The sequence below is a fragment of the Microcebus murinus genome, chromosome 10 (genome assembly GCF_040939455.1).
Source record: "Microcebus murinus isolate Inina chromosome 10, M.murinus_Inina_mat1.0, whole genome shotgun sequence".
Taxonomy (NCBI): domain Eukaryota; kingdom Metazoa; phylum Chordata; class Mammalia; order Primates; family Cheirogaleidae; genus Microcebus; species Microcebus murinus.
The window spans coordinates 22830840-22975018 of NC_134113.1; the positions used below are offsets into that span (position 1 = coordinate 22830840).

The 144179-nt window shown below is 36.8% G+C and overlaps 1 long non-coding RNA gene across 9 annotated transcripts; it reads right to left on the reverse strand.

Annotated features, from left to right (window-relative positions):
* Nucleotides 1-2308: 2308 nt before the first annotated feature.
* LOC105883975 (uncharacterized) lies at nt 2309-96337 on the reverse strand. 9 transcript variants are annotated; one of them, XR_002224107.2, is made up of 10 exons: nt 96157-96337; nt 95725-95868; nt 67937-68081; nt 67247-67429; nt 66525-66653; nt 65801-65993; nt 64632-64759; nt 32188-32393; nt 4124-4286; nt 2309-4024 (listed from the first exon to the last, which is right to left on the reverse strand). It is a non-coding gene; the product is annotated as an uncharacterized LOC105883975 (long non-coding RNA). The 9 variants fall into 9 exon arrangements; XR_001160011.3 differs by having other exon boundaries at nt 67247-67351; nt 96157-96336; XR_012921405.1 differs by having other exon boundaries at nt 66525-66637; nt 67247-67351; nt 96157-96335.
* Nucleotides 96338-144179: the final 47842 nt, after the last annotated feature.

Consider the following 144179-nt stretch of genomic DNA (forward strand, 5'->3'; position numbering starts at 1 on the left):
GTTAATATCTGAAGGAAGGGGCAGAGGAGGCAGAGAGAAGGAAATGGGAGAGAAAATAGAGGGGAAGGAAGAGAAACTAATATTTCATGAGCTTTAAAAAAAATATGTGATGTCTAATACTTTGTTAGGCATTGTATGCATTACTTCATTTAATCCTCACGACAGCCCTGCAAGGTAAGTATTATCTTTCTCCATTTTAAAGATAAAGAAAGAGACTCATAGAGTTTAAATCACCTGTCCCAGGTCACACAGTTGAAGTGGCAGAGAGACTAGAACCCAACTCCACTCCTAAGTCCTCCTTCTTTCCACTAACATGGGATGTTTCTCCACCACACCACACCCTTAAGTGGAAAACAACTCTTAGTGGATTTATGGATTTTAAGAGGTATTGATCCAGCCCCCTCAATGTATACCTTTTTTGGAGCTTGGGAGTAGAGAAATCTGGACCATATTTCCAAGAGGGCAAGTCTGATTTGTCTATTTCTTCTTTGTTTCAAAAGAAAGACCTCAACAGTTGGTGAGAGAAGGCATGGAAGGATTGAACATTGCCTGCCAGACTGGTGGGCTATTAATAGTCCCCCTAGAGCATGTTCGTTAATAGAAAACCGAGGAAAATGTATGATAAACAGACACGTGAAAACCCAAATGTGCATGTTAATCAATGATTACGAAGATGAATCAACTCTTGTAACCTAGATTCCTTAGCTGTCAAAACCTAAAGGATAAAGAAGAAACTCAATGGAACACCAAGCACGTAGCAGAGCTATCCACCAAGTCATGTCTCCATCACGTTCACAGCTGCACAGGCTACCGTTCTCTATACTGATGGCCCCTTCTTAGTTGATGATTTTTCACAATGTATTTCATGGCTTCCATCCCTACATGAGACTTTATTACTATCACATAGGAATAAAAAGCCATAAAGCACTAGAGTGAATTTATCTTGGTCGGATGCAAAACTTATTTTCTTCACATGACTTCACAACCATTTCAAAGCTAACCAATCATTTCATGCTACATTAAGGAACATTTTAAACTACACACAAGTGACAGGAAGCACACTTAAATTTGTGACATCACAAATTCACAAGATTTTTATCCTTCAACGACATTCTGAGCTACAAGGACCAGGAAACAAGACCAGGAGACACTCAGCAACATTCAACCATCGAATTCACCAAACAAAAGACACTGGGGAGAATTCCAGGAGAAAAGCTCATCACTTTGACATTGAACTTGGAAACACATAAGGCAAGACAGAAGACAGACAAATCATTGATACAAACTGAAACCAGGGAATTATTTCAAGCCTCTTGCTGCAACATCTTCCCCAGAAAGCTTTCTTACATACCCACTGCTGGCTTTTAGACTTTTCATTTAGGGACAGGTGGAAAGCAAAGACCTTAGTACCTGTTTGCATTATGTCACCACTAAGCCTTTTCTACACCCAAGTAACAAAAAGGGAAGAAAAGGGATGGCATGCTAAGGAACCACAAGTGCTAACTGCTCATCTATAGCCTTTCATAGAGGCTGACACCATTCCCCACCCCCATCTACACAAGCAAATATCTTACTATCCAACACTGTGCACTGAAATCTCTCAGTGATCTAAATAACTCAGGTCCAAAGACCAAGATCATTCTTTATGCTACATTAAAGTGACTTTGCTCTTGGTATTATTAACACACTTTTAAGTCCATGCCGAAACCCAATTCTTTGGGACCACTGAAAACTCAATAACATAAGGTCCCATGGTTTTTCTGTCTTTTCATAAATAAACTTGGGGTGCCTATTTACCAACCCCTGAAACAGCATTCCAGACTATTAAGCACTGCCGTCTCCTTTAAAAAAAAATTGTATTATTCAAACTCACATAAAAGAAACAAGAACTTGAATCCCTCATTAGGAGTAAAGTCTAGGCAAGCTATTTCCATAGAGGTCACTACAATGAAATCTTGATTTATGTGAATCACAAGGAAGAGACTGGAAATAGTTAAATGAAAGGAAGTGCATACATAAATTCAATTATCATGCAGGAAACATGCAAATGATTTAAGCACTGCATCTGAAACTCTAGTTTATATTCATTAATCTCAGGTTGCACTTTTGAAGGAGAAAGACATGCTAATTGGGTCCAGATTAATGCACTCTCAAACCTCTCCAATTTGTTTTTAGGTGAGGGTTAAATGATATGTTTTAAAATAAACACAGCTGCTCATCTGCCTCCACCTTCTACCTCCCGACTCCACCTCTGCATCCTCCCCCAGCTGGCTGAGCTCTGCCCCCCACAAGCCACCCCCCAGTGGCTCACCTCCTCTACCATACCTCACCCCTGCTGGCTCAGCTCTCCACCCTGCCACACCTCTCCTTCCTGTAGGGAAGGGATCAAAGACCCCCAACAATTTCCTTTTGAAGATATACTGGAAGAATAGCATGGTTTCTTAGCCATTTCAATACCTTTCCTTTCCCCATAAGCCACCAAACTCCAGGAAGGGAGTCAGTCACACATCACATCTGATGATGCCTCACTGTGGAGTCAGGATTTGTACAGATGCGAAAGCAGCCCACTGTTTCTTCTGCCAGCAGGTTCTTTCTACAAGTTGGGACCTGGGTCCTTTGAACCAGTACTAATGGGCGGTTTCGAAACGTCCAGGCACATGCTTGCTTAAAGCCAGATTGCTCCAGGTTGGCATGGCGATCCTGTGACTCAGTTATGTGGGAAACAAGAGGATCAGGAGGGAAGTTGGGGGTTTTTGTGGCTGTTTTTCCTCTGTGGCTTACTCAGCCAGCAAAAACTGGCACAAAGCAGAGGGCACTCTAAATTCTTTCCAAAAGGATCCCTTTCTTTCTTTCTCCTTCCTCCCTGGCAAATTTATCTTTTAAAAAAGAGGAATGCTATTTATTCATGTATTTATTTCATTTATGGAGACATTAAATAGCATGTGTTAGGGAGAATCTTATCTTGTGAGTAATGAAGCTTTTGAAATAGTACAATATTCTTTTCTGGGACCTGATCTTTAGAAAAAGGAAACAAAGGAAGTGGAACTATGGGCTACTGGGAATAAATTCAGGCACAGAGCTGGGATGGCAGGGGGTTCTCTCTGAAAGAGCAGCCAACAAGGAGTTAAACTAGGCACCAAAAAAAAAAAAAAAAAAAAAGAAAAGAAAAAGAAAAAGAGAGAGAGAGAGAGAAGCCTTCAAACTAATTTCACACTGAAAGTGATGTTTAATTTGAATCATGCTCGTCCCAAAGGGAAAAGGTTAGTCTTGTCATTTGACACATATCCCTTCCCCTTCCTCCTTTCATATGAATTGAAAATTCAGATTGACCATTAATCACAATGTGACACGTTCTTTTTTTCCTGTTCCAAAAATCAAATGAAAGCCTTGGACCACGTCTGAGAACCCACTGGTTGGCTAATTCTCCCAACCTACGTTCACAACAGAGAGAAGACGAAAACAAGGGCACATACGTACACGGAGACATGAATTACTGGACGCGCACTCACAGCGATACACACAAACACGGACAGCGAGCGACAGTCACTGGCTCTGAGAGCTTTTGCGCCTAAATTGATTTCTGCATATTCACAAATGTAAAATTAGTCATAGTAAATAACAACAAGGGCAACACTGGTATTAAATCTGTCAACATCCAGACACATGCTCAAAGCACTCTTTAGTTAGGAAATACACTTATGATAGTCGTTGCTGCAAGAAGAGAAAATGATTATACGCTAACCAAACCCTAAGTACAAGCTAAAGATATTCACCTCATGAAGCCATTCCTCAACTAGCCCCTTGGCACTTGCTGGAATTATTCACAGCACGAGCTCTACTTTCTCATTTTCTGCTGACTCCATGTGGGTAATTTCTTTCTCATGATTAAAAGTGAGCTTGGCAGATCCTTCAAAGCGTGGCTTTAGGTGTGGTGGGGCTCCGAGTGCATCCTTTGTCTATGGCAGGTTCCTAATAATTCATTGCTGGACCACTGGATGGGCAGGTCGAGGGAATATTCATGCACCTAAAATGATTTTTTAAAAGGCAAATTTTTATAGATATCTTTATATAAACATATTGGTATACTGAAACATGCAGCTGACAGATGAAATGAACTGTTTACCTTGGAAAGAATAGGCAGGCTTTTCTCTTCCAAATAATCACTCCAGCCTTTCTGAATGTCATCCCAAAGCGACTCTGCCTCCTTCGACTTATCCAGCATCTGAGGTTGTGAGATAACCCTTGCAGCACTGGCCTCCTTCCCTGGCCCCTTCATTATTAGCCTCCTGGTGAGTGAGATAGAATACAGTGAATGTAATAACCCTACTTCACACAACAGGCTCGCTCTCTCTTTTAAATTGAAAATCCCCTTATTACAAAACAAGGGGTGTTCTTTTTCTTCTACCTTTAAGTAGGACTGCCACATTCATTGCTTTTTACAAAAACGCAGCTGCTTTTTAAGCTACAGATAAATAGAATCTGCTAGGCAGTAATTCGACTCAGTCTGAATGCATTATTTTCTAAGACACTTTAGCGAGGGGCTTTTTATTATAAACTGGAATGAACAGGGAAAGTCCTTTTCTCTTCTAATTATGAATATGTTTTTTTCCCCTACTATTAACCTACAATGTCAGATTGATCTTCTTCTTCTTCTTCGTTTTCTGCAGCTAGTTCAATAAATCAACATTTTTTTTTCCTGGAAAATCAGAGGGCTAATGATTAAGTCTTCATAAACTTCAATGATAAAAATAAAAATAGCACAAGGGAAAAACAAATGCAAATGCTAAAACCATAAATAAAGACAATGAAGTGGCCCTCTGATGGCCAAGGTAACAAATCCTATTTCGACACCAAAAGTTAAGATAAAGAGGATTTACTTATTAATTTTAATTAATGTAATTTTAATAAAATTAAGGCTTTCTGGGCAACTTATATTTGTTCACCTACAGAGGAAATGATATGTAAAAAAAAAAAAGGTAAAATTTCTATATAGTGTGCCCAAACCTCTTGTGTTTGTTGTTTACTTATTTAAGGCAATAGTTTGCAGTTTTATCAGTCATCCCTATACTTCTAGAAGCAATGAAATAAAGAATTAAAACGAGATGAAACACTGTGATAAAGCATATTCAATCTGAGCTTCTGCCGACATTTCTTTAACTCTGAAGATTTTTTCACTGAGAAAAATGGTGAATTCCTAATAATATCAAAAGGCAGTACTGAAACTAGGTATTGGTTTAATTTTGATCCCAATGTTGATATTTCTGACTATAATATTGCAATAGACCATGGTGGCTATGCTCTGGGTCTATATGGATATATTGCCTTGCCAAAGGCGGGGTTGGGGGGGAGAGAAATCCCACAGGGTATCAGTGGGGTTCCAATTAAGGAAAAATAAATACTGCTGCAGCCCTGACAGTAAGTGGAGATTACCAGGATATCACAGAAGCACAGGCAGGTGCCCCATTTGGAGCTGATGCTGTCATTCCCCTTCCTTCGGCAATAATGGAAAGCAAAGTGCTGAAGATGAGCTGTGTGTGGCAGATAGTTTCAGAACGATTCATTCTTGTTTGTTTACATTATTTCAAGTTTATCTCCAGTCAGAGTGATAGTGGGAATTAAAGGGGCCCTGTGCAAAACATGAAGTCTTTCATGAACCGTGAACTGAGATCACATGCATATTCAAAATGCCCCAGATGCAAGGTATATATCAGAAAGAGGGAAAGAGAGAGAGAGAGAGAAACAGAGACAGAAAAAGAAACTTTGAAATCATATTTGTATCTAAAACCGTGCTGCCAAACACATTCCATTTGAAATTTTTTAAAAAAGGGGATATTTATCACAAGTGAGACACAGACCAAATTTTCAGAACACCCACTCTAGGAAGGGTGTATGTGCAGTGAGAGGTGGTGATAGAGCTTTTGAGATTCTACTACTCTGCTTAGACTTGAATCCACTGTTTGTCTTCTGACATGCCTGGGAACACATGGCAGCACTGTCAGGCTGCTGGCCTTGGCATCAGGGGTCTAAGTGACGCTGTGGTAACACAAAAAGCCCAGTTTACCCAGAAAAAGTAACCGAGCCCCTTCGCACAGAGCACAAATTGGAGCATGTTAGGCATCGCCATAAGAGTGGCATTGAATGACCGCCCATCAATATCTCCATTGAGCCAACGTCACAGTAACAAGTCTGCTTTGGCAGTGAGGAATGCTTATTATTGTACTACCGATATGTGAGGCAAATAAAAGAAGCAAAAGGTTTCAGTTGTATATTTGAAGGAATGTAACTTCCTAGATATCCTGATAGAGAAACACATCATTTTTATAGAAACAGGTTTTACCGAGTTACTCACAGAAATACCTTTGAACAACTGCTTTCCTCAATTCTTTCTTTCCTCCTTTCAATCCCGAACAATTATTAACACAGACAAAAGGTAGATTAGGCAGGGTTGAATGTGCGCTTGGGAGCACAACATATAACCACCACCTTCTGCCACCTGTAGTGTTATTTTAAGGTAATGAAAAAGTATGTGACAATAATATAAGCCACCAGCCAGAACACTTGGCTTATTAAACTTTCAAAATAATTAAATAAGTAGCCCTACTGAGAGAGACAGAGAAGAAGAGAAGAACAGCTGTCCTATTGACGAAGACCCCGTGGGACAGTGCTTTGACAAACTGGCTTCATTTCATTCTCTCTTGGAGAAAAGAAAAATGAAAAGGAGAAGCTAAGAAAGATGGGAAGAGGCGATGAAGAAGAGGAGAAAGAGGAGAGGAAGAGAAAGAGGAGAAAAAAGTAAAAGAAAAAATCCAATGATTGCAGCAAACAGATTATTTCATTCCTTTCCATGCCAAAATAATCCTCTTCACACAATTCCCCCCTCTCTAAGCCTCACACTCTGCCCTGTAAAGGTATAGCATGAGTTATCTGTGACAAACCCTGTAAGCCGTAGTTATCCACTAAGCAGCAGCTATTACTATCATTGGCACTGTTAATTAGGCGACTTACTCCTTTGCGACTCTCAACCTGAAAGCTCCTGATCAATTCTCCAGCCATCCCCCAAACTCTAAGAACACCCAGAAAAGCAAAATAACCCAGTACAAATGGACACTGGCACTATGTCCCTCCTTTCTTCCACCAGATTCAAATCACTACGCTTGCAATGGAAAGTCTGAACATGGATTTTTTGTTTTACCCCCAGATCCTAAAGAGTAAGAAAGATGATATAGCTTAGAAATGAGAAAGAGAAGGCACTAAATGTGTAATGATTGGAGCCAATTGGCTAAGCCATTCTCTGTTCTGAAACGGTTTGATAGGTATAGCTAAGTTTCCAGTTTACTAAGACATGACATCCACAGGCAGAAACTAGAATCCATTTGTGTTTGGAGTTGTGGCCTCCCAACCCCAAGTTCAAGTTAGTGTGCGCATCTTACACATATGTGGCTGTGCACACGCGTGCAGACACTCATACCCCTGAATTAACAACTTCTCAGGTGTCCTGCGGCTCCAGTCAAGAAACAGACCTGCTTTAATTCCAGCACCTGAAAGTCTTCACTCTTCCCCAGCTGGTGAAGCGACATTGCAACTATCGGGTAAATCTGACTTTACAAAATTGCCAGAATACCTCATCTCTACAACACAAAATGCCAGCTAACTCCACCCAGGTTTGTGAAAGAACAACGTCAAGACTGTGTGTCAAAATAGATTTAATTTCAAATAATAAAATGGCAGCTCCTTCTTAAACATACTTTATACATTTCAACTTTAACCAAAAATTAAAAAAAAAAATTTTAAATGAAAAAGAAAATGAACTTTGGCATGAGTATACTTGGTTTCTTTAAATGAACAAAAATACGTTTCTGTGAATTTTTTTTAAAAAAGTCTGCTCTTCATCTCCTTTTCTGTAAGCATTTTTTCTCAATAGGGTTGTTTGAAATGATCTCATTTATAGAAAGCCAAATATCTTATGATGATCAAACTTGACAAATTAGCGCACAAGAAAATGCAGACTCTTAGAAGGGCAACTTCAAAACGACTTTCTCCTCCTGGTGGCTGTTTGCCCGTGAACATGCTTTCCAAGCCAGAAAGAGGCTCCAAGCTCCACTGACCACAGGAAATTCCAGCCAAGATTCTAATCTCCCCTGCAGAAGGCGGTACAAAGGCCATGTATGGGAACAACAAAACAGAGTATGTGATTGAATCTAGTGTGTCCTACAAATGAGGAAACACTGGTATCTCCCCAGAATCACATTCAGCATGGAGGCGCTCTCAATATAAAAAGTCAGACAAGCTTTTTACTTTCTTGTCAAGGCTTCCTGACATCCAACACTTTCATAAGGTCAAGAAATGTGTCCCCAGCTTCTGTTTTCTGTTCTCCTTCAGGGAACACGGTGAAGAAGGGGCCGCCCAGCTGCCTTTTAGCACTTCACACTTGGATGGCTCCCTTCCTTACTGGGGTAGCATGTCTGCTGTGTGTGGACTCACAGAAGAAAAAGCAAAATCAATTTAGCACAAAAGAAATTCACATATTTTTGCCTCTTTATTATTCTGGAGAGTGCATATGGTTTGGTTAAGTGAAAAAGAAAAGTTTTATATAATGAAGATTACTGAGGCATAACTCACATAGGTAAAAAAACTGAGATGTAAAATGGTACAAAATCTAAAAGCTAATTAAATTCAACAAGGGCTTTTCAAAAGACAACATGCCCACTAATCTTCCTGTGCTAATATTTTGTTTTTCAAGGGGGCAATAAGTGGAAAGTCGTCATGGTGGTAGATTCTACAACGTGATTCTTTAGCAAAAAACCTGAGAAGGGGGAAAAAAAGATTAGATGCATGGATTTCTGTGCTGAATGGATGCTGGGGCCAAGATGCAAAGAATAGATAAGTTAGAGCTTTAGAGGAACTAAATTTGAAGCCAGCCAGTAAAACAGATTGAACCTTATTACCTCTAGTCACTGAGAAATTCCCGAGACAGTTGGATGCAATTTGAAAAGGTCAGAAAAATATTTTCTGCACAGCATTACTGCTTCATGGTTTAAGGGTGTACATTTGTGAGATGCCAACTCTAATCATTTTTATTGACTTTGCTTTCCAGAGACAGACAGACATTCTGGGAGGCAAGACCACTAGATAAGAGAAAGGCAATCTTATAAATGAAAATCTCTCTTATTTTGTTCTCTCACTTGTGACTATGGAGAATTCCAAATCTTGCCCATTTGAGGAGAAATTATACCAACTTCACTGAAGACTGACAGAATGGAAATCTAGGAAAGCAACACTATAATTCTAGTGAGGTTTTCTTTTAATTGCTATTTATTAAGCCTCTACTAGATGCTAAACACCATGAAAGGTAAATGATGTTGCACTTTAATCCAAGTGTGAATGTTTAAAATGAAACACCATAGAATACACCAGAGTATGGACATTCATTTACTGTCAGCATTTCCTTTGAGGGATGGCTTTGTGAAAAAGGGAAATCCACGAGAGAGGTTAAAAATTAAATGAAACAAATATCCACTCAAGATATTGCTTTAATGAAGAATCTGTTGTCATTAGAGCTCTTCCAAATATAAAGAAAAACGATTTCTCCTTTCACTTTAAATGAGACTTGTATGTAATAAGAACCTTTATTAGCAAATATATTTGCAGGTCTTTCTTTTTTTTTTTCTTTTTTTTCTGGCATGCAATGAGAAGTCAAAGCTGACTTTTCAATACAGAAAGGCATGATCCATTCCAGTCTTGTAAAGGTTTAATTAACATCTGACTTTGCTTTCTGTGAGGAGCCCATTGCGTGAGAGGCAAGCACAACCCTGTTTATTCTTCTCTTGTTCAGCAGCAAGGCTAAAACTTTTAATGACCTTGAGACCTGGCTACATGCTTCCATGTGATGTTTTGGCCCCACGAATATGTCCTGGTAGCTCACTAGGGCTTTTCAACCAGCAAGATGTCTTTTCCTTTGGAAAGCCTTCATTCTGATCGGTTCTCTATCTTACAATAGTCAAGGATTTTAAATTGTACCCTGTTATCAACAAGGCCACTTCTACCAGCAGCACAATAAGTCAATCACAAAATAGCTTTTCATAATATTGGGTACCCAGAAGAAAAGTGAAAGAGAAATCTCATTTGCTAGACACCTAGATTCTTGGCAGTGAGGGTAGAAATATCTAGCTTGTAATTGACTTTTTTCCCCCTATTTCCCCCAAATATTTGGCATTGGTTGGCTATAAGCAATAACATTTTGTGAGTCTTAAAAGTTTCACCTTGTGCAGCATCTTAGACTTTTTATTTTATTTACAAAAGTGTTTACTAAAATTTTGTGATGATTTATAGGTCTTCAGTGAATAACATTGAAAACACAAAGTTTTCCACATCTTTATTTTTATAGATCCTGTTTTATTGGCAGAAAAAGTATTCAGTGTGCTATTTTTTGATTTCCACTACTTAAGTTCCCCATAAGGAAACATTGTGAACCTGTTGCATAACACATTCATATCATTAATAATGATAATAACAATCCTAAAAGTATTACTACTATTAAAAAAACCGATAATAGTGATAGTCCCATTTGTTGAACATTTACCATGTGTGGATACCATGCAACTACATCATTTCATTTAATTCTCACAGTTGATTTCAATTAATATGATATTTTTCCTCCAAATATTGCCCATGAAGAGAATGAGGCTCAGGGAGGCTGAGAGATTGAGCTGGGTCAGAAAACCAGTAGGTATTGATGCTAGGACTCAAAGCTATGCTTGTCTGATTTGAGACCTTATTATTTCAAAGCCTTGAGATTTTTAACAATCATGTTCCACGGGCACTGCAGAACCAGGCGTGCCAATCCTCCCAAATCAAACAGCATTTCTGAAGCTGTATTGAACCAAATTTCACTGTTCATATAGACTGAACCATGTCTACCAAACTTTTGCTAAAAGTCCACAAACTGTAGCCACCGCCTAGGACTACAAGCTAACAGTGGATGACAGACATCTTTCCTGTCCTCATGGACTTAATTCACGAAGAAAATAACACAGTCATAGTTTTCACCTTAACCACTTTGCATGGTTCACCAGCACCCAGTACTTTCTGGAGCCTAATTATACATAAATTTTTTTTCTATTTGAATTATGTTCAGGAACGAGCAAGAGAGAGTTTCTGTCTCGCTGGGGCTGCATTAAGGCCAATGTGTTAGTTCAATGAATCCCTCTCCAAACACTTTTAAAGGGAAAATGTGTAGCTATTTTGTTATTATCACTGACAGGTAGAATAAAAAGGAAATAATGATGGGGGTTACAAGGCTTTTTGCACATAAACTATTGCAACAGAATATCCCAAATAGACAGGTTTCAAGAAAATGTTATGTTACCATTATTTGGCAACTGTTTATTCTAATCAATTTACCAAATGTGTCCACAGCAATAGGTCTTATTTATAGAGAGATTATGACCGTAAGTGGCACAGTGCTGTTTGCCAGTCCCAGCACATGCTGTCCAGATACCTGTCTTCACCTGCCTTTTGTAGGCTCACACTGATCCCTTGGAAGAGAGCCTAGTTTGCTTGTCAAGCTCCCCCACCAACCCCCTTTCCGAAGGAGACCTTTCTTCCAACCCTGAAAGCAAACTCTCCTATTAACAAAGCTGTCTTGGAGCTCAAGAGGCATTAAAATGAGCCAAGACAAGAAATACCAGTAGCCGGGCTGTACTTCTTGCAGAATAAAGTTACTATTGAGATCTAAAAGTGAAAACATTAAAAAAAAAAAAAAAGAAAAGAAACAGAAAAGAAATTAGGTGCAGCTACTGAAAGGTAGAGAGAGGAACAGATGAAGAGGAGGCTGGTACACAAAATGAACATAAATCTGGAATACAAATCCGCCAGTGTTTCTCACTTCTTGCTTTTCTTAAACACAGAGCAAGGCAGAGAGCAATACAGAGGAAGGTGGAATGGGGCTTTTCCTTTGCATCCCTCTGAAGTTCTTGGAAACAAAAGGAGTCCAATTCCCAACCAAGGGAAAAGTGTTAAAGACCCTCCAAAGTCATCTGAATTTTAACATCTCCTGTCAAGAAATCAGTTTTTAAGCCTTGATTTCTTCAAAAGAAGATGCCTGAAAAGATAATTTTAAGTCAGGTTAATTTGCTAACTTCTATTTTTTCTTTAATAGCAATCTGCTCTCAAAACAAATTACAACTTCATAAAAAAAATTCCCGTAATGTAAGTTCTGGGAGAAAACATCAAGCTAGCTGATTGTATGAGATTTCTATTTTACCTGATTCTTCATCTAAGCACAAACTCAGCTTCCGGCATTAATATCATTAAAATTAACTTTCTAGAAATGGTGCTAAGGAACAATGACATACAATTAAAAGACAGCATTTATAGAAATAGAAGCAGTGAACACACCTAGGATGCTGTGGAGAATGAAAACTGTCTTTCCTTCCTCCTCTTTGGGGCAAGCATAGTAATTTAGTGATTTTTAAAAGCCTATGATTAGATTTTTATTTTAATCATTATTCCAACATTTCAGTGCCACAGTGTTAAATGTTTTGTGTAGCTGGCTGTCTTTCTCAAGGGGACTTTGGCAGCAGGAGAACACAAATGTTATCCTAGTCCATTTTCTGTGAATTATAGGATCCTCCAGAGCATATTCTCCCCCAACTTTGGGAGATAGCATGGCTTCAATTTTCCTGAATAATTTTCAAAATCAAATTTGAGAGTTTTTATGAGAGATGATACTCCCTAGTGGGTGATATGAAGCATGACCTAAGGGACAAACATGAAAATAATAAGCATAAAACATATTAGCATATAGATGCCTTTGAAATAATAAACAGCAGAAAACCAAAATGCTTATCCCCAAAAGAAAGTTATGAGAAAATATGAAATTAACGTACCCTTCTCGGATGACAACCCTAGCCTGAAAGCCAAACAGGATATTCTCATTCAGGGAAGGCTGGAATGGCCAGAGAGTTGGAGAAATAACTCCCAAACCAACTCCGCTATGCTCTTTTGATCATCATCAATATTCTCTATTTCCTCTTCACCCCATGACACCCCTTTCCTCTTTCAAACAGAAAAAAAAAAAAAAACTAATCGAGAAAACAAGTATCATCCTTTTATTTCCTTGAAGGGCCACCACCAGGCAAACAGATGCAACACTCTCTTTTTCTTATTTTTTTTTCCTCTCCTTTATCCATCTTTCTCAAATTCCTGGCCTCAAGGGATCCTTTCGCCTCAGCTTCCCAAAGTGGTGGGATTACAGGCGTTAGCCACTGTGCCCGGCCTTTATCAATCTTTCTTGTTTCCTTAGATGGCATATGAAATGCAAGGCTTGGTTATTCAATTACCAAGGGAACTAAAGAGTCTCAGTTGAAAAATGGGACAAGACTTAATCTTTTTTTTTTTTTTTAAACAATAAACCATGAACACCATTGATTCTTTTTCTATTTTAAATTGGTACAGCCTTCTGAGATCCTAGGAGAGCATATTGTGGTGTTATAGGAAAAATAATGGTCTTCAGAGTCAGCCCAATCTAAAGATCTAATCTGAGTAACCTCAGTTTTGGTTTTTTCATCTACAAAACAGTGATAATGCTATTCATTTGCCTGGGTTGTGACGATTAGAGGGTGTAGATGGGAACTACCTGGAACATAGCAGCTGCTTGATAAAAGTAGTTCTCTTCACCTTCCTCAATGGCTTTAGTGAAGACTCCAAAATTTTGAGATGCGAAGATTTGGCCAACCAAGTACTTTCTACCCTCACTTTACATGCATGTGAATGAACGTATGGGCCCAAAGATATTTTTTAAGGAGAGATGCCACAAAATACGAGGCTTTGTTCTGGATCCACGATGGCATGGGATTATGAAGAAGTGTAAATTGCACTAGAAATAATAAGGTCAAGAAAATAGAGATCCTACAGAAATATTTTATCTTGTGGAGCCAAGAACAGGGTTTTAAATTTAACTTAGTAACAATTGACAGGAAGCCACAAATATTTTATTTGATTCAAAGCCGATAAGGATTTGCTAACTACACCTTACGTTATCAGATACAGGCGAATTCTGTGAGCAAGCTCATGCAAGATCATTGAAACACGATGTTCCCATACCTGCACACCATGCACATTATTTTGGTTCTTTTAATATTTATTTTTAACAGTTCTCAAGACAGCATTTAGAACACTAGGAAAGGGTGCTTCTACAAGGATACCATTTGATGTTCTCAATTTCTTTTCAAATTTGAACTTTTGATTGATACTAATTACTAAAAAATGTGGTGTGTTTTGGTCTCTTGGTATATACAACAGGAAAGGAAACATTCATAACAAACTCCTGAATTCTGTAGAGATTTGAAAATCAAACTTGGCTTATATCATTTTGTCCTCTTTCTGTGGAGCACTGGGCTTGAACATATACTTTGTTAATTAAGGACTGCTTATATGTCAACAGTTCCATTTCTTTCAAAATTGACCTGGCAATTTCTTGAATGCTTATAATTCCTCACCAATATCTCCCACACTGCTGACACACAGTGATGATATTAGGATGGGGACAACCTAAGAAGGAAAAACCTCCATATGTATGTTTTCTTGACAAATGTGCTACTGCTTCAGGTTGAGTTTGTGATAAGCATGTTGCTGAGAATGTTCTGAATACTCTGTATAAACATGGGGCGATGGTCCTATGTTTACCTTTTCCCATTTAGACTCACCTCTTTGAGTCTACATCTTGAAACAGACACCAGTGGAGGGCATTCCTGCTACCTGCCCTTTAATCCTCATCTGTCTTATCCACTCAGGCTTGTAGAGACCTACTTCATTGCCCTTTGGGACTAATTTTAAAAAGAGCATGTTGAGAAAGACACATCCCAGTCAATAAACCAAAAGCTAGTGTTTCCTTGGCTTTCAGGATTTAAACATATTTTGATTGCCTCCATACCTTCTGAGAATGGCTCTTCTGGTTATAAAGGTAAAAGTCTTATTTCACAAATTCAACAAATACACATGTATACAAAAGATATATTCTCAACTCTCTGCCCATCATTCACTAAGGTAAAACATTTTCTGTTCTGTAATCCAGAAAGGATTTGAAGTTCTACCAACTTGTTCCCTTAAGGAGATTGCAACTTCTTACAGGGCCTTGTTTGAATGCTAATGATATATAGGTATACATGTTCTATAGTCTCTTTCAAAATTTACAACCATCCCAGGTGAGTAGCAGGGAATGGCCAGGTCTATCTTCCTGCAAATTCTTAAAAATCTTTTTTTGTTTTGATTTGTTGTTATTCCCAAATCATTCTTCCCAGCTTCTTCTGTCAGACTTTAGAGTATGTTAGAGCTTGATAAAATATATATTGAAAGGGATAAAATAAAAATAAACCTTTCAAATCAATCACCATTAGTTATCCTTAAAATTTAGTTGGTAGATTTTTCTTCGTTTATTTGTAGTGGTCAAAATATGTTTTTTGCATTCAAATTGGGAAGGAAGAAGTTATGTTATCCTTGTTTGCACATGACATGATCCTATGTATATTTTGTGTTCCAGAAGGATATTTTGTATTCATGGATTGGAAGAATTAATATCATTAAAATACCCATAATTAAAACAATCTACAGATTCACTGCAATCCTTATCAAAATTCCAATGACATTTTTCACAGAAATAAAAAAAAAACCTTAAAATTTATATGGAACCACAAAAGACCCTAAATATTCAAAGCAATCTTAAGCAAAAAGAATGTCACTGGAGGCATCACACTACCTGACTTCAAAATGTACTACTACACAGTCATAGTAATCAAAACAGCATGGTACTAGCATAAAAACAGGCATATAGACCAATAGCACAGAAAAATGAACCCCCAAAATAAATCCACTTATTTGTCAATTGATTTTTGACAAAAGTACCAAGAACACACAATGAACAAAGCATAATCTCTTCAATAAATGTTGAGAAAATTAGATATCCACATGCAGAAGAATGAAATTAGACCCTTATCTTGCACCATATACAAAAATCAACTTGAAATGGATTAAAGACTTAAAGGCAAGACCTGAAACTGCAAAACTACTAGAAGAAAACAGAGGAAAACCTCCCTGATATTGGTCTAGATAATGATTATTTGAATATGACTAGAAAGCACAGGCAAACAAAAGCAAAAATGAACCAATGAAATTACATTGAACTAAAAAGCTTCTGCACAGCAAAGGAAACAATCAACAGAGTGAACAGACAACCTACACAATGGCAGAAAAGATGTACAAATTATGCATGTGATAAGGGCCTAGTATCCAAATATATAAGGAACTCACTAGCATGAACCCAAATAACTTGGGCAAAGAACCTTAACAGACATTTCTCAATATATGTATATATAATATATTGATATATATTATATATATATATATATATATATATATATATATATATATATATATATCCAACAGGTATATGAAGGTTCCATGAATGGAACTTTCACAGAAGTGTAAAATTAAATTTCCTCCCCACCAGTAAAAAAACAAACAAGAAAACCCACAGAAAACAGTGCTTTTCAAATATTTTGAATGACTGGGAAAACTACAAAGTCAACAAAATAGCAATGTACCTCAGATATAAGCCCTTCAAGGATAAAGACATCCAAATATGAGATATATGATGGAATAATAACAATAGTTAGGGGATGATAAGAGTCGTGATAGAGGCATGTCTCCTTCATTTATACTTAAATTATCCCCTTATATTTTCCACTTCCTCTTGCTCCTGTGGTGACTTAGCACTCACAATTTCACCAGCAGATAAATCTTCCTGTTATCTAGAATGTGTATGTCACTTGGTGAACTGCTGTCTAAATAACAAACTGGCATATTCCCATTTCTCATCCCACCCACTGACGTAAGTAATTTGTAAAAAGCATGCCCCATCCATCTCTTCTTCAGCTCTAAAGCTGTTAGACATATTTATGTCGAGTCATAGGTAATGCTGCAATATTAGAAACATAATGAATAAAACTTGTTTATCCCTAGGATGTTTTTTTCCCTCCTCCAATCCATGACCTGCCATATTGTGTGCTTGACACATTACAATCCTGATGAGAAAGCACATATTCCTAGCCTGTGCCCTGATTATCCACTTGCCTTTCTGCCTTGCTGGAAGAGCTTGGGGGCAGCTGGAAGCCAATGTCGGTGAACCCTTTCCAAAGACACTAACTGAAGGAGGTGATAAGGGAAGAGACACAGGGGAGAATGTCCTTCTTCCTTAAGGTCAAGTTCAATAACCAATTAGTTAAAAAAATTGTTCCCTGAAGGTGGAACATACCTGCAGGTGTTATTAAAGATTATCTACAGCATTAATAATCCCCCAAATCTCTCAGTTATCATTGTGATGTATAATCCTAGAGTCAGACTCTGAATCTTAGATCTGTCCACCACCAGCTCCCTGATCAGTTTGCTCTGTACTTGCAGCGTCAACTGTCGCGGGGCATGGAAAGAAGAAAATGTATGGAAAGGTGCCTTATAAAGTGTGAACTCCTCTTTAAATACTGGCAGTGGTTTTTGGAGATATGGTTAACGCAGTGATGGTGATAATTCTGATGATGGCTATTAGATGAGGACCAGCTGATTTCATCATACAGTGTATGAAAGGAAAGATACAAGGAAACAGACTGGAGTATGAAGACCAAGAGTGTAATTTAATATAAATGTATGATCTTATTGATCTGACACTGAAAGGGAAAAATCATGGGCTCATCCAAAAGGATTTTTTCAATTCTCCTCCAATGTATTTGAATATGTTTACAAATAATAGATGTCATTATCAGGGTTTGTTACCATATATTTAGTATTGCTAAGCAATTTGCATGAATTATCTCATTCAGTGAGTGGGGTCAGGAATTGTTATCCTACCATATAAGGTAACATCAAAATTGTATAACATATAAATATATATCATATAAAAGGAATCAATAGGATTATATAAGCCCAAAATAAAGCTGTTTCCTTTTAGAATGAGATTTCATGGAACTGACTAATTTAGGAGAGGAAGAAATGCCAGACAATGGATTTGGGCATCTGGACCGATTGGAGGAGGTGGCAGGGAAAAGAACTGATAAAATAATACTGCTATGTGGATGGAAAATAGGAACGATTTCAATAAAATGCACAGGTAAAAAACATAATTCACAATTCTAGTGAAGGGATGGTATCTCTGGCTATGGAACCCTGTTCCTTGGTACGCAAATAGACCCCTGAAAATTATGTCATTCTTCTGAAGTCTCGTTAGCCATTACATTGTACCTACTGTCCACTCCCTGATTACCTATATCTAGAGGTGATTTTCATCGATTTATAGGGGATTTACAAGTCTATTTTGGCTTCTGTATATTTTGCAGCACTCACCTGGGACAAAGCCCACACCATCACGTAGGTTCTGTGCTGAGGTATGCAAACTAATTTTAACTATCAGCAAGACCAAACCCAACTGGGCAGGCAAATTTACATTACAGTTCTATAATATGTTTTACTTCAAATCTAAGTCTGATTATTCTATCACAATTTGTGTCAGTAAGAATGAACTTGAGTAACCACAAATAAGCCAACATAAAATCCCCAATACCAATATTTCCATTTAGCTTGACATTGGGCTTATTTAGATAATATTTTAATTAGCATCAAAATCCAGAGTATTTATTTACAGTACTAATCCTCTAGTATCTTCTTCTTTTTCATTTTCCATAGAAGGGCAAGTAAGTAGGCATATCAATAAGGAGATACAAAATAGGAAAAGTGATTGCATCTACATATTCCTACCTCTTTGAGTAAAATGGGAGTAATTCTAATTACACCACTGGGGTAAACTGAAGAGTATATTTAAGAATAGCACAGAGCTAAAAGGTCATGTTTATACAGTGATTTTAAAGAATTAAAGAGGTGAATAAATTCCTGAAATGACTTATTTTCAAACCCCAGAAGCCACATTTTAATCACATGAGATGTAGAAGATCAGGCTGGTGGGTTTGAATCCTGGCTCTGTCACGTAGCATTTGTGCTTTAGTTTTCTCATTCATAAAATAGGGAGAATAATATCCCCTACATCAAAGGGTTTTTGTGAAGATTAGACATAAAGCGCTTAGAACAGTGCCTGACACATAGTAAACATTCTATAAATACTAGGCACCGTCATCATCCACAGTCATACGTTCATCATTTGAGAGACAAAGGGAAACCCCCATGCAATGCTGGCTTCAGCACAAGGGGGAATTAAATACCATTTCATTATCTCATTGATAGTGAACTTATTCATTATCACCTACAGAGTGCTCACTACGTGCCCAACACTACAGTATTACACAAAGTGGAAAAATTTTCCATCCTTATAGAGCTTACACTCTCAAGAGATGAAAGACAATAAACAGATGTATAATATAATGTCTTGTAGTAGTGAGTACCATGAAAAAACTAAAGGAAGTTAGAGAAATGCAGAGTGACCCTTACTCTGTCGCCACACACAGCCAAGTCTGACAAATTGCTCAGTGCGGGCCCTGCTTTTCTCCGGAAAGGGATTCTCATGCTGACATTCTAAGCAACTGCTTCACTGAAATCCCAACCATTTGGATGCAACAAAAATAATCCAGCATATGAACACATCCAGATAGACATATGTACGCTGGTTTTCTAAAATGTAATGTGTATGTAATTTCCCGAATGGCTGGTTGTCACATCCATCTGGTCTTATTTCCATAGCACTTGAATGCACCACGAGGATAAAAACCCTAAAAGCTAGAAAACAGAATTTAAATACCCAAACACATACGAGGTGTGTTTTCAAAAGCGGCAGACCTCAAGTGAGCACTGTGGTAACTTCGTTAACTTCTCAGCCACAGTTGAGAGTAGCCGAGACTACGCATAAAGGCTGCAGAACATAAAAGACATTCCACCGCAGACCTCATTAAGTGGACTTAAGACAAGCTTGACAGGCTAATGACAAAAATCTAATTTGGACTTTCTGGATGTAAGAACTCTGAACAAGTCCAAATACACTGAAATTCTACCATGCATGCTATCTGAAAAGGCAACAGCCCGGTGTCAATTAGGGCCACGCAGTTCATGAATCAAAGCCCCAGGGATGGATGTGGTCCTATTCAACCACATTGAATAGGAAATCATGTTCTATGTGTTTTGGGGTTTGGGCTCTGGTCCTATTTAAATTGCACAGATGTTGTAGGTTCCTAAATTAACAGTGGTCTCCGGGGAGATGTTCATCAGGCTGCAAATATTGAACAAAGGCATGGCTAGATCTAGACACTAGACTGTACAGAAAGCATTTTTGCTATTGTTTTCCCTTTCACTAAAAGCCCTTTCTTGCTTCTAAATTCTGTCAGCACCTATGGAGTATGGACTGTGTTAGATTTCACTTAGTTCTGTGCCATAATAAAATTCTCTAGTTGCTCTAGGTACGTTTATGTCCACCCTCCAACTACTTTTTACATCCCTTGAGTAGAGAAGCATTGACTTTCAGGAAATAATGATGATAACATTTGTGTATGCCACATATAGGGAGAGCTACCTGACAAATATTATTGATCCCCATGTCAATCTTAGTATGATCAACTGAATTTCATAGACAAAGGAGCTGAAGATTCATATAATTTTCCTCACTTCTAACTAGGGAAGAATCAAGGATCTAAACCCAGGCCATCTGACTTTAAAGCCCACATTCATATTCTACTACTCAGTGCAAGGAGGAATAAATGCTTATTGAATGAATGTATAAGTGAATGAATGAATGCATGAAGGAATGAATTAATGCATTCTTTACTATCTTCAGAATTAAAGAAGGAAAAATTTATCACTTAAATGCTATCATTGTTCTAATAATAAGTATATAATAATAGGATAGTTATATGGAATCCTTGAAGGCATTGTCTTTTATACTTTTTATGTTCCTACAGTGCCTTTTTAAATACCTCACAGAGAGAAGGTAATTACAAGATATTTGTTGAATCAGTAAAATATTTTAACCTAATATGACAAATTATAAACAAATGAAAGGACTTCCTTGGGTCATTTTCCCTTTCCGGTGACTAACTCCTTATATAAAAGAAGAATGGATTTTTTAAAAATCTGGCTCCATATGTTACTTTCTTACGAAACCTCTAGACATTTCCCCATGTTTAGCTCTCTGGGCTTTTGTCCAGGCCTGAGGGAGTCCTAAGTTCTTGATCCTAGCTCTTCCCACTCTGGCTCATCCCATTTCCACACAAGCCCTAGTAATAACAATGGAAATGGTCATGTTTAACTGTTGTAAACAACGCAGTGAATCAGAATATCTTAACAAGTGGGTATTGAGGAGAAACTAATTCTATCCACTTGTCAAAACTCGAATAATGCCTGGGATTACTCATTCCTGGGTCCTATACTTCTGTTTGCCAGTATTTCATGGAGAAATAGCATTATTAGTTCCTTTTTCCAAGTGTCCAAAGACTCCAAGTGTATTCTTTTACCTTCATCTTCTCTGTTTTTCACTGCAGTAAGTGAAATTAGGTAAATCATATAACATTTCTATGTGTTCCATTTATAAAAAAAAAAAGAATGTAATGTCACTTGTCCTGTCTTGTTTATGTGAAGATCACATATGATAATATGTACAGAATTATTTTTGAGCTACAAAGTGTTATGTAGCCATTACAAATTGTTAGAAAAGAAAGAAGCCCAGAAATTCATGTACCACATACTTTCAGGAAGTCAGGTTTTTAATTTTGTTCTTATGTAAATGATATATGTATGTGTACCAATACATACACACTCAGACAGATACACACACATATATACACCTGGGACAAAATGGGCTTGTGTGTGTGTATGTATGTGTGTGTTTGTATAGGACACGTTACTTCATAAAAATCTAAGTTTATGAATGTCAGATTTTAAAACTTTATCCAATTGCCTCTGTTGGTTTCTAACACAGAGCTGTTGTATTTTAAACAATAATTGTAGTTATTATTTATTGAGTGTCAACCTGATGCTAGCCATTGGGTTAACGTGTTTATATACACCATATACTTCATTCACCAGAACACCACTATAAAGAGGTATTACCTTCTCTCTTTTGCAGATGAGTAAACTAAGGCCCAAGAGAGGTAAGAAAATGCTCAAGGTCACACTGCTAGCAAATGACAGAGGCAGTCTGAATTTAAGTCTACCAAGCATTGTTTACCAATTCAAATCCTATGTATTCGAAATTTGCATTAATTCAAGTGTATATTAATCTATGTGTTATACTTTTCAGGGAACAAGTTCAAATGATTTCCATTCTTTGTGAAATGTCAGAATTTCTTTAACCAGAAAATAAACTAATCAAAAATATGTACCTGTCATCCCAGCTACTCAGGAGGCTGAGGCAGGAGGATTGCTTGAGCCCAGGAGTTGGAGGCTGCAGTGAGTTATGATTCCACCACTGCACTGTAGCCTGGGCAACAGAGTGAGACCCTGTCCCTATTTTTTTTAAATATAGCCTTTTCAAAATAACCAAGAGCTTTAAAATTTTTCTAATGTCTTTCGGAGGGTTTAAGGCCCCTGGGTCATACATGCATCCTATAAATCCTGTAATATAGTTCATTGACAGTTACAAATGGGGTTAATGGCCATTAACCCCATTTATGCATCGTAACCACTGTTGACTGCAATAGCACCCTGAGTGTCCCTACTGTGTACACAACACCAGTGTGAAGCTGGGGGGTGGGCATAGTGTGGAATGAAAAAGAAATAGTAGCCTTCCCTCAGGGAGCCTACAATCTATCCTTTGGAAAGGAAATCAGAATACACAAAGCAGTCAGAGTCAAATTAATTTTAGAATGCATTAGCAATACTTAGAAGTAATAAAACCAAATCAAAATTTCTTCAAAGGATTAAGTCCTTCAGCCTTTAACTCAGTCAGACCTGCCTCCCTCACAGGCCAATTAAAGTTCAAAGAAAAGATTCATACACTTCATTTACAGATCCATGGAACCTTGGGCACAAGTGATAAATCCTTAATAAGTTGGAAAGATAGCTATATTTATTCTTAAAATTAACTAATTTGCACACTGAGTTTAGGTGACTTGCCTTAAGACAATTCATTAAAATGCCTGATTAAACTCCGTAACTCCATTTCTGATCTGACATCATTGACCTGTTTTCCCATTTTTAAGTTACTGTGTAGAAATGCTCGTATGTACCAGCAAAGAGTCTGACAAAAACAAGCTCACATCTACACATGTAGACCCAAAAATCAAAACACTTTTGCTAAAATATTTAGAGAATCTCATGCTAAGTAAAAAGTATCTGAAGCATTGTTTTGCATAGAGTAAATATGCTTTTTAGGGAAGATTTTTTTCCCTTTGTCTATGCTCTAAAAGCAGGCTTAGGTTTGTTCAGGAGTTGCCTTAGTGAACTCAGCAGTAGAGAGTTAACACACCTGACAGTCAAACTGTTTGGCTGACGCTAGAGTCTAAATTCAGATCTTGGGTGACTTTATTGAAGTATACACACACACACTTCAGTTCTATAGCAATGAACTCTCTAGAACTATCCTCAGAACATTCAGCAAGTTACCTTTAGCCATTGGGAAATAAAACCGTTCAAGTTTTCAGCTCCAGGAATAAAGGAGTTTTACATTAAGCACCTTTGAAAGGCCCAACGCTATAATGATAATCAAAGGCAAAACAATTCTGGATGTGACTTTAGTATGTTTTTCCTGAAAATATAATATTAAATAATCATCACTGTAACACGTAAATTTTATTTTGAAAATACTGGATTAGCTTCATTGATTAGACAGAAAATACTAACAATAAGTTAAAATTGGTATTGATACAGAAAACGGAACGCAAATAGCCCAAGCAGTTAATACACAATGCCCTTTTTTCTTCCATTTTTGATTTAAGTCATTTCAAAGTCCTTCCTGTTTTCCTGGGCCAGCTAGCAGTATGTCAACGTTTTTGTAGCTAAGATGTAACTATAGCAGAGGCATTTTCACAAATTCCTTATTTTTAGTATGAGACTCCATTGTAATTTTGCTGGATCTAAACCTATTTTAGAGAACCCAAATTACACGAAACTTGGGGGATAGAAATTAGCATAATTGAAATAATTCAATTTTTGGTAATTATAATTCTCACTTAAACCTAAATTAAATATGCCAAACTATAATTATGTTCAAATTTGCATCATGAAAATTACCCCCATTTTGCTCATGGCATCTTAAAATACCTAACAGGGAATCTTAAACTCTTAAGGTTGAGTCAAGAGGCCTTATTTTCACAGCCTTTGGGAAGAGGAGACTTATGCATTAAGCACAGTTATTTAGCCTCTTGGGGAAGGGAAGATGGGTCCATTATTTCCTCACTATATGATGTGCAGGATTTGTACTATAATCTTCAGATAGCTCTAAGTTACGATGCCATTAATGAGAGCTAAGTGCAACAGCAGAAGGTAAAGATTATTGCTTTCTTTGGAGAGAAACCGTAAGCAAAGCAGGTCATGCATTAGGACAAAGGTAATGGGAACCAAAGGCACAAAAAAGCCTGCAACACTTTAAAACTAAGCACTTGAAATTAGCACTGTTTTGTGATCCGTTGAAAAGTGATTAAGGATTCAAGACAATCTGAAGGCAATGAGAACTCACCTTTCAGCCCTGAGAATTGCTCATTGATTCTTAAGAATCCTAGGATCAAACCTTTATTATTATTTATTTGGGATGCAAAAAGAAAACACCCATAAATACTACTCAGTGTAAGCTGTCTGTTTAACTAACCTTTCTGCTATTTGATTTGATTAAATTAACCAGCTGATGTGATTAAACTTGCAAGATGGTTTATTTATCTTCATCTTCAGGACAGTAGGTGGATATAATCTGTGACTATATTGATCAAGAAATAGATGTGTCTGGATGTACAGGGCTGGCATATTGTCAGAGCACATGATGGGTTTCTCACAAAAAAACATATGAACATATCTCTAGTTGAGTAAAATATTCACACTAATATCAGAATAAGGCAGAAGAACCCTGGCTGACACCCCATCTGTTCTTATGAATTAAATTTAGAAATCATATGTAATATAGACATTTCTGTCTGAATATCATAAAAACCCTGACACATCTAGGCTTTCATTAGAAAGCTCCACGATGTGACTTGAATAACAATCTGTCTTAGCTAATTAGTATTTTCAGTTTAGCATATTCACTTCCAGACATATTGCTGTTTGCACATGGTAATTTAGGTAAACAGATACCATCCACAGCTGCATCAATTAACACTGCTAATCAAAACTGAATTCAGGTAATTAGGCACATTTATGCAAAAAAATGTGTAATTTTGGAAAAAAGCTCAATTCTCCAATAATATGTCAATAAGTAAAAATCTCCTTTTGCTTATGAAGATAAAGAATGAGGGGAGAGAAATCAGCATTAATATATATATCATGCAGACAGCGTAAAATTCCTAAATTAAATCTCAATCTTTAATTGGCCTGTATTTTCAGAAATTGGATCATAGTTTTCATAAATGTTTTCCTCAATGTTTCCACATAGTAAAGTTGATTCACATCTGCCTAAGGGTTTAATCATCATCAAACAGGACTCAAATGGTTAATGAATTCTCAAGTATTTATATAATTAGAAAAAAGATGTTGGTCAAACTTGCTCTTCCATCTTGCCTAGCATCTCTTAGGGAAGAATTTTTCAGTAGGTCTTATGTTATGACACACTCTAATTTTCTCTATTACAAAATATTTTCATTTGCAGTTGGAATCACTAAAGTAATTCCTTATTTTCCTACAACTTCCCTGATTCCACACAGTGCCCTTTTGTTGCTTTTACACTCATTTTCAAAATGAGTACCGTGAATTGGTTTTCCTTTCTCTCTACGAACATAAACCAAACTGATAACTTTGATTCAATATCATACTTCCAAAAATCTAGTTTTTGGCAAGTAATAAGTGGCTAACTAGTGATTGATAGGTTCATGGGCATAGAGGTAAAGCTAAAGTGGAGCAAATAGGACCCTTTTTAAGAGCATCAGAAGAGTAGATATAGGACTAATCTAGCATCTAGCATGGATATGCATGGTATGTGTGTGTGTGTGTATATATATATATATATATATACACACACACACAGACACATATATATCTCAACTTCTCCTTTCCGTGTGAAACTTTGAAGCTTAGATTTATTTCTTGGCATAAGCACCCGGTCTTTACAAAGATGTATTGGGTTCAGTGTCCCTAGCTTTATTTTAATGGTAATAGTCACCTTCAATCCAATGTAACAAGCATTTCCTCAGTGCCTACCACATGTCAGAAATTCTTCTAGGCCCACTGGGTAAATACAGAGATGGATTTAGACCAATCACAGCCCTCTGAGCCAACTTCAGAGAGTTTACAAACTCCTAGAATCAACACTCAAAGGGTGGATGGAGTCACCAAGTGAAAATTTATTTGTCAATCTTGAATTTTTGGAACCTCCTGAGCTAATTTTGTAGAGGTTTACTTTTTGCTTAACTGAGGATAATTCTCTTATTCTCATAAGAAGTCAGAAAATTGTTCGCCAATCATTTATACAATGTCTTTTTCTCACATTGCAATAATACCATACAACTTATACATTTATTTTTTTAGATTTATCAAAAAGATTTTTCCCCATGTATTTGTTTATTTAAACAAACATTTGACATAAACACTTGGACAATTCTGTATGGCTCAATTTCAAGAGTAGGAATTATAAAATGCAGAGACACATTGATCAATAGTTTGTCAAATTATTCACACCAATGAAACCAGATGAGGCAGGACAAAGACACCTTTGACTTTAAGACTCTGTTAAAATCTTTAAGACTCTGTTTATGAATTCTAAATGAATGATAGATAAACACAAACATTTTAAAATCAAGTTTTAAAAGAGCCTAATGTCTGGTTTCAATGTCTGAACTAAACAATTACTATTTGGGGAGTGCAGTTTCTTGTCTCCATTAAATGAGTCAACTGTGTGAAGTTCACTGCCTGGGTGCACCAGTGAATAACCCAAGAATTCTAAACCTCCTCTTCACCTACTTCCTCCAGAGTGAATCGGGAGAGGATTGATTCTTTCAACTGTAGTTCTTGGGTTTAAGTACATTCCTTTGTCTGGAGAGAGGGTTTAAATTTATCTTCCAAGAATCTCGTTCTCGTAGTCACCAAGTGTTGGTGTACAGTGGCATGCTATGGTGATCCCAAGAACAGCTTTGGTGAAGGAAGGGCTTGAGGTATCGCACCAGCTCCCAGCCCAGGCTGTGCTACTGACTAGTTAGTTATCTGACATCGGACCAATCATTCTTCAGTTTGAGTTTCTGGTCCCTAAAACATGGCTCGTGGACCTCCTTCCCCAGGTTAGGGGGGTGCCTGCAACAATAGGAGGTGCCCGATAAAGATCTGTTGAAACTGAATAAAAGGTCCCTCAGTGATGGCTCCAGAAACCTTAATGCTGAAGGCATTTCAGTTAAAGTCATCTCTTTAAGCAATTATCTGGATGCCAAAGAAGTCTGTAGACCGAGTGTGATAGTTTTAATACAGCTAGCATAGGTTGCATCAAATAAGCCACACACCACTACACTACATTAGATCACCTTCCAACTCACTGAAAAATTGGTGCTAAGGAATTAACCCTCCCAATTAAGTTGAAAAATTAACATCGGGTCATTTATTATTTCTAGAGTGTTTTTTATGATTTTATCAAACAAATTACAAATAATAATTCTCTTGACCATTATTAACCAAATAATTTTATTCTAGAATATTGTCTGTTAAAGAGAATATCTTTAAAAAATTCATATGTAACTACTTCTTTATACTATGAATGATTAAAAAAAACAAAAAGGAAAACTTGAAAATTCTTGAGTTTGCCACTGTTATTTCTCCTTAGTCTGGCAGAATAAAATTGCTCATGATAGGTCTTCTCTGAATTTTTGTGAAGTTAAATTAAATCACTGACTCACAAACAATGCACAATGAATAAAACACCGTTGGTCACCTTTTAAAACAGTCTTTTTTAAAAATAGAAGGAGTCCAGCTAGAATATGTGGTCCATAGAAATATTAAATGGATTAACCTTGGTTTATTCATGGCAAAGAATGCTATTTCACAACTATAAGAGAAAATATCAGGTCTGGGAGTGGGTGGATTAGAAGGGAACCGATAGTCAGAAAACAAAGGCAACATAAAGAAATAAAAATGTCTTCAAACACACTGAAGCAAAACAAATGATTAGATTTGGGATTTAGCAAAATATAAACATATTTTCCTTTGCTCTTTCACCAATACTTTTTTCTACACTAAGACAATATGAATTTTACCTTTCTAAGCCATAATTTTCTATTTATTAAAAAGATCACTCTACAAACATCTTGGTTACAAAAAAAAAAAAAAGATCACTGATAATTAATGACACTACAAAAAAGGATGTTATTATCAGTAAGTAGTTCAGCACATTAGCTTTTTTATGCTGTAGAGAGTATTGTTGTGTTTACAAGAAGTTATAATACTGAAAATTATTTTAATTTAGTTCTGGTAAGAGGTAAAACAAGATTAATCTAAATTAGAGAAGATTATTGAATTTTGTCCAAGGAATTAACAGTGCTTATTTTAGGGATATAATTTAGTGGTCATGTTTTTCTTTTAGTAAAAATTATCTTTAAGAGAAAAACAAGTATTATCATAAAACAATTGAATTTTTTTAAAGTTTGACAATTCTACTAAAGCTAAAGCTGATAAGCTACAGTTTATCAGACAAGGTACAGAACAACGTATTTGTTTACAATTCACGGTTGAATATGTGTCCCACAATTAAGAATTAGGAAATTATCCTTACAGCAAACAGATCTTAGTTAAACATATTATTAATCTATGCTTCAAGGTATTATCTAACTCTCTGGAGGATGCCAGAGTCACTTTGCCAGTTGAATAATCCCAGTCATTCTATCACAGGTTTTTCATCCTTGACGTTTTTCATGGGCCTGGAGTAGAACCCTATCTTTCAGAAGGATGTTAAAAAAAATACATGAAAAGCTCGTGCAAAAATAAACTATAGCACCTCAGGCTTCTTAATTTTTACACTATAATGCCTTAGAATTTTCTACCTTGCCACATTCAGAGTGAGTTCTTTGATGAAAAGAGAGAAAAATAAATTACGTAGGGAAGGAAGAGAGCCTTTATTATCATTTTAATAGTTCACAGACACATAAAAGGAAGACACATTCACTACGTGGTGGGACCTAAAACTAAAAATATTCACTGACTTAGTATCAAAAAATATCATATGTCACGAAAAATGGAAACAGTTTTTTGAAACAATGTGAACATACAACTTTGCATGAAAACTTAGAAAATTTAACAAGGAAAAATAAAACTAAACCATTAAATGGCATTGCGAATAACGAGTTTGCTTCTCCTATACCCTTTTTTTTTTTTAACTAAATGAAAATACTGACTATATGTAGAGACTCTCAGGGATCATGAGGAATGAAATTTCAGGCATCAGAAATAATCAACTTTTAGGAACTGCTTCCTAAGCAACTGAAACAAAAAGCACAGACTTTCAGCAGTAATTGTATAGAGGTAACATGAATATGATATGCAGTTTAGGTAGTTGGCACTGGATTGGAACAGAGATGTCATTGTTATTTATTCAGGACATTCCTAGGTTGTTGTTTATTTTTTTTTACCGGGGGCATGCATTTTCCATGTGTGGAGATTTGTTCCATGCTCTCTGCTTTTGTTGGGGTGGTGGTTTTGATGTTTTAAAGGGGGAGGAGTGGTGCCTGGGACTCTTCTTATGTGCTCCCAGTTATCTATACATTATTCTATATTCTTTTGCCAGAGCTATATCCTTTCAATGCAGCATACCATTCAGATGTATAATAATGAAAATTTTTTAAAATTTCAGAATATTAGGGGGATACAAACATTTTGGTTACAGGATTTGCTTTTGTACAGTTTGAGTCAAAGTTATAAGTGTGTCCATCACCCAGATAATGTGCATTGAAATAGGAAGGCTTTTTTATTATTATTATTTGAATGACATAGGACCTGCTCAATGTTTGCATTTAAATTAAACAGAATAATTCAGCTCTGGCTTTTAATTTCAGAAGGGTTAATCATCCTAACAGAGGTCAATCAAACTTTAATCTTCAATAAAATTGCTACAGCCCCAATTACCTGCAGGACATTTATTATATTCCTATTTCCATGCGAAAGAATGCATTGCTTTCATTCTGCATCACTAATCTCCTAACTCTTTACATTAGCACATTTTACCAAAAACATTAATTCCTTTGAAACTCTGACAAGAGTTCATTTCTACACATCTCAGGAGATAATCCTGTTTTAACAAAAACAGGACATCAGCTATGAACCACTTTCGGGGCCCTTTCTAATCCCCCTAGACCTTAGACACTCCAACAGAGTACTTACAATACCAAATCTCAATTACACAAAATATTATGGAGGTTTAGGTTAAAACAACAATATATTATTTCAGGAACTTAATCCTCCCTATTTTCTGTGATTGTGCCATTCATCTGGTTATTTCTATTCATAATGTTTACTGCATACAGAAGTTACTGATTTGGAGGAAACAAATGTTAACCATATTTAACTATAGAAACACATAGTAACTATAGAGACACTTAAATTCATTGAATCATTCACTTGATAAATATATAATGAGTGCCTATTATACGCCAGATATTGGGCTGGGGGTAGAAATCAAAGTTAAAGAAATGAAAAGAGAGTCTCTATTATAAGAATAATATTCTACTGTGAAAATGTTGTTTAGAATACAATAAAAATGATGATATAAACCTCCACTTTCAGCTGTTCTTATCAGTGTCATTAAATTTTAGTGAAGATTAGAAATGTGTTAAGTCAAATTTTAACAAAAATTTCAATAAACAGTATTTAAAATTATCTGGACACTTAAAGGCTTTAAAATTCACAATCCCATAAAATGATTCATTTTTTTATTTGGAAATATAAAATTTGATGTTCAAATATTAAAATCAATATATTGAGAATGTCTAGTCTCCCATGGTTAGCAATAAAACCATGAGAAAGTTTAAATTGGCTTATTAAAAATATACATGCTGTGCACTAATTTGTTTCCAAAATGTTATTTCATGACATTTAAAAACTGCTGTTAACACAAAAGACAATAGTAATAGGCAAAAGACAAATGATTGCATTTTGCCATGATACAGTGGTGTGGAAGACCATGGACAGAAAGTAAAAGAACCTTACCCCAATTATACTGCAAATTGACCACCTTGGTATAACAGGAGTGGTGTGACACAGCATAAATAACCCAAACTTGCCTTCGACATATTTTCAGAGTCCTCTTCCTCCCTCTTTGTACTCACATGAAGTGCAGAGGCATATACAGAGAGGCGCATGACCCCCTCATCAATATTCACAGTCATTAATTAGCAATATGTGAAGGCTAGCATTTGGGAAATTCCTCCGAGCTCAAATATTCAATCAAGCAAAGCAAATCACAGTACAAACAAAATACAAGTATAACAGTCTATGGCCAGACTTGCATTGGAAAATGGCACAAAATTTCAATAAACACTGGTCTTTATAAACGTTGCTAAAAAAAAAAAGAAAAGCCCCAATTATTTTGTGTGACTTAAGTCAAGACCTTAGCCCCCCTCCCTGCCACTCTGAGCACTTCTTGAAACGAAACTAGAACCTCTACATATTCTACACCTACACTTGCTTTTTTCCCCCTCTCCTATAATTAGGTTGACACAACAGAATAAAAGCATAGCCACGGCTTTTACATTGTTGAGTAGCATAAATCCAATGCTACACAATATAAATGTGCGATTGATATTTGTTACCAAATACTTATTCCGGAAAACTGATAAAGATTAGGTAGATACAACAACAGGCAAAATATTGCTTTACATTCCATTCTCAGCATCAAAAGCTATTTAGTTATATTTCCAAATTTGTAGATTTAGGAAAAAAAAAAAAACTAAAGCTTTCAGAGAATATGCTGTAAATGTTCAAAAAGCATACATATCATTTTATGAAATCATTTTGGTCACGAAAGAAAAAAGAACCCACCAAATCGGACAAAAATCTTAATAAGAAAAGCCAGGATGTGGAATTATGAAAGAAACATACCTTTGGCTGAGCAAGTTCACAATTTCTCATCTTGTCTACACAGCTCTGCCGTTCCACCTTCAGCAAAAGTCGGCTCCGTGTCCCTTGTGATCTCTGTGACAATGCCATCGTATCACTGGCAAATTTTTCCATTAAACTTTGCAGACGTAGTAGCAACTTTTGTTAATTATGATATTAGCCAGCTGGCGGGGACGATCAGTCACCCACTGTAAGAAAGCCAGACAAAGAGGCATCTAATCATTGCAACCAGAACAGATAAATTTTGTTCCTTTCCATCCTTGTCACAGATTCTATCCCTTCTGACCCTCTCCTCAGCCATCGACTGTCAAATTTAGATTCCGAGAGCTCCCAGCTTCCCTTTAGCCCTGCCTCAGATCTGAAACTCCCGGTTATCAGGAAGACTCGCGTCACCAGCTGTCTCGGAGCAGGAAAGCAATCAGGTGAATACTACTTATTATCTCGCATTGCTTGCCATGGAGTGACAAGATTGATTTGGAACCAAGAATATATTCAGATCTCAGACATGTAGTTCCTAGGGTTTGGAGTTCAGACAGTCGGGGTATGTGCAAAGTTGCTATAGGAAGGACTTCAACCCCGAGGTTGAAGGCTCAGGATATTAGAAAGTTAAGGAGAAATTTAAAAAAAAAAAAAATTCCTTTTTCAGATGGTTTCGTATTCTCTTCCACCTCTGTGCTGCCTTGATAATGTCTATGAGCAGATTGTTACCGGGTGGAGCCAGCATCACGACTAGGTAGCCTAAGCCAACCCTGCTCAATACAGTATCAGTATCAGTATTACGACATTAGCAAGTTAGCTCCACCCATTCCTTTGTCATCAAGAAGACTACTCTATAAATTCCAATTCCTGAAACTTGTCCTTGCATAAAAATTCAAATCATATGGAATAATCTGAGAAACTAATTTTAGCATATCAGTTAAAGATAACATAATTTTGGGTCGGGGGACAGACATCTTTACATCCTAACACAAAATTTCCCTTCCGAAAAATCAGTCTATTGAAATCATATATAAGTGTGTATCAATTGATCGATACATACAGACAATGAATTTACTGAAATTTCAATGTATATTAGGTAATATGTAGTAACATTCCTACAAAACGATACAACATTTTTTAATGTGAAATGTCCAATGGATCAACAAAGAGCTTGATCTACATGGTATGCCATTAAACTGATGCGATTTTTACTAAAGGGTTGTTTTCTCCATTGAAATGTTTAAGCATCAACAAAATAAAAAGTTCACACTGCAGAAATTGAAAAGGAATACCATACAATAAACATGTAGTTATATTCGTCAACAAATTAGTTGGTCTTTCTGAGATGGAGAAATTTCATGAAAAGTTAAAATGTGATTCTAAAGCTGATTTTACATAAGAATTCTGTATATTTGGCTCCCAAAAGGGACCAAAATGGTTATCTCTATCTGTGAAAATTGTAGGTATAGTGCACTGTATTAATAAATCATGGGATGTACCCTAAATTTACATTTTGTTTTTACATGAGGACGTTCCTGAGTCAGAGGGCCCAAAATACCTGTTTAGCCTAAAGTGCTGAGAAAATAAATGTATAAATATGTTTACAGGCAACTTAAGATATATGCAATGAGGACAAGATGATTTAGGGATCCCCAAAACCACACAGCAAGATACTTTCATCCTGGGAACCCAAAGGGGTTTCTAAAATCCCACCAGAACTGGCTTGGGATGGGAAAAATATGATTTCAGAAGGGCTTAGAAATTTTACATCTATAACTATATATGGATCCAGATATCTTCCTGAGGGTAAGAGTCTCTTTATCCTTTATGTCTTCGGCTAATATTAAGAAATGAGTCACATTCCATAAAAGCAAAAGAACAAAGAAGTCGTAAATGTCAGAGGAGAAGAGTGTGCTGTGGCACAATACCAAAGACAAAGAGTCTTTGATATGACTTTCAGTGACCCTGTGTTTGGAAACGAGCTGTTTCCATCACATTTACTGTCATGGCTTTGGCAAGTGCCATATGGCCTGGCACACAGTAGTTTCTCAAGAAATACATGTTGATGAAGAATAGAAACTGACATTGCACACAGCAACCTTCTCAAAGCCCAATTCACCTATTTTTGAAAATTAAATAAGGCAAAAATTCACTCATTAGGCCTTATGTTAATTGCCATATAGTAATGACTCATATATTTATCCAAATTATACCTTTAAAATATTGAAAAGAGTCCTTCCTAAAAAGAGTTCAAAATAGACATTTCTCTTAAGCTTTTAAAATATGCTCACTGTAGCTCCCATAAAAATGATTTTAACTCAGGGAGTTAGAAAGAGTTAAAAAGACCTTTATTCTTTGACTGCAGAAAAGACTTTTTCCTAGGAAATTCCCAGAAAATAAATATGTTATGTATGCAAAATTTTTCACTGAAATAGTATCTATAAGAGAAAATGGAAACAACTTAATGTCCCTAAAGATAGAAATTAGTAAATAAGCTTTGGTGATTAATCATATGCAGTCATTATATGGGAAGGAGGAAGAGTGAGAAAGCCAATTTCTTATGACTATACTGAATAAAAAAGCAAGACACAATATCATGCATATATTGGTTACTGAATATATTTGAACAAAGACTAGAAGGAGAAATGCCAAAATAGGAAGTATGTTCTGTGGTATTAAAAAGCACTGTCTTCTTTTTCAAAAACTTGCTTAAACACCATTCTAACTATTAATCTCAAAAAGAAGAATAAAAGCGTCTATCTGTAATATGGAAACAATAATTATGACTACCTGATAGAGTTTTGATATTAAACCAAATAATATAAATATGCATATAAAACCCTTTGCATATTTCCTAACCTGCTGGAAACACTCATTATATAGCTTAGCTATTATTTTTATTACAACTACCATATAAATAATTCTGACATGTCTGTCTATGCTACATCACTTTTTTCCCTATGAAACATTACCAAAAATTCACTGAATTCAATGAGGCATTCTGAAACAAGGAAAACTCAGTATTTTAAACCCAAGAGACCATGCACAGAAATATAGCCTAGAGGGTATATACCTGATTTATGAAATAATAACAGCAATAATAGTAACCAACAGATACATGGGACATCATTACAAATTATAATGTGTATAAAACCTACAAGACTTTTATAATTTTAGAAGGCCGGTAGGTCTTCTAAAGAGGGCTCCAATTTTAACTTCGTTATGGCTGGTTATGGCATACCTACAAAGACGTAAAACTGCTGGAAATACTGAGATTAAAGTAGGAGAAATGGACCTGGAGAAATTGGAAACACTTTGAGAAATTTTAATGCTCTTACTTTTATTGGCACCCTTACTTTGATTGTCCATTGTGGGCATTTGCTGATTTCTGCTCCCTGTGGCCACAAAGCTCAACTCAGCAGAGTCACCTAAGGCTTCTGTTTCTCTCGGGCATGCAAGTGCCAAACATAACAACAGGTTGTTAATGATATAAATACAATGCATAGGTGTGGAATTTTTAAAAGTCAGTGAGAACAAAGCCATCTAGATTTGGAAACACTCTCTATGGAGAAGGATCCATTTTGCACAGATCACTAGACCCAACTCTCTGTTACAGATGCTTTTATTAGTGTGCCACAAACTGTCTCCCATTGGCCCTATGACAGCCTTTCCTATCTTTCTGATCACTTGACTGTGTTTAAGTCTCATGTATACTGATTTTATTTCTGCCTTCCAGCCTGCTAGATATAGAATAAAATGCCTGAAATTCCCTTTCATTGTGCCATAGTATCAGGAGTCGGACATCCTGCTTCTTCCCCTTCCCTAGCTCCTTACTTACTAGCTCTGGGACTTTGGACAGGTTATTAAACATCATTAAGACTCTGTTAAACAGCAACATCTTGTAGCTCTTGTGGAGATTGTGAATAATACATGCCGGCTGCTTAGCACATAGTGGGTCTCTAATAAATGCTCTATCATTGCCAAGTAGCAACAGAATTCCTGAGAAGCAGTAGAGTCCAGCAACTAGGAGGAGCAAAGAGATCCAGAGTCAAGCTTCTGGAGTGAATTCAAATTCTGGCTTTCACCCTTAAATAATTAATAACAACAACCATAATAGTAATAATATCTTCCCCATAAAATTATAAGAATTAAATAACTACTTATAACGTACTTACCACACAGTTAATCATGGTTTTCAATTATTAGTAGTATCTGCCTTCTATGTTAGTTGGTTATTAATTTCCCACTGCTTAACTTGTCTTAGTAAAAATCAATCAGGACTTTGAATAGGAAGAGCTGGGAATATGTATATTCACAAATGCTTGATAACATATAGACACGGATCCTAGCTGCAGCACTATTTATAAGAGCAAAAAGCTGAGAATGATCTAAAAAGTCACCAAATGTAACTGGTTAAAGAAGGTGTGTTATAATATACTCATACTGGAGAATGCCGTGCAGCCATTGAAACGAATGAAGTAGGAGTACTGATATAAAATTATTTCTATGATACGTTTTAATGGAAAGAAGAATGGTGCAGAGCCATGTGTGCTGTACATTATTCTTTTGTTTAATAAGGATTTTGCATATGATGTTTTTCATCAGGATATTTCACAACTCTTTGTGAGTTATTTAGAGGATATCTCTGACAAATATACAAGGAACTGTTCACATTTTTGCTTCGGGAGGGAAACTGGGGTCTGGGGACAGAAGAGGAGAGAGAACCACTCTTCATTATATCCTTTGCAGTTGTATGAATTTATGTTATATATGCAGCTCTCCTTTTAAAACAGTAACAACTTTAACAAGTTTAGGGGAAAAAAAACTCATTTTTCCCTACTTGAAGTTACAGCCAGTGAATTTTAGTTTGCTTTTAGAACTCCTGTACTGGCCCATGCGAGTGGTCACGATTCTGCAGCGTATGTCTGCCAGCTTGATCAGCAGTTGGCACAGCATTGCTTTTCTGTGCTGTGACATGACCTCACAACCGTTTGCTTCCAACTCAAATTTCAATGCCGTTTTCAATACCATTTGTTGCATTCCCAAGGCTAAGTCCTCTAGACGCCGTGGCATGTCCAGAGCTAAGAGCTGCTAACAGGGGAGAAGATGCCGTATGATATACACTCCTAGTACATAATAAGTTGTAAACTGACAACTTGAAAGTTTGATGTGGGCTTAGATGTAGGGCTTTCCTTCTCTTTTCAAATGTGCAAATATGAGAATTTACTGCTCATGACAAATATTATCTGATAAACGTTAATTGATAATTTCATAGGAAACTTTCAAGTATCACATTTTTCTCCCTCTTTGAAGCACCTAGTCTTTCTTACTTTTAAAAGTTGCAACTACTGATCACAGAGTCTACCTTGGGCACACCTGACGCTAACCATCAGAATGCTTGCATTTATAAGGGAGTGATGATTTTAGGCAACCCATTGCCTCAACTACCTCGTCTGTAAAACAGCATAAAACTCAGGAGAAAGATAATGGCTAAATAGGTTGGTTGATGCACTAGACAAAGTGGCCAACACTCGGAAGCACCAGCTAACTGGGTGTTCTCATCAGCAGCAGTGTCATTGTTATCACCGTCAATTTTAAACACCAGTAGATGGACAGTCCCAGCTCTAGGGTTTAAAAACCTGCTGGTTCTTTCTACTTGCTAATTTTTCTTTTCTAGAGCAAATGGTATCCATGAAATGAACATAGGTCTACACGGCAATTGGTAATACTTATCCTATATACCAGGACTTCTCAAACGCTAATGATCATGTAAATCACCTGGGGATATTGTTAAAATGCAGATTTGCATTCCATAGGTCTGGGATTGAGCCTGACAGTCTACATTTCTGGCAAGCTCTCAAGTGCTGCTGCCGCTGCCGGTTGTATAATACTAAAGGTTATATTCGACCGTGGATGTCACAGAGAGTAAGAATGACATGCCTGGTAATGAACACAATGAACATTCAACCATATAGTTATGTGATTTTTTTTTTCTTCTCTCTCTCTCACATTTACTTGGCTGAACAGCACTTAAATATTTTCTCAGTAGTGAGATAAAATGCAAGTGTACTGTAAAAGTACAATTAGAATTTCCTCCCTATATCAACTCTCGGTCAATACAAAGGCAGGAACAAAAAACAATCATATCATTCTTTTTATTATCTTTCTAATTGACATAGAATAACTACACACACTTTATGGGTACAGTGTGATGCTGTGATCCATGTATACATTACATAATAATCAACTCAGGCTGTCCATCGTGTCCACCACCTCTTATCTCTATCATTTCTTTGTGGTGAGAACATTCAAAATCCTCTCTTCTAGCTATTTTGAAATATACACTACAATGTTGTTAACCATAGTCATTCTATGCAAGATGCAATAAAACACCAGAACTATTCCTCCTATCTAGCTGTACTTTTGTCCCCATTGACTAATCTCTCCCTGCCCCCCACATCATTCTTAATAAATAGAAAGGTCAAATTTACGAGGCTTTTTGTTAAGTGAAAGGGCAAATATTTAAACCTTGAGATATATTAAAAGAGTGATAACTGTTATTTCCTTTCTTGTCATAACACAAGGGTACAGCCATAGTTTATATTCATTCTATTTGACACAACAACAAAATAAAGTATTAACAACATCTTTTTTCTGTGAACCGTATGCTTCTTTTGTGCAACTAAATATGCATGTCGGTTTCTTATACAACTACCTAAATCTAAATGATTTAATCAGAAAGAACATCGTGCCTTCACTAAACTGATACAGCCCAGCTGGTAATAATTCTGGAATCATTTGCTAAGCTTCCACTATTATTTCCTATTGCCATGAGCTAATTCCCTAGATTTTATTGAGAATAATTGGTGAAAAATTAATAGAATTTGAATACGGTAAAATAATACTCTAAATTCTAAAGCCTGGAATTTAGGCAAAGGCTTATGAGACGCTGTAAGGTCTAACTCAGTGTTTTGTTTTTCAGGCTTTCTTGACTGAAATCTAGGTAAGAAAATATTTATAGTACAACCAAACCACATATACTTGAAGTACATTTGAAAAAAATGCATTCATGAGATAATACTTACTCCATGCAAGAAACTCATATTTCTAATATTTCCCTTCCTTTTTTAAAAACAAACAAACAAACAGATTTTGATCTACTAAGTTGATTTCATAAGCCATTGATGGGTCATTCAAACTTTTGAGTTTGAAAATAATACAGACTTGGACAACTTGTGGGACCCACGGCTGGCTCTGACAGTTTATAGGTACAAGAGATGCTCAAGAAGTGAGGCCACAATGTGATAGTCTAGAACAAAAGTCATGGTCAGAGAGCCCGTACAAGGGCCATGTCGTGGAAGTTAATAGTTAGAAATTATATCTCCACGAATCTGGCCAATATAAGTGTTTTCTCCCTGCTTTCTCTGGAGAATAATGCAAGAAAATCACCTTTCAGGCCAGGCGCAGTGGCTCACGCCTGTAATTCTAGCACTCTGGGAGGCCGAGGCGGGTGGATTGCTCGAGGTCAGGAGTTCAAAAAGGCCTGAGCAAGAGTGAGATGCCGTCTCTACCATAAATATAAATAAATTAATTGGCCAACTAATATATATAGAAAAAATTAGCCGGCCATGGTGGCACATGCCTGTAGTCCCAGCTACTAGGGAGGCTGAGGCACTAGGATTGCTTGAGCCCAGGAGTTTGAGGTTGCTGTGAGGTAGGCTGACGCCATGGCACTCACTCTAGCCTGGGCAACAAAGTGAGACTCTGTCTCAAAAAAAAAAAGAAAATCACCTTTCACATTTAGGTAAAATAATGGAGGTGAATTTAATCACCCAATTACTATTAGGAAGTAATAAAAAAGGCAAGAATGAATATAGGCCAGAATTGATGAACACAAGGAAACATACAGGTAGCAACTGAACATTTTTTTTTTTTTTTGAGACAGAGTCTCACTTGTTGCCCAGGCTAGAGTGAGTGCCATGGCGTCAGCCTAGCTCACAGCAACCTCAAACTCCTGGGCTCAAGCAATCCTCCTGCCTCAGCCTCCCGAGTAGCTGGGACTACAGGCATGCACCACCATGCCCGGCTAATTTTTTTCTATATATATTAGTTGGCCAATTAATTTCTTTCTATTTATAGTAGAGAAGAGGTCTCGCTCTTGCTCAGGCTGGTTTCGAACTCCTGACCTTGAGCAATCCGCCCGTCTCGGCCTCCCAGAGAGCTAGGATTACAGGCGTGAGCCACCACGCCCGGCCTGAACATTTTTTAAATAAATTCTAATACAATAAACTGCATATACCCTGGGAGTTACATCAGCAACACGGGAATTATTTTAGCAAAACTGGAACTTTTAGAGACTCTTAAATCACAAGGAAGCATGGAAATAAAATGAGAGATTTTAGTTTGTGTTGATCCATTTCATGCCAGATCATAACTTTCAGAATTTCAAGTAACACAAAAATCACAGACTGAGTGTAGGTATTTTTTTCTTCACTTTCATAGGAGAAATGCAGCCATCGGGTGTGTGAGCTCAGAAACAAAAGTGTATAAAGTCAGGGAACCTAGATGAAATACGACATCAAAACCACATATATTTGCTTGGCTGGTTGCTAGATCGTTTCTTTCAGATTGAAGCATTAACTGGAAAAATAAATAAATAAAGTCACATCCCAGTTGGTAGCAAGACAGACTAACTGGATAGAGGAGAGAAAAGCTATCTTTAGGGGGTCCCAGAGTAGTTTTGCCTGAAGAAGGATTGGGTAACCTTTCACATTTCCTTCCTGCACAGTTATTCTCAGATGCCATATGGGAAATACAAAAATAGTGATGAAAATCTCCCTAGTTCAGAGTTGAGTACTCTGTGGGGGCTTGAGAAGACACGTGTGAGTGGAAGAAAGTTGGATGAATATTTTTAAAACAGCAATATTATGGAGTTATGATTAGGAATCAAATTCTTTGTATATATTTTATCTCTAAATATATCCAAGAAAAATGTATATTCTAACAATTCCCTAATAGTTATTAGCATATTTAGCATATATATGTTGGGAGAAAATACATGTTGAGTGGACTAGAAGTTTATTTCACAATATTTTTCTTCTCGGAGAGAGATTTTTCCATAACTCTCTGAAGGGCCTCTGGCTCTTGGAAAACATCAGTTTTTTTGCTCAGCTGAAATTATTCTGACAGCTTTGACATTACATTATCATCACAAGATCATGGTATACTTAAAGATAAATGAAGATTCATGGAGAATTAAAAAGAATTAATATAAGTCTCCAAAATACCAAATTAGAATATCAAAGGTTATTCAGATAAAAACTTGATATTTTTCTGGTTCAATTAATCATAACTCTGTATGTTTTAATGTGGGTAAGTAAAACAATCCTTTCTGTTTCCTCTACCCTTGCCCTCATACAAGAATGGACCTATTTCAAATATTTGTTTTAACAAAGATGATATTTTAGTATCCTAAGATCTAGAATGATTTCTCTATGTGGATTTGGTTTTCTTTGCAACTCGGTCTTCCTCACTGCTATCAAAAAGAGTAATATTTCTCAGAAGGATCTTTATATTTCTACAGTAGATCTTTGTAAATAGGTTAAACACCTTTTGAATAGGATATTATGTTGTCATACCATTTACTAAATTGCAAAGATTGGCATTTCTCATTTTCTATGCAAATGTGACCCTACAAACACACACACATCCATAAGTGCATAGTTAAATACTCTCAAGTCTGACAGTCCCTTACAGAGCAACATAACTAAATTGTTTGGGGGATTTTTCAAGGACATTTGCATGCCCCAAAGAAAAAAAAAGTGTTTAAAACGAAAGGTGGGGTTTATGCCTGAACTGTAAAATGGCAATTTTTATTTTGTTTATTTGTTTGTATAATTATTATTTTAGGAGCACCAGCCGGAATTGGAATATGGAAGACTATGCATTAAGAAGAAAGATGAAACAGATGCAATACACAGTTAAGATCAAAGAGCCCCATCAATTCATTCGGAGAGTCAAAAATCCAGCTGAGCCTCAGAGCCCTGTCTGCATAATAAGAAAGGTTGACTAAAACATAAGGATTAAACAGATGAGCTGTCTCCTGCGGAGGCATGGGAAGGAAGCCCCACTGAGACACTTGTAAAGACACTTTGGAAGCTCGCACCTGCTCCTCCACAGCCAAACCTACAGGGGACCCGCACGGCCAAAGACTTTCCACTAATGTACTAAATCGCTTGCTTTAAGAGAAAGAAATATATGTCTGAGAGACATCTTTTTATTCATCAAGACGTTTTCAGTCCAGGCAAGTGACATATTAATAAATCACCTCCATTTTTCTAAGGTGACCTACCAACTAACTTGACTTTCAAAACAAGAGAAAAAATAGTGGAAAATTTCCTGTACCATGAAACAGTATTTGGAATGTGGCTACTTCATAATCAATTATTTTTCCAACCAGATAGTGCTTTTCCTGAGATAATTTTGAATAAAATTGGTGGATATATGCTAGCTCCATTTCCAGTCTCAGAAAATTATTGGTTTTTAGTAGCATGGAGTACATTCCAATTTTTATTAATACATTGCCAGGTTATACTTAAAGCTATACTGAATTATTTAACCTGGTCTGTATAGTAAAAAGACAGCACAAGAATCAAATGCATCCAAGATTCTGTGCCTGTAACACGTATTACATTTATTCTAATGACCTCCCCACAAAGTTACATTGTAGCTACTGATAAGAAGTGATTCTGAATATCGAAACAATTTTCTTAGAAAAAAGCTAAACTATTTTTTTCCCCTAGGGCTGTCGTAAAATAGCATGAACTACTTTTTAAATGCTAAGCAAGCGAACCCTTCAGCAACGTAGACCTACTGGGGAAAAACTATATGATGTTATACATTAGATTTCAAATAAAATTTTAAAACTCTAACTTTGGTATGGATTAACTTTGTCAAGCACTTGATGTAGGGTGATTGAAATATGCAATTACTAGATAGACTCAAACAAATGATAAGCATTAGTTTTTGCTTTATTCATCAAAACAAGCAATACTCAATTTGAAATGATAGCAACGAAATCTCCCCAGAGTAGAACAAGCCACAAAATGTCAAGAAGTGACTTCAGTGGGATAGAAATGCAGGCTTTGACCTGCTCCTTTGTACTCTAATTACATTATCACTCACGTAATAGTGTCAAACAGTGTTGATTACGTGGAAGACACTATGAGGGACACAGAGAAGAATTAGACATGAACCATAAGTAACGATACTAAACTCTAAGGGTCAAATGTATGACGAGGATGTATGTTGTCGAAGTTGACCATTGCAGGATGAAGAAATAGAAGCATTCATTAAGGGGTGGAATTTGACTTAGGACTTAGTAAGGTAGAGACAGAGATAAAGAGGAAGAAATTGGCTTTCCAGGGGGAAAGAACAGGGGCATAATAGCCTAGAATTCAGTTTGAGAGAGTGTGCACGATTCCATTTGGCTAGAGGATAGAAGAGACACACCTTATTTAAAAAGGCAACAAAGGAGTCTTTACCATAATACTACAAAAACAAGTTAAACTTGTACCCCCAGTCTTTCTCAAGATAAAGTCTTGAGCATCACCTGACATTCTTATTGAAAACTCAGGTTATTAGACCCACTCCAGACACTGAGAATTAGAATTTTGGAGGATGAGACCTAGAAACTGGATTTTTGAACAAGTTCACAAGTTATGATATTTTTAATCTATATGAGGCAGCAGGACAACTTTAAAGCATTTTGGATGAAGTGAACTAAAGGACATATTTTAAAAAAACTTTGGGAAGGGAAGGCTGAGAGACAGCAGGGAGAAACTCTGGGCAAAAAGTCCAAATCAGAATTCTTTATTTAAACCCAGGTCTGTGGTAATAATATTCATCTTTGCTCTAAAGAAAGATCACTATTTTCAATTCTCTGTAAAGCAGAAGCCCTTAATCCAAAAATCTCATCAGATTTTCCTATATATCAATATTCCAGTTTATTTTTAAAAAGGACTCTGAAGTTCAACTGATATCAGTAAAACATCTCTATTATCTTTAAAAAAAAATCTTGACAGTATGCTATTCTGCTTCTGATAATAATACTTCATGTATCCAGAAGGTCTTACTCAATTCTGACCATTATTTCAGATAAATAAAAGTTCAGATAATCATTAGAGAAATTAGCAAATCATCCATAAATACTGTCATATTGGCCAAAAATTAAGAAAATAAGTAATATTTGCTTCTGGTGAAAGTACTAGGAAGAAGAAAATTTATACCTGTTTATGGAAGTTTAAATTCATATGCCATTTCAAGGAACAATTGGTAGTGCTTAACAGAATTTTTAATGCACATATTCTTTCACAACAAAAAAGTGCTCATAGTCTAGCTTAGAAAAGTAACTACAAAGGCACACAAAGATAGGTAATTATCTACCTACATACATAGTGAGCACACACGCGCACACAGATGTTTATATAATCATTAATTACAGAAATGAGTGGGAGAAAATTTACAAGAACATTAATAAGAAAATAGTTACATCCATGTGCGTACATACTATGGAACATTATGCAGTTATAATCTTAAATCCTCAAAAATCTGTTATTGTGGAATAACATTCAAAACAAATAACTGATTTGAAAAAGCAAGTTATGGAAAAATATGTATAGAATAATCCAATTTTTAATGAACAAAGATAAAAGTGTTCATATATGTATTAACATACGTGTACACACCTCTGTTTACAGGGAAACCTCAGTTAGCAGCTGGTCTGGAGAATGGGAAAGGAAATGAGGCTTCCCTTTTAACTTACACATCTGTATCACTTAGATTGTTTTAACAAGGAGCAAAAACTCTTCCGTAACTTGAAACACTTACAATTTTAACTTTGAAGTAGCTGAAAAATTGATATAGTATTTGAAAAATCTATTAAATGCTTCACAAGGATCTTAAATAACTTCAGAAAATAGTGTCACTTGAAGATGGTGTGGAGTGGGAGCTGGCTTCCTCTCTTTCTGATTAATTCTCAAATTTAGTGAAACTGTCATCTTTAAAAATCATTCAGAAAAGTGAATAACGTACCTATTTACTTCTATGTTACAAAAAGCTTTCCATTTTAATTACTATCAATCTTTCCATCTGAGAGAGGGGACTTTATATTATATTTTTAAAGAGTAGAGTCTGAAATAAATATATACACATAATACTAGAATTTATAGGCTAAAGTATATAATTATGCTGCTTGATCATTAGATACCTTTCATAAGACCACAGCACTCATTCTTTGATTTAATACTATTTTAGGTATTTGGTTCCCATAGAATATCATAGCTTATAATATACAGGAAGTAATTAAATAGCAATTCATTTTCAAAATGATGCCTGATAGATGCTATTTAAAGTACTAACTTTATTCTATATAAACAGGGTTTTTTTTTCCTATATCTTACATAGCAATTTCTAAAATAGTTAACACAAAACTAACTTATGAATTGTTTAAAAGTCAAAGTTTCTTTGAACTTTCAAACATTAGAAAAAGAACAAAACTTCATAACGGAATTCCATATAGTTAGGTAGATCTAGGTATGTCCGAGGTTTCATTTTTCAAGTTTTTTTTTTTTCAGCAATTTGTTCTAATCTGAATTTACTTTCATTCCAATTGTCAAAAATATAAGGGGAAAAGTAAATCATAAAGCAGTTATGGTGTGAGTTGAATCCAGTTTTCAAATGTCTAACGGTACCGTGATGCACATGTGTCCCTTGGTGGCTGTATGTGTTACAGGAAAAAGAACAGCTTTTCCAAGGCTATTCAGATAGAAAATAATGACGAGAAAACTAGTTACTGCAGGGTTTCATAAAATTTAATGTCAACTAGCAACCCCTACACCTGTTATTTTATTTAAGTTACTTTTAAAGCCCTGTTTCAAAGACTGAGAATACTGAAAGAAACATGAGATTCTTGAGCAAAATTATCCTTTCCATAAATGTAAAATTAGAAAGTTCAAGAAAATGAAAAATAAGATAAAAGATTTTCTCCAGATACATGATAAAAGGAAATAGACAACTATTTTTGGAATATTTTCTGCATCATAAATCTGTAAAACTTGGAGATTTTTATCTCTCCATTGTACAAATGACCTATGACTTTTAGAAATTCTTTGAATATACAATTATAATTAGGTCGATACAGAGAACATCCAGAAAGTACAAAAATAATACCAACAAAGAGCTTATGGAAGGGACAAATACCTGTGATACAATTAGAAAACATTTTAAAAATAATAATATGTTACTATGTCCAGTACGATCATAGAATAAAAGGGTGAGCCACAGAATACCCATAATTTTTCTGGTGTTTCCCAAATCCACAGGCAGTCATTTTTCCTTATAACTATTCCAAACATGTAAACATATATTTTCATAATATGTTTAAACATTATTCAGCTTCATCAATGCTCATTTTTCTCTTCCTATCCCACCCCTGGGACGTACCCTGTAGACATGTGAGAATTATAAAGATTAGAGTTAAAATATGTAAAGTTTCATGGCACAGGTTAGTAACTCAACAAACATTGGTTGCTGTGATGATTTTATTTCTTTCCTCATCAGGAAAAAGTGTTTATTCATTAACAATTACCATTGAGCTCCTACTATTAATGCGTGCTTGACAGTATGTTCGGCACAGCAGTGATGGGGATAGAAGACGAATAAATAGGTAACGTCTCTAAACGGACATGAATTATTTTTCTCATTTTAAAGATTTTCCAGAAAAAGCAATTCTATAACCTCCCCTAGCAATGTTTTCCAGGCGTGCCACGCCTATTTTAGCATTTTAAATACTCCCTTTGTTTCTTATTTCTACTCATTCCCAAGAAACATACATTGAGATTATGATGGGTGTGCAGGTTTTCTTGTTTTTATTTTTTACAAACCTTTTAGGTTATAAGGCAGAGAGGGTAGTGGGCAGCAAGGCAGAATAATAAAATCACATTCACATTTGGTCTAGTTTAGGCCTAACTGTAAAAAGCTTAGAGTGAAAAGGAGAACAGTTAAAAATTTAAATTTAGACGGCATCAATTATATCAGAAACATAGACTGCTCTCCATAGACTTCTTAATATTTCAAATTTAGTTTCCGTCAATCATTATTTACTTTTGTCTAATTTAATTGAAAAATGTCTTTTGATATAATTACTCTCACACAGCATGCTCAGGTGTACTGAGGATCGATATCACACCTTTAGCTTTGAAAACAATGACTATTAACTTTTTAAAAGGTTTCAAAGAACTAGCTCCTCCAAAGTATTAAAATTGGTCTTTTAATTCTTCACAGTGTTTGTGCAGCTGCAGAACTTCCCATTTTTTTTCTCGAAATACTTCTTCTACTTCATCAGCAACAGATGAATTCATTAACTTCATTATTAATTCAAATGATTTATTCATTTTTGTAAGCCCTAAGGTTGTCTCACTAAGATCAGCTCTCTCTCTGTGCTCCGTAAAATGTAATCAATCTCTATTATAGTCATGAAAATGGTATTTGTCACTCTGCTGAGAAAAAAAAAATCAATATATCTTCCAAGGCTGAACAGGCATTTAATGCAATGAATTGAAGACTGTTAGATAAATTTAACATGCCAAGAGTTTAGGACAAACTAATTGAAATCCATAAAATTTATAGAAACTTGGCTGATGAAATATATAGATAAGGCATAGAAATTAATATTTGAGCATTAGAATAGCCTATCATTTTCTATCCTGGTCATAAACAAAATAGATTTAAGCAGGCAAATCTCCACAGGGTCACTATTTTAAAAAACAAAATTGAAACCCATACACCAAGAAAGCATTTCTTGAACACAGGTGACAAAAAGAAAAGCTTTAGTCTCATTTCCTATACAATTTTCCAGGTAGAGAGATAATTTTAGAGTTACAAAATTGTAATAAATCTTAAGGGTCAGAAATTTACAGAGATGTTGTCAACAGGAAATATGTTGTCTGAGCTTTACTGGGCTATAAATTATTGCAGAAGGCAACTACAGAGCAAAAACAGTGTCATAGAACTGTAGAATCCAAAGCAAACCTTGCTAGACTCCTACTCAGGCATCACCCCTGTTCGTACAACTTCTGTCTAGTTACCCTCACCAGAGGAAGCTGGTGACCTCTTGCCCCTTAACAACCTGTTTAAGGAATAACCCTTCTCAATGGGAAATGCTGTCTTGAGCTAAAATTTACCTTTTTAAAAACTATCACTCTTTGGTTCTAGTCCTACAGTGGGGCAACACAAACCCTGTTGCCTTTCATTTAAATCAGCCCCTTACTGCTCAAGGTCAGCTGCCATTTCTCCTGACCCTTTTCTTTTCTGGATATAACCTATCTAGTTCCTTCATCCATCTCTATGGCATGCTGTTTACCAAAGGACATGGTTTTCAGAAAATCATGGCATTGTCTTCCCAAGACATTTCAATTTATCAATCCCCTTTTCATTTCCATCACCAAGAATAAACACAAGAAAACAAGTATATTTATTAAGAATAAAATCCAACAGAGCTCTGATTTACTGTAGTTGGAAACTGCATCTGTATGGGTAATAGAAAACATAATTCCCTCTTTCTCTATCATAACAGTTTCATCGGAGTTGCTTAGGGTTAAGTCTGTGAATGACTAGAACAGAAGCTGTATGAAGGCAGAAATTCTGGTCTGTTTTGTTCACTTTAGCATCGAGCATATAGTAGGCATTCAATAAATACTCAGTGAGTGAATACAGGAATGAATCAGTCAATTAAAGCTGCTGGATCTTTGCTTATTTGTATTTTTAATGTCAGGTCCCTTCTATTCTCTACTGATAAAACTGATTTTTTAAAATCTAAAAATCTATATAGGGGTTCATTTGTGTTGAATATTCTCCTGTTGGTTTAGATGGAGTGTTTCTAATAGTTAAAAGTATATCAAAAGCATATAACGAATGTGTATGTCTAAAGGTAACTATAAAGTAATGGACCTGGTCATCTTATCATTGTCACACCCTATAGCTTTAACTGCAAAATAAATCTCTCTCTATGGGTTAATTCATTCCACTTTTAATCCTGCTATAATTAGTTATTTTATTTACTCTTCAAAATAACACTCATCATGTCCTACATGAGACAACTGAAGCACAGTAAGGTTAATAACTTGCGTGGGCCATACCATAAGTACATTCCGGGGTTAGGATTCAAAATCAGGTACTTGAGAATCCAAATACCATATTCTTTTCACTAATTACATGCTTTCCTTTTTAGAAAATTTAAAGATAATATTAAAAGAAAAAAAATGGTGAGGAATTCCTAAAGAGAAACCTTCTGGAATAATTTGTATCCACAGAGGTACAAATTCCCAAAGAGTTGATTATAACTGCCCTCTAGAAAATTATTTTCCTTAAGATACTTTCCCTTCACTGCTCTACAGTCTCAAACAATTAGATATCAAAATAATAAAACAAATTTCAACTGCAAAATTCAAGTCAAATCTTGAATTTTTATTCCTATGGCTAAAGAAGCTAATGGAAATAGAAAACAATAAAAAAGATTTAGGAGAGGGGAAACAAGATCCCTCTCATGGACTCCACCCTTATGCATACACTGTGTCTGCATCATGACAAAGCAACTACTCAATTCAACGTAAGAAGAAAAAAAAAACTGTGGATGGAAAAAAAAAATTAGCCCCTATAATTGACTGGTGGGAATGAGCCAAAATAGGTTAGTGACATTAGGGTACACTTTACAATAACCAAAAAAGTAGAATTGAAATGGTCCTAAAACAAAGAAATGATATACATCTGAGGAGATGGATACCCTAGTTACTTTGATTTGATTAATTCACATTGCATGCCTGTATCAAAACATCACATGCGCCCTATAAAGATATACAACTATTATGTACCCATAATAATAAAAAATAAATCATGGAACTAAATTTTTTTTTTTTTACTATTTTGGTGGATGTCACATTGAGTCAACACACATGACAAATGTTTGTTTCACCTGGTGGGTTTCAGGAAGTAACTCCCTGAGTGATAAAAGAGGCGGTTTTGACCAATGAATTCAAGCAATTGCCAATTTAGTGGAAATATTACTTTCAAATAGACTAACCAATATTTGACTGAGAAAAACTGGATAATCATTCATTTGAATAATAGCATTATGATCACACAATGTACCAACCTTTTTAACTATCTTGAAAATTCACTTTCTTATTAAATAATAACACATGTTGGTTCATCTTCATTTTTAACAAAGCTGTGAATGCTCAATTCATTTTATGACTTGCTCAAGTACAAAATAAATAAGTGACCCATAGAAATCACTTATTAGATGACAATAATGAAAACCAAAGATTTTATTTTCTTTATGGGCTTAACCTATCCTTCTGGTTTTTATGAATAGGATTTTTAATGCCTCCATCTAGTTTTGACACTCTCAAAAAATGCTTCTCATAGAAACTTAACTGTAACTTTCGCCAAAATCATAAAGTTCCTTCATTTCTAAGGTCAGAGAATCAGTCAAGTTAATTAAATGTATTTCTTTGTATCAAACATGACAGACAGTTAAATTCTCTCTTCCATAATGTTTCCTCTATTATAATTCTCAGAGTATAAATGATTATATCTGTATATCAATTAATCTATTAGCTAATAAATAACTTAAAAATGTTTATTGACCACCCATTTTGTGTCAAACACTGTGCTAGACCATCGAGATTCGAAGAAATAAGGCACAATCCTTTTCTCTGGGTAGCTACAGTCTTGTAGGTAAGTCATCAACATGAATATAAAATTTCAACACAGCGGGGTAAAAATATCATTACAGAGAATGCTCAAAGATGTTACCAGCACCCCAAAAAGGTGCCTATAACACAGCAGAAACTTTAAATATTTGTTGGCTAGCAACCGACAGTTGCACTGTAAACAACAGAGGAGGGAGGGGCACCTACACCAAGTTAGGGCACCTGTGGTGGAGAATGGAGTGATGGCTAAGGATGCTTGATCTTACTTATATTTGTCTCCAGAATATTCTGACTTCATTCTGTATGAGAGAAAAAGGAGGAAGGGGGGAACGAAAAAGAGGAAGAGAAGACAGAACTCACTTAGCTATCCAGCTAAGGAGATTTTATTATAAGGTGACTGCTCCTACCTGGCAGGTTCTCAGTCTGAACCTTGGAAGAAAGCATGGGGGTTGTTTCTGAAGCTGATTACATTGAGGCTCTGAGATATAAAGTGACACATTTGGACTTAAGTGGTGGAGGGCAGGACCTGGCCCACAAGTTCAGTATATAGTCCACTATGCCACACCCCCTAGAACAAATTAATGAGAATGACGATAGACTTCAACACATTTCAGTGGCAGTAAATTAAAGGTTTGACCTAAGATGCCAACAGATCAGAGGAACTCGAGTATCAGCTGTACGCCTACAATGAAATCTTTATAAATAAATTTATAATGATGCCTTCCCAAAGGGCAATCATTATCATCCTGTACTAACTAGAATGCAAGGCAGAAAGCAAGCAATTACACAGATAGCTGTTGAGACAAAGTAATAATGGGCTCCTAGTTAAAATCCTATTCAAAAGATGAACTTTCTGAGAACTTATGTTACTACACAAACTCAAGAAAATTAAGTCAATGCATCTAGGTTTCCTCCATTTATGCTGCCTTACAAAATGATGAATCTAGTAAAAAAAAAAAAAAGAGAGAGAGAGAGAGAGAGAAGCTGATTCCTGTCTAAATATTTATCTTCTTTTAAAGCTGCCTGGGAATAAATTAAGTCTTTCTGCCTAAACCTCAGAGATTTTAGTAAAAAGTAAAAGTGACCTAAGTCTTGACTATTTAATTTCTGCCACCCTACATTGCTACTTTCAGACATTTATATTCTGCCCTCCTGTCCTCTGTCGCACCCCTGGATCAGTCGCCCACTCTGGGTAAATTAATCAATCAATCTTCTCTACTCCTGTTCCCAAGCTATTCAATGATACTGAAAAAAATGACACCACTGGGCAGATTGATGCCACCACAAAGGGATGGCTTCCAGTCTTAACTTGGCACCTCGCTGCTTCTCAGAAATTCTTTCATTTCCATCTACTCAAAGAAGCTGTTATAAATCTTTGCTACTCTCCTCTTGTCACTTCTCAGCTAACCACCCTGCTTCCCACTTTAGAATAAAAGAGCCCAAGGGAGGAAATCTCTTCATTTTACCAGTTGACAATTATCCTTATCTTCTTCCTCCTATCTTGGGGGAGAGAGATATATATTTTTCCTTTCCAAGGAACTGGACTGCATCCTCTTCCACCTCCCAGATGAGCTGCCCCATTAGGTGATGTGTTTCTCTTTCCTTCCTTCCTTCCTTCCTTCCTTCCTTCCTTCCTTCCTTCCTTCCTTCCTTCCTTCCTTCCTTCCTTCCTTCCTTCCTTCCTTCCTTCTTTCCTTCCTTTCCTTCTTTTCTTTCTTTTCTTTCCAAACATCTTTCCCTACTAACGTGCCCAGCTGGCTCACTTTCTCAAAAGCCTTCTTTTGGCTTGATCTTATTCCCTCTTGTAGACATCATCTTATATTCTTCCTTTACTTCAATACCAGATTTGTAGAAAAGGTAGGCTGGCTACCGTTGCTGACTCAACTTCCACAAGTCATATTCTTTAATTGATCCATTATAATATGCCTTACATTCCCACTAATCCACTCTTTCTAAGATGACCGTAATCTTTTTATTTCTAACCAAAGGCAGATTCCACTTCAGCCTGTCTTCCTGCTATTTGGCAATTTAGTGAAATTGGACACCAATATGAGTTCCTTCTGTTCAAAATCCATTTTTGCCTTGGTTCCCTGGTACCATGCTTGCCTAAGTGCCCCTTGCTTAATTCTATCTACTTTGAGACTCTTCCATTCTACTCGTCCTTTAAACGTGAGTTGGTTTGCTAAGGATCCAGCTGTGGTGCTCTTCCACACTTTCATTCATTCTTAGATTAGGCATTGAGGGGAAAGGTGTTCTACTGCCCCATAAATACTACCTCTCTATTCAATACTCTCCTGTCTCAAGAGGTAAAAAATAAGAACAAGACAGTTCACAAGCGTTAGAGTTTCATGCCCAGATTACTAATCTCTGGAGATACCTACTAGGATTTCTTTTTTTTTTAAGACAGAGTCTCACTTTGTTGCCCTGTGTAGAGTGCAGTAGTGTCATCATGGCTCACTGCAACCTCAAACTCCTGAGCTTAAGTGATCTTCCTGCCTCAGCCTCCCCAGTAGCAGGGACTACAGGCACATGCCACCATACCTGGCTAATTTTCCTATTTTTAGTAGAGATGGGGTCTCATTCTTGGTAAGACTGGTCTGGAAATCCTGAGCTCAAGCAATCCTCCTGCCTTGGCCTCCCAGGTGCTAGGATTACAGGTGTGAGCCACCATGCCCCGCCAAACTGCTGGGATTTCTTATAGGTAGGTATTTTGGAACTTAATATTTTTCCCTCTCCCCAACCCCATTAAATTGGCTTACTTCCAGTATTGATCACAATGGCATTATCACCCATTTTACAGTCTTTTCAGCCAGAATATTCAGTGCCATCCTTAACTCCTCCTTCTCTGTCCCATCCCATTCAATTGGTCACCAACAACTACTAATACTAACTCAGAAATATTTCTTGAATCTAGCATCTCTTTCTCTATCCTATGCCTGAAATCAGCTGCTTACTCTTTTGGGGGCTGGGAAAAATTGTGAAATTTTCCCAACATTTCCCTTCTTGTTACTCCCCATGCCAGTATGAATCTTTTTCCATGGTTGACAGAGTTAACCATCTTACAAAGCCAATAACAATATAGCATTTCAAATCACAAAGCTGTTTAAAAAATGAAAATTTTTTCATCTTTTGCTTGGATATTTTCTACAGGATAAAAAAAAAAATCCAAATTCCTTTGCTTTGCATTCAAAGTTCATCACCACCTGGTCTCATCCCCTTTCTAATTCACCTTGACCTATTTTTCCTCACATGCACATGCATGCAAAGCTCCACCAGGTTGCAATTCCCGGCATAGCTGTGGCATAGCTTTATAGGTATTCTTTTCTCTGCCTAGAATGATTCTCCCCATGTCTTCATTCTGCATACTTCAGTAATCAGCTTAAACGTCATCGTTTTAGGTGAAACCTTTCCCAGTTATCCCACAGAGATTTACTGACACTAAATCTGCTCTAATTCTTTGTAGGGCAATTTACTGATTTTCCTGTCACCCCCACATGACAGTGTTCTAAGGGACAGAGCACCTATCTCACTCATGTCTCTATCTTTAGAGCCTAGCACAGTGCCTGGAATATAGGAGGTAATCAGTAAGTAGCATATTGATAAATATTTTTCATAAATAAGTATTTTACATTAATCACTGAAAATTAATGGTGAGAATTCAGATAGGGAAAGAAACTTAATTATTTTGATTTCAATATGTCCCTCATGTTAAATAGAGATCACTTTTACAAATTAGATAAATCAGTCATAAAGGAGGTAGGTTGTTGAACCATTCTACAAAGTTTTAATTATGGTATAAAGTTGAACAGTTAACAAGATAGCTTGATAGCCAATAAATCCCTTTTAATTATATTATAAAATCTAATATGGTCACATATGTTTATATTATTCAGTCTACTTATCTGATTTATATATGAAGAATATAATGTACCATTAAATGCATTTATAATGGTTATAATGGCCACTTTTATTAAAATACAATTTTAGAATAATAAAATGACTTCATATGTACATCAATATATAATTTAAATGGTTCGCCCCTGCATGTATTAACTTTATGGTGTATTTATCCTCCTGGCAATGTATAAGAAAATAAACTTCTTTCAGGTATGAAGATCTGATCATACTTTTTTTCCATCCTATCTGAAAATGTACAAATCATACTTTAAAATTTTTTTATAATAATAACTTTATAAGTAACAGTCATGTTAAATTCATTTTAAACACTCTGTCACAATGCCTATGCCTGAAATCAACTGCTTACTCTTTTGGGGGCTGGGAAAAATTGTGAAATTTTCCTAACATTTCCCTTCCTGTTACTCCCCATGCCAGTATGAATCTTTTTCCATGGTTGACAGAGTTAACCATCTTATAAAAACAATAATAATACAGCATTTCAAATCACAAAGCTGTTTAAAAAATGGAAATTTTCTTCATCTTTTGCTTGGATATTTTCTACAGGATAAAAATCAAGATTTAAGTTATATCAAAACTTAAATCCAGCTCTGAAAATTTTGGGGTTCTATTGAAAACTCTAGAAGAACAAACATAAGTGATCTGAGTAAAACAAAAGCTACCTGTATGTCATCCACCCTATTATCAATATGCGACAGCAACTTTGTACATTTTGTTAGTTAATGGATAAGAATAACCAAAGTTAATAATACATAGCATTGCCGGCATTTATATTTATGGTTTGCATGAAAGAAGCCATTTGTAATTCACAGGGAGAAGCTTGCAGTACTCAGTACTGCAGAAGACACATGTGTTACCCTCAGATGTCACTGTAAACCTGTTCTGTCTTTGTTGTCAGACCCAAGCATCTGCCAGGGCACTACCAGGGAAGAGATCTAAACATAGCCCTGTGCAGCTGTCAATTTTTGTTTAAACTTTTGTCAAAATCCAAATTCCTTGCAAGCAGCCCCTCATTTGAGGAGATTGGCATTCATCATTGATTACTTAGGCATTCTTAAATCAGAACTGTTTTTATGCTCACTTGTGATTCTATAATCATAATAAGAATTAAATATTAATATTTTTCTAATTACCTTGCAAGTGCCTTAAGGAAAACCATTACATTGATTTTTGCCTTAAACACCTCTGAATAATTTGCACAAATCAGACAACAAAATTTCACTTATTTCAAAGTATAAATCCCAGAGAGAAAATGGGAATCAAGTAGTTTCCAATTAAAATCTTTCATAAGCCATGACTAGCAAAGTGAAATCAAAGTGAACATAACATGAAGATTAAAATGAGAAAGGCTTTCTAACAAGGGTGTCCAAGATTTCCAGGAAAGTAATCTTTCTTGTATTACTTCTTTTACCATTTATTTCCCTCTCTAATCAGAGAGTAAGTCTAAGAGTCATCTTCCATGCATCCAAACACTAAGTCCCAGGATAGCAATACATGAAAAGAAATCACTCATTTTCCCTATTATCATATCCTGGATATAAAACACATTGAAGTCTGAAACCACATGTATTTATGATATCCAAGCTATGGTGAAAATAAATATAAAAAATAAATATAAATGACCCCTTTCAGAAAATGTAATTTTTCTAGGAACCTCTTTTTGCTTCGTATTCACGAAAAGAAATGTAATACTCAGAACCCCTCTTTATTGCTAATACAAAAGCCAAAAGTAAAAGGTGTGGTTTTTATGATATCACACCCCATTACACATGAAGGTAATTGTGCTAATAATGCTTTTAAGGTGGTATTTTAATATTATGATGAAAATGCTAACATAAAATAAGAAGTATATTTTAGGAAACCTAGTCTTTAAAGTTTGAATTAAACCTAGTCATTAAAGTGTGTGTGTCTGTGCATTCGTAATCAGGTATTTATATCTACTTTCGGTTGGCTTGAGATTTAATATGCTTTAATAAGACAGAGCCATAATAATGAACGATTAACAAGGTTCACATTTCTCGCTCAGCTTAAGAAAATTTCTGGGAGTTTATTAAAAATAACTATAAGCTCAGCAATTGCATATTTGCAGTTTTAAGGAACTCTAAGGGTTGATAGCCAATAAGAATGTGTTTCAGAACGCTCCATTTGCATGGATCAAAATCACGCTGGATCTTAGTAAAATGTAGAGAATAAGGAACAGGACCAAAGGAATAGATCCCAGTGGAATGAGTAACGTGAGAGACAAACCAAGAAAAGGTGGGCAGAGGTTAAGATTTTGAGTTTGATGCGTTACGTGATGGAAGCTACCTGAAATTTCTGAACAAGGGAGTGACACATTTAATATAGAACTCAGCAAACATGACTCTTAGGGTTGCATTAGGTTTTATAAAAGGAGAATAAAGATGAGAGAGTAAGCGAAGGGTCTTGGCAGTCTAGTGACAAGGAACATGGATTGCCATTTACACCATTCAATACTCCAGCCCCGTATTCTGTCTCTGAGCACCAAAAAATATGGTTCACTTATACGATGTCAACTTGAATTTCAAATGCTAGAGACGTATTTACTCTCCTTTATTCATCTGAACCTGACCTCACAGTCCACAGATCAGAGTTCACAGATTTGAGGTGGGGAGGGGAGCATTATCATTTCACTCTGACCCACATTGTGTCATTACTGAATATTCGAACTAGGTTCATAATAATAAATATAAGCATCTGAATTTCCAGCTTTAAAATCAGATCTTTAAAAACTTAGAAGTTAAAATTAGATCTGGCATTGCTATATCTGTAGTCTCACATGACAACAAGTTGTCTTGATTTTCAGGCAAGACATGCCTTCTCTAGTTTGTCATGGTCCCCACTATTCCATGCCATGGCCCTTGAGCTCACTGGAGTTCACCGTCTTTGATCTTGACGTTCCAAAAGTGAATTATATTTTGAGATCATGTTTTTGCCAAATGGTTTGCCAGTTAGCAATGCATGGTTACAGTCTTTATTCCTCAAAGTGCTTATTTTATTTTTATGAACACCACACCTTTTTTCTAATTCTAAAAAATAAGTAAATAAAACCAACAAGGGTAAGTTTTGAAACATCCTCTTATCTCCCTATGGATTATTTGCTCATTTTAATGTTTTTAAACAAAAGCCTCCATTTTGTCAAAGTTCTCATAGCTAAAATTGAATAAGAACAAGCTTATGCTATCTTTGATGTGCCTTGTCTTATAGGTCCTTGGAATCAAGGCTGAAGTCCTATTTAATAGTGATAGTTCAGTAACTACTGATGAATTTTATCATAGGGAAACAGGAGATAAAAATAATCAGGAAATGCTGCATTTTTGAAATGAGAAGGAAGCTGCTAGCAAACAGTATGGCAAAAACAGGCATTATGGAGACAGCAAAAGCATAAATAAAATTTGCTTTTGCCACACTAACTTTTAGCTATCTTCCAGACACAAGGAACTTGATGTGGAGAAGCTAAAAAAAAAAAACATGAAAGATTCCATGAAAAAAAGGTGTTCCACTGGGAGATGAAGTAAGAGCTCCAAGAAAATATGTCACGAATAAAAAGCCTAAGGAAAGTCACATTGTACAAAAATATTGAAATTAGCATTTACCATTACTACATTTAAAACTCTCATTCACTTTTTCATATCTAGGCTAAATGTCAACTGCTTGGCGAAGGGCTTTCTAACTACACATCCTACACTTGTCACTTCCTCCACATTCACAGAACAGTCAGTTCCCTTGTTTACTCTAGCAGGTGCTACAGTGTTCTCCATCTCAGCATCTGTGTGCCTCCCCAATAAGCTGGAAACTCCCTGAGGGCAGAACCAAGTTTTCATAACTGTATCTCCAAGATCTAGCAATTTCCCACAGGGCCTCACATAGAGCAGGTACTCCGTCAATGAATATTCAATTTATGAATGATTACATTAAATTTAAATAATGGATTCGATACCAAGACAGGTCATTGTTTAAGAATAAAAATGGAGCTTTATTTGAATGTCAGAGTCCTAAGTTCGCCAATGTAATAGTGAGCAAAGGCTCCATTTTGAGGGCAAACAAGGGTCCTTTGTAGCTTCTGCCATTATTTTTACCTCCACTGATTGCAGAGAAAGGTCTACATTGACATGGCTTTAACACATGCAATGCTATGATTGGTCCAAACAGATCATCTAATCTAGTACCTCTTCCTTGAAGTTAAAGCCCATTCAAGATTAACCATCACTGGCACCAATACAGAGGTAATGGAGTTTTCCAAACTGCACCGATGTGCTTGGAGGGGTGCGCCAGGAATCAAAATAAACTAAGTTTTTCGTCTTGAAATCTGGTATATTATGTTGTTAAACAAACATCAAAAGTAGCAACGTTTGCATTTTCTGTTTATTAAGCCTTTTTCTTGCATCTATTTTCTGCAGAAATTTCTGTAGGTAGATGTGGACATAGGTACCTGCTGCAGTCCCCATTATCCCCAGGGAAACATATGCTTGCTATTTTTCACGGCCATTCTATTTTAAGATTTGCTTCCAGGAAACGCTGAGACAGGGAGGGACTGATGCTATGCTAACTGGCTCTGCCTGCCAAAGAGAACCGGGCAACAAGCATTTTGCTAGTGCCACTGTGGGAACTAACCAGAAATGTTTGCTTTGCTGGCTTTGTTATCATGCATCTTTTAATTTCTTTAACCTACTTGGATACAGTGGGAAAGAATATTAATTAATCAACACAACAATGAGCCTCTCCTCTGAGAGAAAGCAATATGCCTGCAATATTGTGGTATCTCTATTATATCAAATAAGCTAATTTACAGTGGTCTGCATTTCTTGGTCACGTAGATTACGAGACAGTAGTCTTTCAAATATGCATTCCAAACAAAGTTAATTTAATTCCTATGAGTATCTTGTTAATACATATTATTTAACTTTGGTTAGATTTTCAAAAACCACAAATGTAGAGGCAATGATTTTTAACTTTTAGTTGTATTTTAGTATATTTTCTACCCAGGTATGTGAGGGCTCACTGGTAAATGCTGCAATTAAATCCATGGCTATATGACTTTTGCTAATGAATGAGGAAATTGTTTTATTTTCAGCTAGGTTATACTCCAAAGTCCTAGAGCAATGCTCCCCAAGCCTTGTTTATAGATCGGTGCTGAGTCAAACAGTCTTGTTACCAGTTCACCACAAAATAGGCACAGAAAGTATGAGCAAGCATTTCAATGTGATACTAATTTCATGATTGTTGAATCTAATAATAAAAAATTGAGTTTGTGTTTTGTATGTCTTTAAATTTTTCCTGTAATTCAATTTTATTCTATTTTGTGAAAGTATTAATCCACAATAGATTGTAAATTAAAAGACAAAGAAAAAGAAAGATCCTTCCTAAGAAACACTCAGCAAGGCAGTGCAGCGTAGTGTGCAGGATCAGGCCAACCCGGATGGGATTCATAGAGCCATGTGGATGAGTGACTTAAACACTGTGTCCCAGTGGCCTCAGTTACAAAATGCACATAATGATATCTGTATCCCAGGATCCTTGGGAAAATACTGTACATATAAAGCCAGTACATACTGGCTTTGGCATCAGAGAACCCTCAAGTTTCCTCAGCTGTGAAATGGATATAATAATACCCGTGTCATGGAGTGGTTTAAGGACCAGATAACTTGAGTTCACGTCTGTAGCTCAGTGCCTCTTCAATGTTTAGCAAAAACCCAAAGTGGGCAGTTATTATTATTGAAAGTGTCTTAAGCATAGTAGGTCCTCGATAAACACTAACTTTTATTTTCTCTCATTTGTGTAGAGGATTCTGAAACTATGATCTCATCTCAAACATTTGAGTGACCTGGAAGCATCTCAGCCTGACTGTGCCGTACACTGATGCTCTAAAGAATGGTCTGGACTTTGGAGAAATAGTTTGTGATGTGGCCCATCAGTACAGGCCACTTGTGCTCACCAGGTGACATTTCTCCTCTTATATTTACATCTGAGAATATTCTCCTCTGGGCTGTCTCTGCATTAAACGATATGACGCTGGGAGAAGATCATGGACAGCCATATCATAGGAATGCATAGAATGGCTATTTCAGGTAATGGGGGTAAATGTCAAAGAGAGATAACCCTGTAATCTTGCACAAATTACTAAACATAATGTGTCTCGTCATGCCTGCTCTTCGAAGAAGAAAATTACATGAGGGGGTAGTTGTAATGGGTAAAAAGAGGACCAAAAAAGCTCTGCACCACTTTTGAGTTTGCAAAACACTTTGATTTAATTTGATTCTCACAACACTACGGGCAGACCCTTCTAGTCCCATCTCACTGATAAACTTAGGCTGAAAAACTAAATGGTTTTCCAGGTATATATTGCTAATGAAGACATAACCTTAAACTTGAATACAGTCCTCCAAATCCGTGCATAGAAAATACAGGTGAAGCAAGTTACATTTTAAAGAAAGAATATTTCAGGAGAAAGTCTCAGAAAAATAGCTTGATGTGTGAAAAACTTTGAATCATGAATACAGGCCTTTGTGAAAGAAATACAATAGGCAACCAAGAATGAATATATGGATAGGATGTAAGTAGAAAAAAATTGGTGTATAGCCAAAAATAAAGAAGACTTTTTGGAAAAAATGTTCAAAGGGTTACAGCTTGTGTCTAAGGCATAACTAGATTCAAAACCCATAGGCACAAATGGGGGGAAAAATGGAAAAGCTGACAGACATTCCTAAATGGCCCCAGGCTTAGCGAGAAAGGCAGCCTTTGAGGATGTCAGATAAACCCCACAGAGAGCCCCAGCAAGCACCTTCAGCAGCAGAACTAACCTTACCCCTTGGCCCAGTTAACCATTCCCTCTCTGGGGAACTCTCCAGAAGGCCAGGGATAGATAGATCACACTGTCAGACAAAGTCCTCCAGCTGCTACCAGATGCCTGCAATCTCCAGCTCAGTGTTTGACCCTTGATAAGAGGTCAGTAACCTTTATAAGGGCAGCACCGCAAATGTTCTCAGTCATCTATACCTTTGTGTGGATGAATTTCAGGTCCTGCCTTGAAAGGCAGTGTTAGCAGTGAAGGGAAGCAGAGATGCAGGGCACTGGGCATTGATGGGAATAAGAAGAGAATACACCTGCTCAATGAGACCTGGCGATGCTTCAGGAAGGCACTGCCTTTCAGTTTTCCCCACGATTAGGCAACGCATTTTGAGCAATAATGTATTACATAGAAAAACTGAGTATATGGGGTATGTGTGTCTATGCAAAGACAGGCAATAAATAATAGCAATACTGAAGATCATTGCCAACGTTTATTCATCTCTTACTATAACTCAAGCACTGTGCTTGACGATCATTATCCTATTGAATCTTTACAGCCCCCCTATGGGGGTTTACTTTCCTCACTTTATAGATGAAGAAGCAGGTTTAGAAACTGTTTATATAGCCAGTAAGTGGTAGAGAAGGAATTCGAACCATTCAGTGCAATTCCAGTTTCACCACTACATTTGTGCACTACACTTAAGCTGCAATATTTTCATCTTATCGCATATACACGCACACACACACACACACACATCAATACTCTAGACCCTGCAGCAAGAAAGCTAGAGCCCCTTATTATTATAACATTTTTAAATAATAAAGCAATCATGATATATAATGGAACAAAATGCAAAATGTGAGTGAATTTCTAAGCTAAAACCCAAAGTGCCAAATTAAAAATGGTCTTGCTTTGCTACCTGATTAGGGCAACACCTGTAGGCCCTTAGGAATTTTTGTTCTCTCCCCTCTACTATTTTTATTACTTGGCTGAAAACTTTGGGTATGCACATATAAATATGTGTATGTAGGAATCTGACCTGGATCATGGACCCTTGATCTTCATATATAAAAATGAATCTGTCCAAGGGGTCTGTTATCTTTATATCATGTTAGAGAGAAACGGTGCCTCTTTCTTTATAGCTGTAAGCTTATTAATAGCATAATGGGTCTCTATAAACCACAGCAGCTATAAAACACAGTTGCCCTTTGGTGACTGTTTCCTTCCCTCTCTCTCACCATGACAATTACATAGCAATTCACACTTTATGCAATTATTTGATTGAAAGACAAAAGACATTTTATTCTCTAACATTTTTTATTTAACAAACTAGCAAAAGAAACACACACAAAAAATCATCCTTATGCCCTACCTCTCCAAATTTTGCACTCATTCATGACTATCTTTGGAAAGGGTTTCAAAAATCAGAAAACACAAGCAAGCATAAGACCTCACACTGTTGGACAATGAGGAGGCCATTTATTTAGTACACTAGAGTGCAATGGAGGCTGCTGGGTCCAGTGTCTGAATGAATGTGGCCACATCCAGGGCAATGCTGCTACAGTCAAACAGAGAAGTACATGGTAACTTTGAAATATTTTGAACTTATTGATCGTGAACCTTTCTTTAGAAAATAAATGAGTATCCAAATTTCTTCATGGACCCAAAGGACCTTTATAAATGGAAAGTCTTTGTCATCTTGAGGCCAGATTGGCTATAGTATTTGTCTAACTGCTAAAACAGAAGGGACTCCATGCCCTTGAAAAGATTCTAGGTACAGTCATGGCATGGACATCCATTAGCATTTAATCATTCATGCCGTTCTTGCTAAAACTTTGAAAAAGTTATTTTATTTTTTACTACATTCTCTGTTAACTTTTGATCCAATCTGATAAGAAATATCCATAGGATGTTCATAGAATATAAAATAAAACAAATCAGAGTTATATTCGATGGCAAGATGGCACACATACAGGCTCTCACTCTACTGAAAGAAGAGGCTTTGTAAAATTTATTTGAACATATGACCATGTAGGCCCCAGCTGAGAAACATTTCGATTCATTCAAAAAATGAGTTATGCTATTATCACAATAATCTGACATCTCTCAGAACTTTAGTCTTCCCACCGTAAATGTACATTGCATTCATCTTTCCAAGATGACTTTTATATGGGGATCTAAGCTTCTTTAAAAATAAGTTCCATATGGATACAAACTGATGGTATTCATCCCAATTTTACCACTCCCAGAGGAAATCCCCTCTGCAAAGACAACTGCACTGCCTGCTGCGGCTCAGAGAGAAGGGTTATTGCCTTTCCTCACTCTTTCTGCCCCTGAAGCTTTCATCTGCACAGAAAAGACAACAAGGCACCTGTCAACATGGCAGAGTGAGAGGCCAAAAGATCAAGAATCAATATAGTGATGTGCTTTATGATATCTGCTTGATTAAGTTACTTTTGCAAAATACATAAAGAGGTTTGTACTTACCATAAACAGTAATCAAATTAACAGAACACTGTGAAAGCAAGTCTCAGTGTCTTGTTCTAACAGAAGTAAACAATGACAGGGAAAATGTTCTGGTTGAAATACTCCCCAAATATGTCTATATAATGGGAATTTTTACCCCACATATCTAATTTTTAATAACCCAGGAGTTATTATTAAAGCTATTTGGCATTCTTCTACTACATTCCATTTAGGTAGTGGTAGGAAGTAGTCCCATTTCTTACTAGCTAGAAGGGTACACCTATTTGGGTTGAAAAATCCACCACAGTTAATCCTCGAAAGTGAAATTTCTGCATCCTATAATCAGGAGTTGCTGGGCATTTGATTAAATACCCCAGGCATTTGATCCCCAGCCTACTTTCATTTCTCCCCCCAACTGGCAAACAAGAGAAATCAGACTAAGAACCTGAAGAGACAAAGTGTGTTCTTTAATACAGAAACGCTTTTACCTGCCATCCTGCTGTGAACGAAATGGGCTGGGCTTTCAAAATGTTAGTCAGCTTAACTCCCAGTTGGTGGCACTGGGAAAATGCAGCCATGCAGTCTTATTGCTCTGTTTCTGTTCTTTAACTGCCAACTGGAATACAATAGAGGAGTCAAATGGAAATGACAGAGAGATGGATCCAGAAAGAACCAGAAGGATGACAACAAAGCAAGCAAAGAAAATGATAAGATCCAAAAGACACTGTGTCAGCAAAGTTGGCATCCCAGACTATTTTCACACTGGAGGTAATTATGCTTCAATTAACTGCCACTTCTTGGAAATTCGTAGTATTTTACAAATCGCAAATTATCTACTAGATATTCTTCCTTGTAACATTTTAAGAGAAGTCATGTGATATGCTTAACCCAAAGGGAGAATGGCCACATCACCACATTGCTCAGATGTGGATATAATATGTTTTATGTATTGGGAGAGATTTTAAGATAAACATATAGGGTCAAAGTATTGAACTCACTATTTTTGGACTACAAAGAAAGTACCTTCATTTTAATACATTATAGTATATGTAGTAAATATAGAGAGCTAGAGATATGAGTATCCTCATATTGTATCGACAGGTACCTGGAACTTTACTTAGAGCAGCTTCTCCATCATCTCACCATTGTCTTTTGTACTTTTTTTCTTCTCATGCAGACATTTTATTATTATTATTAACAGTAGACACAAGGCTGACACTTACCACAAAATCCCTCTTTCCCCTTTTAACTTTAGAACATGTCAAAGTATGTATGCCATTGTCTTTGGTTTATGCACATTTAAGAATTCACACATCGAAAGTTAAACTTCAAGGGTTAGAGAATAGCATGCCTTCCCCCCAAAATTATGTACAAGATTTATGTTTTATTTAAATATATTGCCTGATATCCTGAATTACAGTTTTCTAAGCTGAAAAGTATGGAAAACCAGTAAAAATAATGTGATTTATACATAAATAAAAGTCATTAAATAGCTTGACTTTAAATGTCTCAAATTGGTCACAGTTTAGACAGTGTATAAGAAGCTTTGTATTATAGGTTTCTGTATCAAATTGATAAATGTCAACTTTCTTGAGGCTAAAATGTGATAAATAAAATCAAATTTAATCTCATCTTATGGGACATGATAAAATCTTACCTCATCAGATGTGATATCCAAAATGTTTCATTTTCCCTGTGATTTTATTGATAATGCATTAGCATCCTTCTAATAGAGTATCTTTTTATAAGAACACTGTCTTTGGGTGTAATCAGAGTCAGGATATTAACTAGGTGATCCAAAGTAAGAGTACAAACTGTAACTAATTTCTGTTGTTGTTGTTTCAGCCAATCTGAAAATTCAGGATAAGGAAAAAAGAATAAGAATTTTGTACTGGCCAGCAAAAGGGGAAAAAAAAAAAAAGTCAATACTAAGGTCATTATATACATTGCTGTGAACTGGCTAGCATTTTATATTTTAACTTTCTTATAAATCAATTTTTGATTCCACAAATTACTAAAACTCAAATTATGTCTATCTCCAGACAAAGCAAGGTAGTAATTTGGCAATTTTCTACTTTGAGGCCTGAATTATCTTCCTTAATCATCTATTCTGCTCAAATTCATTATAAAAATGACCAATTTGCCACCTCACTCCACATGAGGAAGACAATACTGTAGAATGTGGGTCCCAGGATAGAACAACCAAATGCCACCTGGGGACAGATGTGCACGTGTGTGTAAGTAACTCAAATTGTTCCAATTATTCTTTTGCTTATAAAACAATTTCTATATGAGTTCCAAAAGCATGCACTTTGAAGCAAGATCCATTAGCATACAACATTTTTCGTCTTCTGGAAGCCAACTTGCAATAAATCTCTTACCTTGTAGAGAGATGGAATAGCACAGGGCTCATAATAGGATGAGCGATGCATAAAATGTTCTTCAGCTGACTTCCCACGGGATTTATATTTCCAAACCTAGGAACACCGTCTGCCTGCACGGATGGAATGCTAAGCAATGCAGTAAAACAACCAGTGTGTTATGTATAGTTTTTCAACTTTGAGAAATCTAGAAGAAACTATAAAATAAATAAACAAGCAAGCATGTGTCTAAAACTTATAGCACAAATTAGCCGGAAAAATACACAGCTTAAATAAGGAAGCTTCGTGATAAGCTCACATTTATAGTGTGATTGTATAAATAATATGCTTTTTCTTAGAAACTGCAGAGTTATTGCATTCTTGGTTATACATTTAAAAGACAGATTGTATTATTGTATAACGCAAGTATTCTTCAAGGAAATCATTGGATCTGAATTACAGATAAAACATCGGTCAAAGAGTCGAGTTTTTTGTTGTTTTTATTTTCCCCAAAAGTACCCCAAGAGAATAAAGAAAAGAAGTGAATCTAAGAAAAATAAAATAAGAAAATTTTAGGTGCTCAAATTCTTATTACATTTCCTCATTTATTTGTTTGAAAAAATGATCCTTAATTTTTTAAAAATATAGTTTCAAATCAGACTTGTTTCCAGTCTAAATTTAGCCTCCATTCATTGTGTCATATTTCTTCAGGCATGAGAAGGAAAATCAATGCCCCTACTCACCTTTGGAAGAATTTCACTGCCAAGTCTCCATGCTTCTGTGGGATCCAATAATCCGTGGCTCAGTATCGATTTTTTGAAGACACCTGTAGAAACAGCCTCTCCTTCCTTTCTAACAAAATATAGCAACAAAAATCGTGTAGTTTCTGAATGAATTAAGCATAGGCTATTAAGCACAACTTCATCCTGTAAGGAAATGTGGTTTTTATTTTCTAAGAATGTTAACTTTACTTGATTTTTCAGAGCCATTTAACAACTATTTAAAGGCAATCCGAACATCTATTTTCAAAGTTAATTTTTTTTAGGTTTCTGGCAGCTAACTCATGTATTACAAATAGCAGCTATTTTTCTAAGGAGATAGACAAATGGTAAAGCCTACCCAAGTTCAATTCACAATTGCAAAGTATTTCCTAAATCAAGACCTTTTTGAATATATTAAAAAAAAAAACACACAATCATGCTTTTAAAATCTAAAGTTTTGATGAGTGAAAGGACCTTCAATGGAGTAGAGTAGAGTACAGCAAATCCTAGGAGAAAGAGTGGGTTAAATTTTGGATGTATTTTACAGCATTAAAAGAGTTGGAAGAACAGGCAAGAACCACCAGCCTTCCCACTTTCCTTGACAAACAAAAATACAAAAAAAAAAAAAAAAAACCACCCCAAAAAGTCATGTTTCCGGCATTCTTCACACACCTGATTTAAACCTGAAAGGTATTTGTTTCACCCTGGGCAGACTTCTTTGGGGATGTCTGAATATATTCCCTGCAGCCATTCTGCGCTGAGTGGAGTAACTACCGTTGGCAACCCACTCCATCACTCACTCCATCAGCTTGAGAATCTGCAAAATAAAAATACAGTGTTAAAAAAAAAAACAAAAAAAACCCCACTTCCTTTTACATTTGCCTTTCCCAGTAAAATCCTAGGGAAGAAAACACAAAGCAGGTTGTTTCCCACAATATACATGACATCTTGGTTAAAAGTGACAGGGCCATGTTGCACTCTGACAGGTTTAGTGTTAAGACCTGACAGATATAAACCTGTAAGAACAACCTCCCTGCCACAGATATTTAAGCCTATGCAAAAACTTTGATTTGATAGTCCCTTGATTAGCTTTTGCAACAGTGAGTACTACCGCCTTTCAAGTTCATTATAAATTACTCCATTCATCACATTAATGTCAATTTAAGCTCCCATTTGACTAAAATGCAGACATTTTAACTACTCATCAAACCTGTGCACATTTTTGAGTTAAAGAATTAGATCAATCCAAACTCCAGTTCTCAAGGGAGAGGTTCCATTGTTTATCAGGCCATGTCTACACTGGCTGAGCAAAGCGCTCTGTTCAGAAGGAGAAGCGCCTTTGGCAGCTAGAGTCCACATAGCTGACCCATGGATGCTCAGGTGGAGCTTCTTCACCTAATTACACGAGTGCAGTGAAATTACTAAACATTTGATGAAAATGACCCATGACGACAAAAAAGCATGACACGACAGTTGTTCTAATCTATTCACATGGTAGTCACTTAAAATGGAATTCAAAGGACCTATAAGAATGAGAAGGAAGAATGATTATACTTTACATGAGATGATGCATGTGGGCATTGCAATAGTTGATAAGTCAACATTTGGTTTAATCCAAGTCATTCTTCTCAAACAAGACAGTAGGTGCACGATGTTAAATGCAATACTTTTTCCTAACTGGTCTGGGTTAAACTCACAACTCTAATCTTATATTTATGGAGAAAATTCCTTGGGGTTTAAATAATTGAAAATATGATTTTGCTCTTACAAAAAATAATGGGTCAGAAGGTAATCAATATTTTAGAGGAAATATTTATACTCTTCTTATGGTTCAAGATTCAGGAACAACTGCGTACGTATCCTATTCTGGTGAACGTATAGTGCCCTTGAATTTTCTTGAACATTAAGATTCTTTTACTAATTTTTAGAATAAAAAAAAAAGGCTTAGCAGAAATGTTATACTAAACAGCTGTGAAATTATAGGCTTTCCCCTACATCCACCCAAACACACTCCACCCTGTGACATAATAGATACAACGCTAACTACCTTTGGCATTATGCCAGCCTTCCCCATAGGTGAGCTGGCAGAATTGGACCAAATTGCCTTAAAGGAACAAAACCTGTCTCTCCCTTGTGAATGCCTTAAAGGGCTTCAGAGAGCATCCATTTCAATTCATTGAAGAGAGAAGTGAAGATTTAAATGTATGGGAATCTATCAGAACTATGATCTACGAGGTATACTTGCTTCCACCAGTATCACCCCCAAATAAATTATTTAGGTCAAACTCCAAACCCCAGTTTCCCCAATCACTTGGAGGCAGGAGTATTTCATGTGTTTGCCAGTTCTAGCTTCAGATTTTCAAGATAAATGTTCAGTCTGTTTCAGTTAGATAATTGTGTGCAATCTATACGTTAATATCAAATCCCCTTTCGCTGGCTGCAAAATTCCCACTGCAGACAACCCATGACAACATATGGGTTGATAAGTTTTTAAATTACAACTCAAATTATAAAACAAAAGAAACCTAAGTTATCTAAGAATTGCCTTATTTAGCAAAGTTTATCTAAGGAAAGTTGAATCTTAATATCTTCTTTTCCTATATGAAAGCCCTGAGGATTTCTAAATATAAAACTACTGTCAACATCTTTGCCACACGTGTTTAAATCATCTCTGATGATGATGGTGATGATGATGATGATAATGAGATAGCAAACACCCTTATGGTACTTAACTTTGTGCCCTGTTCTCAATGCCTTGTGTACATGAACTCAATCCCACGACAACCCTATAAGGTAAGTATTATTAGCTCATTTTACGGATGAGGAAACCGAATCGCAGAGACAGGAAGCAGATTGCCCTGGATCACATAGTAAGTGGCAGAGGTGGATCTGAATCTAGGCAATCTGCCTCTACTCTTACGTTGCACAGCAAAGTGCTTGGCTGAGCCACGGTAATGAAACTGGTATATCATTATGCAGAGCATTTAAATTAAAAGGTGCTGTTTTTACATTGGCTCTTTCCTTTCCATACGAGTGGAATTAATATGCCTGGAACTCGAGCTTCGCTCTATGAACTATTCTGTCATATAGGCTCATTGTCCTACTTCTCACTCATAGGCATTTTCTTCCATGTTCGAACCAGTGTCTTCGTCTTTCAGAATAAGTCAGATGTATTTTGGAGCAAAATTTATTCTCCCTGATCATCATTTCTGGATACCACTATGCCTTTAAAACTTAAATTTTTAGATGCTCATAAATGAGCGTTTAAAATAAAATCAGATAAGAAAGGACTTGTGAGAATAGCAATGACTAAATAGAGCCTCTGAGTAGAGCATAGAACTAAATGTAGCCTTATGGAAACAGCCTCCTGAGGCCCAATCATAATGGTACCTGTTGCAAGTTGGACAAGTTATTTTTATCTTTCTATAACTTAGTACCCTCGTCTATTAAATGGGAATAATAATAGTACTACTGCTTAGGGTTGTGACAATTAAATAAAGTAATCCCTGTAAAATTCTTAACCCATGGCACATAGCAAGCACTCAACAAATATAAGCTATTGTTACAATTATGTTTAATTTATATACACTAGTTTCCAGCAGCAATTAAGCACTAACAATTAAAGATTGTCATTTGGGTGTGAAAGTATAAATACAGATTTGAGGAAAATGGGTTGTGGTCACAGGACAATTTGGCTTTCAGCACAGGGACAATTTGGCTTTAAAAATTCATTGAGGCCAGGTGCTGTGGCTCATGCCTGTAATCCCAGCACTTTGGGAAACTGAGGTGGGAGGATCCCTTGAGGCCAGGAGTTTGAGACCAGACTGAGCAACATAGACAGACCCCATCTCTACAAAAAAATTAGCAAATTTGCTGGGTGTGGTGGAGCACACCTGTAGGCCCAGCTACAGGAGGCTGAGGCAGGGGTGGCTTGAACCCAGGAGTTTGAGGCTGCCGTGAGCAATGATCATGCAGTCCAGCTTAGGTGACAAAGTGAGACCCAGTCTCTAAAAAACAAACAAAAACAATTCACCAAAACATATCTTCACCAATAGTTTTATTTCACTCTCTATTTTGAGACCATAGGCAAATCATAGAATATGACAGAATCCCCTAAAAAAGTCATCGGAGCTAACAATATTGTCAGACACTCACCTGCTAAGCCAGAAGCAGCTGTTTCTACATGGCAAAGTTCTAAATAACATAAAAGGATTGCTTGCTGAATTGTTTGTTTTTTGTATCCTAACCCGTATTTCTATACAGTTACTTAGTCAAATTGACCTTGACGGCAGTTGATTTTAACCATTGTGCAATTCAACAATCGTGAAACCATCCATATATTCATTCACTTTGTCGGTTTCTTTCTTTGCCCCCCTCCTCAATATTCTAAAGGCTTAGGCTCGTACTTAAGTCCAAACTCTTTGAGGCCAAATAGGCAACTTAGAAATGGCTGCTTATGAGCCTAAAATAGAAATGTCCATCCCAAGGAAAGAGTAAAACGCAAGTACTAGGCAAAAATGACTCACTGGATGCCCACTTGCGTCCATAAATGCTATACAAAGGAAATGGAATGAAATGAAACCTTTTCCCTTCAGTTCTAAAATGGATACCATTGCCAGAGAAAGCACGAAAAACCCCAACATCCAGAAACTAATCTAGGTAAATCTCACACTTTTGCCTGGACATTCCCAGAGTACGCTGAATTATTTTGTGCCGTCTGGGTACCACGGGACTAGAGAACCATTTGCTGGTCCCCAGGGGGCTGGCAGTGAGGACAGGCTCCTCTGCCTCCTTTCCCAGGACCCCAGAGACCAGATATTCTTAGGCAATCCTGAGGGTCAGGAAGTCTTGGTGTACAGACTAGTGCCTTAGTCAAGAATTTAAGTCTTGAAGGAAGGAGCCAGTGGGATGAAGAGGGGAGATAGAAAAGGGACGTGATGAGACAAAGCCCACGGAGTCTCAACTTCAGTTCTACAATTGCACCCATACCAGCTCCCCACCGTCAACCTTCAGGTCTCTCATCAGACCTCACAGACTCATAAACTCACAGACCAGAGACTCTGCATTCTGAAACGAGGTCTCAGCAATCATCAGCCTCCAGTTGTCTCAACGACAGTCATCTGCCTAAAGTCTCGAGTGAGTAGTAGCCCTAGGATTAGAACCCGTTGAGGTAGAAGAAGGTGAAGTGTTATTTCAAGTGAACGTGCAGTCTTTTATTTCTGAGTGGAAATGCCAGGAAAGACACAAACCACTTCTGCAGGCAAGAGATGTCAACATAACTCGACTGAATCATCTACACAGACGACCAACAGGACACAGAGAACGAGGACCGTGAGGATCTATGCAATGCAATCTGGTTGCTTCTTTCAGATGACTGAGCCACCCTGGCAAAGGAAACGGACGGTTGCAGTAACTATGTAGGAAGTTACCTGGTGCGCAGGCTTCCTGCGTGACAGCATCTTCATGTCACTCGAGCGCAGTGCCAGGCACATTTTCTTCATCGTTTTCAACAAACATTCGCAGCCGTTGCTGCTACTGCTGCTACTTCATGACTCCCTCCCCAGGCCCCCATCCAGTGTGCTTGCAGGTTTTCTCTCTTTAACTTTCTATTTTATTTTTGTCAAATAGTGTCAACTTAGTGCTATTTTTTTAAATTTTCTATTTTTTTGTCAACATTTTTCAGGTTTTCTGAACAAAATACAAAATTCTTATTTTCATGTGGCAGTTTCATTTTTTTTCCTATTGCCACGTTTAGGTCTTATTTAAGGCCATTTAAATCCTTTACCCTGAGTTATTTTTAAAAGAATTCTATTTATTTCATATCATATATAAATTTCAACAAATAATTTCCAAACATAACATGGAAAGCTAAAAAAAATAGAAGAAGAAGTAGATCAGATCTACCCAGTGTCCCTCACTGGCCACTCCACAGACCTGCTGTCATTTCTCATTATCCTTTTTTTATGATTCCACACACAAATTCCACCCAGGTGATTTGATTTTTAATGAAATGAATGTGAATTAATTCTGATGATCATAAATTTTAATGAGACAACACTTCAGATGCTCTCAGACTGTTCCAAATGCAAAACTTATCTTTTCTGTGGTGAAACTGGAAAGTCTTTTCTTAGGAAACCTTGATTGTTTCACCTCTGCTATTTTTTACATAATGACACAATTTGCATATCAGCAAGGTCAGAGGGGACAGAACTGGAATCGCCAGCTCTGTCTCCCCACCCCCACACCACTACTTCGAATTGCTCCTTCCCTTTTGTTCACAACTTTCATAATTTCACAGAATTACAAGTGCTATAGCAAGACATCAAGCTTGATCTCACCATTATGCCTGATTGTTCAAAATTACAGTCATCCCAGAATGTTGACAGAATTCTTTTCAATATTTTCTCTTTTGCTTTATTAAGTGGCAGTGTCATACTTAAAAGAATGATCATTTCTGGGGCCACTCATTCAAATCTTTGAAGACTGACATCCCATTAAAAATTCTTTTCCCCCCAATCTCCTTCTATTCTGTCTATCCGTAGCACATTTGACATGTCAGAAATAATTATAAGTGGCTTAATAAAAACAGGAGACATTTCTCTTTAATATTCCAGCATGGATGGGCATAGGATCCCTTTGTTACCAGCTTTCTTCTAGTTGGAAATGTGCATTCAGTATCAGCAATATCTCACTAAAAAAAGTAGAGACCCGCCCTAACATTTTAGATTTCGCTGGACCAGCCCTACCTTCCAGGCACTGTTTGTTCCTTGCAGATAATTATTAATAGAAAAGGTCTGTCTTCCTCACAGAGGTCCCTCACCTTCTCCTGCCACTGTTCATGTGACCCTGTTCTCTATGTCACTTGTTCATAACAGGGCAGCTTATCTAAAAACAGGTTTCTGATTAGAATGGGGGGGGGAGCAGAGCTAGGGCCTTGCATTCAGAGTTCTCTCTTATTTCACACTGTCTCCTTTACAATGGGCACTGCCTGTTCTTTTCATCAGACAAAGGCAGAAAACATGTTTTGTATCCAAGGTAAATGGAGAATGCCTGTACCTATATTTTCTTTCAAAGCTTGCTATTCTCATATATGGTAAAAAGCTATTAGTAAGGGTCCTACCCTCACACCTGTAATCCTAGCACTCCGGGAGGCCAAGGTGGGAGGATTGCTTGAGCTCAGGAGTTCAACAAAGGGCCCTACCCTATCATGGTCTTGGCTGTACTGTAGAATAAATAAAGCCATCTCTCTACAACGTGACCTATGTTATGTGCTTCTCTCCATGTGGAAGGAATGCAATGTATTACTGGGAACATTATCCCTTTGCACTGGTAATCAGGATTACAACAAGTTTTCTGAATCTCTGATCTGTGAGTTGATATTACCTGCTTTGACAAGCTTAAGAAAGAAACTCTGCCAGATGGGCCTACATGTGGAGAGGCCCAAGGCTGGCTGACACCCCCTGACATAAATGCTGAGAGACTAGTTTCTGCAATGGCTGTGGCTTGGTGGAAAAAGTTCTTGACTCGGACAGATGGAATTGTGTCTCTTCTCTGCCACTTATTAGCTATGTGGCTTTGAGCAAGCCACGTATACTCCCTGAGGCTTATTTTATAAAATGCTGGTAATAATGCCTGTAGGGGGCTTATATAAGAAACCAGATAATGTATATGTCAATGAAAGCACTGGCTCATAAAAAAGAAAAAAGCATCATACAGATGCTCAGCATTATTTTTCTTAAATAATGGCCTACAGCTAATGAGCAAGTCAAGATCACAGACATCAAACAGAAATCTGGGGAAAATCCACATATAATCTAATCATATTTATTCAACACTGGCAAGAAGGCTTTCTTCTAAAGAAATATTACCATGAATAAAATTTAATCTTATGTATATATCATATATATAACAGGTGACCAATTATCAGGGAATGGTGATGCAGTAAAATACCAGAAACTACATACAGAGTAGACATAAATTAATACTTCTTAATAATTCAAGAGGCATTTCATTGTCTTATCGTACCTAAGGGTCATAATTATGATTATCAGTGGCTAATTTACTAGAGAAATGGATAGAATCCAAATGACTCTATGCTATAACTGAGAATAAATCTTTGGAATTAATTCATGCTATCCATTTTTAATACTGTCATGTGTCTCTATTTCAAAAAAGTAGCATGACCTCAATAGTTCTAAGTTATCTGACCTAAGCATGTTAATAATTTGTATTCCCTCTAAGGGGAGGTTAGCCACAGCACAAATTTCCCCATTATAACATATCACCAAGCACGTTGGCCAAACATAATGCTTTTTGGGTAGTGTTCCAGGCGGGGAATTCTACATCTCTGACCTGACGCACCACATTTGGAGAGAGCAGCAGGAAGTAACTGCAGGAATGGGGACTAGGGAAGAAATAATAAGCTCTGTGCTGACTAATTGATGAGACTGTCAAAAAGATGAAATGAATTAGAAGCTGAGGAAGCTTTTGTAAGACTTCGTAAGTTATATGGCACTAGACAAGTGTAAGGTGTTATTATGATCATTACTATTAATAGTCTTAGTTTACAATGGAAGAGTTATATATAGCTTGCAAGAGATGAGTTTTTTCAAATGATGATACATTTATTCCTCCATTATCTGATTCTTGCTCTCTCAGCTTATTTCTCAGCCAGCATGAGTGACATGTATACTCTACTCTTGTTTGCTTCTGTTTTTGTCATAGTTTGACACAGTTGGAATACACGGGAAGATCTTGCAGAGAGTAAGGCCGCGAGCAAATTCTGAAATTTTAAAAATAACTGTCTCTGAATAGTAAAATATGAAGGTTTCTTCACATATGAAGATAAAGATGCTCTTGTTAATACAGCTAAAAGCATGTAACGATTCCTGTAGGATGGTAGAATATTCCGAAAGCTCAGCATGTGCCCTCTATATCTGTAAAATGTCATTGTCACAAAAGGCAGAGACATGTCAGAATGATCTTGATCTCCACTTCTGAGCTTGGCCATCTGAATTGTCCTCTTGAAATAAATAAATCTGCATGCGTGCATGCGCATGCCTGTGTGGGCATGGGCTCTTATGGTCGTATAATTATAAGCACACACAGTTATACAAAAATATAGCGTTGTAAGAACTGAGGGCACATTTGGCAGAGGGCTATAAAATTCACATATGTCATCAATCATTCATAAACCACTTAAAAGTAAAACTAGATTAATAAAAGTAGATATTCAGTTGCCCACCATGGGAAAAAGGGCTGTTTTCATCTCCTAATTAACTACTACCAGCATGTTTAGAATGCTGCTGTAAGCACAGCACGGTCCATGGTGGTTAACGGGGGAGGGGAGAAATGTACAAAGTGGTTACAAAAAAAGGCAGTACAGTCATAAATAGGATGAGGAGGTTTACATTTGCTGCTATGGAATGATACATTATATATATTAACTGAGAAAGCAACCTGTAGAACATTAAATATAGTATGGTCCCACTTAGGTTTTTATACACACACATAGACAAACATACCTATAGAAAAAGTATAAAAAGACAAAAATGAATCTATTAATTATTCTATCTGGGAAGAAAAGTTTAATTGGGGAGGGAGGAACAGGAAGAAGGAGGGAGTTCCTTTTCAATCTTTAAATTTCAGTATGGCTACTATTATTTTTATCATTAATTTTTAAAGAAACAAAGGAAATATAAGTCACAGCACCTATTTGGGGGACACTGAGTGTAATTACAAGTCTCTTGTCATCAAGTCTACTAATTTCTGTTGGTCGCATCATTTTATAAAATAAATAGTTTTTAATTGATGGAAATAGCACCTTTTCTGGCCTATGGCCACTTACCCTTCACAAGTACTTCCAAAGCTTCATCCAGGACATTATGCCCATGTTAACCTCAAATCTAAGGAACAGAAAATACTGGTAAATCCATTGTGCTCTCAGTTCACATTCACTGCAAAAAGGATTTTCCTTTTTGTTTTCAACTCGACAGATCTGAAGCACTAGAAGTAAACATTGTACCCCTCTCCTCATCATGGATAGGTTTTTATCCATACATGCTCACCATGAAAATCTCACAGGTGGCTGTTTCAGAATATGAGCTCAGGTGAGAGCACATCCTACTTTCACCACCACTGATGGCAGGATTCATTAGCCCTTTATCAGGGCACCTCACCTGGGATCTTTTGAAACAACAGTGCACAAAGAGCCAAGAGACTAAAAGTTTGGGTCTTACATTTTGTCTACAAGGTGATCCAACGGACTATAGTTAGCATGCAGGGCCCTGGTCATTCATTCATTTGAAAATATGACCTGTGCCATGAACCATGCACTTGGTCACAGTGAGAGCATAAGATGAATTATCATCTATTCTCTCCCCTCAAGAAACTTACAACTGTGCGAGCAACAATTTCAAATAGGGAGAAAATCATAAAGATGACCAATCTTATCTAACCTCCAAAAAATCCATGTGTTCATCTGTAATATAACCTAAAATTTTACTCATGATGGAAATAAAGCAGTAACATCTTTATTTCCATGATGTTAAAAATCAAAACCAAAGAGTTACTAACGAAAGTCATAGGGAGTAATGTGAAGCTACGTGGGGAGCTAGCAAACAATGGCTGGTGGGCCAAACCCAGGCTGCTACCTGTTTGTGTAAATAAAGTTTTATTGGAACACAGTCACACTCAATTGCTCATGGATTGTCTCTGGCTGCTTTTGAACTACAACAGAAGAGATGAGTATTCATAACAGAAACCATATTCCACACCAAAGCTAAAATATTCACTGACTGGCTTGGTACAGAAAAAGTTTGCCACACGCCAATATGTTAACAAAACTTGAAAAATGTACTTTAAAAATGGAATATGCCTATATATCTGCTTTTCATTTTGCTGTGTACTTTTTGGGAACCACTCTTTGTTGGAGGCTAGCCTAAGGGATTTCTTAAGATGTGTGTTTATGCTCTCTCTCATATTAGGAGGAAAAAAAGAGACTATGAACAAACAGTATGGTAAAACATAGGTAGAGAGGATATAAATTAAAATTAGAATGACTTTACAAACAATGTTTTTAAATCTGAACTTAGTCACTACATTCATACTCACACTGGCCAAGGGCTAAAGTTTTGTGATGAGTGTGGAAGAAGAGGCCTGAATTAAATGAGCAAGATCATAATGGGGCTTATTTAACCAGACTTGGAAATGTTTATCACATTGTGTGTACTGCCCAAATTTCTGAATGTCCCAACTTTATCCTAAAAAGAATCTGGCCAATTTTTAAAAAATGCTTAAGCTACATTTTCACAAAACACTTGCATGGATGGAGCCGCGCAACCTACTGCCAAAGATGCTCCAATTTAATTCTGCCTGGCAAGTTGGCTAGGCTTGTTTGGCATTTCATTAACAAAAAATAAACCTTACTCTTCTTCCTGAGAAAATAGCATGTGTAGTATTTTTGGGGACAGAAAAGCTCAGTGTGCTACTTCTTGACTCGAAAAAAATATATATCTGAGATGTGGATAAATAAAGCTTTAAAAAGCCTTTCACTGTCATAACTTGCCACCCTGGGAAATCCATGATTTTAGGTAGGTGACTGAATAAAAGTGATATATAAAATATACCTTTAAATGTTTAAAAATCACAGAGAAACAATGTCATAACATAGTAAGAGGGCTGATCTGGAAATTTGGAAAACAGATTCTCGTGACATTTTTACACTACGATGCTTCCATGCAAGCCAATAATTTCGTCTTTTTAAATTTTAGCTTCTTTTGGGGGGTAGAATATATATAAAGTATGGGTGTTGGGAGAGAAGATAAAATAAAGATACTTGTATATCTGTGACTCAATTGCTGTTCCTCAGAAGAAATGAAAGGTTAAAATTAAAGGTTAACATATAAAAGCATCCTATGGCTTCCTGACTCAATTATCAGCAGTGGCACAAATATTTTCTCAGTTCTGTACCAAATACTTACTCAAAGAAGTCTGAATTTAGTTGAGGAAAATAGGTTGCTAACAGCTATCAAGGGGGCTGTATAGCTCGTGTAAACACAAATTGGATAATGATGGAGTTCATGCAATGATTGGATTATGCACAGGGTATTGACAAGGCTGAGGATAGTTGGGGTGGGGCGGGAACAAGACTCAGGAAGGGACAGACTTAGAACAGACTTAGAGAAGGGAACACACTGTGTTGACTAAAGGAAAACTAGGAGCAAGCCAGGGAAGAAGAGTGAGAAGTGACTTGAGGCAAAGTAGACAGTAAATGCAAAGAAGTGATATGTCCATACGTAGAACTCCAAGCTGTTGCATTTTGCTGGAGAGCAAAGTGTAAGACAGGGAATTCTTAGAGACAAGACTAGAGAGAGGCAGAAAGTAGCAGAGATTTAAGGCTAGAATTTAGCTTGAGACCATTTTGCACTTTATCTGTCGAGGTGCAGAAACACTAGAGGATTTTAAGCTTGCGAGGGGCAAGTCTACTGTGGGTTGTAAGTTAGGTGGACCTCATGGTGACAAGGCTGATGGAGGAAAGGTGCAGATGTCCCAGCAAGAGATGGACCACCGCAGTGGCAGTAGTTCTTAACCACCGCAGTGGCAATGGTGATGGGGATTATAGATAGATTCAAGAAACACTTAGGATGGAAAATCATCAGGTCCTGGTAATGGGTTTGATGTGGAAAACAACAAAAGTGGGAAGAGAGAAGCCAATAATGACTCCCAGCAGTGCCACAAAATGAGCCAGAGAACACAGAAAGGGAAATCAGGTTCAGGGGAATGGTCACGAGGTCAGTTTGCACATGGGTTGCAGGGTGCTAAACAGATACAGCAAGCAGCTAAATGTTCGAATCTAAATTGCAGATCGGGGACTTGAACTACATATAAAATGTACAAGTAGCTGCAAATCATGACAGTGAAGGAGAGTGCTCTGGGGGAGTGTGCGGAGCGACAGGAGCAGTGGGCTGAGGATGAACGGAATAGGAAGGAGAGAAATCCATGAAAAGAGGCAGAGAAGGAATAATTAGCAGACCATCTGGAAGGTGTGGTGCCAGGAGGGCAGGGAACTCGCAGAAGTGGGAGTGATCAGGGAGGTCAAGTGCACACATAGATCTAGGAAAGAACCAAGGAACCCACCGGATTTAGCGATTCAGGAACCATAAGTTTGTCGGTCATGAAGAGCAGACGCTAGGTGCTGGGGATTGTAAAGCAAAGGACACATACACCAAAGGTTCGAGAGGTTTGAATGAGTGGGGAGGAGAGAGAGCAAAATGACGATGGAGAAGAACCAGAACCATGGACGGGACATTCAGGACAGGAGCAACGTGGGATGCACTTGAACCCATGACCGTCAGGGTCTGAGTGCCACCCTGACCACAGCCATCCTTTCTGTTCTCCTACCACATTCACATTTGAGAAACTGGGCAATTCATCCCGGTCCTAGGATGGCCGCTCTTTGGCAAGCAAAACATGGAATACGATGAAGGCAGATGCATTGTTTTCTTATTAAATCTCCTAAGGAAATCAGGAAAAAGGTGATTTTTTAAATAAGAACCCTCTTTTTAAAAATCTCTTCTTTCATGCCTATTTAAGCCCTGTCAGTCATTATCAGAATGCTTATACTTAATGTATAACCATGTTTTTTGCAATAGATGTGCAGCACATTATAAAACATCCAACATGAGATCTGATTTATTGGGGAATGGCAAGTATTTGTCTGTAGTTTACAGTTTGATACACTTGTAAGGACAGTGCCGTGTAGTTAAAAGAGGCTCATCTGGGTATGAATAGATTTGAGTTTTTTCTGGCTCTGTCACTACCTAGCTGTGTGACCTTAAACAAGTCCCTTCCCCAAGTTCAGCTCATTATAACTATGAAATGAGGTGTTTCCACTTGATGGTTTCCTCTCCTGGAATTTCCAGAGAAGAGAAAACAACACCAGATAATCCAGTTATACTTTCTAAGATGCAGGAAATGAAATCAAAATGTTTGGTGAATACTGAAACAAATATTGAGCAGTTCCCAGGTCATAAAATTATGGTGTACGTCTTAGGAGAGAAATAAGTGCTGATAATAATTAGAAAAGATAGCTACACAAAAAGCCTTTTCTTTTTCGAATGAAAAGCTCATTTGAGTCACACAATATTTTTCTTCCCTTTCAAAGTCCAATACCAAGTGTTTGGTAACAAATCAAAGCAGGATTGTTCCAGTCTTAGTACACATGCCACTGTCTCCAAAAGCAAAGTCAGAAAGACAATTTCTGGAGACAGATGATTCATTTCTGCTTCTGCTGTATTCACTAGAACATAACCGCAGTCGGGACGCACTCTGAGGTTCAGTCGTGCCGACTCGAAGCTGGTCACCACACAGACTGCAGTCTCTCTCTGTGGTGTGTCCCTAGACCACGCTGAATAAAATCACCTCGAAGAACCCTGGTGTGTGGGGGCCAGGGAGTTTAAAAAGTGCCCTTAGCTTTAAATAAGTGTGAGTAACACATACTTGTGATCCTGGAGATAAAACGGAATCAATCAAAGTACAAAGAAGTAAGCTCATTCCCTTTCTTCATCATTTGAGAGACAAAAGAAAAAATAGGCAATAAGCGTGTTTGGTCCCCTTTCTAGGGTTTGCTGGGACCCTGTATCCTCCCTCGGTCCTGCGCGACGTGTCACTTTTCCATCAGAGAAGCAAACCCTTCAAACGACTTGTAATTTCTCTCTACCCCTGACTCCTTCTGAACCCTCCTTCTATGGTGTTGGATTTTTTGATGTTATTTTCTTTTGTACAATTATATCTAAACCTCCTCCCAGTGTGCGCCCCGAGTTTACAATATTGCCTTCAGCTCACCCCCTCTTCTCTCTTCCTTCCCTCAGTAATGCCTGGCTCTAACTTTCTGTAAGAAGTCCACCTTTGCAGGCAATATCTGGAAAGCAAAAGTCCCTCAGTTGCAATTTTAGTACAATTGCAATTTAGTACAGTTGCAATTCAAGTACACACCATTCTCTACCCCATCCCTTTTTTAATACCTAAAATTACCCTGCAACGTGAATATTTCATGTCTTCATGACTTTAGTAGTATTTTCTCACTCCAAATTTATTATATCTATATCTCCTTTATTAGATTTTAAACGCCTCAAGTGCAGGAATTATATAACTATAAATCAACCTTTTTGGGCACTGTCCAGTCATCATTTTGAAAATGTAGAAATTTTAATGGTAACAATAAAACAGAAAGGATTATGCAAATTTACCTGTTCTTCCATGAGGACATGAATGAACAAATTATTTTGGAAGCCACATAGCTTGGCTCTATCAGCTCCCCAGTGGGCCTTGAAAGCACTAAGCCTATTTCTTACCTTGCTTTCTGTCCTGTGGAGCTAATCCAACCATAGACTTGCCTTTGAAGTCAACTGGAACATCATGCATGGGTAAGCTCCAGAGAGCACACAAAAGCAAGAAAAGAAAACTGACATGTTATTCTTAACCAAAGGGACTGTGCTATTTCCGTGTTTCTGTACACACTTGGGCATCCCACAGACTTCAAGAGCCTGCAGATGAAGTAGGAGAAGAAGCTGAAGTTATCAGAGTCCTGCAAATGGGCAGCAGATAAAGTCACAGTAGAAGGGAGGTTTTAAATTCCAAACAAATCATTCCTGTTTTTTTATTCTTTATCGAAAGTCATACAATCACACATATAACATTCTTTTAGGCCATGAAATGACTCCCTGAAAGTGTCAAGCCCTCCTGCAAATGGCATCCTCTCTTGATCTAAGGTATAAAAATTGCCTGTAGACTAGCATTCAATTCCATGCAACAGACATGTATCCAGAATCTTTACTGAAAAGGAATTGTGCTCAACAAGATGAGAGTACCAGCAACAACTTCAAAAATAAAAGCATAAAACAGCTCTCAGAGCATATAGCCCTCCACTTAGAAGCACACTCTCAAATAGCATCGGTATATAATGTGGCTACATTGGTAAAATAGAATTATAGTTTTAACACTGTAGTATTACTATTATACTATAGTATTACTACTGTAGTATTATTACTCTAATTCCATACTCAAGGGCTTAAACTAAATGACATTTTGGAAACTACCTAAATTTATTATATAAATACCTTGTGACCCTTTCCTAAAAAAAAAAAAATTCTACTGAAATAAAAGAACCAACAAGCAAACTCACTACTTAATGACTATGTATGTTCTTGGGTGGGTTTTTTTTACCTCTCCAAACCTCTGTATAGTAATTTGTAAACTGTGAATAATAATATGCTTGCCTTATAGCCTATGTGGGAATGATGCCTGACATGTGAGAAATGGTCAAGAATATTAGTAAGGTAGCTATTATAATCTACACTTTACAAAGGAAGAAACTGTGTTTCAAAGATGCTAAGCAATTGGTCGAAAGCAGTAGTAGGTCTGGAATTTTAATCTAATTTGGTTTTGTTCCAAAGCCTATACCCTTCCTACCACAAAGGTTGCTGCTTCTCTTCGAGCCCCAAAGTGGAAATGAAAAGGAGACGTCAGCTGAGAAAATCCTCCAAATGCCATCACAAAAGGATGCCTATATTCTAATAACCCTCTCTTCAAAGTGTGTGCTCAACTATTAGAATATTAGACTTTCAAAAACCATTCAAAGCCCTCAAATCATAAGACACTAAACTCCCATGTAAAAAATGGCTGAAACCATGACCAATGTATCCTACAAAAATGAGCATGCACCTAAGACACAGAAACTCACTGATGACCGACATGACATGGATTCACCAGAGGTGCAAGAAAATCACGTTGTGCTGCTGGACATTGATTGATGTAGTGCTATAATTTAGATTTCATATTTAAATATTTCAAGATGAAGCCTAAGAAGTTGTAATTGTCACTGAAAGCATCATTAATCAAAATACTTTGTCTATATTATTGGGGGAAAGACCTAGATGGTGATGAGTAATTTATGCCAAAGTCACACTGTCATTCCTGAGTACCCTGCAGACGTACTGAAGAGGTATGCCATCTCCTGAGAGTTAACAAGGTGAGGTTGCCTAATCTCAACATACTTACTTTAGAGCTATGGCACCAAAATTAAATTCAAAGAAGACATTAGACATTATGATCTAGCAAGTGAAAGTGAAACTGAGACTTGGTCAATCTGAAATTCAATAAAAACTTGATTTTTTTTCCAATTATTTTCTTTCATCTCTCCTGATCCCTGAATTTAACCATATATCATATTTCCACAATGTATAATACTTTGGCTTTCTCAAGGTATTTTTTTTAAAATACTATTATTTGTTTCTTTTTTTCTTCACATGGTTTGAGTCTAAATGTGTATTTTAAAAGGTAGGTCGGAAGTAATGTCTCTAAGTCTCAAATCTTCATGTTCCAAATCAGCCAGTGGGGAGTGGGAGGAGAAGAAGAAATTTCCTTAAAGACTTTCTCAACCATACCTTTTACATCGCATGGAGTTCAAAGGTGCCTCCTGCAAATGGCGATCAAAACGAAACGCAGCTCAGAGCAGACAGCAGTGAGAGGAGCTCCTTATTCGGAGCACCAAAGGCAATCGCAAGTCACAGGGAGAAGGTGTGTAGTGTCTCTGCTGTCATTTTCTGTTTACATGAACCTTGCTTCCCAAAGACACTGCGAATCTAGAGCTGCCACATATTACATGGAGACGCTGCTGTCTGTTCTTGATGCGGGCCTCATTAAATATCCTTCTTTCTGATTCCCTCCACCATGTGTCTAGTACAGGTCCCTTCACATAATAGGCTACCGGGGATAATTAGCCCTTTGCAACACCCTACCTGGCCCCCTATAAAAGGACATCTGTCTTCCCTTGTGTGGAAAAGGCCACACGCTGCCTATAGGAGACGTCCGCTAGGAATGGGTGTGCACCTTTCTATCCAATTCTTCCCTTCCCTGAGCAGAGAAGGCAGAAATAGCCAACACTCTTCTCTACACACCTACAAAATACAAACTCCACAAGAGAAGAGAATAGAATAATTAAGTCGTTACTGGGCTTTTGCTTTTCACAGGTAACTAAGGGCAAATTCAAGACTTTTTAAGTGAAGTTTTGCAACTTTTTTTTTTTTGGGGGGGGGGTGATGCTGGCTACTCTATGGTTTCCCTGGAAAATCATAATCAATGTGCATACGAAGTTGTTTTTCCTTAAAAATCATAAAATTTGATATTTGACAGAGAAAGTGAGAACTGAACCAAACCTAAAGCTCTTTACTTAATGTTAGGTTTTATTTGGAATAGTGTTTTTATCCCTGTGGGTAAATGGCATAATATTTCTGCCAGAGAGTGAAGCTATGGGCAGGGCTTTACACATCCAGGGATGTTAAAGACAGCTTTGAAAAGTTTTCCATCACATAGAATGTGCTAGCCTGTCTTCTCAAGATAGCGAGGAAGTTGAAATATTTCAAAAGATAGACACATAAGCAATGATTTATACTATTTTTAAAACATTTCAATTTACATTTATGCTCAAATTTTGGAAGAATATTGTGATGTACAATTAAGGCAACAGTAAATTCTACTGACTCCCTGCCCCCCAATACACACACACATTTTATTATGAATTATCAATAAAGTATTTGAAAGTTTGGGACCATTAAATTTTATTAACAGAATGTCATAGTTAATTATTTAAAAGGTTCTCATGCAAAGAAAATCTTGTGTTTTGCTGATAAAAATCAATTGAAAATTCTAAAATCCATTTTCAAGAACTGGCCATTATTCTGAATATTTTCCCTATGGTTCTCACAACAACTAATCTAAACCAATATCCTGAGCCTAAAATCTATATGTGATAGTTAAAACTGCCTTCTACCTGTGAGGAAATAGCTTTTCCCTTCACGGCACTAAAGTATGATTGCTAAGAGTAATGTCATTATATTATTCAATTAGCTCTTTAAGGTTTTTTTCTCTCCAATTATATTATAGTTGATGAGGGAAAGATCGTATTTTCTCCTTTTATAAAATCCTTCACAGTGCCTTTAGCCACACTGCTCAGATGAGATAATTAAGGGGAAAAAAGGGTCAATTGACTGATTGAGTGAATGAATGATTGAAAATCATCCCAAATTTATGACAATAATCATGATTCTTGGGTCAGAGATACCATCTTAGTTAAAACTACCAACTTTTAGCCAATTTGGTATGGAAAAAATAAAATTCCCCAAACCATGCTGAAATTCTGAGTGTTTTAAAACACTTTGTTTTGTGGAAAAGAACCAGAAATTCTTTGCCGTAGGTACCCATATATCTTATTGCATTTGCCCCACCAAAAGATGAAATAATACTACCAAAGAGATAATTGACTGAAGGAGTTTAAAATGTTCATAAATATTAGAGTAACTGAGTGAATTGAAGCAGATTGGACTGTATTGCACTGAATTAGCAAGATTAAAGTGAGCACTACTAAACTCTGGATTCAAATCTTTCTAGCACTTTTTTTAAATTACCAGACTTTAAAAAAAAAAATCTCATCTTTAAGATGATATGCCTATTTATACAGTTAAATTCTATTCCATACCATTTTCCAACTTGTCAAAACTGTTTCTCTATACTCAATATAAGCACAACATCTGATGAGAGTCAATGCATGTCTCCTGCTTCCTTTACATAAGCACACACCTTCTAGATGACTTCCTTGCCACTTAGAAGTTATACCATTCTCAATATTTTTCTTAAATTAAAATTAAAAGCTGCTAACATGTAACTATTTCTGTAAATGTCACCAAATGGAATTTCTTTTAAAGATCAACAGCATCATCATACTACATGCCTAAAAATGGAATGTTATTATTCGTGCGTCACTTACAGCCTTTTCATACTAAGCCCACAGCCAACCAACGAAACAGAGGATTCAGGGAACTTTTTTTAAAAAAAAAATCTTTTGACCAAATGAGTTATTAACTTAGCTCATTAAAAACAACCCTTTTTATGTTTGTACATTCAAATAAATATGCAATGTCCCAAAATTTGTATGACATGAATTTAAGAGAGAGCCAAAGGATTTATCTTCACAGGTACAAAACAAGCAGTTAATACAGAGAGAAAAAAAATTCTTCAACCGACTCAACTGATGGGGACTGCATTGAGAAAAATCGGCTGATTAAATATTTCCCTTTCCAACTGCATGTGGTGTGTTCTTATGGCAAATCACAGGGGCTAAATATTGTTCTCCATTTGCTACTCTCATTGTGCACCCAGGTGGCAGCAAGATACCAACAATTACACACTGTAGCTCAGTGCCAAGGTTCATGCCTGAAATTAGTGTCAAAATGAAAGGACCATAGAAAGTTAGGGTTAAAGGGGAGCCAGGCTCATCCTCTGCATTTTACTGACATCAACACAGCATGTGATAACCATTTGGAGCACAGAAATATTTCATTTCTGGAACTCTCCTGGGCTGTTCAGCTGCTACTATTACAATACACACTGCAGAAATATTCCTTGTTTCTTAAAAGCAGGACAGCTCAAAGCCTCACGGCCAAAGCTTTATCCTCACTGGTCTCAGCTAGCAGGTAGGAACCCTCAAAGAATGGGTCTGCTTCGGCAGAGGACTGTCAATGTAAGTTAGAGGGTACACAAAGCCTATGGGGTACGCTGGCTCAAGGAGCAACTTTTCTAGCTTGCTTCACCCAGAAAAATTAGTTCACAGTACATATATATAATAGTAATACCTCCTTGAAGTACACGATATGTTTATATCTATGTATGCAAGTCTTGGTCTTATAGCTAGTAAAATAGCCCCAGAGAAGAGGTCAGATGTAGTAGTTGCTTTAAGAAATTTCCACCTGGATTTTCCTATGAAGTAAAATTTCTACCTTAATAACTTGGTCTGAGAGCCCACCAACATACATACATATAGATTTCTCTTGAGGTTTCAAGGCTACACTTTTCAATACCATTGAGCAAAAACATAACTATTAATAATTAACCAAAAGAGCTGCTTATTGATAGAGGAGGTTTGCACTAGGAGTTTGAATGTTGAATTTGGCTTTTATTAAAAATAAAAACCCAACATAAAAGTATTAATGAGTAAAGCTTTTATAATGGTTAAGGGAATAGCTCTTTTGGGGGGCTGGGGTGGGCATGGTCAGCAACTTCTATAATACTGAAATATGTCCCAGGAATAGAGAAATAATCATATATAGTGTAAAACAATAACATTGATATAGAGTCAGTAGCATCATGGGCCTGAATAGTGGTAGAAAAACATGCAAACACAACACAATTGCATTTTCCTTTAGAAACACCAGGAAGTCCATTCTATATCAAATGTATTAATGTTGACATAAGTGACAATTTATTCTAAGAAAAAGCAAAAATGTATTTGAAAGTAAAGATTATTGTATCTATACATTCATTAATAGGATCTCTGACCCTAATTTAAAGATCCTTAAAGGCTCTGGGTTATGACTTTAGGAATATTATTTTCTCTTTCCCAGCCAGTTTTCCTCCAGTTACCATTCCCGCCCTTCTTCCCTCCCCTCCTCCCCCCCTCCCCTCCTCCCCTCTTCCCACCCTCAAAGGTTTATTAACTGCATATTCTGTGCCAGGCACTGTGCTAGGCAATAGGGCTCTAACTTCCAAGCTTTCCAGTCCTCCCTTTTATAAGTTCTTGTCTTATTTTACTGCTGGTTCCCTGAACTCTTGGCCAACAAGTCAGTTGGGCATGTCCACAAACACAGACACAAGAAATGTGGGAAGCGTTACCTAGCCTCAATTCACTGTAGTTGCTGCAAATACCATATGTCAAATGATCAATGCAGATAAAAGAATTTTAGGATTTAATTTCTAAGACAGGCTTCATGGGGGCCATGAGCTGTGACCCAGACATTGACGGTTGGAAAGCTTTGAGAAAGCAGTGGCAAAATAGTTTCAGGTGCAGGAACGTTCAGAGAAAATGTAAGACAAACTTTCTGGGGGCAATGAACAGATCAACCTTACGATGTAGAAAATTTCTATTTAGAAATAGGCAGTTGGATAGAAAGACTGAAGCCAAATGGTAAGAGATCTAAAAAGGTTTGACATTTTAAAATTGTATGCTATTGGCTCTAGGTAGTCCCTGGATACAGAGGGAATAACATAATAAAAGTATCAAGGTAGTTATGAAGCACCTTTATTTTGAGGGCAGAGACTTGGGCAATAAAGTCTAGGGCTTTAAAGCCTGTGATATTTACTGCTTCATTTTGGGCACCTTGAATAAGCCTGGGACATTATGAAATCTCAATAATATTTGTTGAATGACAAAAAATAATTAATAGAACCTGAAGGGCCTAGGTTTTAAGTCCTCTAAGGTGCTTACTAACTCTGTGACCTTGAGGAAGTTATTTAACTTCTCAAAACCTCAGTTTCCTCATCTGTAAGCAGGGAAAGTGATGTTACCTTTCTCACAAAGTGATTGAGAAGGTTAAATTAGAAAACAAAGGTAAAGGGCTTAGCACATTATCTGGCATACAGAAAATAAATGTTAGCCATTAATAATTTGCATTGAAAATTCCTTAAAATAGTACAAGAAGCATTGGAAGGAAGCATAAAAACAGTAAAACCAGTTTAGCATCTGCTGCATCATGGCCCTGAATAGCAAGGGGAAAAGGATGCATTCAGACTTTTTTTAATGAATGTCAATAAGATAACTTCTTGAAGCACATTCTGTTTTACCAATATAGTCTTCTAAATTGGTATATATGCCTAGAATATATTTTAAGCCATTAAAGAGCAGACAAGAGAAATACAAGCTCCAAAATGATATAAATTGCAATGTGATTAACTGATGACGTATGAACAACTAGTGAGATTTCTATAACCTGCAAAATCAGGAAAACAATACTAAATACTGGTGATGGTAACAAATTAAGAGCTATAGGAAAAGTTTCTGTCACATGGTAGGTACTAAATAAATACGTACTGAGTGAAAGAATAAACACTTTCTAAATCTGTGTGGGAGGGGATTTTTAAAATAATTTGTTTGATTTCCATATTTCAAATTTCCAGCAAATTGAATTCCTCAAATATTTTCTGGAAATTTAATATTTTAAAAGATCTCTGCAGTAAACTATATTAAAACCCTTAACTGTGATAATTAACTATGCACCATATGTTTCTGGCCACTGTGTGCTACCTAGTCTTTCTTTCTCAAAGGAAACTTCTAGCCTAATGGTATATTTCAATATTTGCATTTGAACTATGAACTCAGTTGTCAGAAAAACACAGGAAATTCAAAGATTTATAAATCACAAGTACACTGTACTTCAATCATGTCAAGTAATATTAAAGACATTAAAGTATGGCTTAGAGATATTATTAAGGATACAAAGGTTGAGTATATGGTGTAGTATTAGAAGATCATAATGTCTAGTAAACTTCAGCACTCAGGGTCATAACAAGTCTATACAAGCCATCTCTTGAAAAAGAGATTATAAACACCATTAAGCAAATACAATTTTCACATTTTAAAATCTAAATACGTTATTAGTGAGTGTTAGAGTGTGTAATTAAGCTTTTTGGCATAACTTTTATTTTCTTAAGTCATTCTAGTATTATTTAAACAAAAGCTATCCAACTGACAGCAATGCAAATTAAATTCTGCTGTTGGATCACAAAAATGATTAAATACAAAACCCTTAGATAAAACTGGATCATTTATCCTTGCCAACAAGCTAAAATAGTAACTTGGGGTGATATCTTCACTAGGTATCTAAGAGGGCCCCTTCCCTGCCAGCTCGCCATTTCCTATGATAAATGTTCTAGAATGATGCTGTTTTGTGGAAAATAAGCTAAGAGGGTTGAAGGAAAGATTTTATTGAATTACACAAGTGAGTAGCTACTTTTGGGAAAATCCATATCCTAATATCAACCCCACAAACAAAATTCCAAGACCAACTTATATTTTTCAGCACTTCATACATAATTTCTAAGGAAAAAAATTTTAGGCTTTTTCTCCTCAAACTCAGACATTATTTATCTGAGTTATTCTCAGATAAATAGTTTCGAAGTTAATACAACTTTCTAGATGAAGGTAAGAATAATGGCACACCAAAAAGACAAAAGACAAAATTATAGTAGGCAGAAAGAAACTATGAGTAACTAGTTGTTCTCTAACAGTGTTATTTGAAAAAGACTACAACAACAAAAAGAAAGCAAACTTTGGGAAATTTAGTAAATCTATCAGGAGAGAAGAATAATTTAATAAGATATAAGACCTTAATTTTACTTATTTAAAAAAAATCACACCAATTGCATGTTAATTCAGCAATATTACATTCTGACTTTAAGTATTCACTATAATCAAGTTACATCCTATAAACATTTTTCCAATTAGCATCTAGAACAAGGCAGTTTGGAAGCTATTGGCTTTGTATAACTTGCACAGAAAAATTAATGTAAGAATTTCATTTTGACTTACATGAAAATTGATCTAATATGTCACAACTTTAGCTCCCAAAGGATTTGATTCTTTAAAAGCTACATGATTAGCTTCACTTGTGTGTACACCTCCCAAAAGAATTGAGGTGCAAAGATGTTCCTGATAACATTAGCTGCAATCTTATTAATTCTATACAGCTGCACTTACCTATTTAATAAGGATAGATATAACAACTCCATATTTACATACTTTTTAAAATTCTTAGTCCCCAATTTTAAATTTTAGAAAAACACTTGACATCCGGAAAGCAAAGTAAAATCACATCTGTGATAGCACGTAATACTTATTCCTTCTGTTTTCTCAGCTTTTTCTGGCTTTCATGCCTTTTTGCTTTTCCCCTTTAAACAACAAATTATCATATCGAATATTCTTCCCTTTAAGACACACCTAATTCTCCAAAGCAAGTACCAAATTAAAGTAGGAGCAATCTGGAAATACTCACTGTTTTACCTCAAGAGTTCAATGCAATTGCTTCAGCTGAGATAAATGCATGAAGACTTTTCTGAAATAACTTTTACATAAGGATAAAATGATTTCTATATAAGAAACAATTACCAGCCAACATTATTATCACCAGAAAATTGTAAGCTAGAATGAGCAATAAAAATATTGTATTTGGAATGAGATATTAGAGAATAGCTATTAAAACATTTTACTCAATTTCTATTACACCTTAAAATGAAAGTCATCAAAATGTCATTACAGGCCTTTTCCCCAGATTCTTCAGAGAGTGAATTTAATCATTTCAGGAAATTGAGCACTAGCCAACATTCACTTAAATTCATTGAAATAACAGCAAATACAATGTGAAATTTAAAAGACGTTTGATATTAAAATGTGTTTCTATACATACAGAGATACATACCGGGGAGTAGTTTTCTTTGGATACCTAGAATTAAATATTTCTTGTACAATTAACCACTCATATAAAATATTACCTTCAAGAAAATCTGAAGTAAGAAACCCAAGTGAAGGAGCCACAAGTTGCGCTCTGCAAAACCTCAGAGTTAATAAAGCCCTAATGTATCAGCCTTTTAAAAAAAAATCTTCAAAAATCAATTATTTGGAAATAACTTCCAGCCACAATTATTGCTTATACAAAGAAGCATAGAACTTTTGACTGAAGAGAGCTAAGCAGGAGCAGAATAAGTGCAATTACAATAATAAAGGCATCATCGTTACGTGTTCTTTCAGAAAATTAGTACTTTATGAAGAATTTTTAAAGCCGGAAGAGACCTTCTGGCATCACCTAACCCTGATTCCTAATTTACTGATTCTAGAAGTAAAATCTACATAAAATAAAGATCATTTTTATTGATTGCCCCAATGATCATTTTCTCTAAAGAAATAAAAAGCTGCTGATTTTCAAGGCAGAAAGCAAAACCTACGAAGCACCTGATTGCACTTTGTTAACAAAAGCTAGCCAATCTTCAGAAAATGACTAGCCATCACATTCTCTAAGCTGCTCTCTTTAAACCTCTGATGTTAAAAAAAAAATCAAATTTTAAACATTCATATTTAAAAAGCAGTTTTCTAGTGCTACTGGCAAGAAGTCCATGAAATGGTTTAAAAATTACACTTTAAAAAACATAGAATTTTTACCTTTCAATTCGAGGAGGATGTCACTTCTTATGGAACCCATTTTCCTGGAGGTACTCAGCACCGGCCGATTTAGAATAAAACATTAGCATATTACTTTTTAAAAAACTACACTACAAAGCCACAATCTCTCTCGGAAGGAAGCTGATGGCGCTTACAAGCAATAAATGCCTTTCCTGATACCTATTTTGTCATCACCATTTTATTAGCAGAGCGTATGTTTTCTGCAGCATTCATCAACTAGCAATTAGCAATTTTAAGGGACCGGGAAAGGTATCCTGGCTCATCTGCTAAGCCGGGCTGTATACTCCACAGCCTCTTAATCACTGCAGCTCCTTTCTAACAGGGCTCTAGAATGCAAAGAGGTCCAGGGACCATTAAGTAGCACATAAGCAGAACATTCCTGGTAGTCACCAATACCGGACACAACTTTCCCTCAAAGAACCAGCCTGAGAATGAAGGCAGCAGTCGCCTGTAGCCTGTTGTGCCTTAGCACTTGGTACTTGCGAAACGGAGACCAATACCTTCCGAGAGACTGCTCCTGACTTCTTCCTCCCAGCAGAATTCAAGCATTTGAAGAGGGCCGGCCAGTTTCACAGGCAGCCCCAAGTAGAGAGAAGGTAAGCAAATGGCAGGCTTACCCTTTCATAGTCAATCCACCTAGAGCTGCATCATCCGAATCACAAATGAAATGCTAATGCACAAGAAAACGAATGCCAATTTCCTCCACTTTGCTCCAAGTTTCCGTGGCCCCTCCACAATAAAAGATAGCTGTTTGTGGAGGCTGCCTTGTTCCATACCATTAACTCAGAACAAAACATATTTTTAGTGGGACAGCGGTGTTTACTTGTAAGAACTGATGAATTGTTCGGCACCATTTATCACTCGCAGACAAAGCCGTTCAGCCACAGTTTTGGACATAAATCAAGGTACATGCTCTTCAATAAAAAAAGACTGCTTAAGTCCCCAAAACCACAGAGATTGAGGTCAGACTGGCCATAGCAACCATGAACAAGACTTGGGCCTCTAGAAGGACCTAGCAACCGATAAATGAGTTCAGATCTCTTTTCATCTCCACTGGTGTGAAAGCCAAAATTAAAAAGATTAGATCACCCTGCACCCATTACAAAAGGCGCCACAATGAAAAAGTCATTTCCAGCCTTTGAATCACATCAAATAAATAACATTCATCCCTGCTATAATGAACAACTTTCAAAGTAAATTGAATCTCCATAGTACTGCTTTCCCTGGCTGCACAGTATTTACATAACAATATATCACAGGAAGCCCCGAATGAGTCTTATAAATGGGGAACTGGGGATAAAAACCATCTTTAGCCCCGATTACTGTATATTCAGACTGCTTTACAGTCCCCTTCATTTAAACAATGTGCTGTAGCAGGAACATAAACAATGTTTTTAAATTGTGGGAAATGAAAGTTTTTTGGTACATTTTTAAATGTCTGGACTCATCCCAAAAGACTCCCTTTTGTGGGGCACTGAGAACGTAAAAATCACTTAACCTCCTAAATCCATGCCCTGGACTCATTTTTGTGACAAAGAATTCTCATCTATGTGTACACTTGCTTCTTTGTTCGTGCCAGCAATTTTTCACCCTAAATATCTGCTGAGTTTTTATATATTACTTAGGGGAAAAACACATTTGCAGATTTCTTTTGAGCATGTGGCTCATTCATTATTTGTCATTTCCTCGAAAGTATAAGATATTCTCCATCACCATAACAGTAATGTCTATTAAGTTTTAGTAATATCTCCACACTAAGTGTTCATCTTCTACAGTCTAATTTCGAGTCAATTTCTCCTGGTCATTAAAAAAAAATTAAGAACAAATCTCCAAAAACATATAGGCTTCCATAAACTATTGTACATTTCATATATTTCAAATGGAGTATGTTCAAAATAAGGCAGTTAGATCTATGTTAAAAATATACCAGCATAATCTTATCTTTTTGTGGCAGCTCATGTAGATATTACTATTTGAACTCCACAGGGAATCTCATTAATTTTTGAAACTCTCTGACCTCCGTACAGTTGAGTGTAAAAATAATTACAAATTAAGAATGAAAGAGCATCACTTGAATTCTGCATGGCCATATGCTCCACGTTGCACAAAACATTGCTAACTATCATCAAACAGAATTTTTTCCAGATATAAATTTAAACAGCATGGATAAATGTCACCAGACAGACATAAAAAGCAGCTCATCCTTCCACTCAGCCCGGCTCACACCTCACCTCCGATGATTCTAGTAACACAAAGCCCCGGGAACACAGGTTTTCAGGCAAGTGACAGCACAGATGATACCCTCGCGAAAATATTTCCCTATTCAGACTCTCTTTATAGCTCAAAGTCTCAGCCGCAAGGGTGCAGAAACACAAGAATCGGGACATAAATGTTCTCTTACCTAAAACTTGTCCGAAGATGGTCTTGTCATTGTTGTCACCTCCGGTGTCCCCTGTCCCCTCTCGCCATCGCGGAAATTGGCTCCACTATGTTTATCGCTCTTTGCCTCAGTTACAGCTGTAACACTCATCTGCCTGCATAGAACCTACGAGGGGGAAATGAGAGAAAGAGAGAGGATTTGCGCTTGTGTATGTTTGTTCCTGTGTGTGTGTGTGTGTGTGTGTGTGTGTGTGTGTGTGTGTGTGTGTGTATGAGAGAGAGAGAGAGAGAGAGAGAGAGAGAGAGAGACTGCTGACTTGAGACTAAGAACCTAAAACCTCTGGCCAAGTCAAGCCTGAACAAAAATGATCAAAGCTCTGTCCTTCATCAAGAGAGTAGACAGATATTTTTTTCTCCTCCACTGAAAAGTGGGACCGTCATTGGGGATTCTCACCAGGAAAGTGCAGACAGAGGCAGCCCTTCTCCAGAGTGCCAGTGCTGCCCAGCGGTCCGTGCAGAATACAGGTACCTATTGTTCCAGAGACAGATATGTAGCCAGCCAGTCAGACTCTGACAGATCTCAGCAAACCAGTGAGCCTGCCTTCGTTTTAACTCCTTATTTACTAGTGCTTTTTGGTCAAATGCAAAGGTCTTCTCATCACCCCGGAGAAATAAATAAGGAGGATGCAGATGAACTCCCGGCAAGAACTACTTCTCCTCTATCTCTCACAAAGAGGGACTTTTTGCTGTTATTATTGAAATGCTGAATTTGATGCAAACATTTTATTTTATGTTTTTTTCTGGGAAGAAATGAAGCAGTAGATTATACGGGGAAGTCTTAGCAAGTATAAGAAAACCTTGACATCCAAGGTGAACAGTGAAGCCAATTTAAAAAGGAAGAGAGAAAGTGGGGTTATTCAAAACACCTGAATGTAAATATATATATTCCAACATGAATACAGGGGTATCTAAGCCAAAGGGGTCCCAACCTTTTGTATAGGGGTGTGGCACATTGAAAACCTGTACAAAAAGCCACCCTGGTAGACCTGTTTCCCTGGAGGCTAGGGTCATTTTGGTCCTTTTTTTTTTCTAGACCCCACTGCTTTTTTAAGTACCCCCAAAACCATCTCTTGTTCCTAATGCTGCACCAGTATCTAAATCATACTTACGGCCATAAAACAAAATTAAGGAAGGTCAGAGAAAAACAACTTACTCTACATTCTCCCTGATGAATCCCAAGATCCAGAGGGTACATTTGATTCTTTAAATCTCTGGACCTTTAATAGATTGCAGTGGATTTCTAACTTTCATCTTTGTGTATTAATTGAATAATTTTCTTGTAAGGAGTGAAAGAAGACAAATGCCTTGCATTCGATTGCCTTGCAATAATGGAAGGCAGGGAATAGAAAAATGTACAGAAAAGTAGCTTGTCCTTGATTTAAAACAAGAGATGGACCTATCTTCCCCCCGATAGACTTAATATGCAAGCACTTTAGAATTATTTTTTTTTGGTATGAACACCGATTCTCATTAATTATTACCATTCACCCAAGAAACATACTCTGATGTAGTAGGTGTAGTGCACAGTGTATAAAATAGTTATGAAATGCCTTTGTAAAATCCACACTCAGGCATCACTTGATAAAGCCAGAGGGTAAATACTCAATGCAATAGGGGGAGGTTTAACCATGCATGGCTGTTAATGGTAATGAGACATGTAGAACATATCTGTACACTTTTGAATAGCTTCTTCTAAATATCTAGGGTTTGCTTTATTTATTTTTTTTAAAAAGGAACCAATAAGAGATTGCATAATGATATTTTAAAACTCCATTTTTAAAAAAACCTAGAAAATACAGTTACCTCCTTTCACATCATCTCCTGTCCTAATCCCAGCATTTTGAAACCATTTCAAGTCATGCCAATTTAACCAGGACTCTGAGCAATTAATATAGGCTTTAGAAACTCTTTCAGAAGTTAAAATTGCTTGACTTGGTGACTTCTGAAAAAACTGCCTTGTGGTTTTTTGTACTCAGGGAGTGCTTCTATTATGCTCAGAAGGGAAAGGACGTCAAAAGACTTTACCTGAACAAGGAGAAAAGTATGTAGGGTTTCTTATTAAATCTTGTAGCCTGTTTCTTCTAAGTGGGAGGAACTGATTTTTTTTTCAAACCCATTTTAAAGAACACGCATATTTTTGTAAGTTCAAGGGACAACCTCATTTATCATGGCTATCTTAATAGCAAAAAAGCAGAAGACCATTCAATAAAAGAAAGTAGGATAGATTATAGGTCCCCATATAGAACAGAGCTGGATCACAGTGGAGGTGACAGCTTCCATGCAAGGCCCCCATGACTACCTCTAATGCTGCAGTTTAAAAGGGACATCTAAGCTTTCATTCCTGAGCATGTGATAAGACTTAGGTGTAAGTACCTTTAATTAGCGTATTGGCCAGGCCCCATCCAAATGTTACTACTTTCATGGGTTTTTTTTTTTTTTCTTTTGATCTTTCTGTCCCACTTCTGTTATCATCAGAAAACCAAGCTTGGTGTGCCAAATAAGTTTTAAATAGTCAGCTCTTGGTGTGTTTGAATACAGACAGTTCTCACAGTCGGGGTCCACTGTTTTCTAGAGGCATGTTCAGAGGGCTATCAACATTAATGAAAGTCACGGGCACATGTAAATAAAAAACACATACACCATAAAAATGTGGATGTGTGTGTAAAATTGAATATAAGTATCTGTGCAAGGTACACATTTTTATATGCTTCATGAGTATGCAAAAGATCATTTTTTTTTTTTTGCAATAAAGTTTTTTTGTGAAGTCCCTACTAAAATGTCTCTGTCCCTAGAATACCCCTGAGGTCCATCACATAGCTCTGAGTTTATAATTCACACTTCAGTCCCCAATTTGCCAAATAATTCATGTCAAGCAAAAGTCCAACATGAAATGCTAACTGTTCCTTGAAGAGAAGGAAAGGAAAGCACAATTGCTGGATGTGCTGGGTTTTTAAGGAATAAATGCACGAGGGTTAAGGGGCACCACTCATTAACAGTAATAAGAGGTAGGCTAATTATCCTGATATTCTACTGGGCATTTATCGCTTTTCATCATATAGCTTGACTGAGAGACTTGAAATTAGGTTTCCCAGAAGAAATGAGAAAGGAAAACAGAATATCTTCTTTATATTTCAGAATATTCCAATTTTTATAATTTTCCCCCAGGACAGGCTGCAGACGCATTCAGTTATTCATTCACACAATAAACCTCATGCTGGTATAACTTCTGAGGGACTCTCTGGGAATGTAGAAAGTAACCCAACTCCAGCAAAGTTAAAAATAGTCTCTCCACCAAATTAAACATTATCTAAGTTCTCCATGCAGTTATTAAATACATAGAAGATCACCTCTGTGCATAATCTACAAATGGCTTAGATTACATATTAAAATTCTAATTAAAAGTCTTCGTCTTATCTCAGTTGGCCGATTTGAGATTAGAGAGTAAATACTGATTTTGCGTGAAAGCTCATGAGGAATCGAGATTTCTGATGATGGCAAGTTAGAAATTCACAGCAATTTTACAAAGTATGGCTAATAGAAATAAAATAACACAAAATTATAAGTAATCTCTGAGACCTTGTTTATGCCGTGAGTAGTTAGTGCTGTAAAGAGATTTCCTGGTCACTTCTATTTCACAAAACTTTACTTTTTTGAGAGTTGGAGAAAAATAGACACGGCAGATGAAATTTTTGCAAAATATGAAAGGAAAATATTCTCAGGATTACATTTAAAATTGAAATTTAAAACAATTTGACCATGCATTTTGGCTGAGTAGAAAACACATTATGAAATATAAACTATGGTTTCCAAATATTTAAGATCCAAAATAAAAGAATATTAGTTAGATTTCTACTTAATCCATAACTAAATGAAAACACTGTTTCTGAGAATACCGTCCTGAGAAATCATGGAAAATTAAGTTGGTGGTACTTCACACAAAATGCCTGCAATATTTGACAGTATGGCCATCTTATAATCAATAAAAGGAAAAGTATGCATTTTCCCTAACAATCCTCTTGCTGCAACACAGTAACACATGTTTTATAGAGTCTACCTGATCAACTTCCTGACATACAGTTTAAATTAGATAAATCTTTGGTTTCATAAACACTCAGTGAAGTATTTCACTCATTAGTAAGCAATCAGATATTTTGAGGTAATAGTAGAGTATCTTGCCTTCCTTATTCAAAAATACCTCGGAAAAGTCAACTCTGAGAATACTCATACTGAGAACAGAATATTAATATTTTGAATTGTAACAAAGGGAAAGTATTTGAATTGCTGCATGTATAAATGAGAAACAATGTGTTTTCCATGTTTCTATAAAAGCCCTCTTAAGTAGTTTGAGACCTATATATAGCACAATAAAAAAACAAAACAAAACATGTAGCTGATTGATAAGAGTTATTTAACACAAAAGCATTACATAAAAGTTGGGAAAAATCTCAGAAGGGAATTAGGCAGAAAAATTGGTAAAGATTTCCCTACATTTATTTTGTACAGAATTTTTAAAAATCACAGAATATTCCAAAACATGAATATTTCCTTTAAGGATTGAAAGGTTGTACATTTTTCTTAATAGACATATATTATTCTGTATCTCATTCTTGGAGTGAAACAGGACCTACCTGGCTGTTCTAACAGTTGATTCCAGAGCTTCACAGCAACTGGTAGAGTGTTCTGATGCCCTCAAAGCTTTAGCTGAATGTCTCTTCTTCCTTCTTCCCCATGTGCAATCCTCTCCATCCAAATCTTTTGATAAAAGTCAGCATAAAGCATGATTTATTAATATGGCAAAGTCATTACACTACTGAGCTAAAATGTTATTGGACCTTTCCCTAGCTACTGCTGTTGAAGGAAGTCTTTAAAAACCAATTTAATTTCCTTCCACCCAGTCAAGTTTTCTCCACAGATAATTGGCTTTCATTATATGCACAAAAAGCATCAGTAAAGTCAGTATGTATGAGGCATTGAAATATTTTCAAATGAAAGTATGTCTGTATTTATGTTTGGTTGCCCAAACACACTGCCATTTGATTCTGTATAACTGATCATTAATACTCTTATAATGTAGAAGAAAGCATCGTGGAAATTGTAAAGGCCACACAAACAGCCAAGTTAGTCATTTGTAGCAGAAGTCCAAGAAAGTCAGTATTGCCAATGTCATATTTTTTTACTCTAAAGAAATACTTTATGTAAAGCAATGTATTCTTTGCTAGTTGTGCTGAATTTTTGCATGCTCACTGCTACAACATTCCTGTTTTATTTCCAGACTTTTTACCAATCATCATTTACAAAACAGCTCTTTCAGGATTTATAGAACTTATCTTAATGTATTATTGTCATCAAAAGTGTGTTTGAGATGCTATTGAAGAAATGCTAATTGTTCATAAGTACCTTGAAACATTAGATTAGCAATGTTTATAATTGTCTAAATACAGCATGACGATATAAAATCAATTACCATGCACATCAATCTTTGACATTTCAATGCATTACAACTGTAGTAAAGTTGCCATCAACTTTTTTAAAAAGCCAGTTTCTAGTGTCTGAAAATCTAATGAAGTAGCATTTGATTGTAAACATCGGAAAAATAAGCACAAGTAGCATTTGCAATGCTGAAATTGGTCTACTTACTTGAATACTCATCTTCTCTGAATTTAGACTCCATTCTCAAATTCAAAGAAATTCACATTTGAGAACTTTTCAATGTCCTTTTGATCCCAGGATCTCTCTTCCACAGGTGAACTATTATCCAATAAAAACACACCTGTCTAAATAACGATACAACTACCTTATACACATCATTTAACTTCTGGGAACTGATGGATATTCTGAAAATCCTTCCTGACACAGGTGTCTGTTGCTGTCCATTGTCAGATTAGGTTCATCAGAGTTTGTGGAGTCAGAGACTCTTTTATTTTTCCCTCCTAAAGCCCAAGGTAGTGAAATGGGAATGGCTGCTCTGTGATTTCTACTTGCTTTTTGATTGGACGAACAGGGCTAGTGTTTGTCAATTCAAGATCAAAGACAGAGGTGTCATGGGATGAAACATAGTTTCCTTAGTTAATTTGGGGTCTGAGATTTGCTCCATTCCTGAATGAAAAACAAACTTAAAAAACAAACAAACAAAAAAAAACAGAGCCTAACAATTCACTGTGCCTGCTTCCATCAAGTCATTGTGATTTAAAAGAAAAGGACAATTAAATGAGAAAAGAAAGGACACATGCTAAGCAAATTACTTTCTCTTCTCAGTCCTGCACCATCCCCTAAACCTGTCTGCAGACCACAGTCTTCCTCCTGTTGAATAGTGACTATTTCTGAACAGACAGCACTCAATGAAGCTAAGGTCAGGTTGCATCGAGTTGGCATTTGCAGCGATAACAAATCAGAAATGATAGCATCATAGAGATTTATGAATTTTTTACCCCTGCAGTCACAAACATCAGACGTTTACTTTATAAAGAGAGCTTTTAGATCCTTCCTGCAGTTTCCATAGTGATTTCATTTTTTCCCTTTTATCACAGATTGGCTGAAGAGCTGCTACCCTTTGTGCGTTAAAAGGCTTGTGCTACCAACTGTCGATTTAAAAGGTAGCTGAGGCAGAGATGCAATATATACTGCCAAAAATAATTGAAACAGAGACATGTCAGTGAAAGGTTCCAGAATTTTTTTTTTCTGCATCAATGTGATAGTACAGGAGAAAATAATTTTGCCTGAATTCTCATAATTACTTTGAGTTAAATGTAGTTATATTTTATGCTGTGTACCATACTTATATTAAAACACTCATCATACAAAACATAATCCTTTCATAAAAGGCTTTAATATAGCTTACACTGTTCCAAGTGTCTGGGCTTGTTAAACATAAAAGTTCATTATGAAAACATTTTTACTTCAGTTATTTTAGTTTCAGCTACAGTGTTTATTTCAGTGTTTATTCTTCTTTTCTTATCTCTCAGCTTATTCAATTTTATTTTATTTTTTTTTTCTGTTAAGAAAAAGTGCACTGCATTTGCAAAGTAATCCAGACTAGCCATAGAAAAACAGTAAAAACCTGTGGAAGAAACCCATGCATTTCCAGCTAGCGCTTAATAAAATGAAGGCTCAGATCTTAACTTAGTTCTACCTTGTTTTATGTACTTCTTCCCTCTATTAAAATTGAGCATTTAAATGGATTTTAAATGTTATACTGATTTTTCTTTCAACTCTCATATTATTTAATAATGTTAGCACCTGAATAATCTTAGTCATACGTTGCTATAATCCTAAGAGAAATGTCTGCTCTCTAACTACTTATTAAATATATTGAATTCTTGTCACAATGCTGTAGATATATTACAAATAAACTTTTAGTTCAATATTTTTTTTAATACCGGGAGGAAAATAACACCACTGCCAATTACTATTATAGTCCAGGTTGTATTTCTATGAACAGTCAGCCCTCCATATCTGAGGGTCCCACACCTGTGAATTCAATCAACCATGGGTCAAAAACACTTTAAAATAACCCAAAACGATAAAAAATAACAATGCAATAATTAATATAATGCAAATAATAAAACAATACAGTACAACTGTTTACATAGCACTTGCATTGTATTAGGTATCATAAGTAACGTAGAGAGAGGATTTAAAGTATATGGGAGGATGAGCATAGGTTATATGTAAATACTATGCCATTTTATATAAGGGACTTTAGTAACCTCAGATTTTGGTATCCAAGGGGTCCCAGAAGAAATACCTACAGATATTAAGAGAGGACTGTATTAAGCTATTGAAATGACATTAAATATAAAAATAATCATCATATTAGAAAAAAAATTTCTATGAAAGTAGTTAAGATATACAGTTGACCTTTGAACAATGCAAGGGTTAAGGGCACCAACTTCAAGTCTAGTTGAAAATCTGAGTATAACTTTTGACTCCCCCAAAATGTAACTACTAATAGCCTACTGTTGACCAGATCCTTACTGATAACATAGTCAATTAACACATATTCTGTATGTTATATGTATTATTATATTGTGTTCTTACAATAAAGTAAACTACAGAAAAGAAAATCATAAGGAAGAGAAAATACATTTACTATTAATTAAGTGAAAGTTGATCATCACAAAGGTTTTTATCCTCATACACTTCATGTTGAGTAGGCTGAGAAGGAGGAAGAGGAGGGATTGGTCTTGCTCTCTGAGTGGTGGCAGAGGTGGAAGAAAATCTCCATATAAGTGGATCCTCGCAGTTCAGATCTATCTTGTTCAACAGTCAGCTGTAATATATTATATATTTTATATTAAAATCTTCCAATTTCTATAAAGATATAGAGGTCTTTGGGCTCTGTCCTTTGGTTATTTCAACGTATACTTTATTCCATTTCATACTTTCTTTTTTTTCATTTTCAAAGAACATATAGCCTAAATAGGCTAGCTATTTCTGAATTTTCACTCAGTGTTAACAAAATTATGCACCATAATAAGATTTATTCTTCTCTTTTTCATCCCATTTTCATCAGGGAAAACAAGTAATACAATAGATTTTAAAAGAAAATATATGAATTGACATATATATATATATATATATATATATATGTAGAGAGAGAGAGAGAGAGAGAGAGAGAGAGAGAGAGAGAACCAAGAGATGGTGGGATAGGTAGACATGGTACAAGGACACTATTTTAGTTAAGCCCTTTGAGGGTCAAGAAATAAAGATTTCCTTGACTCACCCTGGTGGGTGGTATAGTTAATTGTAAGAAAACACAAAATAATAATTAAAGTAGAATTCTCATCTCACTGCAGTCTACAGAATCATACTTCTGAACTGCATAGAGACTAAAACAGGAGTCAAAGAAGCACTAGCAATCTCATCAACTAGAATTCATGGGTTCAATTATTGAACACATTCTTAAACATATCACATGCCAGACACTTTGGTAGATGTTGGTATATCCTCATTTGTGAACAAAAGATGTGCCTTCATCAATCTTTGAGTCTGGAGAGAAAGTGGGGAGAAAAAAGAAACAGCAAGCAAATAAATATATAATTTTATTAAAGAAAATAGCATGGTCTTTAAGACAGGCATTTGTAATCTGACCCCTGAAGAATGAAGAGGTGGCTGTCACACACAGCCTAGGTGGGAAGAATGTTTCAGACACAGCAATATTATTCTGCTATAGAAGAAGTGAAAGAAGTCCCATGTAGATGCAGGAAGGTGAGCAAGAGTTATGGCAGTTCCAGACTTGGTTAGAGAAGGCATAGCCTGTGGTTTCTGGTCAATTTAGTTCAAAGCGAATATAATTGAAGGGTTTTAAGCAGAGGAGGGACATGATCAAATTTTATTTTTAAAGACCATTCTGGATGTCATGTGTAAAATATATTGGAAGAAGTTGAATATAGAAACAAGGAGATAAATTAGGAAATTAGAGATCCAGTAAAGATGTTCATAGCCTGGACTAGAGGAATGCTGTCAAGAGGAGATGATGAAGACAGATTTGAATAGAGAGAAAAGCTAGAATTGTCAGCCTATGGAGATGGATAGACTGTCGGTCGGGAGCCAGAAAAAGAGCCAAAAGCTCCCGGGTTGTTGTGAAGCAGCGGAGGAGAGGGTGCTGTTGTATAGGCAATACAGAGTAAGGAAAATATTTGTCAAGGTGAGAAAGCAAAACTTCAGTTCCAGACTTTTTAGATTTTAGACATCCGTGAATGTCTCAGAGGTATGGTTTGGGTTGGGGACATAAATTTGTGAGTTGTTAGTATATAGATAGCATTTAAAGGCACTTTTTTTTCTTTTCTGTAAAAAAACAGTCACCTGGGAAAAACCTGTATATAAAGAAGAAAATAAGTGCTAAGCTGGAGATCTGAGAAATGTCAACATTTAAAGGTCTGATAAGAGGAGGAGCTGAAAAACAACCAAAGAAGGAGGGAATGGTCAACTACGCAGAATATTGTTTGAGGTCAAATAAAACAAAAATAGAAGAGTACTTTGGATTGAGTTACATAGAATTCATTGATGACATTATGAAATACTAGAAATAGAAGCTATATTGATTGGAAAGGGTTGAGAGATACCCGGAAAAAGGAAGTGGAGATCTTTATGTTTGGACAAGTTTTTGAGAATTTTGGTCATGTAAAGAGTCAGTTGGTCCAGGAGGTATTGGGGAGGAGATGAGCTCAAAGGAGATTTCCTTTCTTTTGTTAATATAGAAGATTCTAGAACATGTTAACAAAGATCAGATTAATCCATCCATACAGAAAGGTTTAATGATTGAGAAGAAAGAGAAAATGAGGACAGAACTGAAGTCCTTGACAAGGCAAGAATAGAGGGGATTTACAGCTCAAGTGGGAGGATTGACTTTTGATAGGAGAAGGGACATTTTCCTTATTGTAACTGGAGAGAGGAGAAGATGGGTGGAGAGCCAAGTAGATGTGATTTGGGGTGAGAAGGGAGTAAGTTCTTGGCTGACCAAGAGCCTCTATTTTCTAAATTAAGTATGAGCCAAGGCAGTCAGCTAAAAGCAAGGGGAGAAGAGAGGATGTGAAAGTTTGAAGAGAGAGAAGGTATGTAATGTGTCATCTTGTATTAAAGAAAAATCATTTATGACACTTGGTAGAGACACTAAGGAAGACTTTAAGGAAGCATCCAAATTGGAAAGGAAGAAGTCAAATTATCCTTATTTGCAGATCATGATTTTATATTTAGAAAAACCTAAAGATATCACCAAAAAACTCTTAGAACTGATAAATAAATTCAGCAAAGTTGCAGGATACAAAATCAACATGCAAAAATCAGTACCATTTCTATACACTAATTTCAGTGATCAATCTTAAAAAGAAATCAAGAAAGCAGTCCTATTTACAATGACTATCAAAAATAAAAAACCTTTAGGACTAAATTTAACAAAAGAAGTAAAAAAACTCTACAAGGAAAATTATTAAAAAATGATGAAAGAAATTGAAGAGGACATGAAAAAATGGAAAGATATCCATGCACTTGGATTGAAAGAATTAATATTGTTAAAATATCTATACTACCTAAAGTGATCTACAGATTCAATACAATTTCTATCAAAATACCAATGACATTCTTCACAGAAATACAAATAGAAATCTTAAAATTCATATGAAACCAAAAAAGACCCCAAATAGCTAAAGCAATCTTAATCAAAAACAACAAAGCTGGAAGTATAACACTACTTGGTTTGAAATTATACTACAAAGCCATAATAACCAAAATGGCATGGTACTAACATAACAACAGACACATAGACCAATGGAACAAAATAGAGAACCCAGAAATAAATCCATGCACTTACAGCCAATTCATTCTTGACAAAGGTGCCAAGAATATATAATGAGGAAAGGACAGTTTCTTTAATAAACAGTGCTGGGGAAAGTGGTTATTTGAATGCAGAAAAATAAAACTAGATCCTCATCTTTCACCATATACAAATATCAACTCAAAAGGGATTAAAAACTTAAATGTTGGCCGGGCGCGGTGGCTCACGCCTGTAATCCTAGCTCTCTGGGAGGCCGAGGCGGGTGGATTGCTCGAGGTCAGGAGTTCGAAACCAGCCTGAGCAAGAGCGAGACCCTGTCTCTACTATAAATAGAAAGAAATTAATTGGCCAACTAATACATATAGAAAAAAAAAGCCGGGCATGGTGGCACATGCCTGTAGTCCCAGCTACTTGGGAGGCTGAGGCAGGAGGATTGCTTGAGCCAGGAGTTTGAGGTTGCTGTGAGCTAGGCTGACGCCACGGCACTCACTCTAGCCTGGGCAACAAAGTGAGACTCTGTCTCAAAAAAAAAAAAAAAAAAACTTAAATGTAATAACAGAAACTATGAAACTACTATAAGAACATATTGAGTATATGCTACATTGATCTGGACAAAGATTTTGGGGTAAGACCTCAAAAGCACAGGCAACAAAAGCAAAATTAGACATGTGGGATTACATCAAACTAAAAAAAAAACCTTCTGTACAGCAAATAAAACAATCAACAGAATGAAGAGATAACCTAGAGCATAGAAGAAAATATTTGCAAACTATCCATCTGAGAAGGAATTAATAACCAACATATGTAAAGAACCCAAACAACTTAATAGCAACAAAACAAATAACTTGATTTAAAAATGGGCAAAAGACTATAAATGCAATTCACCACATAAACAGAAGCAAAAACAAAGACCACATGATTCTTTCAATAGATGCAGAAAAAGCTTTTGACAAAATTCAACACCCTTTCATGATACGAACACTTAAGAAAATAGGCATAGAAGGGACATACCTAAAAATGATACAAGCCATATATGACTGACCCATAGCCAACATCATACTGAATGGGGGAAAATTGAAATCATTCCCACTTAGAACTGGAACCAGACAAGGCTGCCCACTATCTCCACTTCTGTTCAACATAGTGCTGGAAGTCTTGGCTACAGCAATCAGACAGGAAAATGGAATCAAAGGTATCCAAATAGGGGCAGAAGAGATCAAACTTTCACTGTTTGCTGATGATATGATATTGTATCTAGAAAAACCCAAGGATTCAACCAAGAAACTCCTGGAACTGATCAATGAATTTAGTAAAGTCTCAGGATACAAAATCAATACAAAGAAATCAGAGGCATTCATATACGCCAACAACAATCTAATTGAGAACCAAATCAAAGACTCAATTCCCTTCACAATAGCAACAAAGAAATTAAAGTACCTAGGAATATACTTAACCAAGGACGTAAAAGACCTCTACAGGGAGAACTATGAAACACTGAGGAAGGAAATAGCAGAGGATGTAAACAGATGGAAATCCATACCATGCTCATAGATCGGCAGACTCAATATCATCAAAATGTCTATACTACCCAAACTGATCTACAGATTCAATGCAATACCTATTAAAATCCCATCAGCATTCTTCACAGATATAGAAAAAATAATTTTACGCTTCGTATAGAACCAAAGAAGTCCCCGAATATCAAGAGCAATTCTAGGCAACAAAAACAAAATGGGAGGCATTAATATGCCAGATAGCAAACTATACTACAAAGCTGTAGTAATTAAAACAATATGGTATTGGCACAAAAATAGGAATATTGACCAGTGGAACAGATGTGAGAGTCCTGATATAAAACCATCCTCATATAGCCATCTCATCTTTGACAAACCAGACAAAAACATACGCTGGGGAAAAGAATCCCTCTTCAATAAATGGTGCTGGGAAAACTGGATAGCCACCTGTAGAAGGCTAAAACAGGACCCACACCTTTCACCTCTCACAAAAACCAACTCACGCTGGATAACAGACTTAAACCTAAGGTATGAAACTATTAGAACTCTAGAGAAAAAAGTTGGAAACACTCTCCTAGACATCGGCCTGGGCAAAGAGTTTATGAAGAAGTCCCCAAAGGCAATCACAGCAGCAACAAAAATAAATAAATGGGACATGATCAAACTACAAAGCTTCTGCACAGCCAAAGAAATAGTCATGAAAGTAAACAGACAACCTACAGAATGGGAGAAAATTTTTGCATCCTATGCATCCGATAAGGGACTAACTAGAATATACTTAGAACTCACGAAAATTAGGAAGAAAAAATCAAATAACCCCATTAAAAAGTGGGCAAAGGACTTGAACAGAAATTTTTCTAAAGAAGACAGAAGCATGGCCAACAAACATATGAAGAAATGCTCAACATCTCTAATCATCAGGGAAATGCAAATCAAAACCACAATGAGATATCACTTAACCCCAGTGAGAATGGCCTTTATCAAAAAATCTACAAACAATAAATGCTGGCATGGTTGCGGAGAGAGAGGAACACTCCTACACTGCTGGTGGGACTGCAAACTAGTTCAACCTCTGTGGAAAGCAATATGGAGATACCTTAAAGCGATACAAGTGAATCTACCATTTGATCCAGCAATCCCATTGCTGGGCATCTACCCAAATGATCCAATGACACTCTACAAAAAAGACACCTGCACTCGAATGTTTATAGCAGCACAATTCATAATTGCAAGGCTGTGGAAACAGCCCAAGTGCCCATCAATCCAAGAATGGATTAATAAAATGTGGTATATGTATACCATGGAGTACTATTCAGCTCTAAGAAACAATGGTGATATAGCACATCTTATATTTTCCTGGTTAGAGCTGGAACCCATACTACTAAGTGAAGTATCCCAAGAATGGAAAAACAAGCACCAGATATATTCTCCAGCAAACTGGTATTAACTGAGTAGCACCTAAGTGGACACATAGGTACTACAGTAATAGGGTATTGGGCAGGTGGGAGGGGGGAGGGGGGCGGGTATATACATACATAATGAGTGAGATGTGCACCATCTGGGGGATGGTCATGATGGAGACTCAGACTTTTGGGGGGAGGGGGGGAAATGGGCATTTATTGAAACCTTAAAATCTGTACCCCCATAATATGCCGAAATAAAAAAAAAAGACATACAAATGGCCAGCAGATATATGAAAAAAATGGTCAATATGAATAATCGTATCAAAACCACAATACATTATTATCTCACTCCAGTTAGAATGGCTATTATCAAAAAGACAAAGTTTACAAATGCTACCAAGGATGTAGAGAAAGGGGAATGCTTATACACTGTGGGTGGGAATGAAAAGTAGTATAGCCACTAGGAAAAACAGTATGGAGGTTCCTCAAAAAGCTAAAAATAGAGCTACTATATGATCCAGCAATCCCACTGCTTAGTATATATCAAAAGAAGGAAATCAGTATATGGAAGAGATATTTGCACTTCCAATTTTATTGTAGCACTATTCACAATAGCCAAGATATGGAATCCACCTAAGTACTCATCAATGGATGAATAGATTTAAAAATGTGGTATAGATACACAGTGAGATATTATTTGGCCTTAGAAAAGAATGAAGTCTTGTCATTTGTAGCAACAGGGATGGAACTGGAGGTCATTATGTTAAGTGAAATAAAGTAGGCACAGGAAAACAAATCTCACATGTTTTCACTCATACATGGGAGGTAAACATGTGGATCTTGTGGAGGTAAAGAGTAAATTCATGGTTATCAGAGGTTTAGAAGGGAAGGGGGCAAGAGGGAATGAAGAGAGGTTTGTTAGAGGGTACAAAAATACAGTTAAATAGAAGAAACAAATTCTAGTATTTGGTAGTACAGTAGGGAAGTTATAGTTAACAATAATTTATTGTATATTTCCAAATAGCTAGAAGAGAAGAAATGTAGTGTTTCCAACACAAAGAAAAGATAAATGTTTGAAGTGCTGGATATCCCAATTACCTTGATTCAATCATTATACATTGTATACAGGTATAAAGATATCACATGTACCCCAAAACACATATAACTATTATCTAGCAATAAAAAAATAAAGAAAGACAAGTAAAGAAAACCTCAAAAAAAGTGGGAGAAAGACTATTGCAATGAAGATTTTGCAGTAGAGAAGAGAGATTAGTTTAACTCCAAATACAACAAGGATGAGTGGGGATTTATAGCCAAGAAGCAGGGTGGGGGGGCAGTGAATGGAAAATTATTAGTACTAAAGAATACAACACAGTAAAGGAGAGTCCAGCTAGATTGACTTGACAGGATTTGCTGAAGACAGGCCAGAATGATAAGACATCAAGTGTGGAGGATGAGGAATTTGATCAGATCTCGAATGTGAGCAAATACCAAGAATGGGGCATTTTACTTACCTGATTGAGCAGGATTCTTGCTAAAACTGGACTTAAGATGGCCACGGACAGAGTCCAAGGTCAGGGCCTTATTGCAAAAGGGGTCAGAGCAGCCTGTATTGAGCTTGGTCAAAGAGAGAGACTTTGTCACTTACAGAAATATGAAATTACTAGATAAATATGGAAGGGTTTTCAGGCAGGTTTGAGTGTCCATTTGAAGTTTATGATTTTTTTGTTGTTTTTTGAGACAGTGTCTCACTCTGACACCCTGGTTGGAGTGCAGTGTCCTCATCATAACTCATTGCAACCTCAAACTCCCAGGTTCAAGTGGTCTTCCTGCCTCAGCCTCCCAAGTAGCTGGGACTACAGGTGCACGCCACCACGCCCAGCTGACTTTTCTATTTTTTTTTTTTTTTTTTTTTTTTGTAGAGATGGAGTCTCACTCTTGCTCAGGCTAGTCTTGAACTCCTGGCCTCAACCAATCCTCCTGCCTCAGCCTCTCATACTGCTAGAATTACAGATGTGAGCCACCATACCATGCCTAAAGTTTATGATCTTAAACTTAAAGTGAAACAAAATTCTGGTTGAAGGTTTGATTGGACTCTTTTCTAATAAATGTTAACTGCTTGATTTGAGAAGGTACCAGGCTAGAGCTTTGCCAAGAAAAACAACAGATGGAAATAGACAGAATAAGTTGGCAGCATTTGGTGGGTCATGGTTATTTTAATGGAGTGTGGAATTCTGTCTTGGGAAGGAGGGAAGAGAAGTTTTCCCTCTCTTGTCAGAAATAAGAATGGTTGGAGCCTATGGATGGCAGGTCAAGAAAAGGTTGAAGATTGTATAAATAAAGAATCAAGATGGAAGAATGGGTGATGGTGATTTCAAAATGAGATATTTGAAATTGAGATATCAGAGGTCATGCAATATCCATCAAGGCCAAGGGTAATGGCCATGAAAGCACATAACACCCATATTTCTTATGGTTTGCAGTAGTCACAAAAGGGAAGTGTGTACTCTACGTGTGCAGATTTCAGACAGCTCCAAGGAAACATAGATGGGAGTCTGCATTCCAGGGGGAGACCAAGAGGAAAGATGTCCCAAGGGTGTTGAGAACTTATCAGAATCCCAGTTCTGAAAAAAAATACAAGAGATGAAGAAGAAAAATTAAGGCAAATTTGAAGAAAGCAGTGTTGTTTAATAGGCTGTACTTTAAAAAAAACTTGCTTGAATAAAGGTATGTATAAAAGAAAGGAAGGACATATCCAAAAATGGAAAGAATGGGATAACAAAGACCATAAGAAAGAAAAGACCAGAACGAGATGAGCTATGTAAAAAATGTGACAAATAAAACAGACTTTTTAACCAAAGGAAGACTAGGAAAGAGATAACCCCTTGGGGCAAATGGGGTCATTCATTCATTCAAGTTGTCCAATGAGCTTTACAGAGTCTTTGCTGTGCGCTAGGTATGCATGAGATTGAAAAGTACAAACCTCACCCTCAAATGAAAGCAAACAAAACATTTTTAAAGTCATAGTTACTAATAATTGAGTAGCTACCATGTAAAAGGCACTGTTTTATGCAATTTTTATACATTAGTTATTGAATCTTACTAGCAAGCCTATGGGTGGATATGAAAATTATTTCCATTTTACAGATGGCAGTTCTGTAGTAGAGAGAAGTTGACTAAATTGTTTAATATCACACAATTTACATAGAAAAGGCAAAATATGAATTCCAGGTATTAGGCTATAAAATTCAGAAATACCAGAAACTCTTGGAGCAAGATGTGTCTTAGAATTCAGAAATTTTTTGGACTTTGTAAATATAAAATAATACATATACAGTCATTCCTCAGTATGCATGAGGGACTGGTTCCAAGACCTACCACCCCTATACCAAAATCCACAAATACTCAAGTCTCTTATATAAAGTGGCATAGTATTTGCATATAACCTATGTACATCCTCGGGTATTCTTTAAATCATCTCTAGACTATTTGTAATACCTATATAAATAGCTGTTATACTATACTTTTAAAATTGTATGTTTTTACTGTCTTTTTTATTGTTTTTTTCCCCAAATATTTTTGAGCCAAGGTTGGTGGAATCTAGGTAGTGGAACCCATGGGTGCAGAAGGTGTGGGTGAGGAGGGCTGACTGTATTTTTATTTTGTAATGTCCTTAATGTTTGTGGTAGTGGTTTTGATGAACTTAGTAATATTTCTGGAGTGAGACATATTAGTTTATTACTAAACAGGATAATAAATAAAAATCGTGAATTTCACACATCAGATCAACTTAAGTTTTGAGGTCAAACGACCTCAAATGACTTTTAGTATCAAGTGAAAAGAAAAGAAAAAGAAAGCAACAGAGGGAGAGAGAGAAAAGATAAGAGGAGGGTGGGCTGGAGGGAGAGAGAGAGAAAAGGAGAGCAAAGAAATCTTGGTTTTCATTTTTTTTTTAATTTTGGGATTATAGATAAAGGATGTGGAACTATATGTTATATAGATCACAGAAGGATAAAACAGATGTGAAATTCAAAATGTTTAACAACGTTATAGCTGGTGCACTGACCAACTAGATGAGAAATTAGAAACTAGCATTGAGGAGGGATCTTAAGGCCCCCTGCCATGTTAGAAATTAACCTTTTAGTTGCTGTATTTTAAGAAATGCCAAAGAATGCCAGAGAGATATGGTTTGGGGCTGCCAGGGAGACAGTGAGAACAGTGGGTAGAGAGGTGGCTTTGAAGCAAAAAATTTGGGGTTTTTTTTTTGTTTTGTTTTTATGAGATAGAGTCTCGCTCTGTCACCATGGCTAGAGAGCAGTGGCATCACCATAGCTCACTGGAACCTCAAACTCCTGGGCTCAAGTGATCCTCCTGCCTCAGCCTCCTGAGTAGCTGGGACTACAGGTGCACGACACAATGCCTGACTAATTTTTCTATTTATAGTAGAGGTGGGGTCTTGCTCTTGCTCAGGTTGGTCTCGAACTCCTGAGCTCAAGCTATCCTCCCGCCTTGGCCTCCCAGAGTACTAGGATTACAGGCATGAGCCACCGTGCCCGGCCTGGCAAAAAGTTTTAAAAACAAAAAATAGGAAATATTTTACTACCAACCAGTACCTTGGACAGGGACCAGAGCATGATACCATTGCAGTGCCATTATAAATATGCATACAGAGGAGTCTAGCAAAAAGGAGGAGCACCAAATACAAGGGAATGGGTGGGGGGCAGGAGGAAGAGAGTCAGAGGATGTTTTCTTATTGCATTTATACTTTAATAATGATGAAAATGGATAGCAAACACAGAGATTTCTTATGTGCCAGGTACTAATCTAAATACTTTGTACTTTAAAAACATACTCATTTAATCCCCCTGCAGCTCTGACAGCAGGATACTGCTATTATACCTGTTCACAGATGAGGAAATTGAGGCACAAAGCAGTTAAAAACTTGCTGCAGGCTAAACAGTTGCTAGGTGGAAGAGACAGGATTTGAACGTAGGCTGTCTAGCTATCGAGTCCTTGCACAAACCCACCACAATACACACTATACTGTAAATGCAGCTTCACACAACAGTTTCTCACGCTGTACCAAAAATCTGAGCCTGGGACCAGGTCTCATTCATTTCCATATCACCTGCCCAATACCTAGGTCATAGTAGATACACAATAAATAGTTGTTGCTATTATTGCTATTTAATGAAATAATGTTGGAAAGTTAATTGAACAGTTAGGAGGAGAACTAAAGAAAAGGATCCTAGACAGCACAGTGCAAGCCAAAGAATGGAGACCCTTTGGCAGCAACTCCTACTGTGTGAGTCCATTTTCACTACCAGCGAGAATGATCTTCAAATTGATAAGGGTAGAACCAATCAGGGTTGCAAACTCAAAACAGTACATGGAGCAGTCGGTAGCATAGATGTGGAGAGTAGATGCCCTGCCCACAGGCATTCAAGTTCAGACTTCCTGAAACACTGGTTTTGCATCCTTTGGCTTAGAGGGATTTAAAAGTGAGATGATTTTAAAAACAAAAGTGTTTAGGGGCTTTGAAAAAAAATTTTCAGGGAAAACAATGAGCTAATGGGATCATTTCTGGTCCTCCTCATGTAAATAGATGAATGAGTAAAAAAATCCATAACATAGAAGATGGGAAAATATCTTGGTACCCATACCAAGAAAAAGGAGAATAATTCACTTCATGAATCTACAAATCAATGAGTCTGACATTAATTTCTAGGGGAAAATTTTATTAGAGATGATTGAATAGATAAGTTATGAGCAATTAGCAAAGAAAATGGAAATAATTAGAAGGCCCCTTGGATTCTTAAAAAAATGAGGTACCCTAAACTAATTTTCTTTCTTTTCTTGATAAGAGCTTTTCCAGGCTAGCAGACCATTGTCTTAAGACCTCTTGTGGACAAGATGGAGAACCTTGGATGGATCTGTAACTAAGGGACCTTGGTCTCTTTCCTCTATTCTGGTGAGCTCCTATAAAGACTATTATGTTGAAATCAAGAAATCCAGGTTTCCTTGAACAGTGGGAAGTCACCCAGACAATACAACCAGGTTGGTAAAGTGATTTGAAACCATCTCATTATATAATAGAGTAAAAAAGCCATATGGTCTAGAGAAACATAAGAGTAGGCAGAAGGAGGGAGGGGCGGTAAAATGCTGTCTTTTAAGGCTTCAGAGTATGTCAAGTGGAGAAATGGTAGCTGTATACAAACATATAATAAACTACCTTATAAGACAATGAGATCCCAGGTGCTGGACCACAGCTATTGGGAAAATGTCTTTCCAGTAAGTGGGGCAGACTCAGATGGTTCCTCCTTTAGTCAGAGTCTTGTCTAGTCCTATAACTTTATTAATAAGGAAACTGAAAACTGAAGGAGAAAAATGTTTTTGTCTAATACCATATAGTGGTAGGAGAAAACCCAAGATTCTGAGTTTCTAGCTCAATGTTCTATCAACAATTCTGTGACCCCTGGAAGCTAATTTGGCTCCATCTTCATGGTACCGGAGACTAGAAGAAGATAATGTTCATTATCCCTCTAAACTCTACTGCTGTTCCCCAAACTTATAGAGTTCTAAGTGGAAAAACCCAGAATCTACAGGTTCTAAACAATATTTTAGCCTAAAGTGGCATATTCTTTAACTGTCATGTAACAATTGTCTCCTTCTGAAGAATTTAATCTGCTTCGTGAGGCAGAGTGAATTCGACTTGCTGGTGTGTACTCAAAATCTGTTATTTTCTGGTTGATAGTCAAATCTATTAAAATGACAGAACTTTAAACCAAGTATGCAAATACTCTCCATCAATACATTAACCAAAGTTTGGCATGCCAGTAAGCAGCAATTTCCAATCACGAGTGCGTGCATGTTTACCTGTCATCTACAGCAATAACAACCACAGGGGGTCATTTTATAAACCACTTAAATACTCAGTACAAAAAAAAAAATACTCAGTACGTGTTCCACGTCAGCTAACTTTGACAAGAAATATTTCCAATGGTGCCTTTCCTAAGAGACCTCAAATAGCCTCCCTCTATAGGATGAAAAGTAAAAACTTCACCTAAGCATAGGTAAGTGGCTCCACCAATTTAGAAAAGGAAGGGAAATTAGTATTTAGTAATTTAGCAACACTATTTCTATGCCAGGCACTGTCAGGTTATACATTCCTCATAGCAATCTATGGACTGTTTTATTTATGAAATGCATATTTATCTACCAAAAAAAATTCAGGTTGTCTATGAAGCTAATACTAATATTCTAATTTAGCAGATAAAAAAACTAAGGTTCTAATTGTAAGTAGTTTGCCCAAGGTTTCAGCTAATAAGCTAAGAAGCCTGGAATAGAATATAGATTTGAATGTGCTACAGCCCTTTCTGCTGTATAGCTATCACATGGATCAAAAGTATCTTCTATATAATATAAAAATAATCAAATTTAAGGAAAATGGGTTTGGAAGTTGATGTGTTTGCATGTCATTATCATGGTTATTTCTATAAAATCTATATATTTTCAAGATGTACTTTTTCACCATTCTATCTTTAAGCCAAGTTAACAAGAAAGCTAGTTTTGATACACAAATAAGGAGCAATACTGGGTCTAACCCTTGTCTTGCCCCATGAGTGGGTGGGGTTAGTAAAGGATTTGGGGTAGGAGATATGGAACCAGAATTCTCACCACTGTTCCACTGCGTGTGCTTTCTGGGCACTAGTTTCCTTATCTGTAAAATAAAAGCCAGTGGATATATTATTTCTACAGCCCCTTCTATCTCTGACCTTCTGTAATTCTTAGTTTCTTTGCTTTCTTCTCTCAAAAACTCAAAGTAGCTCTGTATGGGGGCATATCTAAAAGGCACTGCAAAGTGGAATAAATATGAGAAATTAAAAATCAAAACCTGAAGCAAACTTCTTATTTGGTTCCAGAAGACAAAGGCCTAGATTATAATACATTAAAAAAATATATTTTCCCCTTGCTACCTCAGGCTTTCTGATTTAGTATAGGATCAAGGGGAGAAATGAGAAATGTGAGGAAAAATTTGATCTGCTTCTTGTAATTCTAATCCAATTATAAGCAGAAAATGCCAAATATATCTTCTAAAAACCCATCATTAAATTCCTTCCTCATTTTTATAAGCTTAAGAGTTTAGGTAGTTTTGATGCAAATTCTAGACTCCTGGGTACCTTTCATATTCAACCAACATAAGAAGTAAATATGTAAAATTTTATAAGATTAAAAATTCTTCCTCAAGGACACTTAATTAGACTCATTTCTTTCCTTTTTCCTTCTTTTTTTTTCTTTGCTTTGCTTGCTATTGTCTGAAAGAAGTATCTGTTTTGTGGTAAAATAACACACAGGCTGACATAAGTTAGCACTAAATAATAAATGGTAAGGATTGTTATTAATTCTGTCATTCACTTATTCATTCAACACATACTTATAAAGCATCTGCTATGTGCCAGGCACCATGATGAGCAATGGGAATGGAACACTGTGCAAGAACAGAGGTGTTCATGGAGCTTATAGGTAGTGGAGGGGGCACGAAAATTACAAAGGAAAGGGAGAATTCTATGAGAAGATATAATGGGGAAGCTAGTCCAGGATATCAGGGAAGCCTTCCTGGAAGAGGAGACACTTAGGCTGAAATCTGAAGGATGAGTATTACCCGAACAGACAAAGATGAAGAGTAACTTTGTGTGGGCAGAAGCAGCAGGTAGACAGGCCAAGATGGGAGAGCATATTCCCAGTACAAAGGAAGTAAGGAAGATTTCCTGCTCCGGAGAAAGCAACACAGAGGCATGATGTGAGATGGAGTTGGAGATGCAGGCAAGACCCTCGCCACAGAAAGCTTGCTTGGCTATGTTAAGAGCTTCAGTTTTTATCCTAAGAGGAATGGGAAAACCAATAAGGGGTTTTAAGAAATTGGGTTGGCGGGAAAGTGAGTGTGACAGCTTATCATTTCTGAATTTATTACTATAATTTTTATATTATTTCTGAGAATTCCTTCAAAAATGTTCTTCCTGTGATAATAATTTAGAGGGATTTTTAATGAGAACCTTTCCATTTTACTTAGGTTCTCCAAGTAAAATGAAGCAATATAGTGCGCTTGGATTTAATTTCATATACTGCCAGTGCTAATCTAACCATATGATCATATTATGCAGCCAAAAATTCTTTTTCACCAACAGACTCAGAAACCAGGTAGGATTACCAACACTGACAGTTCTATGGTACCATATTTCTAGTTATTTTATTATTGTTACTGAGACAAAAATACCCACTTAAAATTAGGCATTTAATTCTCTAGATCTTGGAGTCTATTCGTTCCTATTTTTTCTTTTAAAATGAAGGCTGAGATATGATTTTTAAGGTAAAAGCTGACTTTATTTAATGATTATTGAAAATAAACATTAATAACATATTGATCATTAAAAATCGGTTGAAAGAAAAATGGCCAGAATAACTGTTTGGTAAATGAAAACATTTCAGTTAACTCAGGTTATATGAAATGTAATTATTTCTGATCAAATTCAACAGCATTACTGAAATATCTGAAATGAGTATTTGGGTTAAATTATTAAACTAGAAAAGTGTAAAGTTAGTATTTCCCCTTTATCCAGTTGGAAATGTCCTCTTCTTCCAAGGAATTAGGTAAACGTGAATAAGAAATTTAAGTTCTATTTCTGATTAAATTAGGAGACAGCCAAAATTCTAAATCAGAAAATGGATAGTGTAGCTACCAACTCAGTGTAGATGATAGTAAGGTATATACATATAGGAGGAAGAAGAGGGGAAGTCCTTCAGCTGCAGAACTGCAAAAGAAATAAAATAAAATTTTAAAAAAGCTATTAAATTATTCTTCCACAAACATAAGGTGAAAACCTAAATATGTGGTTTACTACCACAGGAGAGATATGCTGAAGACAGAAGTTACCCTGGATTTGATTTGGTTCTGCAAAGCAAAAGAGTCTCAATCAAAGAAAAATAACCCAGGAAAGCCACATTTTATAGGAAGCAGCCTGTGGCAGTGTGGAGGAGAGTTTGCAGCATGAATCACCCCCGAGTTGGCTCTCTTTCTTAGGGAGATATTCAAAGGCTAAACAAAGTCCCACACACTCCCCTGGGTCAAAAAGAAAATTCCCACTCAACTGGTCATGAGTCTTCCTCCCACATAGACCCCCCCTGAATTTGGAAAAAGAAAATCAAATACTGTATGATAAACTACCAACAAGGAACAGATAAGAATACCATATAAAGATACTAGAATAAAGAAAATAAGAGAAGAATCTCAAATATGATGATAGAGGAATAATACTCACCAGAATTTTTTTAAAGCCTCAATGAAGCAGATAAAAACTTAAAAATATATTTAACTATGATTTTAAGAATAATAATAATGTGACAATTACCTCCAAGAAGCAAGAGCATGACCTAGAATACAGGACCCTGTTAGGACTACTGTTAGAAAACAGTAGGAGATGAAACATGAGCTTCCAGAGATATGAAAAAAAGTAAAAGAAAGACAAAACAAGGAATAACGCTGAATTAGAAGCACAGAGAGTATAGACATTGTTGAGAACACAGTAAGAGATACAAAGAACAGAAGTAAGAAAACTGACCAAAATAGAGTGGAAGGGAATGAGGGAAGACAGGAAGAGAATGATGGAAGAAAGAAGACATCAAGAGAATAAGGGGAAGGCAAAAAGGATGGAAAAGAAGGAACTTAAGCATAGTTATGGACAGGCACAGGGAATCCAACATACACACAATTGGAGTCTCAGAAAAAGAAAATAAAATTGATGAAATAGAACAAATATAAAAACACACAAAGAAAAATTCCCAAAAATAACAAAGTATTTCAATTTTCCTAGTTGGAAAGGTTCACCATTTCCAGAAAAAAAGAAAAATGACTCCAAATGCTCAATCCTAAGAAGTTACTAGTGTTCAAAGACAACAAATTATTTGGGTGTCCAGGCGAAATGGTAAAGTAAATTATAATAATTAAAAAGAAAACAATCAGGTTGACTTAAACTTCTCCAAAGAGGGATACAACCTACAAAATCCTAAAGGATAGATAGTGTCACCCTATAATCTAAAACTAGCCAAAATACCATGCAAGTACAAAGAAAATCAAGTTTTAAACATTATAAAGAATTCAGAGACTATTTTACACGAGCACATCATGAAAAATATGCTAGAAAAGAAACTTGAGCCAACTAAGAAATAACTGGATAATAAAACTACTATTTCATGTAGAAGAAGGAAGGAGGGTAAGAGGAAGAGGAGGGGGGCAGTGAGAAGAGGAAGGGGAGGGAAACATGCACATATATATATAAGCATATTTCTAGAAGTCTATACAGGCAGTCCCCAAGTCACAGAAGATCCAACTCGATGGCGTTCTGTACTTACGAATGGGCTCCCAAGGTTCCCTGTAAAGATAATTTATAATTAAACAATTAAATTAATAATTCAGGAACTGGTTTCTTCCACGCATGTACACAAACCACGTGGCGTAAATGGTTCATGGGTGCAGCATCCTCACGGTTGTGACCAGTCTCATGGTTTCTATGGTCTCTGATGCACAGTATCATTTTCTTAACTTTTCTATTTCATTTTGTGAGTGTTATGACCAGGGCTCCAAAGAGAAAGTTCACTGCAAGGCGAGGTGAACCTGCAGCAAAGAGAAAGGTGATTACGGTGGAAACAAAAGTGGAAATAATTAGCGTTGGGAGAAAGGCCGGATGCCATCATTCACGGGGAAAGCATTAGGCTTCCGTCGCTTGACTGTCGGAACAAATAAAAAGGATAAAGTGAGAATAATGGAACACGTGAAAGGCAGTGCTTCCATGAAAGCATCAATTATTACTAAGCAGCGTAATGTATTAATTATTGAAATGGAAAGGTTATTATTGATTTGGTTAGAAGATCAAAATAAATGTAACATCCCTATTAACCTAGCATTAGTACAGGAAAGGCCCAAAGTATTTTCAACAGTTTAAAAGTTGTGCCTGTAGAAAGTGAAGGTGGTTGTGATGAAGAATTTCTTGCAAATAAAAATAGATTTAATTGTTTTTAAAAAAGGGCAAATATGCATAATATTATAAAGTGCAAGGGGAGGTAGCTAGTGCCAATGTAGCTGTACCAACTGGATTTCCTAAAATGTTGAAGAAAATTACTTGGTGGAGGGGGTGACTTGCCAGAACAAATAACATAGACGAAAGTGGATTGTTCTGGAAAAAAATGCCTGAAAGAACTAACACCTAGAGAGAAGAAAAATAGTGTCCCAGGGTGCAAAGCAGCAAAGGGCAGACTAAACTTATTGTGTGGAGGTGACGCAGCCAAAGACTTGAAGCTCCAGCCTTTGCTTATTTACTGCTCTGAAATTCCAAAAGCACTTTGCCACATTATTGTAGCAGCTCTTCCAGTTATTTAGACTTCAGTAGTAAGCTCCCTTCCTCCAGCAACAGAACCAAATCCTGATTTTCCAGCACCCACTCTGTCCTCTCCAGCATCATCTCCATCCTCACCTTCCAATTAATGTCAGCTACCTTCTAGCCTCAAAAGTGCCCCCTCAGTAAGCAAGATATTGATGCAGCATTAGGTCGGTGTTAACCTATAATACTCTTTTTTGAAATTTCTCCTACCTCTTATCTAAAATTTTTGTATGAATTTGTTTTATGTTCTGTTTGTTGGAATTAAAAGAAAGAGCACAATAATTTCTGTAACATTATTACAGTACAGGGAGGAGTATTATTACTAGTACCATATTACACTGTATTATTATTAACACATTATTATTAACACGTATGAACCATAATAGAATTGTTGCTATTATTATTATTACTATTACCATATATGCGCTATTCATCAGGGATCTGAATTACATACAAAATCAACCTAAAGATCTTCTCAGAAACATATCTCGTTCATAACCTGGAGACCACCTGTATAAGAAACTGACAAAACTTGATGCTTTGGGGTAGGAAAACTATATGGGTGAGGAACAGAAACATGAGGGAGACTGTTCACAACTCTTTGTGAAGTATAATACTATTTCAAAGATAAGTTTTTCAAAAATTAAAAAAACATTAAATGACCAAACAAAACTTTATAGAGAGAAATAATTTAATACCAAGTAAACATACACACATACACACAAACACACAGAGAACATACAAAATATGTTTAAATGAATGAAATAATATCTTGCTTTTTTCAAATTCTGGAATAGGAGAAAACTACTCCTTAAAACATTTGTGTGTTATATAATGTAATATATTTTTCAATATTTTGAGATTGTTTTTTATTATTTTGGTGTTTCGTTTCTCTGCCCAGCATCCAGTCCCCTCCTTATGGTATGCCCTTGATTTTGACCTTGAGGAACCACCCTTACCAGCTTTCTCACCAGGTGCTTCATGCTGAGTGATGGAGCATGTGATGCGGGCAAAACCAATTTTTGCATTGCAACCCCTTACCACAGTTACTGGTTCAGGTGTGGACTCATAACCAAGTGGAGCTAATCAATGACAACAACACTTAACCCTAGAACTTTCGGTTGACCTATTGAAAACACAAACTCTTTCTTACACTGGTCTGGTGTTGGATATTAATCGGAAGTAGACAGGGGTCACTATAAGGAGCTGAGGATATACTCAATCAATGAAAGCATAGCTGAGAAAGGAATCTTTGTGACATTTGAATCCTAGATCAAACCATGCCTGAGTTAGCTAGCTCTACCCATTGGCTTTTTAGCTCATCTTAGCTCATAGTTTTTTTTCCCTATGCCATTTTGAGTAAATTTATATGATACTATGACTGAAGAGTCTTGATAGATATAGTAGTCACCATTCCCTTGCCACATAAGTTCTAGAATACCAAAAGATTGAGAAGTTAGAAATCTTGCCCAGTTAATAATGACAAAGCTAGAATTGTTAAAATCCAGAGTTGAATTTAGAATTATCTGGCTGCAAAGCCCTCATTCTTCCTATAACAGCTCGATGTTGACATCTCAGATACCATGGAGACAGAGTGAGCGGGTGCATTCACAGAGCAAGCGTATTGTTGGACAATGACATTGCATATTAAAAAAAGATTAATAACTGAAGTTGCAAAAAAAAAAAAAAATCCCTGAACAAAGCAGATACAATCATTAAGTAGAGTAGTTACACAATGTTAAAGACCTAAAGGTTATTTTATGGGTGCAGCAGCACTCTAACTGGTATTTTAACCGTCTTTTCTTTCTTTTTTTTTTTTTGAGTCTCACTCTGTTCCCCGGGCTTGAGTGCCGTGGTGTCAGCCTAGCTCACAGCAACCTCAAACTCCTGGGCTCAAGTGATCCTCCTGCCTCAGGCTCCTGAGTAGCTGGGACTACAGTCATGCACCACAATGCCCAGCTAATTTTTTCTATATATTTTTAGTTGGCTAATTCATTTCTTTCTATTTTTAGTAGGGACGGGGTTTTGCTCTTGCTCAGGCTAGTTTCGAACTCCTGAACTTGAGCAATCCGCCCGCCTCAGCCTCCCAGAGTGCTAGGATTACAGGTGTGAGCCACCGCACCCAGCCTATTTTAACCATCTTTTAACCATCTTTTAGGTTTTTTCTCACAGAATGTGACCAAAGACTCTTGAGTATGAGGGAAACGGTGAAATTTCATTGACTGTTTCCTTCGTGCTTTTTCTCAAGCCCCTGAAGAATAGAAACGTAAGAGATCAGCTAATGAAGTACAGTTAATAATTTAAGTTGTGACTTATTCTTCACAGCCAGTATTTCTTTTGACATTTTCTAAAAAGAAAAAAAAAAGTGAACAAAAAACCTGCTCCAGGATTCCAAACCGCAGGTGGCATCAAAGGAAATAAAACCAAGAGGGAAGTCCCATTCATCAGCTTGCCGCTAGCCAGCAATGTCTTCTGACACGAGCCTTGGAAGATCACTGGGAGACACACACGGTCATCCGTTTTTCATATTCTTTTCCCCGGTGGCAATAGAATTGATTTTCTAAAACATATGCTTAGAGCTTTGTGCAGGATGAAGTGCTAGACAAACAAAAGGTGTAATACTAATAATTGTCCTCATTATGAGGGTGACTTTGCCCTCCAAGGGACATATGGCAATGTCTGGAGACATCCTTGGTTGTCACAATGGGGCAAGGGGTGGTCCTAGTATCTAGTGTATAGGGCTCAAGGATGCTGTGGTGGGAGGCTGTCGCAGAATTGTTGAGACTGGGGTATGAATATAGGATTATCTGGCTCCAAAGCCCTCATTATTTCTGTAACACCTTAATACAGCTGAGATACCACTGAGAGAGAGAGAGAGAGAGAGAGAGAGAGAGATCATACCACTGGACATATGAAAAAAGACCAGTAACTAAAGGGGCAACAATCCCTAAACAAAGCTGAAATGCACAGGACAACCTCCCACAACAAAGAATTTGGGGCCCAAAATATTAATGGTGACAAGGTTGAAAAACTCTGGTTTGAAGAAAGTGCGGCATTTGTTTTGTGTTGCCACTGTGATATGATGTCCGTGTGTGTGTGCGTGCGTGTGTGTGTGTGTGTGTGTGTGTGTGTGTGTGTGTGTGTAGGGGAGGGAGGATTTGTAGATTTAGCATATCCCCCCAGGTCACCTACTCAGCACCCAGCTTTCTGAAGCTGAGCTCATCAGTGCCTCTGAGGTCAGCATTTTGCCAATCAAGTCATTATCCCCCGATGGCAATTTCAGGCTGCCCTTGTGAAAGGAAAACCAGATGTTTATGTAGAAAAAGATGGTTTCAATAGCATATGTAAAAGTAGGCTCAAATCTGAGTCATTAAAATATCCTCCAGGTGGGCTTTTTGGTTGCTGCAGTTTGGGGCAACATCTTTTCATCATTTTGGAAGTACTGTCACGTCTCTGGGATATGTTTTTGTCCTATTCCCAATTTTAGCACCTGTTCATCTGACAAGAATGAAAATGACTCTCTTTAAGCCTACACTGCTATGTAATAATTTCCTCAGCCTCTCTGTCTCCCTCTTACATTATTGTCTCCACTCATCACCATTAATAGGTAAGTAATCTTCCAAACCACCTGTGGCCGCACTTCAACACACCTTGAGAGGCTCTTAGAAAACGCATTTTAAATAAACTCATTAGCGAAATGCATACAATCAAATAACATGCTTAAAGGAAACAGAGATCCTGAAGAGTGGGTCCACTAGCAAAAATTTTCACCTTTTGTCACAAACCTGAAAGTTTTGGAGGCTACAGAATTGGAAGCCGACAGTGGAGAAATTTCTCATGGTTGCCATCCTCCACTGGGACTCCATGGAGGGAAAAGGTCATCTCAAAGATTGATTAACGAATGCTCATTACTTCCTAATTAGGTCTGAATGTTTTGGCATAGTTATTTATTTTTAGAGATAAATGTGATTCAGACTTCCTATTTTTAAAAATTAACTATTCAGAAGAAGAGTAAAAAATAAAAATTCCATTTACTCAGCTTCTGTAGTTTCTCCCCTCTTTGAAAAAAAAAATCCGGGTTAATAAGTTAACACAAATCCTTCCATATCCATATCAATTTTATATTCCTTCATCCGGCAAATGTTTGTGGAGTACCTACAATGTATTTGGATGCTGGGGTTGTAATGGTGAATAGAACAGGCGTGATTCCTGCCTTTAGGTAACTTATATTTTAGTGAAGGAAGGAAATAGAGAAAAACAATTTCAGATTAACATATAAATAAAAGAATTATATTAATAAATTGTGAGCAGCCCTGAGGAAGGAAACAAACACAGGGCTGCAATAGAGAGTGTGGAGTGGGCCTGTACTAGCTAAAGGGCTCAGAAAGGGTGCTCAGAGAAGCGGAAATCTTGGGGATAAGAAAAGGCAAGCATAGAATGGGGAGAAAAGTTGTGACTTGCTTTTTTCACATAACATATAGTAAGTATTTGTTAATTCATAAGTTATTTTTTCTTTTAATTACCAATCACTGAAAGCCTTGTCTAGGGGCCAGTCCTATGCCTTGAGGATAAAATTGTGAGCAATATCTTTGCCTTCATTGACCTTACGTTCTAATGGTAGAGTTTAGATAGATCAGACTAATGTTAATGGCTGCATAATATTTCATAGTGTAATGCACTAATATTTTTCCAGTCATGCACCTATGGATGGACCTTTTGGTTGTTTCCAGTTTTTCACTTTTACAATCAATGCTCCTGAAGACATTGTTGTGCACATATGACTGTACATTTTTTTTGTAGACACTTTTTAATATTAAGTGTTCACTATGTGACATCACAATTATTAATGTATCTTTCATAGAATTCTCACATTTGCACTTAAAGATATGTAAAGTTCTTATCCACATTTTATAAATATGGAGACCGCAGCACAGATATGTTGAGAAACCTGTCTGAGGCTATAAGATGATAACATGGCAGATAGAGTATATAGATATAAGACAGTCTGACTTCAGGATCTGCTATATCCGCTCCTAAAGGATATTGTCCTAGATTTTGTTTGCTGGTTACAAAAACAATTGTATTGATAAATACAAATAAGAAAATTTTTAAAAATTAGCTTTCTTTTAAAAATGTTTTTAAAAAAATATTTCTTTTGATAGACAGGGTCTAGCTATGTTGCCCATACTGATGTCAAACTCCTGGCCTTAAGCGATCTTCCCACCTCAGCCTCCCAGGTAGCTACAAGCAAAAAATGTTAGTTTGCTTAAACAATAATTTGCAATAAAAATATATTTTGTCACTGGAGCTATTCATGAAGTAAAACACAACTAAAGCAATGACATCATCATAAAAGAGCCTGATGAGTGCATTCCACAAAAAGAAGGTCCTATAAAATATTCCTGCCTTCCATCATGTTGGCCATTCCACGGGGAGGGACTGGTAGACCAGCTGTACATGGAACTTCACAAGCTCCTTGCAGTGAGTGAGTAGCTAGGGTTCTGAGATTTCTGCCCTTATTGCAAATGGTTTCCCAGAGGTTCCACCTGGAGAGTGCAAGCTGTTTCACATTCTCCAGGAAGCACAACAAGCCTAAACGATGGGCCCTAAGAATCCTTTCGAATGTAGCCTAGTGTCCCAAGTCCTCAGATCTGGAAGTTCTGGGGCACTGCAGGTGGCACCACAGAACAGAGGTTACAGACACAGGTTCTGGAGCCAGGTAGCCTAAGTTCAGAAATGTGTGACTTTGGACAAATGCCTTAATCTTTCTGTGTATGGGTTTCCTCATGTGTAAAAGAGGGATACTAGTAGGAGTTATTCCAAAGCTGTTAGCAGTAATAGCAAGTAGTATATTATTTAATATCTTTAAAGCACTTAAGACAGTAACCAGAGTAAGCACGTAATATGCGCTATTAGTTATTGTGTAATAGAGTCACCTTTAAGTCTCCATAAGATTTCTTTCTTAGTTTCAATGTAAACACCAGAAGAGAACAGCAGTGGGTGGACATAAGTGAACATAGGGAAAGACTCAAAGAGCCAGTTACCTTTGTTTTCCTATATTAGAAAACCAGTTAGACTTGGAGTGATATTTTTCTTCTTCCTTTTGATTTCCTATGTTTTCTAAGTTGCCATTACTAAATATGTGTTACCTTTTTAAAAATCAGTAAAAATAATTTACTTTTAAGTAATTTTACGCATTCGCCTGGATGAGATAAAATTGAATGACCAAGCCTAGATTCTAAAAATTGATGGTAGAAATGTTATTCATGGTGACTTAATTCTTAGTTACTTAACTTCACTTGATTGTCAGCTATTGTCATTGTGATTGTGAACACTGTTATCATCATCGTCCGTATCACCCAATGTTTTTACTAGTGCTGATACCTCAGATAAGCAGGGCAATTCTAACATTAATCATATCATCTTGACACTCAATGTCCTCATCTGTCCTATAGGCTTAATAATTTCTGCTCTACCCAAACCAACACTTTGTAAGAGAATAAAATAGGACAAAATATTATGATTAAATAATGAGAATGACATAGAGGCATATATTGGGAAAACATTTAATTATGACTTTCATAGCTATATTTTATAGTATTTTATTCTGACAAGATAAAAAAAAAAGCACTCTTAACCCCACTTGAGAAATAAGGAAATGGAGAAACAGTGTATTTACAGTAGTTTCTTAATTCACACATTGGGTAGTGGTAGAAACTAAGCTAAAACTCAGTGTCTTAATGCCCAATCAGTTCTAAGTAATCTCCTAGTTTACCATTTACCTGTCTTAATCCAAAGAAATCTTTCTCCAGCAACAGGCAGTTCCTAACTATACCTCTACTGATTACAGCACTACTGCACAGCAAGCCTGGGGACCCTGGGGAATTTTTAGAACCATTTAGAGATGAGGTAAAGTCACAGTGACCTTCTCAGCCCAACAATTCTAAAAGACAAGCTGAAAGGTTTAGAATATCACTATTTATTGTTTCCTTGGTAATTCCACCCCTCAACTCTCTTTGAAAAATCAAAGTTCTAAATGTTATGGAGAAAGGCTTCCAATAGCGTTAGGTTCACATGTAAAAGTAGGATATAAGACTGAAGACAGACATATAAGTAGATAGACCAAGAGATAGATATAAATATAGTGAAATCTTAATATTGTACCTTTTATTAAAAGAATATACACCAAATGTTCACAGTTAATTAACATTTGGCTGAGCCATAATTTCCAGAAAGTGAAATTATGAGTGATTTTTTTTTTATTACTCTTGAAGGTATTTTTCAAATTTTCTACAATGAGCACAGATTACTTTTATGGTCTCTAAGAGCTCTAGATGTGTGGACAGTAATGGAAGTTGTGGTCGTTTGCCCTGCGATGATGGGGCAGTGGTGGGAGCGGGTCGAGGGAGGGCATACATCTCTCTCCAACTCCCACCATAGACCCTAGTGGTTTAATGCAGTCTGTTGGACCCATAGTTAAAACTACGGTGCAACCCACCTCCCTGGCTGCTTGTCAAATAAACTCAGGTCTAAGCAATGCAACCTGTGGAGTGACTCTGGCCAGAGGTATTGGTCCAAATTAAACAGGAGGGGCAGTTTTCTGAAAGCTTCTGGGAAAGAAGGTGATCTGTTCTTCTGAGAGAGCTGGGATTCTCTCTTTTGATCAGGTATAATATGTAGATACAAAGCATAAACTGACAATGCATCCTGTCACCATGACAAAAGTCAGTCTCAGGATGAGGCTGACAATATGGAAAGATAGGAAAGAAATGAAGACCTTTATGACATCAGTGAACAGCTGAATCAAACCAACACTGACACCCGACATGCTTTTAGACTTTCCAATCACAGAAGCCAATAGATCTTCATTGTTGAAGCCAGTTTACATTTTCTATTGCTTATAGAGTCGAACATTTGGGTATATAACATGCATATGAATATATATAGAAAGACTCCCCTCCATTAGTACCACAAATTTGTAAGTAAGTGCTTTATGAAGGATAACTTCCCAATTGAATCTTTTCTGCAATATTTCCTTTTGACAAAATAAATAGGGATCGGAGGAGATAATCCCTATAACTGAGATAATCTCTATAAGTAACCCCAGATCTAAAAACGGTATGCTTCTTTGAAAATTCAAACTATAATTACATGAGATTTTTGAATTTCAGATGTTTCAAACTTAAGCTTCAGGTGTTTTCTGAAGTTATTTGCTTTATGACAAACTCCCCCAATTTAGAGAACATTCTGCCAGTTGTGATTTTATGCATATTTGTAGCCTTCAAAAGTGGAGAGAATAAACTATAATTCTAGCAAGAGGAACGGAAACTGTAGACAAAGCTCATTAGCCTTGTCAGACATTTGATAAATAATTATAAATCAACTGCTGTAAGATGTGTGCATAAAGCCAAACTTTGATCTCTTTGGAAAACAACTGCTCCTGTAACAATTTCTAACTTTAATCACACTTAATGTATCTTCAAGTATAGAACACATAAATGTTCTTGCAATTCTGCCTGAATCTGGACTATTTCCCACGTGCTTGTTAGTTAAGAAGCAGATTCTATGGTATACTACATTTCAATAATAAGCTAAATCGTTAGCATGTAAGTTGAGGACTAATAAATAACATGTTTGTCATACACTAAATGTAATCTTTCCCACAATAACACTGTTGTTAGACTGTGGAAAGATTAAGTACACCAAAGTAATATACTCATTAGCTTTTAATGATTGTAACAGATAGATACCAGAGCTTTAAATTGCTTTTCAAAGTCTGGATTCTATTTTTATAATCAATGCCCTAACTAAGCATTCATCATTATGAAGACAAATCCTGTAAGTCATACACATATTTCTGTCTCCCTGTGACAGACATTGATTTAGAAAGGAAAGACTAGATCCAACCTCCAGGAAACAGCTGTTCTCTTTAGATAAGGAAATCATTGAACTGGCTTTTAATATGGTAAGAAAAAAGGAGAGAGCAAGGAAAGAGAGATTTACTGTAGGAGAAAACAAAAATCTGAACCACCTAGATGACATATCACAATTTATAATTCACAGAACATAACTTAATTGTCACATTTCTTGATAGTTGACTTTAAAGTATAGGTTATGTGTTCTCCCAAATCAAAATGGCCAGCCTTGCCACTGATAGCAAAATAAAACATTCCGAGAAAAATCAGGTGGCATGAAAGGGTTATACGAGGCCAGCTGAAATCCTAAGATCTAGTGAACCTGCAATACCTGACAGGCTACTGGTGGAAGTACAGGTAGCTTGAAGAAAGCCAAACACCAAGGAAAATGTGTTATTTTCCTCTTAAACCAATAAGCCCATGTTGCACAATGATTTAATACATACGGATGTGAGAGACTATTAGAATTTATGCAAATTGCCCAAGGTAATCAATGATGGAGTACTATTTGCCCAAATTTCAAAAGTTTTAGGAATGAAGGTACATTTTATTTTGGTTGCTGTTCCCCTTTTGAGAAATTTAAATTAGATTCTCCTTTTCCCCGTTGCTTCAAAGTCTCTACTGGAACTTTCATACCGTCAGTATTTTTAAGCAAAATCATGACCTCTTCCATATTTGGAACTAAATGATGCCTTAAACAATGCAAATAATGAAAATATGCAAGAATGTAAGACCATTTCAAGTTGCTCAGCCATTTTAACAATAGATTTCCTTGGTCAACAATTTTTTTTAAGAACTGGAGAATTTGGAAGTGACTTGTCTTTCTCAAATCTATAAAATACTTTGAGGCTCTGAAAAGGGAGCTGCCCACTGAGTAAGTGAAAGAAGATATTAATAGAGATTTTAAATTAGCTCATCAATGGCTCCTCACTCTACACAAGCTACCAGGTATCAGCCATGAAGAGAGCAGGTGCTTATATTGTATATTGTGCTGTTCAATCTCAGTATACGTTTTGTTTTCTTAAAACTGAAAGTGGTTTTAGGAAATGTACTCCTAGGATTACATGAGCCAATTGTCAGTTTTCAATTAGCACAACTCCCTCACGGAGAAATTCACCAGCATGGATAATACAAACCTGAAGACAATCCCCAAATCCTTGTTTGGGGCGATTAAAATGCATTATATGATTTAAAAAATAGATTTAACTTTCTAATTATATTTACTCTTCCCTAATACTAAAATGGCTTTGCTTTTCCAGGTCACACATCAATAGTAACCTCTGAACATTTCAATGGTATTAAAAAAAAATAATAAACATTACAAATAAACGCAAAAGGGCTAATACTGGTTTTTAGAGAGAATTATAAATGTGCAATCTACCATTATGTTTTATTGAAAATACATATAACATTAGAATACGTTATTAGTGATAGAGTGGTCATGAAATTATTCATAATCCTACTGTGCAAATACCATTATTATATTTGCATTCAAAATTGAAGATCACCTTCCATGTGCATTCTTAATTTTTTTACTTGCTTTTTTAAAAAAGAGAAACTCACAGAGCATGAAAGAGAACTGGGATGGATAATAAGGATAAGAAAGAATAAAAAAGATGCTACAGGTGATGGAAGAGGGATGAGAGAAGGAAAGGGATGGGGGAGAAAGAAAAATCAAGAGACTGAGTAGAAAAAAGAGAGATCAAGGAGTCAGAAGTCAGTATATACAGAATTAGGGGAAGAGTTAAGGAAACAAATGTCAAGGGATATTCCCCAAAAAGAGGCTATAAAAAAAACCTCCATTGGACATTTAAAAAAAAATGTCTAGAAGTTGACAAACCAGGGTTGGTATGAGGGCTTTTAGCTTTCTGCTCCACCATCCTAGCTTCAACATCAAGATCATGTCATTACTTGATTGTGCCAACAATCACACCCAAGTTGTAAACCTGCAGAAGAAGGAAAATCAGAGGGAGAAGGACGAGGTGCCTCGCAGTTGAATCAGCTCTTTCTAAACTGCCTTCCTGGATTCCCACACGCTTCCTCTTGTATCCCTTTGGTCAGCTCATGGTCACTGGGCAGGTGCATCTGTAAAGCAGGCTGGAGGATGTCGTATGCAATTGAGCTGCATCGTGAGCAGTCGCCTTTGGGGTACTGTCACTACACAGCAAGGGGAAAGTCCAACAGTAGCTTTCACCACCCTGTGAATTCTTTAGTTTGCAGAAGTATCATCTGCACTAGAAAACAGCAATCTGGACCCAGAAAGTCTCTGCTGAAATCCTGGTTCAGGCCCTCATGAGCCCTGTGACCTTGTGTAAGGCTGTGTCCAGTTGTCACAAGGATTATGTGAATCAATACATGGAAAGCACTTGGAACAGTGCCTGGCACACAGTAAGTACCCAAGATATGCTAATTAGTGATAGTTGATTTTCCAATGCTAGTTTACTCTAAAAATAATGATTCATTGCTTCCTGGAATTCTGTGCATTGTAATTATGCATGGAGAAATAACTTGGATTTTAGAAAGTGTCTTCAGGATCCTAGCTGTGTTAGTCTGTTTGGTAAGAATCTTCTAAAAGTTCCTTGTCATTTAAAACTTGTCAGGTTATTAAATTCCTGCCGGTGGTAACATTTCGTGATTCTGTGATTGCTTTATCTTTGTTATTGGAGAGATTAGGTAGTGCTGCATCACTCCTTAATGCCCGAAGGTTATGTAACATTTGAAAATTGCATTTATATCATGTTGCTGATACTTTTTTTTAAATGTCAAATTCACTTTTTTTGTAATCGAGTTTGAGTGTAGTGAGAATAATGCTCATGAGGGCCCAAAAACGCGGGGGGTGGGGGGGAGAGGGGAAGAGAGAGAGAGAGAGAGAGAGAGAGAGAGAGAGAGAATGTACCCGGGAAAAATCCCTGAAATAAAAATATTCACCACTGTTACCAACTTATGGACTATTCTTATGAACTAGCTACTGACCAATAGCCCTGCTGTGGTCCTTGGCTTGTGTCTGGGCGGACCCACCCATCATCTAGGGGAGCAGTCATGCTGCGAGGGATTTGCCTAGCTTGTTGACATTGGCTTCCTCCCTTTTCCTACCCCCAGCTTGGTGAGGTCCTGCCTTATTCTCATGTCAACCATGAGCAAACCCACAGCTCAGGAAGATGAGACTGCCAGCCTGAAATTTCAAAGTGGTGATTGGCTAAGTCAGACACAAATTCCATACAGCTGCTTCAAATGTATCCCACCGCATTTAGAACTCTATCGATTCCATTAAACTCCTAAAAATGGATTTGAAAGGGATTGAGCAGCCTCAGAGAGAGGCACACAGCCAGTGGAGGGCAACCTTATCTCTGACTGTAGGATGCAAGTTCTGTCTTTTCTGAGGCTTTGGAGAGACAGATTAATCTCTCTGTTTGCAGAACTGGTTTACCAATAACTTCAATGGGTATCTGCTAGCGAGTGCTGATATGCATAGGGGATTGAGGGTTTGTTTTCAGGAGGAAAGGAGATTGTTTTGTTTGGGCTCAAGGAAGAGGATTTTATTGTTCTCTGTGTGCATGCATGAGTGTGCATGTGTATATTTATGTGTGTGTGTGTGATTGGAGTACCCAGGAGAGAGAGAAATGGAGCAGATGGTGGGAGAGGTTGGCAGGACATCTAAGCACGCTAGCTGAAGGGTACACTTTCAAGTTTTTCTCACAGAAGGTGTAATCAGATCTAGAAGCTGAAGACAGGTTTCTGAAAGACTGCAAAACTGAAAGCATCAACAGTGCTGCTTTTAGGAGATACATACTGAGCATACTTTTCGAATCAAATCTCCAAGGGAAAGGATTCTATTGATTAGAAAGATGGTCTCATGTATTCAGTGGGGTTTTGTACTGAGGACCTACTAGGCTACACCAAGTGAAACACTGCCAATTGGGTTTGGCCTTAGGTTTTCAAAAAATGCTAGACTTGGGAGTATCAGAGTCCTGGATCTAGGGAGAGGCATTATGACTAAAATTCAATTGCTTGTAATCAATAAGACATTAACAACACACTGAATTTCTCTATAGAAAAAAGGCGTATCTGTAAGTGGTATGTAGATATGATTGTAGCTACATATAACTGCCCTAAACAGTGTGCATGTGGAGCAGGGAGGACAGAGGCATTAGGAAGGATAATCTAACTGTCAGCAAAGCCCCCCTGCCTTTTGAAATAACAGTAAAATTATAATAGCAATTGTCACTTGATCAATCCATCGATGCTTTATACACACTTACAGTACCAGTCTCTGTTCTAAGTGCTTTGTGTGTCTTAACTCATTTAATCCTCACCACATCCCATTAAATGATGACCTAATAAGCACCTACCATGAAAAACCCTACTGGACAGATAAGGACACTGTGATAATTTGCCCAAGGTCACACAACTAGTAAGGGGAGAGTTGGGATTTGAACCAACCACAAATAGAATTGCATTAAATCACATGTCACATGTAATGGGACAGCCTCTTCCCTACTGATCTTTCCAGAAATTTTAGGGACAGGGTGGCAGCTTGTATTTTTTTTCACATCACCTCTGGCTTCAATTTCATGCTTTTGCTGAATGATTTCAGTTCATAAATTGTCTTACCATCCCCAGTATATAGTCCTTGTTCTGTACCACAACACTACAGATTTGATACACAGTTCCTTGTTCTTAATTTTCCATGTATATGTGTGTGTGTATGTGTATATATATATATATATATATATATATATATATATATATATATTACACACAATATTTGTATGAATCCCATAGTTGGCAGGGCAAGTTTTAAGAAATCATAAAACAAAAATTAGATTTATGAGAAAAATTAGTTTTTTAATCTCATTATGCTTGAGATTAGGAATCCAAACTACAAAGCAACATTCCCAATCTCATAATAAATGTGTTATGTTTGGCTGGCATAACTTTTTACAATGTGAGCTTGAATACCTTTAGATGGATCAAGCACTTTCTAATTTACCCCAGGCCCCACCTCTCCCTACTCCTTCCGGTAGACCAGATTCAGGAGATGGCATTACCATCCTAGACCGTGAACGCATTTCTATTTGCTATCCGAACCACTCTTTACATGCACTAGGAAAGTTCAGTGCACAGGTTGTCAGCTTTCAGAGTCCAGAGTTGAAAACCAGAAGGCAGAATGTGGGATTTAAGATATTGAGAGTCTTGTGAAAATTTCATCCATATTTCTAGAGTTGGGAAAAAAAAATTACTGTTCAAGTGAGGCTAAGTAATAATGTTAATAAATGAGAATAGAAAAAATTCTATCTCTATATAAATTAGCAGAATCAGAAAAACCATAAGCCTTTCCTCATAAAACAAAACAGTATGCAATGCAGTCCATGCAATTGGGACTATGGAGAGAGGCCACAAATTTATGTGAGGCAAAATCTAGACTACTGGGACAGAGAAAATTGGGAAAAAGGAGGACTATTAGAACTTTAAAGTGACTGGAGAAACCTTCCGATGATACCAGCCAGTAGATTTAAATAAGGTCACATTAGGCGGGCTAAAAGCATCCTCTGGGTCTCTCCTGGATTTTCTGAAAGCCTTACAGGGAATAGTAGCTCTCATTAGATCATTTATTCATTCATTCAAAAATACTTATCATCAACTATTCTGAGTCACGCACTGCTATGGATCCTTAGACTACATCAAGAAACAAACGGGGCCGGGCGCGGTGGCTCACGCCTGTAATCCTAGCTCTTGGGAGGCCGAGGCGGGCGGATTGCTCAAGGTCAGGAGTTCAAAACCAGCCTGAGCAAGAGCGAGACCCCGTCTCTACTATAAATAGAAAGAAATTAATTGGCCAACTGATATATATATAAAAAATTAGCCGGGCATGGTGGCTCATGCCTGTAGTCCCAGCTACTCGGGAGGCTGAGGCAGAAGGATCCCTTGAGCCCAGGAGTTTGAGGTTGCTGTGAGCTAGGCTGACGCCACGGCACTCACTCTAGCCTGGACAACAAAGCGAGACTCTGTCTCAAAAAAAAAAAAAAGAAACAAACGGACAAAATCTCCTTCTTTAGTAGGAAAAGTCAGACCATAAACAAATAGAAATTATATAATAGATTCAGAAGAGCCACTTTGAACTTTACTAAGAGTTTTGAGAGAGTGAGGAAGCTAATATTACAGAAAAACACTCAAAATTCAATATTTGGCTTTCTATTCTTAAAATGATCATCATTTCTGCCATTCAGGGCCCAAATCCTCACCAGCATCTTAGTCTTTCTTTTCTCCTATTCTCTTCCTCTTTATTGGTTCCTTTCCAGACATCCCATTCCTACTCATTACGTAGTAAAGCTAGTTTTGTTCTCTTTTATTTTCTCTCTTCTACCAACCTAGACACTTAGAATTTGCCTTCTGCTCCTAAGGTGCTTATTAAGTTATTTTCCTTACCCAGCCAAGAAATGTATAGCAAATTACCAAATTGTCCTGAATTTACAATTCAGCTGTATTCTCTTCCTATTCTTCCTCTTTCCAACTTGGTTCTTAAATATCTGTGCTGAGCCATTGTGTTCTATCTGGAAAGCAAACTACAATAAAGCCATTATTTTGCGTAGTACTATTTGCACAGTGACCTTTTTTCATCCAAGTATCACAAACTTTGCTTGATGGTATCATATTTTATATGAAGTGTGACAAAGATTTCCACATTCAATTTTTTGCCGAGGACATAATACATATTCTAGAACAAAATAGGTTTGCAGTTATCTGAGGAAAAATGACTTACTTCTCTTTTACAAAACAAGTTTTATGTTAGGAAGAACTATTAGCAATAGAACCGTTCAGTTAGGAGTTGTAACAAGTAATTTCAGTCGCTGGTGCTAAACATAATGATCCACTTCTCTTTTGATTATCACTGGAAATGGCCAAATCATTATGGATCTCGATAGAAACTAATGGTCTAAGACAACGGGGTTTGGCAAATGAGTATTTTATAGCTCAGTGACTCTTTGAATGCAGGCTAGACCATTCAGGTATTTAAGTGTTATCCAAGGCCTCTTCAATTGAGCAAATGGGTCTATAATAATTAAAATACTGTGGTGCCACAGTTCCTGCGTTTTCAAAGAGATCCTCTTTATTCCTCAGGGAAAGAAATGAGGTGTTGCCTTGTTAGGAAGCTCCTGTTTATTTACATCTAGAAGCATCTTGAAAAGCTGGTGAAAGAGCCTCATTGGTGAACCTTCAGCTGCCCCCCTCCACAATTCCCTGGAAGTTTCTGTGATGACAGCAGTGAAGGCCACAGCAGCCGGGCCTTTCTGGAACTTTCCAAGTCAATGAGCAGTTCTCACACTTCCTGAGTCAGATTTCACCACCATGTCACCCTCTACACAAGAACTCAACACATCAGTGAAATAAATAGTAGTTTCTATTTTTAAAATGATTGGAGACACTTACTCTACCTACAGGAATGCCTTCCTTCTCCTCACCCTTTGGCAGGCATTCCATTTTTATAAGGGAAAACGTTATTACAATATCTTCAGGGGAAAGGAAGTGTAAAGTGAGGGAATCTTGACACATAACTGTCTTAACTGTGGTCAGCAAATAGTCACCGGGGGAAGATTTACATTGCTCCAAAAAAATTTTAAAGGACAAAAATTATATTATTAATTACAGCTCTGAGATATTTTGTTGACCTTCCGCTAAGGATATATGAGAACATTAAACTAAAGTATAACAAAAGATACTGAAAGAAGGTCAGGCAGTGAAGTCAGGTACCAACATGTTGAAGTTTAATTAGTTGCAGCTCTGAGGTCTGAGAGAAACTACCTGAGTAACCACAATAAATTGGTTTGCAGGAAATAGAAAAAAAAAAAAAAATCCTTCCAGGGACACTTTCAAGAAGAGATGACCTGAAAAAGGATGCGGTTGTTTTTTGATTGACTATTTGGGGAATGTCATCTCCTACAGGACAGAGTTCGTGTCTTTTTTCATTAATTCCAGAATGCAACTAGCCCAGGGCACTTACCAGATAAAGATTTAAGCCATTCACAGAGTCAGAAATGGAAGAAAGCTCAAGAGGCCATAAGGCCCCTGCCTATAGGAAGGAACTCATTCAAAAAATTGTAGTTTTAAAAAAGGAAGATTTTTATCTTTTTTTTTCCATAGAAGAATCCAGAACAAGATATTCCAAAAATTGTCTTAAAGTCAAGAAGTTCTTCCTAATGTTAGAATCCCTCTTAACCTGTCAAATGTAGGAGCAGACAACAGCTGCTTAAAATCATTCAAATAACATCGCTTTATTTCCATGAAGACAGTCATTAAGGTCTTCCTCTCCCAAGGATTCTCAGCCCAGGGAGAAAAACCTATGTCTTTAACATTTCTTCACAAGACTGTTCCCCAAACCATTAATAACATTTAAGAAAGGATGCTTGGTGGTCTCCTCCAAGTTCTCAATACCCTTCCATTATAATATTTATCCTTCTGAAAGCAGTTGCTTTTAATATTCAATCCTTCTTATTGACAGAAGAATCCTCTCTTCTGAAATTCTTCTTATCCATTCTTATCCTGTGTACTTTAGAGTGATCAACTCTCCCACTTTGCATCGGACTGAGGAGTTCCCAGGACACAGGACTTTCGGTGCTAAAGCCAGGAAAGTCCCAAGCTAACTGGAATGAATTGTTCACCCTACAAATTAAAGTCCAGCCTGCTATGACTAGGGGAAGAAAATCATGCTCCAAGCAATATATGTAAAAGTGTTAAGTATAGAGCAGAGTTTTCCAGCAATAGCACTATTGATATTTTGGGCAGGATAATCCTTTGTTGCAGGGAGCTGTCCTGTGCATTGTAGGATGTCTTACAACCTCTCTGGCCTCTACCTACCAGATGTCAGGAGCACCCTCACAATTGTGACATCCTCCAAACATCTCTGCATATTGTCAAATCTCCTCACTCCCTGTCCTCTTGAGAATCACTGGTATAAGAGTGATAATTCTCTCACCCTTTTAAGGTTGCAACCCACTAGGTGGGTCATAAAATCAATGCAGTGAGGCATGCCCACATTGAAAGAAAAAAAAAAAAGAATAAAGACAGAAGAGGGTAGCATGTAATGGAATGAAATAGAATAAAATAGAAATAGTCTCACACATGGTAAAGGTAAGTATTATTTTGTCAAACTTTTGTTTCATGTTTATGCATATGTGAGTGTACAGTTTCTAGGTCACAATGTAAAATTACTTTTTACCATGGGTCATGGTAAAGAAGTTTGAAAACCTCTATGCTAGTCCTTGTCCATCCTCTTTGCACGTGCACATATTAATGCAGGTTAGGACATCTTCACACTCTGCCTTCACCTGCCCACTCCACCTAGTCTCTGATACCTAGTTGTCACTGTTTTGCAAAACCAATCCCATCTGTAGCTTATATTTACAAAGTTTGAATTATCCTACATGAATTACCTCTGAAATCTATCCTTGTGTATATCTCTCCACTTCTCCAAATTTTCAGTGTCACCTTGACTTGAACTTGATTTAAGTGCACTAAAGCAGGTGTTACTGACAAATTTAATATGAAGATACTTTATTCCACTATGTGAGCCACTCGCTGTAATTGTGTAGGCTCCCAGAGAAATACTCTCCGGGTAGAAGTTTTTCCTATCTGGTAGCCCCATTCGTCTATGTCCTCTCCAGTTCTGCGAATACGGGAGGTGCTCAAATGCAAGCCATTTCTCACTGTAAGCTTCATTTCACTGCCTCTCTCTGAGCCCATTACTACTGGGGGAAGTTGGTCCATCCATGGTGTTTTGCTTTAAATCAAGGTTGTTCAGCATGGAGCTGACTTTTTCAGATTATGCATAGACCACACCTCATGGACACAGCAATAATAAAACCAGACCCTGGGGACCCTGACAGAATGCCTAGTAAAGAAAATTGCTGACATTTTAGTGTTCCTGAAGCTGGAAGGACCGAGGGGCTGGTAGATTTGTAGGCCTTCATCAGCTTCAGTCAGGCCATTAGAAAGAAATTATGGTGGGTTAGATTTTTAGTGGAAATAAACCTTGCCAGTAGTCCATCAAAGATCATTTGTCTTGGTCCTCCATTCACTCACGGTCGGGAAGTAAAAGTCAGCGAAAAGGAAGGATTTGTGTGTGGCGAATGATGCACAGCATAATGAGCCTAGGCTGCTGTGACCTCAAGGCCAGGGAACAGGAATGTTGAGCAGTTAGTTCCCCGTAATAGTTCTGATCTAATCCCACGAGGACAAGGGATGACAGGGAGGGGGATTCAGGCAACTACGGATCCCTCTTCTCGCTTGTAATCTCATTGTGGGTGTTCTGGGTTGAATTCTGTGCCCCCAAAATCCAGATGTTGAAGTCCTCAATCTTAGTACCTCCGAATGTGACCTCTTTTGGAGCTAGGGCCTTTACGGGGGTAATCAAGCTAAAATGAAGTCATTATGGGAGGCCTTGATTCAATGACTGGTGTCTTTGCACAAAAGGGACATTTCCTCTCTCTTTTTCTCCCCCTCTCTTTTTCCTATGAGGAAATGAGTAGGGAGTGTTTAAAGTACATATCATAGGTTACATTTTGCTATTAATAAAAACAATTTTGAAAGCACAACCAATAGATTTTCCAATTGAGGGTCAGACTTACTCATAGAAGAACTTCTCGAAGTTTCACATGCTTATGCAAGGAGATAGGTAAACTGTGCATTCTGATTGATGTAATAATAGATCTGGGCTTGGCCTGAGAGTCTGCATTTCTAACAAGCCCCAGGCCAAGCCAGCTGCTGCTTTGCAGTCCACACTTTGCACAGCAAGGTTTACAGGCAAGTGATACTTCTCAAATCTGCCCATCATCACAATTCTTCTCCAATTTACTGAAATCAGAATTTCCACAGATGGGGCCAGGAACCTTTTTTTTTTTAAAGAAAGATCCTAAATGATCAAGATCATCACTGAGGTGTAGGAACCACTGCTCCACACCCCACTGATTTTGACCGGATTTTCACATTATGGGAACAAGGAGGAGAGAATGAAGTTCCAGAATTAAGTAGCCCAGACTTGGACATCATGGTAACAAGCCCAGTGGAGGGTTCCTGACATCACTGAAGGTGCCAGTTAATAACCATAATTGCAAACTTGGGTAAGCATTTTGAGCTCTGTTTTGGGGAGGAAGGTGGCAACAGAAATAAATACATGAAGGAAAAGGAGGAGAAGGGAGAGGTGGAAACATGAAATCCAATTAAAAATCTATTATGTCCCTGACACATAGCCTACTCTTGAGTTCCTAGAGGCACAATCAAGGTCACCAGGAGGGTGAGATTTCTGTCCAACATTGGGAATTGAAGAACTCAAAAATGATAAGACAATACTCACATCAGCAAGAGACAGCACGAATGTGAGCTTCCCTGAACATGGGTGAATTTACATGCCAACCTCGTGAGTGCAACCACAGCAACAATGGCATAATATCAGATTTAATGCCAGTTTCTGGATCAAGGGCAAATAAAGCGATGTTTGCCAGTATGAAGCTCTTAACCATACTTAAATCTCTTACCCATAGAGCTGAGTCGTGAGAGGTTCCTGTTTATGCCTGGGGTGCTGTTCAAAGTTATATACCCCATGGATGCACAATAAATACTTGTTGACTGTCCGATTGAACTCTGCTATGAAAGCTGAGTGCCTCTGTGTTTTCTACATTGGATATACTGGAACCAAAGAAGTGCCTGGGTGGGAGATTTCTCCCATCTCTGTTTCTCTGCAAGAACTCCCCTTGCTGCTTATAAATATGCTGATCAAAACCTGCATCAAAGAGAAAATGCATTTCCATATTCCCAGTTTCCTTTATGATCAGAGAATGGATCAAAGAGAAAACATATCTCCACATTCCCGTTATTCTTTTTATTCCTGATTTAGAGGTCGCAAAGACTCACATGTGGGAACAGAATGAGCAATGCAAAGTCCGCTTCGGGGTGGAGCCCCTTATGAGCTCACAGTGCAAGTATTTTCAAAGTCTTTCCCCGTATGCACTTATAGGGACAGAAAAATGTCTTAATTCTTTTACCTAATATATTCTCTTTTACTAAAAGGTAATAATACCCATTTTATGCTTTGATATTTGAAATAAGAAGGAGAAGTATTGTAAGCCTTAATATAGTACATGATGATCTATTAATTTTAATCATAGTGCTTAATTTAAAAATAATATTTAGGATTTCAATTGTACCTGCAATATAACTAAGTGATGAAAATGAATTTGCCCTCTTTAATTGAAAATGTTCTACAATTCTTCACAAAACTGACTCACTTCTCTGGTTGTTTAATTGATGATGACTAGGTTAAGTTTGAAAGTTTTAATTGTTGACTTTTCTCTCAATATTTTCACATCATTTCTTTTTGTTTTAGTTTTACAGATCCAGGAATAAGAATTCATGCTGGGAACATGAGTAATTTTTCTAACAACTTATTGTGAATTAAAGAAATTAAAGCGTGCTATTGTATTTGTTTGAACAGCTTACCTAAGATTATAATTTTAATGTTTCACTTTCCTTTTGTGAAGGTGCTATTGACCCTAAAACAATCTTATTACACATTTTAATGAAAGCACCTATACTTTCAAATCAGCTATTTTACTTCACAGTTCCAATTAGATAAAGGGCTGGAATAAATTTCAATATATTAAACAACTTGAGTCCAATAACAGCTTTTTGACTATAGTGAACCAAAATAAATACAATTTATTGATATCTAAAAAGTAATTTGAAACCTTAAAATCTGTACCCCCATAATATGCCGAAATAAAAAAAAGGAAAAAAAAAAAGTAATTGCTCATCCTATTATTAAAGGAATTACTAAGTACACCTTCCCAATTTGAAAAAGAAAGGGAGGAAGGAAGGGAGAGGGAGGCAGGG